Genomic DNA, 129,381 nt, shown 5'->3' with positions numbered 1-129,381 from the left:
CATTCACTTTATTCGACAAAGGGGCTGATCATATCACTATGATCATCCACTCAGATGAATTCTAAGACTGTCCCAACATACCCAAGTTTTGACCCCCTCTAAGGATCTCACTAATTGGCATATCAAAGACAACCCAATCCAACACCTAATGCAGTATCATAATCGAGTCTAGGGGTCAAGTGTAACATTCCAGTTTTGCCCGTCTATCTCCAAGCTCAAAGGCAATACTAGAATTTTGGTTCGATTCAGGGTTTCAAGAAAACCTACACTACATGTACCTCAGGTCTCACCTTGGAAGCTGAGACAAGTCACCCCAACCAACTTGCTGGTACATCAGTGTCAGCCTTGGCATGATAAATCTCCCCAGATTTATCCAATGATTGTGAAGATTTTAAACTAACACAAGTCTCATATGTGTCTAGTTTAAGGGTATTACACAGAAACACACCATAATAATATGAATCAAATATGTACTTTATTCATTTACAGTAAATGTCATAATATACATCATGCTGATTGGAGCTAAGGGCATACACTGTCTAATAGAGGTATTGTCTAGCTCAAACTCGATTTGAATCAGAGACCTAAGCTAAAGTAAAATACAATCAATGGTAGTTGGCTCGAACTCAACTACCATCGATTATAGGTCCCCTAGGAGCCGAGATGCCGAGTTAAGGTCTCTCAATTGAAGAAAGTGTGGCATTCTTATAATTTATAAGGGGGGAGAGAGAGAGAGAGAGAGAGAGAGAGAATTGGTAGAAGAGAGTGGCATTATTGTAATTTGAAAGAAAAATTCAAAAGAGATAGAGTTGGTAGAGAGTAGAGAGCGGCATTCTTACATACACATTCTAGCTTAATATATTTATATAGATAGTATAGTGTGATGGCCAGTAATACATATTGATGTTCAATTGCTCTTTGCTTTGTATTTTACTCTAGTTTTGGAATTCTGATATTAAAATCATTTTGTGTATGGTGATGCCAAAAGTAATTGAAAATGAGAATTGACATATGGAGGTATTCTTAATTTCTAATCCCTAAAATTGGTTGGGGTCTATTTTGTTTCTAAGTTATGTCATAGGTTTACATTTGGATTGGTTTTGGTTTGTGTTTCTTATATTTTCAAGAGGCCAAGTCGTGATTGTAGCATTATAGTGTGCCATAGGAAAATGTTGGCCAGATTTTTCCATGGTTTTTAAAAATGACCCAGAGACTGAACTGGTCGGGGGTTCAGTTACCGAGTCGAATGGTCTGACCATTTTGACAAAAAAAATGGTCAAAACCGCTTGAACAGTTAACCACCTGGGTCAACGGTTTGTTGAGCAAAATCAACGGTTTTGGGCAAATTCTCGATTTTGGGGAAAACCGAAACCAGTCACATGACTGATTCTCGGTTTTTTGGTCTGACCATTTAGTCTGGTCCGGTTTTGAAAATCATGCTTTTTTCATTGTATAACCTCTCTGAGGAGGGCATTTTTTAGCAGAACTAGACCAGCTCAGATTTAATGGTGCAAAGTGTTTATTGGACTGAATTGAATCTGGTCCATCCATAATGAATTTATTAGATTGGGTTGGATTTAGCCAATATCAAATCCATTGATAGAAGATAAGAATATAGGTGTTAATGGACTAGGTTTGGGTTAAAATTAATCTAAATTAAAACAAATTTGAACAGATTGAATGGTTTAGACATTGAATTGGACCAGTCCAAAATATTCATTAGATTGGATTGGACTGGAGTGGACCTAGTCCATTTGTAATGGACTCACATTAGATTAGATCGGATTGGACCAAATCTAGCCCAATTGACACCCATATTTTTAGGTGCTCCATTTGTGCTTTTATATAAGAGTAGATGAAATTTTGTCTTATGCTAATGTAAATGTGTTTTGATTTATTTTGCGCAGTGCTAGTGGGCTATCGGCCTTAGCATATTATGTTTAGTTCTGATGTATAGTGAACTTAAACATAAAGGAAAGTTTTCCCGTTATATTAGAGATCCATATGAAAGAGCCTTCGTAAACGATTTTCAAGAGAAGTTTGTCACTTGTCTAGAATTTTTGATTTTGTAATAAAACTTTATCGCATATTAGTTTGTAGGAAAGAGTCTAAATCAAAGTTGGGGCTTGGAAGTTGCGTGTGAATTTTTATCACAACTTGTATCAGTATAAATGTCGAATGATAATCAAATCATTTAAAGTAGGTTGTTTTGTGCACTCCGTTACAAATAAGTAATTTTCATAAGTATTCTGAAAGTTAATCGCAATCGAGCACCATTGTGAGTGTAATCGGCCTTTAATTGCAAACTATTATAGAATCGTGTGTGCCCCTTAGTTTGGAGGCTTAGCGCAAGTGTTAAATGTCGTTGGGAAGAAAGAAAGTTGCAAGTGTCCACTGATTTTGGAAGGGACTTCACAGGTTTTTAGGTAACATAAAAAATAATAGAATTCAAGTATTTTAGAGTCGAGTGCCCGTCGGACTCTGTCGTAATCAAGTATTATCACAAGCATAGTGAACTTTATCGTAAATCGTTAGAGAAAACGAACGGTGTTATTCCATTCATCTAAGGTACAATCAAGTGTGAAGGAGTTATCCCAAATAACATTATGTAAATAATAGATAATTAACGTGTTCATAGAAAGGGAAGTTTGAATTACTTTGTAGGGAAATGCAATTTTGCTACACACACAAAGATCGATGGTTGTTGTGCATTAAAAAGGTGAGGCCCTTCATGGGTGATATAGTTGGGGCTTAGTCATAGTATAAATAATTAGCATAAATCAAAGTTTCATCGCAACTATGTTTGAGAAGGCAACTAACCCTAAGGGTTAATTATGAGTTTCAAACATTTGTTACCTTTGTGGTAAAGTTTTGGTCATCGCATGAGAGGGCTATCTGAGCCTTACTATGGAAGTGAGATATCAATGGCTGAAATTAGGGCTGTTCTTTAGCAAAGTGTTATCGCCAATGTACGGAACAAGTGAAATTTATTCCCCCTTAGACCATTACATTTATAAGTTAGACAAAGTATTTGCATTTATAAATTGGATAGGAATCATACCTACTATCGACAAAGCCCTCCAATGGTTACACGGAGGTGTGGATGCGCCTAGGGTTGCTAGGACTTTCGCATGGAACATGCGACGTCGTTGAATCGGCCACGGTATGAGAGTTCCTGGGTTGCCAGGGCTTTGGCTGTGCCTAGGGTTGCCAGGGCTTTGTCTATGCTTGGGGATTGCCAGGGCTTTGGTTGTCACTAGAGTTGCTAGGGCTTTGCCTATGCCTAGGGTTGCCAAAGATTTGGCTGTACCTGGGGTTGCCAGGGCTTCAAAAGTGTCTGGAACTGCCAGGGCTTTGAGAGTGCCTGGGACTGCTAAGGCTTTGAGAGTGCCTGGGACTACCAAGGCTTTGATTGTACTTGGGGCTGACACGGCTTTAAGAATATATATGTATGTATATTTATATATCTATATATCTATATATATATATGTGTGTGTATATATAAGAAGCATGGTCAATATTCATCACATAAATCAAAGTATATCCATTAGCAATAGTTATATCATACTATTCAAAATGTATCAGTGTATCATAACTTCATCGTAAGACTCAGAATACATTGCAAGATATGTAATGAATGCGTAAAAACTCATTTCAAAATTTGTTAACTTAACTCAATGTCATTTTTTACTGAAAAAAAAAAATCATGTCTTAAAATCATGCTTTTGAGAAACAACGATAGAATAACTATGTGACAGATACAACATGCTAAAATAGTGTGATTCGAGAATGGTTTTAAAAGAAGAAAGAGGAAAAGGAAAAAAAAAAAAAACAATTCTTTGTTAAAATGTGAAAGCATGTTTTCAAATCATGTTTTGAACGGTAGTCGTTCTAATGACTCAATGGTAAATTAAGTACTAGTATGAACCACCTAAGAGAATTGTTAAATAACGTTAAGGCATCTACCTAAGCAAATAGAACTGAATATGATAAGTATTCCCCTTTTTATCATAACAACAAAGAGCATTAATCAGTACCCAAAAGATCCTAAGTATTATCTGGTGACAAGAAAATAAGATAAAGCAAAATCATTAATTAATTACTAATATGCCTTTCTAGCCATGGAAAACCTATCATTCTATTATCCCAAAAGCAGTCTCATTAGTCAACTCTAACAAAATAGATTATTCATAACAAGATAAAACATATATAAAATAAGAAAAAGAAAAAAGAAAGTGAGCCTAGGTTCCTAATTAATCGGATTTGATCAAATACGATAAACAATAAAGGAAAACCACAAGAACACCCATCTCGAACAAGAAACCGCTATATATAAGCTTATGCTAATCAAATTTGACCTCGATGCGATATAAGAGAGTTATCAAATCATTGACAAAGAGCCACTTGATGTGGCTGAAGAACACATCAAACCAACATCCACCTATTAAAGCATCACACCGCTGCACATTATCACGTATTACCAAACAAATCGAGACAGATAAAAAGATAAAATAATGAGCAAACATAATATAAATAAAACTAGACAGGCATACAAGACAGCATGTGGCGAGACTAACAAACCTGATGTTTCCTTCAATTTTTTAGTTGCTACGGTAGAAGAAGCTGCACCTTCACTCAGCAACAAACCAGGCATCGGCATCGGACTCCTAATGCTTGTAGATCTTGATTTAGTACTATGACGTGCTCAAACAATCGTTGGATTATTACATGATGGACATGTACGCTCTGTTCCGTGACGATGAAGTTGTGTATCTCCATTTGTTGAAGCAAGCAGCAGGGAAAGGGATGATTGAAGAAGAAGAAGAAGGGGAGAGAGGGATAGAAAGACATTGCGATAAGGGTGGGAAGAGTTGTAGTAGTGAGATGATACTCTCTATTCGGATGGGATCAAAGAGACAAATCTGCTACTGCAATTGTAGTGGTGGTGGTGGAAGCTCCTACTTGTTGAGACGAAGGTAGACAGATGCCTAATGATGCCCAAGGAAGATGGAGAATGATCTAATGATGACCAAGGAAGACGAAGGTAGATGGATGCCTCGTCCCGACTGGAATCTGTCTTGGGAGGTGGTGACAGGAGACCACACCAACTTGTCATCTTGATTACGACAGAAAACGGGAGGTTAGGACAAGGTCCCAGCATATCTCTGCAAATCTTTTCCTTCGATCACTGTCTTTAGCTCTCACCCGATGAAATTCCCAAAGATGGGAGGCGGAACTAGGGATTCTAATGTAGGCACTATGGCAAGGCAGAGGTTGGTCAGTCTCCGAAGGTCCGGAGATGGCGACAGGAAAGAGAGAGGATGTGGGGAAGAGAGGAGAAGGGGGGTTGTTCCTCTCTCAGAAACCCTAGGTCAAGTTGTAATATGTTGCCTCTTGGGAAAGAATTGCTCTCCCCCTTTTACAGAGAGAAAGTTAAGGTTATCAAGGAAGAAGTTCTTTCCTGTTAGGAAAGGGGATCTTTTCTGTTAGGAAATGAGATATTTTCTTTAGTTTGGCTATTAAGGGATCATTATTAGAAAATCTCATCCCTTATAGATTCTCTTCATATGTGACCCTGTTATACTGACATGGCACATGTAACCGACATTTGTTCCCGATCTACTGTGATTTCGCGGTTCTGTAATGGTGTCAGGTTCATCACATCTTTACGCGTGTTCAAGTTCATCAAAAATCTATGTGTATTCGGGGTTCATCGCAAACCCGCGCATCTTAGCTTTATTGTAGATTCACGCTAGCCAAAGTTCATCTCGATCTGTCCCAGATATGAGTTCATTGCAATCGCGGATCTGCAATGAACTCATCGCAAATGTGCGATGGATTCTGGATTCAGTGCAGGTATCTGTGTAGTATTGGTTTGACACCTTCTGTACTTTGAGGGTCTTTGTGACCATTATGTACCTACACATGGTATCAGGAGAGTTTTGACCAATCAAAACCCACCCATGAATTTTGATAAATAACACTTGATTGGCTACTACGTTTATGATTCTAATTAACTAGTAAGATGTTTTTTAGATATCATATCTTTTCTATATCATAGTGGAACCCTTTCTTTCATTATTATCTATAATTTACTCGTATATTTTTTCTCTTATTAACTCATATACTTATGACAAATTTTCAAATTCAAATTTGTCTAGCTAGTTGACTTTCCAACACCATTAAATTACCCCAAGGGGGTGTTCTTTTTTGTGATTTTAAGAGGGGGAAAAGTTGGCCAATGGGATTTTGGTACCCATTGACCAAGAAACCTAAGTTCTCTTTTCAAATTTATGTGGGGACTAGGAAAATTTTATTTTCCTAGGTATCACTTACCTCTCCAAGGTGGGTGAATAACTCCTCCCCAGGTAATTAATACTAGGGGTGAGCAAATGGGAAGATTCTACCCGGAACCAAATGGAATTGACCTCAAACCAGCTTTGAACCGACCCTACCCAATTTGTTACAGTGTAGGGTCTAGTTCCAAAGTCTTGGAACTAATCCCCACCCATATTGGTTCTAGGGTCTAGGGGTTTACCCTACCCGAGCTGTCCTTGGTTGGCCTTGATGGAACCTGAATTGGAACCAAGCATGCCTTGAAATAAACCCCAAAATACTTTTGGAGATGTGAAGATTTGAACCCATGCATCGATGGTTAGAAAGGTCATAGTCTCACTTTACAACTAAGTTACTTTAAGTTATTTTATCATTTGTTTTCATTTTAATATTTGAATGTGTACAATAAGTAATGTAAAATCTAATACTTACAAAATTTAAATTTAAATTATAAGTTTTGAACCATATAATAATAATCTACACATTAAGTAATTGAATGTAATCAATAAAAGATAATATAAGTTTTAAACTAATATTATATTTATTGAAAATCAAGTTTTTAAGAACATGCTTCTTATTATTTTTTTTCTTTGAAGGAGGGATTAAAAAAAGAATAAGTTCCACGAATAGACCCTAGAACCAACCCCAAAGTCACCAAGGCTAGAACCGACCTTTGCAAGGTAGGTTTTGGTTCCAAAAACTTGGAACCAACCCCTACAAGGTTGGTTCCAAGTTCCGCCATGGAACCTTATCCAACCGACCCATGCTCGCCCCTAAGTGATACCCATCTCCAAGGTGGGTAAATAACTTTTCCACATGGGGGGGGGAAGTTTCTAACACTTAAATGAGACAAAAATGCCTATTTTAATAATGGAATTTTGTGGCTAACACAGTCATTACCTTATTTACTTAGGAAATAAAAGAACATGGGTAAATGCACTTACCCACGGGTATGTAATTTACCAAAACGTGAATGGGGCCTAATTGTCATAACCTATAATGTTGTTGGTGTAATAACTACAAATAAGTAAATCTAAACCCTAGTCATTAGATTGAAAGATGATAAACCTACCCTGATGTTTTAGTTGCTTGTCACAGTTATATATATGTATTCAGGATCTTAGCTTTTACATTTTCTCTCCTTAGATGATATTTGTTAACTAATATAAAAAAAAATGATTATTAAAATTTATGCACCTATAAATATTAGCCCAAATTATATTGATTTTCTGAAAATTGAGAAATACTCAGCATACATGCATTTTTCACTTCTTCCATCATTTTGCAACAATTATTAAGTCAATCCCCATATTTCACACTTCACATTATCACATAAAACTAATAAAGTATGCATATCTTGTGTAATAGCTTATTTATAGTAATCTAAAATTCATATTTATCGCTATTAATATATTCTTTAGGATTAATTTAAATTTTCATGTCGCATGCATTCATGTGTATCTTAATGTTTCCACTGTATTCATATGTAACCAATACATATTATAATACATCTCTTAAAATTATCTTTTCAATAATCAATATTCTTTGATTTTGCAATACCTTGAAACTTGATTTGCAAAATCAAATTTTACAATCTGATTTTTTTTTTCTTTTCTATAATAAGAATAATTCTATGAATCCAAGAAACTAATAAAAATAAGGGTAAAATACAAAAACCTCCCCTGAAGTTTCTAACAATCACAAAAACCTTCCCTATAGTTTCATTTTAGCAAAAACCACCCCTGAATTTTTTAAAGAATTCGACAAAAATCTCCCTTCCGTCAATGACCATACGGAAAACGTCAACATTTACAAAATTACCTTGATGCGCCATTCAATTAATTTATAAAGTACCATATTTGCCCTTAATCTCCTTCACCGTGTTGTGAGTGTCTTGTATCTCCAACACAGTCTCAAGAACCTTCCCCTCTCGTGCTCCTACACCGCCCTCTGCAGTACCTCCTTCCCTCCTGTTCCTGCCCCACTTGATATAATCTTCTCTATCACCTCTTCCTCCGAGTACTACCCTGCTACCGTGGAATATCAACAGCCCACCGACACTTTATACTCCACCATCATCCGTTGCCTCAACTCCTGGAAGTCCATAAGCTATTGACCTTACCATGGAGAGACTGCAGTTACATGGGTGCATGCATATTCGGAAGGACACCAACTGACCATTCAGCTACTTGATCATCCATAGGGGATGAGGGAAGTTTGCTTACAAAGTGATATTGATTCCTTGTTGGTCTTGTTAGACATGAGCCTCTGGCAGACTGGCACTGGGTTCTTTTTGTTTGTTTTTGTTTTAACATTAGACATGAGCCTTTGGCAGATATTGATTCCTTGTTGGTCTTGTTGATGTGTTGGATGGATTGGGGTCGAGGCAAATTTGGGATGAATACAATACATTTAAATTTGTTTAAATGGGTCATATGTCGGTTATAATAAATCTTTTATGAGGAAAGTATTTCATCAAAGATACAGTGTTGTAGTGGTTATCACGTTAGTCTTACACACTAAAGGTCCCCAGTTTGATCCTAGGCAGCATCATTTGTTTTTATATATAGATAGAAAGTGAGAAAAATATATAGCTACTTCTAATATGAATGTTGTCCATACACATGTATTTGTACCTATATTTTTATATAATTATTTATACAATCTAACAAAGAAATGAAAAAAAAAGAGAAAAAAGAGAACCTACTCAGCCAAGAGGTCACTTCCGGTTCAGGATAGCTGGGCAAACCAGCTGACTCAGCGAGCAGATCGGTTGACTCGCTTAGTGTCATTTCATCTTCCCAAGACGAGCGACGCATGTCGGTTGTTGGATTGGGCCATAGAGGCGGTCGTTCCACAACCATTGGTTTGGAGGTGATCTGGGCCATCTGTTTTCCTTTAAACAAGGGACTTAGTCGGGTCCGCCTTCACCATTTGCTTCCAAGTGTTATTGTCTCAGAGACCTTGGCCTTCCTTCCTGCTTTCCTTAGAGTTTCCTAGACCTCATCTTTTTAGGTAAAAGGACTTCTCCACTACAATGTCTCACTAAGACTCCAGCACAAAGTGCTATGAACTCCCAAACCCCTTGGAAGTGAGCTCCTTCCGAACTCCAATGCCTCCCACCAGTAGCAGAGGCTACTTAGGTGCTGAATTCCCTGCTCCGAGGCATGAGGTCAAGGTGCTAAGGGAGAGGACTGCCTCTATAGGCGTTGAATGCATCTGAAGGGGTGATGACTCTCCTGATGAAAGCGCCAAATCTACAAGGCCAAGCAAAGTTGAGGGGTCCTTGGGGTCCCCTGAGGTGGTCGAGAGCAAGCAAGTTCCTGAGCCCAATCAGAGGATGGTGGTCGAGTACAGAACCCGAGGGGTGACAGTAGGACGTCTTCCCCGCTCCAAGATGGATAGTGTCTTCGACTTTGAGCAAGTGAAGGCCCTGGCCAGGAAATACTACATCCCTCGGACCTACAGACTTAGAGTCCTAGACACCGGTGATCAGCCGTGGGCGCTGGAAGAGGGTGAAATCTATATCTACAAGCACTACCTAGAGTTTGGCCTTAGTTTCCCCCTCCATCCTCTTATCCTTGAGTTGCTGAGGTGGTATAACTTCTCAATTAGTCAGTTGGCCCCCAACGCCCTTAGGACCATTATCGCGGTGTTGGTGATGGCTCAACTCCGAGACATGGAGCTGACCCAAAAAAATTTTCGAGGCATGTTCGTGCCGAGGCCAAACCTTACCAAAGCGGGCATATACTATTTTTAGGCTCGGTGTGGCCAAGTTGTTGACAACTCTTCATCGATGCACCACTGGAAGAGCAAGTTCTTCTTCATCTCCTATCCCAAGGGTTGGTCATTCAGGTCGGGCTAGGGGGAGCTGAACTTAACCGTTGAGAAGCACAAACTATCTATTCGGGATGATGAAGCTGAGGTGATTACCCGCATCCGAGTGTCGGGGACGATTCGGGCCAAGCCCCTAATGGAGGAAGAGTTGCGGTTTTTGTCAGGCTCAGTCCTGTCCGCCTTGTAGTAGAATTCTTGTCGTCAACTTTTAACACGTCAACTTTCCTTTTCCTTCCTGTGAGTACTGATGGTTTTCTTTTTTTCCTTGTAGAGATGTCAATCGACGCCAAATAGATGTTGGAGAAGACGAAGTCAAAGAAGAGGTTGTCGATCGATGACCCTTCGTAGAGACAGGCACCATGGGAGGTGGTGCCATCCGAGAGGATACCTTGGCCCCCAATACCTGCTATTGTTGGGGCTGACCGAGGGAGGAGGCTAGACAAGGAGGATCAGCATCGAGAGTGGCTAGAAGAGGCTAGTTGATGCACCTCAACCCCTTGTGAGGAATAGGTTGGCCCACAAGGACTTCCTAGTCGAGGGTGGCGACAGAGGAGGAGAGGGCAGGAGCATGCCGAGGGGGCCTCCAGTCAAGGAGGCCGTGAGGGGGTCTCATCCTTCGGGCCCTCACCCTTCACCCGAGGCACTGGGTGAGGGGTAGTTGGTGACACAGTGCACGTTCCACCCTCAATGGGATGTCAGCAAGGGAGACTCCCTCGACACCCAGGGGGTCGGGAGGGCTTTGGTTGGCTATGATGAACCAGAGCCTGCTAGACCTCTAAGACAGTGCCCTAGATCACTTGGTCGAGGTATGCTTCTTCTCGTCTTACTTCCTTAGTTGACACTTTATCTTTTTGGCTCCAAGTCCCTAACAAGGGTGTTCTTGCTGCAGGCACGCCGGTACTTCGTTGGCCTAAGTGATAGGGTTGGGGTTCTTCATCAACACTAAGAACTCCAAGGAGAAGAAGGTGTGGCTCAAGGTGCAGGTCGTCGAGGTCGAGAGAGGCCAGGGCTAAACTGTCTTGGCCACGAACCAGGAGAGAGAGCTGAGGAAGACTCTGGAGGGGGACCTCAAAGCGGAGAAGGCCCTTACCACCAAGCTGAAAGAGGCCTTGAAGAAGATGTTCTAACAAGTAGTAAGGCAAAGTCTAGAAGGGCAAATCTGACTTTTTAATTATGTAGAAAGATGTTCTAACGAGTAGTAAGGGCATTTTTTCAAGTCTCCATTACTTGAACAATGACCTACTATAGGTTTCTTCAAAACTACAGGGATAGGGAGGCTTTTATTAAATTGAAACCTTACGAGAGGTTTTTGTGATTTTCAACAACCTCACGGAGGTTTTTATATTTTACCCTTATTTTTAAGAAATTATATGATACATCTGCTTTGACATTGCCTATCTTGACAAGAAAGAAGAGAACAGATCTCTTACCCACAAAATCTTCCCAGATCCCTGCCCACAAGGACATTATTGGAAATATGAATATCTCTATTGTCATTTATGTGGAGATGTTTCCAATACACTGAAGTGTTTTGCGAAAAGTTTGTGGGTGAGGGACCCTAATATACCATCTGATTGGTTTTCACTTTTTTCTTGATACCCATTGGTCGGTTGTAAATTTTTCTGATGTAACGTCTTTTTGGTATCATTAATACAATCTATACTAATATAAAAGGGATACTTGCGTCATAAAAAAAGTAAAATTTGATTATAAATGCCAAGCTTATATTATTACCTTCTATTTGCACATGTGTATAGCATGCACCCTTATGCTATTAGCGTTTAAAATGCTGGTTTTTTTGTGAACTAGATGAAATATAAATACAAGTAGCGAAGCTAAGACCTCTAGAAGATAGTACTGTAAGAGAGGAGAGGAAAAAAGAGGGAATAGGGAAGATAGAGAAGAGAGAGAAAGGAGTGAAAATTAAAAGAAGAAATAAAGACAAGAGAGAGAAAATAAAAATTGAGATGATGGTGATATATATAACTTCTTTCATGTAATTCATCATCATTGTCGTCCTCCTCCTCATCTATGTCATATTATGGATCAGCTACATGAATCCTGTTTCCTTAATCCATTCTGTTTAATGCTATATTTATTGTTAAATTATTAATGATTAAAATATTTCTATTATTTCCATTTGTGTCTTTTTTGGTCAAACCCTTACCATACACCCTTCAACTTTAACTTCTTCTATGTAATTATTGACCCAAATGACTGTAACCCAACCATATTATTTGATCCAATGGGTTAGTAAACCTATATTCAAGCCGAATCTTAAATGGATGTTGGGTGGGTTGCAGGCGGATGGGTTAGATGGGTCAACCCTTTCAGGCGGGTTGGATCTGAAACTCCCTCTTTTCCTTGCACGTGTGTTATCCTCTAGATGGTAATAATAGAGTCTCAGTCAAGGTTCAAAAAATCGACACATAACGGCCCAGGGGGTGATTGGTTCAGGGGTGGAAGAACTTAAACTGCCCCCCTGAACTGGATTTGAAAAAATTAAAACAAGAAAAGTACCAATACTGCCCGGTACACCCTTATCGGCATATTGAACATATTGATATTTAGAACCTTGGTCTCAGCTCATAAAATCTCCAATCGGTTGGACTTTCAGAGTCCGGAGCTAAATTAGCTTACTTAAGTCGATAGGGTGGGACTAATTTGGAAGGGTTATAGGACTTCAACCTTTAATTGCATTTTAGAAAGCCATAAAAATCTTCTGCCAACAAAACAAGTTACAACCCTCTACCAATTTCATCTGAAACAACACATCTCACCGATTGGGATCCACCATTTATGAGATGTCCGGCGTAAGGCAGGTGATCTGGATTCCCATTAATATCCTTACAATGAACTTACGTTTATATTGATAAATTCTATTACATCTGCGCCACACAAACGCCCCAATACACGGTTGGTATATGCAGTGAGGCGCAGATGTGAATTCTATTCTAGTCATCCCCGGCCTAGTTCATCACGCCCATGCTAGTACTCCCCCAACTCATCGCTTGCGTTACGGGAAGTAATGAAAATCGAAGCTTGGGAATTGTGAAGTTAAAACGCGAAATCAACAATGTTCAATAAAATGAATTGCAGAGTACACCCTCAAAAGACGTAGGATCATTTAAAAAAAAAAGATGTATGGGAATTAGATTTTGTCCTCACAAAATCCAAACTCGCACTGTCCTCGTAGCCCTTACAGCGGTGCATTGAAAATATCTCCCCATGAATAAAATCATACAAGTACAGAGATATTTCCAACAAGATTTTAAAAATGAACTGGAAACAGAACCGTTCAAGGGACCGATTTCCGGTTAAACAGCTCAACCGTTTGGGTCGAATGGTTTGATCTGTGATGTCATAAATAAATTAAAAATAAAAAATATATTTATAAATAATAAAAATAGCATAAAATTAAATAAAAACAGAAAAAAAAAATACAGAATTAATGACTTTTGGGGAGATTGATGAGTTCAAACTTTTTGAGGAATTGATGACTTCAGTTGATGATTCTTAACAAGGCCAGAGGAGCAATGTCGTTTTCATTTTCTTTTTACCTAGGGTTAATTTCTAGAATGAGGAGATTGACAAGTTCAAACTTTTTGGGGGAATTGATGACTTCAGTTGAAGATTCTTAACAAGGCAAGAAGAGCAATGCCGTTTTCCTTTTCATTTTACCTAGGGTGAATTTGTGGAATGAGATTGACAAGTTCAAACTTTTTGGGGAATCGACGACTTCAATTGGTGATTCTTAACAAGGCCAGAGGAGTAATGCCATTTTCCTTTTCCTTTTTACCTAGCGTGAATTTCTAGAATGAGGAGATGAGATCCTGATATGATTCTCGTAAAACATTTTATGTATATATGTCAAGTTGAAGAGAAATAGGCTTCATTTTCTATGATCTTTATCTATCAATTGTAAGAAAAATAGGCTTCGGGTCCTTCACCGGTTCACTACCGCTAATGGTGGAGTGACGGTGGGCTCGCTGCCGATGGGCTCAGGCTTGGTCGCATGTGATTGCCGCTGCAAGTGCTCCTGCAAACCTGCAATTGTTACTGCCGCTAGAAGGTAGAAACCCCTGCAAAATCACCTGTCGCTGCAAAATCACCGATCGCTGCTGCAAATCGAACATCAGACCTGTTACTGCACAACTGTTATTGCTGGACGGCTGGACCTACTGCAAAATCAATGCTACCACCGTAGATGAATTTCACCGCCATCGCTAGTCGCCATGAAGCGTCGCCGATCGCTGTGTATCGCCATCGGATGTCGTAGGTGTGGCCACCGCAAGTGGTTGGTTGGGTGTGAAGGCTGAGAGGAGGGAAGGGTTAGAACAAAAATGGGGTCGTTCTAACCCTAAGCATGTAAGATTTGGGGTCAGGGATATGGTAGTCATTTAATTTTTTGTTTTTTTTTTATTTTATTAAATCAGCAAAAATCAAAAATTATAACCTGCGAACCGCTGTCCGGGTCGAACGGTTTAGCGATTTGACTGCCCGGGTCAGCAGTTTTCAAACTTTTTCAATGTTTTTAAGGAATTTCCGGTTTATAGTATAACCGGACCCAGGGGACTGACCGGTTACCGGTTTTTCCAGTCTGGTTTTGAAAACCATGGTTTCCAATGCATGGTTGCAACTTGCAAAGGCTGTGAGGACAAAATCTGCACATGACATTCCATTTTACAAAGATCAAAGCCAATCTCTAACACCACGCAATTCATAGGGAAAAATATGGAAGGCGTACTACATTTCAAATAGTCTGAACAATACAGAAATGTGGAAGGCGTACGAGAATTAAAAAAAATCTAAAGGTTGGGGATCAATTTACAGGGTTTGCAATACATTGTATCCTTTGCCAATAATTAAGCTGGGATAAGAGCAACTGTCAAAATGATAAAAAAACTGAAAAAAGGGTAAGAATTGTTTGTATGGCTACAACCAGTAAACTTAGATGCAGAGTTATTGCCCAAAAAAAAAAACTGAAGGGTAAGAAAGATAATAAAGAAAGATAATAAAGAGACACATCAACACTGAAAGAACTCAAAAGACACATAGATGCAGAGTTACAATTGTTTGTATGGCTACAACCAGCCTCTTCTAAGTTAAGGCTTGGTCTAGCAATCCCCATTTGGCAATGTTGTATGCTCAAGAAGGGTAAGAATCTCCCAGATCATCAGCTTGTTGCAAATGGGCATTCATTTGCTATAACATCATCCTCTTCTGCTTCCTAAGGTAATGTAGTTTACAACCACAAAGCATCTGATGGATATGACATCATTAAATAGCTATTGGGAGACTCTTCTGGGTTCCGATGTTATGTGGTTTAATCTCCCATGATGCAACCTCCTGTGCCGCCTCGGGAAGAATGAAAGGTAAGGAGATCTCCCGGACCATTAGGTCACCACAAAATGGGCATTCACTGGCTATGGCATCATCCAACTGTGAGCGGATCTATTCATCAACCAAACAAGTGTGTTAACTCAATTGTCTGATTACAGTTTCATAAATTGACATGATGCATAAATTAGCATGTCTAGTCACCATTCAGCAATGTAATTGGAGACAACTAAGCCCAAACCTTATCTGCTGGGGTCATGCTGCCAATAGATTCCTCTTCTGTAATACTGCCATTTGAAGCTTTAGTAGTAGCTTCACTACCTAGTAAACTTAGCTTCTTCTGCAAATCCAATATATATTCTGCCTGCAAAAAACATTAATGGCTGGAGTAAGATCAATTAATCTTACTCCTGAAGATATGTTGAGAAAACATGAATTTGGAACTGTCACTAAATAATGCTCTGATCATCATGAGATAAGCCAGAGTTCAGCCAAACAGATAGCAAACCATGCCAAGACTAGTGTTCAATTTAGATGATGCAGGTAAGACGGTCCAACAAAGGATTAGCACTGCAAATATGCAACCTTTGGAATATTGTTTTCACACTGTCATACGTGAATGCACTTGTCTGTGACAAAAACAGATTTTTTAATGAATTACTTTCATATCACTTTTCAAACAAAAAAAAAAACATAATATCACTTCAGTTATGATTAAACGATTTATTATTAAATCATAACTACAATAAATGATTATGCTGGCGGTTTCTAGATGAAAGGGCTATTGTCCAATGTTGATCCTTGGGAGGGGTGGTCTGGATATGGACCAAACTTCCAGCATCTTGCCTCTTTAGACCCAAACCAGTGCTTTCATGCTTGTCAGCCCAAGCTTTCACCATTGCACCAAGCAATGGTTGCTGATTTCTAGATGAAGGCTCAAGAAATTTTGTAAGTTCAAGCATATCTTGATTAGCACATGTACTTGAAGTTACTGGGGCCTTTGTTATTACAAGGATAAAGACAAGATTTTCTTTCCACACAAAGGAAAACAATGACTATTTTGATGTTTTATTTCCACCTTTTTCTGAAACCTAGTGACCACCACTATGAGTTACTATGAAAAATAGAATTAATATCTGTAATAGTAATATAGAATTATAGGTCCTTGTGTCTTAGAAATTATAACTTTCTATACTCTATTTTTTCACATATTGATTAAACCACCCTTAGCTGTTAAGTACGCAGAATAAAAATATCAATGCACAGGACTCCCATAGGATACAGGATCAACAAGTTACCCTGTTGCTTTAACCTCAACGTGGTCAACTGAAAGACTTGATATTAAATTAAAACACCTAGAGGTAAAAATGCCCAAACAAAGCAACCTAGGGCTAATCAAGATAGTCTAGTAAAAGTGTAATAGCAAAAAACTGATATTTTCCTTAAAATTTACCAGAGGCCTTATATTATATTCTGCTATTAGAAAATATCACATAGACATGAATCATTAAATTAATTAGGGAATTTTTCAAGAGTTGGAAATCAAGATAGTAAAAGTGTAATAGCAAAAAACTGATATTTTCCTTAAAATTTACCAGAGGTCTATATTATATTCTGCTATTAGAAAATATCACATAGACGTGAATCATTAAATTAATTAGGGAATTTGTCAAGAGTTGGAAACATTTTTTTTCTTTGATCATTAATAATCAGTTAAAATATATTAATAACTAAAATTGATATCATCATCATTTGCTTTACCCCATCTATGTGGATTTGGAAGCCTGAATCCAATTCCTCTATTTTTCTCTAGGTCAATGCAATTTTCTATTAAAGAACAAAGAATCTATTCATTCATTCATTCATTCATTCATCATCATCATATGGGTTGGCTACATGAATCCCATTTCACCATTCTGTTCTGTTAGTGCCATATACATTATTAAGTTATGAACACTTAAATAATTTCTTACTACTTCACCCCATGTTCTTTTTGCTGTCCCTAGTGCCTAGCCCTTCTAGCCCCTTCAACTTGCAACGGATTGTTTCTTCTTACAGATGCTGTAGATGGTCATCTATGCATGTCACCAAACCATCTTAGTCTACTTTCTCTCCTAGGTTCTTTCAAATGAGTCCATTTCTGACCCTATCCTTTCTAGTTTTTCCATCATTCATCTCAGCATACACATTTTTGCCACATTCAAATTTTGGAAATGCTTCTTCTATTGTTTTGTAGAATTTTCATGTCAAGTTCATGTGCAGAGGATTATGCATAAAACAGGCATGCCTTCTTTTTTTGTTCATACATGGATAGATGCACAAAATAAAGAGAGACTTGCATCAGTTCTACCAAACCAACAAAATCTTGAAGTTTATGTGGGATTGGACATTAAAAAATGTAGAAAGAAAAAGCAATTCAAGAGCAACATAGAAGTGCAACCAGATGGGGTGATCCTTTGAATCAAGGAATGATCAACAATATATCAATGACTCAATGTTAATTATCTATTGTTAGAATGATATATAGAAAGAAATTGATACAACTCTATTCAAAGAAGAGAAATGAGCCAGGATATATTGCAGATTTAGAAGGATTTGACTCTTACAAAGTTGATATAAAGGGGGATACTTATTATCTATGTATACAAAATAGAATGGACAATATATTATGTATCAATCAAAAGGTATTTCTTTGGTCCGTAAGTGTAAGCATCAAATAAGCAAATATGTGGAGAAAAGAGTACGTTGATAAGAATGACATCGATGAATCCATTGCAAGACATGAAAACATGAAAAGATGGTAGGGAATGGAATTGGAGATCATTGTCATCTGAATACCAGTGCCAATGTTTAAAAAAAAAAAAAAACCCAACAGGATGATATGCATGATCACAAATAGCTTACTTGAGTAACATTGGTACAACTTGTAACATGGGCTATCAGACACTGTGCATGGAAAGCATGACCGCAGGGAAAGACATAGAAAGGAGCCATTGGTCCCACTGATGTATAACCCCTTACCACCCGATGTGCTCCTCCAACAGTTAAAATTTTCCGCCTGCAAACCTGATAACCCACAGAGAGAAAAAAAAATGCTAAGTCTAGACAAGGATTTAACAAATGCAACTCAATCCATTAATTGCACATAGAGGCTTTACTAGCAAAATTTAAAAGAGAATATACATGAGATGGACTAACAGAACTGCCACTTTCTCCCATTCAAGCCATGAATCAAGTTCAAAACAAGCTGACAGGGAGCCAAATAAACTAAAAAAATGTATATCAGCTCTGTTTGCTCATACCAAAAAACTTGTTGAAGTTTTGAAGGAGACAGGTGGATAGTGGCATTCAAAATGAAATCAAAGCAATTTGAGTCAGGTTTTGAGAGTCTAGTGATATATACCCCACACTCCTCTTCACGATCTATAATGGCATATCTTTGAGTAAGTGCACTAATATCTTTTCTGATATTGTCTGCACCACGTGTTGCATCATTCATTTCTTGTTTCAGTTGTTCAATTTGCTTGTTGTAATCTTCCAATGATGAACAAATTGCTTCCTAAAAAGTATTGAGAGAAAGTTAATTACTAATGGCAGTGGAAGCCAGTCCAGAAGCCCATAATGAACCAAAAAGTAAATAATATCGAAAATTACATCAAAGTGAAGAGAACTGATAATCATCATTTGCACATCAGAGTTAACAAAGGCCCCCTTGAATAAGAAGGAAGTCGTCACCAGAGGGTTGATGTCAGATGTCATTTATAGAAGTTGGGGTATGAGTGCCCAAGTAGAACTCAATCTGACAAAGTTATGGGTGTTTAAATAATTTCCTACTACTTAAACCCATGTCCTTTTTGGTCTGCCCCTAGCTGTTCTCAACTTGCATCAGATTGCTTCTTCTTACAAGTGATATAGATGGTCTTCTATGCACGTGACCAAACCATCTTAGTCTACCTTCTATCATATTATCACCTATTGGAGCTACCCCTAGGTTCCTTCAAATGACTTCATTTCTGACCAAATCCTATCTAGTATTTCTGCTCATCCTTCTCATCATATACATTTCTGCCACACTCATTTTTCAGATATGTTTCTCGACTGCCCAACACTCCATACAGAAAAGCTGGCCTTGCAACTGCTTTATAAAGTTTTCCTCTTAGTGTAAGTGGTATTCTCCTATTGCATAAGACTCTAGAAACATTCCTTCATTTTGCCCATCTTTCTCTAATTCTATGGGTGACATCCTCCTCAATCTCTCCCTTGTTATGAATTGTTGAACCCAGGTATTGGAAAAGGTCACATTGAGTTATTTATTGGTCTCCAAACCTAAGTGTACCATGATTTGCACTCCTATTATCAAATTTACATATTGCATATGCTGTTTTGGTTACAAAGGAATAAATTGACCCTAAACCATATAATGAAGAGAGAGGTCACAAGGTTTTTTATACAAGTTAAACAAACTCACAAAGAAAGAAAAGAAAACAGAAGTGACTAAAAACGTAATAAGTAGTAACACCAAGTATGATGCATTCAATCAGAAATAACATGCATATATCTCTCATATATTACACCAGATGCTTGCCATCAAAACCTAGTTTTTGTAACAAGTCTTATATCAAAGTTACAAACAAGTAACTTTCATAACTATTGGGCACTAACATCCTTGCAGAATAACTAAATAAGTTTATGGGTATTACCTTAAAATCATCAATAAGAGCAAAGTCTGGAAAGAATGGTAAAATATCCTCTATCTTTAAAAGGCCATCTGTTTCCTTGAGAAATGCTATTGCCTTTCGTATGTTCTCTCTTTTAGCTCCTTTCTCTTGTTCAATTACATGCTTTGCGACCATAAGCCAAAGCTTCTTCCTCAAGTCTTCATCATCTTCAACCTTGTCAGCTTCTGCCATGGCAAGCTCTGTATCAACCTAATAAAAAAGAAGAAATAGTTTCATTTGATAACAGTATATAAAAAAACCCAACGAATAAAGTTTCAAGTACAATTATGTTATATCCTCCAAAACTAAAGCATCATGAATTCAGCTCAAAAGACAAGTGGTAGTCTGGTACATGTTTAATGACAACAATAAGTACAACCCTGAACATGAAATTTAAAACTCACATAATACAAGATAACACAAGTATCTTTACACCAACATAAAACATTTATGTGACATATAAACAGATAAAGAACATGGTGCAACAGTGGGAAGTCATATAGAAAGAAATCAATTAGCAGAACAATCAGGTATCTATGGACTAAATAGAGGTATCCTTAGTTTTATATACCAATCAACATGCATATAACTTGAAAATACAGCAAGGCTCTTGACTAACAACATTAATTTCTCTTAATGTATGGAAAATTATCATGTCTAAAAGACAATAGCATTTTAAATTGATTAAATTATACATTTAAAAAATAACACTATAATATAATGTATTTAATAGAGCAATTTCATGTATAATAAAAAACTAAAAGAGGCAATAATTTTATAATAATACAAATTTAAGATATAGAGTAATGAAAAGAAAAAGTGTTCTATTTAATGTAAGAGAGAGAGAGAGAGTCATTATCTAAGCCTTGTCCCAACTATATGGGGTTGGCTACATGATTTTGTTGCTCTTTCCTTTTCTTTTCTCAAAACCCTTGGATTTTTTATATTTTAATTAATAGTAAAACCTTAAAACAAAGCATAGGTAATGTGTGTTGTTCTTGTTGCCTAGGCAATGCCTTGACAGCTAACAGATGAGGCTAGAGTAATAATGCTATAAAAACACACCAGCCTTGTGATTTTTGTTGCCTAGGCAATGCCTCAACAACACTGGTTTTTTCTTCACTAGTGGAAGGGCAAGTTCTGTACTCGTTGCAAGTAAAAACAAAAAGGGTAAAAAGATGAAAAGACATTTAGGTTTTGAAAGATTTTTTACTATACTTTGTATGCTTTAACTAAATGATTATATTTAAAGATTAAAATATTCAGAAAACTGCTATTTGCAGCATTAACATTATCACATTGTGTAATGCTATTGAAGTATTCTGATTTAATTATGGCCTGGACATGAAGCCAAGAAAAAGTATTATTGGCATTATATAGTAAAGATGGTTGCCTACTGCACAGAATCCTGTTGATGTCAGCATGCTGTCATATCATATTATAGCAGGTATAATGACAGCAGGAATCCTCATTGATGCTTTTAGTTAAATAATCAAGGGGCTTTTGGATCTATTTTGACATTGTTTTTTGAATCACTTTATGAGAAAACCAAAGAAAATGCAGATCTAGGTATTTTGCCATGTCAGATTGCTTGTAGAGTTTCTTGCAATTTTGACCAGCAACTTTTTATTTGTATGGCTTTTCTAATGATTGCAGAAGTGGTCTTGATTATTTTTATGTAGTATTAAATGTTTGGTGAACTTTTCTTCATCCTTATATTTCCAGCAACCTGATTTTCCATGTTTTGGTTACATTTTTGGTGTAAAATCTGCATGGATAAGTCCCTAGGCCTAGTGCATCAATCTATGTAGTCTTACACTTTGTTCTTGGGGGTGGTTGCGATCTTGGAGTGACATGAAAGGGTCAAAACATCCATTAAAATTGTTGGAGTCTGTCCAGAAAGGGATAGCATAGTTTGTTGTGCAGTTAAAGTTGAATGGAGTATAATTTCTAGAATGGTCCCAATTGGCCAAACTCTATATTGTAGAGACAAGTTGGGCCATCATACAGGCAGGGGCCAGGTTAATGGAGTTGCAGATTAGTATAAATTAACATGTGTTGCTGATTGTTGAAAAAATTTGGGATAGAATGATAGACACTTATTCCCAGGTACAAGGCAAATCACAGATATACCAATTGATGAGAGAGGTCAGAATTCTTTATTAGGGGAAGTCTCTCTCTATGCATTTTTCCTTGCATGTATTCATCATCATCACCATGGCAAGGCTTCTGGGTAAAGTCACAGATATGAAATCTACACCAACAGTTTAGGTATCTGACATGATACAACACCCTTGTACATGGATCCTGTTCTACCATTCCATTCTGTTCAGTGTCATATCCATTGTTAAATTATGTATTGTAAGAAGAAACTAATCGTTACGAGGTGGAAAGGACCCAAATGATGCAAATCAGTACAAGAAGCTGATAAAAAATAGTCGTGTTTTTAAATTCTTGGCAGGTCTTAATTCAGAGTTCAAAATCACTAAGCAATAGATTCTCAATTGGGGTGTTTTGCCTTTTGCTCAGGTGTATGTCTTGGTTCAGGGGGAGGATGACATGAAGATAGCATGCTTCATAGTTCTTCCTTGAATCACTTAGCCATGGCCTCCATGAAGCAGAAATCGATTATATGGAACTTTACTCCTAGTGGTGACCAATAGGTGAAATGTGATTATTGTGAAAAGCCAAGGAACAAAGGGGAGAAGCCTTGTAAATTATATCCTCATTTGAAGCCTGCATTACAGAAGAATCAGAAGAGTAATGTCAATGTTGTAGCCACTTCATGTAAGGTTCAGACTTTTGAGGTACCTATTTCTCCTATAGCTCCACCTACCTCAAAGATTTCATTGGCTGCTAAGGATGAGATGAAGCGCCTCGCTCACCTCCTCAAAGAACAATACAGCTTCCCATACTTCCTCTTCTTCTTCTTCTTCCTTAGCTTAGGTATATTTGCCACTGCTAACCTTGCTTCTACATCATCCTCTTGCTCATTTTTGCTTATTGATTTAGGAGCATCTAACCATATGATTAGTATACCATCCTTCTTTCGTTAAGTTGCATTCTGCTAGAGACAAGGTAACCACCACTGATGGTGATGGATCTCTTGAATCTATTTCAAAGAAGGAAGAAATAGGAATTGGTCATCACTTATCTCTGCCATTTTTGCTGCATGCTCCCTAAGCTTAATAACAAGTTACAGTCTATCTATAGTTTTACCAAGAACTAATTCCTGTATGACCTTTTTTCATGATCATTCTGCTTTCCAGGACTTTAATAAGGAGAATAATTGAAAATGGATGACGCATATGGAATCTACTTGCTATACACCTTTTCTAGAATGTCAATGGCTTCTTAGTCTAGTAGTTCTATTAGTTCGTCTACTTGTAGTGAATCTCAATTATACTATGGCTAATGGCATAAGGAGACATTTCTCAAATTAAGTGGCTACATACAAGATATGGCTACAAATGGATTGAATATTAATCCGATCTTATTTGAATTTGGATATATCCTCTATTCGATCCATTATGATCTGATCTGATTCGATTATAACTATAGTATATTTATAAAAATATTTAGTAGATTGTAGATAGACAGATATGCCCTTTAGAAAACATATCTTGACTTTTAGAGGAATTTTGCAAAAGATGTCTAAATCCTAATACCCTTAACCTCACACCCATTAAAATTGATGAACGAATGAAAACCCTGAAAGGATATGGATAAAACACTTCTTCTCAATGCTGCTCTACTGAGTGCTGAACTAGTTTGCCATCTGTAGACTGCTGTAGCTCACTAGCTTGCAGCTTGCCGTTGCTAGTCGGTATAGACCACCAGTTAGTTGCCATTGACACCCAGTCCAGTTGAGGGAAACAGTTATGATCGAATCAGGGTGTGTTGGTACTTTGGTTACTCTACCTACTTGCCACCACTGCTGGCCACCCGCCACCAGTCTATTCTGAGAAAATATTAGAGAATAGAGAAGAGGTCTGAGTCTCTGATGTCACTGCTGGACTGCTGCTGCTATATCCTTTGTCCCACTTCAACAGCTTCTTTTGGCTACCACTACTAGCAGCTCTCCTACTAGCCATTGCCAGTTGAGATTCTCATTCTCAGACCAAATTGTTTGTGCCAAAAAGAGGTCAGTAACTTGATTCTCTTGAGCAGAGCCACTTCTATTTGACTATGAACTTCGTAATAATCTGAAAATAATAGAAAAATACAGATAGACTTCCACATTCTGCCCCCACTAAAATCCTAACCTCATCCCTCAGTCTCATCCCCTGTTAAAGGTCAGTAACTAGATTCTCATACTGGAAATCATTGTCTCTCTATTTAGCATATACATTTTACATGCTTTAACTGAAGAACCAGAGAATTAAAAACACGAGTTTCTCTTGTAATCTCTTCTTCAGTATCAAAAACTTGAATTTCTCCTCAACTCTCTCTTGAATCAGATATATGATATTTTGATAATTGAATCAAATCAGTTTTGAATTGGATATCCAACTATTTAATTGAATTGAATTTGAATATATAGTTTCTTAGATCCTTCAAATCAAACTCATACATCCTATTCTTCTTATCAAACTGAATTTGGATATACCCCTATTTGAATTTGATTCAATCTGTTTGCAGCCTAATATAAGAATACAAAAACCAAATGATGGACATAAGTTTCAATGTGAATTTATCCAAGCTAAGATGAAGGATGCAATTAAAATCTTATCAGTGTGAGCTTGCCTTAAATTGCTGGTCCCAAGCCTGGATAAAGGAGGAGGGTTGTGTCAGGTTGGCAGATGGAATGAATTTAAAATATTTGCCAAACTCTTATGAACATGGATCCCGAATTACTTAGCAGTGAATACAGCACCAAATAGGCCAGAATGGAGTAACAGGATTCATGTAGTGGGCCCGATATAGTTGGGATACAGCTTAGCTGAGTTGAGAAGTTGAAGGCAAATCTTAAGAAACAATTTGCTTTGTAATTAAAATGAATAGTGAAATGGCATTCTCAACACAGCCATTAATGAAGGCAACAGTAGAAACAATAAAAACAGTAACGGAATAACAGAAGTAACACAAAACACCAATAAAAAGGTAATTATTACCTGAAGAGCAAGAGCAACAGCCTCTTCATGCATGGACATCATGCTGTATATATGGACACAAGCACGCATCCTCTTTTCCTTGAGACAAAGGCGCAACGCATACTTGGGATCATAAAAGAATTCAGGACCATTTTCTCGCCCTTTTCCAAACTTGCATTGTAGGAAACGAAGAAGTGCACTATCATCCTCCTGTTATAATTTTACAGGACAAGTACTAAGACCTTTATATAATCTGCAACTTTAATGGGCATGGATTGGTAAATAGGGGCCAATAGACCCTTGTACAAAGTGAAGGCATTCCTGGGTTTTCTTGTTGCAACAGAAAATTGGCTACTCAAAATCAGATTCATTAATAAAACAACTTGCACATTGTTGACATTAAAATAGAAACAGAGACTAAAATATAAAGAAGAAATGTAATTAGAAACTACACTCCAAAATAACACAAAAGAAGAGAGAAAAGTGGTGGAACACAATCATCCAAAGCAAGCAATATTAAGACTAGTAAAATAAAAATAGGTAAAGAAAAGCAAATACAGACCGATCAAAGAGAAAAAAGATAAACAAGTACAAACAAATTAAAGAGAAGCAAAAAGGTAACCTTCCAAATATACAAGGTTCAGAAGAACTAGCAATTTGTGGTGCTAAAATGCTATAAACACAAGTTTCCACTCCTCGCTACAGTAAGATTAATCTACTCATTTCCCAATGACCAACATTTACTGGTTTATAGATGAACCAAGATAGAAGTTCTTGCTGGCAGCGTCAGCTTTTAGATTAAATACTAGGGTGACCATACATAATAAAAGAAGAGGTGTAAGTACCATAGTGAGGCTAGGTAGGGCGGTCTCCTTGAAGGATGAAGAATGATCAAAGCTTGGTTAAGGTTGCAAGATTGGCTGTTTGGGAAACTCAACAGAGTCAGGTAGCAATGAGAGTGATAATCACGTCTTGGGTTTGTACTTCATCCTCCCTTTTATAGGGAGGACCCTAAGACCTTAAGGAGAAGGATCCAAAAAAAGGTTGATTCTTATTAGAAAAAGGAATCCTCATCTTTATGTCCGCTATCGAGGGAGCACTACTACGGTTTCGTCATGTGTTTAACGAGATCTTTTGAGGACAAAGTTTCCTTTCGTTTGAGGATTCTCTTTTAGCACGTGTATGCTACTTCCCATCATGGGTTTCTTGAGGTCACGTGTCATGGACGGGGCCCAAGTTTGGCTGCCACGTCTGGCTGTTTGTCGTATCGTCTTCAGGAAGCTTCGTCATAGCCATCACAAGTATTAGGTGACACTGTTCTCACTGCAGGTCCAAGGTAGCTCTTCGAGTTCATCACAGATTAGAGATGGCTCTTTAAGCTCATCGCAAGCTCGGGACAACTCTTTGAGCTCATTGCATGCTTGGGGTAACTTCTTGGGCTCATCACAAGTTTTGGATGGCTCTTCATATTGTTATAGATGTGTACATGGTTTTGTTTTGACACCTTTATCATGATTTTGGCGATGGAGAACTACATGTGATTACAAGAGGAAAAGACAAAAGAGCCCCTCTATGGCATATATTACAGATTACATCACTCCCCCTCAAGTTGAGGCGTAGATGTCAATCATCACCAACTTGTCACAAAGATCATAATGCCGCAGTGAACATAATCCCTTAGTAAAAACATCTGCAAGTTGTTCTTTGGAGCTAATGTAGGGAGTGCACACTTGCCCTTCCCAATTTTCTCTTTGATGAAATGCTTGTCAACCTCAATATGCTTGGTTCTATTATGGAGAACTGGGTTGGCTGCAATGTTGAAAGCAGCTTTGTTGTCAGTAGAGTGACATAGGATCATCAAAAGAAAATCCTAATTCACTCAATAGGTTCTTGATCGATAGTAACTCCACAATTCCATGTGACAAAGCCTTGTATTCAGCCTTTGCACTTGACCTGGCAACCACACTTTGTTTCTTGCTTCTCCAAGTCACAAGGTTTCCACCTACAAAGGCACAATAGCCGCTGGTGGATTTTCTGTCATCCACTAAGCCGACCCAATCAGCATTCTATGTACACCTCTACCCTCATGTGTCCATGTTTCTTAAAGAGTAAACCTGTCCCTGGAAATTTCTTCAAGTACCTAAGAACTCTATTTGCAGCCTCTAGGTGCGCCTCCTTGGGTGCATGCATGAACTAAGGTCACCCATAGTATATGCAATGTCAGGCCTAGTCATGGATAGATAGAGAAGTCTGCCCACAAGTCGTTGGTATTGCCTTGGATCTTTCAAGAGCTTACCGCTACAGTCCCCAAGTTTATGATTTACATCCATAGGTTTAGACCCTAGCTTCCCTGCATCCTTCAGGATATCTAGGGTGTACTTCCTTTGGGAAATGAATATGCCTTGTTGAGAGCAGGTAACTTCAATTCAAAGGAAGTAGCACAAATGCCCTAGATCCTTTACTCCAAACTGTGTAGCCAGAAATTTTCTTTAATCTTGGAATCTCTAAGACCTAGTCTCCAGTGATGACAATATCATCTAGATAGACAATCAAGGATGTTGTTTTTTCTCGTCCCCTCTTTGCAAAGAGTGTGTGATCAGCTTGGCACCGCTTAAAACCCATCTGTTGAACTGCCTGGTGAAACCTACTAAACCAAGCTCTTGGAGACTGCTTTAGAACATACAAAGATTTCTTCAATTTGCAATTTTCTGTTCACTGCACTTAGCACAAAAACCAGGGGGTTGAGTCATATATACTTCCTCTTCCAAATCACCATTCAGGAAGGCATTATTTATATCAAGTTGATGAAGCTCCCAATCAAGACTTGTTGCTAAAGATAGAAGAACCCGAATAGAGTTCATTTTTGCAATGAAAGCAAAGGTCTTAGCATAATCAACTCCATGAACCTATTGAAGTCCTTTGCAACTAACTGAGCCTTGTACCTTTCCACAGAACCATCTTCCTTATGTTTTATAGAGAACACCCATTTGCACCCTACAGGCTCCTTTCCCTTAGGAAGATCTACCAACTCCCATGTGCCATTCTTGTGTAGAGCATTGATCTCTTCCTTCATTACATCTTTCCTCTTAGGAACAAGTAAGGCCTCCACAAAACTCTTGGGAAGGGGAACACTATCAATGGCAGATAGAAAAGCATGAAAAGAAGATGAGACATTCTCATAGGACAAGAAGTGAGACATGGGGTGGTGTGTGGTGCATGATCTGACACCCTTCCTTTTTGCAATAGGGAGGTTCAGATCACAACTTGAAGTGTCAATATCTATAGGTTCAGGAACATCAACTGGAACAATAGTACCTAGGTGAGGTGAAGGACCCCGATGGCATTGGTGGCATAGTTTCTGGCAACTCTATGGCAACTGAATTCTGTTGGCCTTGATTTTTGTAGCACAATCTCCGAAAGACACAAAATGGAGGAGAATCAGGAAAAGAAGGCAATAAAACTTGAGTTTGACTCTGCTTCTCCTCAACTATACTCTCCCCCCCTAAGGAAAAATAGGGAAATAGGGAACATCTTCAAACAAAGAAACGTCCATAGAGACAAAATATGTTTTAGACACAGGGTCAAGGCAATGATAGCCTTTTTGAGAAAGGAGATAACCATGAAAAATACACACAATAGCTTTGGGATCAAGCTTACCATGAGTAGGAGATAGATCATGAACAAAACACTTACATCAAAGAAATGCATAGGTATAGGAAACATTGGTGCTTTAGGGAAGAGGAGCTGATGAGGGAACCTATATTCCAATACCCGAGATGGTGTCTTATTGATGACATAGGCAACAATCAAGTCAACATCCACCCATAATCATTTTTGGACATTCATCTGTAACATCAATCCCAGAGAAACTTCAAGGAGATGTCGATTTTTTCTCTCTACAATCCCATTTTGCTGAGGGGTTCTGGCACATGAGCTCTTGCGATGAGAGCCTCATGATGCAAAGAAAGTCACTAACATGAGCTTTGGCACATGAGCTTCTACAATGTTTACTCAGTTGGCACACTTGACAATGAAAGTCACTAACAGACAAAGACTTAAACAAATTTGGAAACAAATACTTCAAAGACTCAAATGACATATGGCCCAAACAGTGGTGCGACAAAATAACTCGGCTCTTATTTAACAAACTCAAAGACTCTGAAACTATAAGACCAACTTTGCTCTCCAGCATATAGAGACCATCCACCATGTTCCATTTACCAATCGTCCTCCCAGAGGCCAAATCCTAAAAATCACAAGAAAGTGGAAGAAAGGTTACTGAGCAATTCAAGGCATGAGTAATACTACAAATGGAGAACAAGTTAATGGGTAACTTTGGAACATGTAGAACATTAGACAAGGAGAGGCTATAAGGCAAAGATATAGATCCTTGACCAGCAATGGAGGAGAAGGATCCATCAGCTAACCTCACTTTATCTCTGCCAGAGAGAAGAGAGTATGTTTGGAACAAGATTGACTTACCAATCATGTGGTTGGATACACCGAAATCAATAATCCATGGGGATTCTGGTTGACACATGGAAAGCAAAGGCAGAATTACCTGAAGAAGAGGCAAATGAAGTAGAAGGTGTGGGTCCAAAATCAGCATTTTGGAGAGCCCTACCATACTGCTCTAAGTGGTCATGGAAGGAATTGATAATATCTTCCTTAGAGCTAGAATAAGGGGGGCAATCCTGAGAAGTGCTCTAATGCTTATGAAATTCTAAGTTTGCTAAAGTGAACTTCTGGTATGGCTTCTTGCTCGGTTCTTGTGCTGATTTCTAACCCACTTCTTGTGCCCACTTTGATAGGTGTGCCAAGACTTTTGGCAACGAGTACACTACAATTTGACTTTATCACCTATCTTTTTCTTACTTTCCCCTTTCCTTGGTGCCCTAGTGTTACCCCTAACATCTAGAGCAATAGTCTCCTCCTTAGGAGCATTCATGGCAGACTTCCTACTCTCTTCAAACTGAACAAGTGCATATACCTATTGGACAGACAGAAGATCCTTGTTGCCCAAAATCTAAACACAAATAGATTCATACATGGGATTCAAACCTAAAAGGAAAGTAAACACCCATTGCTATAAGACTAGTTGTTTCCAGAGCATTGAGCTAATTCTGAGCTATAGGACCCCCGATGTACTGAGGGTATCCCGATCAATGCTCTGATAATAGTCTAATTCTTTCCAAACTGAAGTGAGGGCAGAATAATAGGTCGATAAGCTCCTTTCTCCCTGCTTACATGTCAAAGATTCTGCTTGTAGCTGATAAATTCTAGCATAGTGCCTCTTCTCTGAGTAAGTTGCCTTCGCTTGGTCCCATATTTCTTTTAGTCTCAACCCACATAAATTTTGTTTGATGGATGGTAACATTGATGTCAAAAGCCAAGACATAATCATGCAATTCTCTTGGCCCCACTTATCGTATTCAGCAGTACCAACCCTAGGTTCCTTTATTTTCCCATTAATATATATTGCCTTACCCCTGGCTGTGATATACAGTCGCATCTCCTTAGACCATGCTAGGTAATTCCTACCATCCAAAGGGGTAATAGTCATTGGGAAATTCATGGAGTCATGACCACTACCCGTTCCACCCTGATTTGTGGTGGTTCCTGAGGTTGCAGAATCTTCAGTATTCATGATTTTAGTCCACACACCAACAAGAAGACTACATAGCCCAGTGTTGTAACAACTATTTTTATGATTAAAGAGCTGAGTTTCAAAAGGGAAAAGGAGGGGTTTCCTTTCTTAGTGTTAGACTACTTTTTTTAAGGTTTTGGGCCCACTTTGAGAGTGATGTGAAACCGTGATCATGAGTGGCGAAGATTCTGCCACATCTGGTGTTTCCTCAATGCAGAATGGAATGAGTGGGGGTGTGGATCTATCCTTTCCCATGGTTGTTATCCCCCTGGATGGCTTAAATTAAAGAACATAATTTTGGGAGTGTTGGGTATGACAGATGGAACTAGGAAAACAACATGGTCATGTTCTGGCTTTTAGTGTCTATGCAACCTCAAGTTAGAAGGAACTTTATGTGGGTTGAAATATGAGATATGGGAACAGGCAAAATCAACCTATTCTAAGTTGCGTCACTATGCAGAAATCTATCAGTTACAGGCAAAATCATCCTCTTGTAAACAAGGGGAGAGGAGTCTTTCTGTGTACTATTCAGACTTGACCTCCGTCGAGAAGGAGTTAGATCATTATCAGAGTGTGGACTGGAAGTGTGATGAAGATGCAAAAGCATACAAAAAACTTGTTTCCCAACAAAGAGTGTTTGCTTTTCTCCATGGCTTCAATCCTGTATATAAATCTATCTGAGTCCAGATCATAGGCAGCAAGGACCTACCATCTTTCCAAGAGGTTTATGCATTAGTACAGTCAGAGGAAAGTAGAAGGAATTTGATGAATAATTCTGGAGGGGATGCAATTATGTTGGCAGCGAAAGGGAATGTTACTACAAGTGGGGGAAATCTCTTTAAGGGGGACTTTCAAAACAGGGTGAATGACACCAAGGTTTAAAATTTCGTCATGTATCAGCTCGTATTGGTCGATACGTATCAGTGTTTTGACTTACCGACACAAGAGACGGTCCAAAATCGAAGGTACCACTTCTTTTCGTCGTGCCGAAAAGTATCAACTTCGTATCGGGCTGGTATCGGCCAATTTCGGTATGTTTCAGTCGAGTATCAACCGATACGCGACGAATTCACTGTTACAAATAGAATAGCCTTCGGAAGAGGTTTTCTAAACCCATTTCAAAAGCCCGCTTTCTTCCCCAAACCCTCCAAAATTTCTCTTTACATTCCTAGAGACTCAAATCCAAAAAAAAAAAACCCATCAAAACACCTACAAAATTGAAATATTCAACAAGTTTTTCAAGGTTGTTTAAAAAGTAGCGAAAATATGATTTCTTTCAAAATTTTTTACATTTTCAAACAATGTTTTTGGGTTTTTTTTAGTTTGGATGCTTGAAAACATCTTTATGTATGTTGATCTGTTATTCTTGTGCAAAAAATCCCACTTATTTTGCTGCTATACGTAAATCTTTGTGAATATTTAAAGAAATTTCAGAATAATAAAAAATCTGAAAAAAATGAAATTTTTAGGTTTTTCTTTTGATCAACCTCTAGAAATTGATTATGTTGTAGATCTATGAATGATCTACCATGTCCATAGACAGTTGAAATTTTTCTAAATAATTGATTTTTTTATTTTCGGAATAATATATATATAATTTCTTTAATTTTATATGGCCTAACCCTATAGGCTGAGTATGTTGTAGATCTATGGATGATCTACCATGTCCATAGATCAATTGAATTTTTTTTATAAATAATTGATTTTTATATAATTTTTAATTTTCGGAATAAAAAATTTTTATAATTTCTTTAATTTTATGTAATTTAACCCTATAGGCTGAGTATGTTGTAGATCTATGGATGATCCACCATGTCCATAGGTCAAATTCATTCAATTTTTCTGTTACATATTTACTTTCCTTAATTTTAATTTAAATTTTAGAATAGAACATAAAAAATAATTATTTGAATAAGAAAATATTATTTAGTTTTTAGAAAATTAGAATGAAACAAGAAAAATAATTACTTGATCTATTATGTCCATAAATCCATTCAATTTTTCTGATACATATTTACTTTTCCTAATTTTAATTTAATTTTTAGAATAAAACAAGCAAAATAATTATTTGAATAAAAATAAATAACAATTGTACAAAAACAATTACTTGATATATTATTGTCAATAAATCCATTCAATTTTTCTGTTACATATTTACTTTTGTTAATTATAATTTAATATTTAGAATAAAACATCCAAAATAAATAATTACTCAGTTTTTAGAAAATTAGAATGAAACATGCAAAACAATTTGATCTATTATGTCCATAAATCCATTCAATTTTGCTATTACATATTTACTTTTGTTAATTTTAATTTAACTTTTAGAATCAAACAAGCAAACACATTGGAACTAAATTGAGTACTTTATTAAATAGTATGTTTTTGTTCCCGTATATTGAGTATAATATGTTTTTTTCATAAAACCCACTAAAACATGTTAATTTTAAGCATAAATAGCCCATTTATGTCTTATATTTAGTGATACTGATGTTTATTTATGATTTATTGGAGTATTTATAGCATTTCCATCCGTTTCCATGCGTATCCAAGGCGTATCCCGATACTCTCCTAAATTTGCCTTTCCGATACGCATAGCGTTTCTGATACTTTGAACCTTGGATGACACAGACAAACTATAATGCACACATTGCCAGAAACCCCGACACACCTGTGATAATTTCATTTGTGTCTACATCAGATAGCTCTGCCACAACTTTCATGTATCCGACTCTCCTTGGATAATTGATTCTGAAGCGTCTAAACATAAGACTAGCAAGTCTTCTTATTTTCAGACCTATCACCTCCTCTCTAGAAGAGACAAGGTGAGATTAGCTGATGGATCATACTCTACCATAGTTGGCCTCACCCTGTCTAATGATTTACATGTTCTAAAATTTCCTATTAATTTGTTCACTGTTGGTAGTATTACTAATTCTTTAAACTACTCAGTGACCTTTTTCCCTCCGTATTGAGTGGTCCAGGATCTGGCCTCGGGGAAGATGATTGGTGGAAGACATATAGTCTAGTAAGAGTCATGTCTATTTATGGCACAGTCGTCTTGGTCAATTATCTTTTGAGTCTTTAAAAATGGTGTTTGCAGAGTTGTTTAAGTCAGTGTCAGTGTCAGAATTTACATGTCAAACTTGTCAATTGAGCAAGCATTGTAGAACTCATTTTTCTTCTTAGAATAATAAATCTGAATTTCCTTTCCACATTGTTCATTTTGATGTTTGAGGCCCTGCTACTTTACCATCTGAGAATGTCTACAAGTATTTTATTACCTTTATTGACGATTATTCCAAATAAACACGGTTGTATCCCATGCGAACCAGGGATCAAGTACCAAAAATAATCCAAGATTTTCACCAAATGATCTTCACCCAATTTCAAAATGAAATCCAAGTTGTTCAATCCAATAATGCCAAAGAATAATTTCATAATGATCTTCTTTGCTTCGTGTGTATCACTTCACCGTAGCTCATGTACCCGAACACCACAACAAAATGGTGTCGCTGAAAGAAAGAACCGACCTTCTTGAAGTGGCGCAGGGGTTACTAATTCATATGAATGTCCCAAAACGTTTTTCGCTTTAGGTTGTCCTTTGTGCTACATATCTCATTAATTGTATGCCCTATCGCTGGTTAGGGTACAAAGCCCCACATCTGCTACTTTTTCCTAAGGCTTCTCTTCTTTCTATTCCTCATGTGTTTGGTTTCCGTTGTTTTGTTCAAAATCTTTCACTCACCCGTAGAAAATTGGATCCTCGTGCTATTCCTTGCATCTTCTTGGGGTACTCTATCACTCTGAAGGGATACCAGTACTTTGATCCCTTCTCTCGGAGGCATTATGTTTCCATGGATGTCTCTTTCTTTGAGAGGGAGCCTTTCTTCCTTGTTTCTCCTATGTAGGAATGTGGAGAAACTGGTTCAGCTCCCTCCTCTTCCTAATCCTCTTCCTTTTCATGTTTTCTTTCATCGTCACAAAGGTCAACCATGTTCAAGAGCTGTGGAGCACCTAGAAGTTGTACCACCAATGACATCAAACTCTCCGGGGGTGTATCCTACCCAAGTACCTTGGTTCCCATTGATGTTCCTGACCCTATTTCTATTTATACTTCTATTGCTAATGACCTTGACTTTCCTATTGCTCACCAGAAGGGTGTTAGGTCTTGCACCCACTAAATACCCCATTTCCCACTTTGTTTCCAACGAGAATATTTCACTTTCCTTTTGGGACTTCCTTTCTTCCATTGAAAGTGTTTCTATTCCTAAGAATGTGGCAGAAGCTTTTTTGGTACCTAATGGATAGATTCAATGAATGGAAGAAATTAATGCATTATATAAAAATGGCACATGGGAATTAGTAGATCTTCCTGAGGGGAAGGAACCAATTGGATGTAAATGGGTTTTCACATTAAAACATAGGGTTGATGGCACAATGGAGCGGTATAAAGCTCGTTTAGTGGCAAAGGGGTTTACACAAGTGTATGGAGTGGATTATGCAAAACCTTTTGCACCCGTTGTTAAGATGAACTCCATTAGAGTCCTTTTATCCTTAGATCCATTAGAGACCTTCATCGACTAGACATCAAGAATTCCTTTCTAAATGGTGACCTTGAAGAGGAAGTGTACATGGTACAACCCCCTGGTTTCCGGAGAAAGTATGTCCTAAATCTACTCCAGGATACAGGAAAATTGGGAGTGAAGCCAGTTAACTCTCCTATTGATCCTAATCACAAATTAGGAGACTATTAAGGTGAACCCATCAAGAATGTGAAACAATTTCAGAGACTTGTAAGAAGATTGTTATATCTTTCTTTGACTCGACCAAACATTGCTTATGTAGTGGGTGTTCTTAGCCAATTCATGCATGCCCCTAAGACTACCCACCTTGAAGCAGTTGAAAGAGTTCTCAGATATCTTAAGAAGTTTCTAGGTGCAAGCTTATTGTTTCAAAAGCACAGGCATTTGAAAGTTGAAATGTATACCGATGCAGATTGGATAGGATCACTAAAAGATAGGAAATCGACCAACGGCTACTGTAGCTTTGAGGGAAGGAACCTTGTTACTTGGAGAAGCAAAAAGCTGAATGTAGTAGATAGGTCTAGTGTGGAAGCTGAATATAGGGCAATGTCTCATGGAGTTGCTGAAATTATGTGCCTAAAAAATTTGTTGAGTGAGTTGGGTTTTCTAGTTGATGGACCTATGACTATTCTGTGATAACAAAGCAACCATAAACATTGCTGCTAATCCAGTGCTACATGATAGAATTAAACACATCGAAGCCGACAAACATTTTATTAGAGAAAAGGGCGTCACAAGGGAAGTGTGTACCCCTTATGTTAGTTCTGAAGACCAACTTGCAAACATCTTCACAAAAGGGTTACACCACTCGTGGCATCATGATTTATGCGACAAGTTGAGCTTGATTGACATCTATGTCCCAACATGAGAGGGAGTGTTAAAAGTCGGTTATTCTTTATATACAATACCGCATGTTAGACAGTGTATAATTGTAAATGAATAAAAGTGCATAATTGTTTCATATTGTCATTAGTATGTTTTTGTGAATTTACCCCTTAAACTAGACACTTATGAGACTCATGTTAATTTAGAATGTTCTCAGCCGTTGGATAGACTTGGGGAGTTTATTTTGCCAAGTCTGACAATGATGTACTGCCAAAGAAAGTGGAGCAGCTTGTCTCAGCAACTAAGGTTAGACCTGAAGCACATATAGTGTGTGTTTGATTGAAACACTGAACCCGAACCATTTTCCAGTTATGCCCTAGACCTTGGAGATTGATGGGCAAAACTAGAAAGTTACAAATAACCCCTAGACTTGATTATGGTACTGTACTTGGTGTCGGATCGGGTTGTCCTGATATGCCAACTAGTGAGATCCTTTGGGGGTCAAAACTTAGGTATGTTGGGACAGTCTAAGAATTCACTTAAGTAGGTGATCATAGTGATAGGGTCAACCCCTTTGTTAGACAAAGTGAATGATTAAGACCGCACTCTCTCTAATGAAAACCTAAACTACCGGCATTGGATTTCAACTGTGTTTGAGATTTGGTTTTGCAAAGTATATTTATATGATATATATTATGTTTTAAGAAAAATTTTGGCAAAAGGTTTTAATTCTCGAGACCCATCTGAGTAGAGAGTGTGACACTACACCTTGCAGTCAGGGGAGAGGTCCTTCCCTGTCGGGCAGTGTTTGATCATTGTGGACTGAGAGGTTAAGTGTAAGAGACCATAGGGCTGATTACCTAATGGGCTATATATCTTATGTAAGTCCATTATCGTTGGATTTTCATAGGATGACTGGATTCAATGATCATTTAATTATAAATGTTGGGCCCATTTTGAGCCCATCGTGATAAGCTCAGGGGTTCACTGCATTTGGCAGTGAATTCGGCCAGGCCTATTCACAAAGGTTGGGCCGAACCCATGTGGACTTATGTGAGATCATTGTGGGGTCCCACACCATACAAATTTAACCTAAATATGCCAGCAGCACTCTTGGGTCGTGAGCCACTTAGTTAATGGTCCTAAAGCCCATGATTGATATGATTAATCAAGATGCCACATGACCACTTAAGCTGTCATGTGACATGGGTGAATATGGGTTTGGAGCACCCATTCTCTTAAGAGGATAAGACCTATCTCTTGATGGAGTCCAGATCCAAATAAAGATTTGGATAAAAGCTCTTAATTCAATTAGGAGAGGGGTTCTAAAAGGATTAAAAGAAGAAGAGGGTGAACTGCTTCAAATCACTCTACAATTTCAGCTTTCTCTCTTCCCTTATTTCCACTCAGAAACCCTAGTTCGATCTCCAATTTTGGGACTGATCTTGATCAGTTCTTTCTCTAAATTTTGCAAGAAAAATACAGAAAAAAATCGTGCTCACCTCTCCAGTTCGATCCAAGGTGTTGGATTGTAATTTTGTTGAAAACTGTGTTGCTGAACCAACTTCACTTCAGTGGAAGTTGGTTTTGGAATTTGATTTGGGAATGAACTACCACTTTGGGAGCTACATTTGTGGAATCCGTATCAAGTATACATCTCCCTCCTTTTGGTTTCAAATATGATTCGGTTACAGTGCAAGATCAATCCTAGAAAAATTGCAGTTTTTCTAAAACTGGGAATACGATTCCCGAAAGGTTGAAAGAAAATTCTTGAAATTTCGCCCAACCATCCAGCAAGGTTTGTCCATCCATATGATGGATTCCACCTTCCTTCACCGCAGGGGTACTATTGTATTTTCCATCTTTTATTTTTTGTGTTATGTCGCTCTAGTATAAATACTAAAAGCCGGTGCCGCCAGCATGATCTTTTGACTCTCAAATCTCTCTTCTCTCTTCCTTTCTTCTTCTCTCCTGTAATACAGTACACAAATAGGCAAAAATATTCTCCTTGCCTTCAAAAATCCTATGGTTTCTTTCATTCCAGATGCACCAAGAAAATGGCTGCAGAAACCATCATGCAAAAATAAAATTACCTCTAGACCCCAAAGACAAGGATGGTAAAGATGAGATGACCCCACAGGGCATATGACAAACATACAATCCATAGAATCTTCCATACTTATACAGATGCTGCATCTATTTGAGAAGTGAAGGCCCCTATGACTCTGGTTATCCAAAGTGAGCATCCTATCTAAGAAGACTGACAACACAAATGCTTAAATCCTAGGAGGAACATGCTTCTCCAGAGTCCTTAAGATCATCTCTACTTTTTGGCATTACAAGGGACAATCTTTGTAATAGAGTCAGAGATTCATACATTTACCTCTTGAAGAAGAGGTCTAAGGAATACCAAAGATGGGATTCCAAATGGATAGATGAAAACAAATCATATATTGCCATTCTAACTTTAGTGGAAACTCCATAAAATCTAGGACCAAGGAAACGAAACTTCCCAGCACCATTCCAATCATACTCCCAGAAACAGATCCTAGAACCATCCCCAGCTTTGAACTCTGAGAGGGAGACAAGATCAGCATAGGTCTTCATAATTCATTTCCAGAAATTAGCGCCATAGGTAGAATTGACTGGATTGAGGACCAACCAAAACAAGCTTAACAAGAAGAATTTAGTCTCTTGACAAGCTTTAATATAAAAATGTCCTCTCACTTGAGAATAGATATTGCAGTGCCACTCTAAGCCAAAACTTTCTTATCTCTCCTCTCTTCTTCTGCCTCCTTATTTTCTTGGTACTAGAGCATTTTTTTGGTAATAAATAAAAAAGGAAAATTCATTAATGAGGAAAAAAGAGTACAACTAAGGGGTGATGAGAAACATACAAAGAGACCTTGTTACCATCCATAAATTCTGGAAGAATCATGATCCAAACCAATATTCTTTTCCCAGTGATTGAGGGAAGATGATTGTGACACTTGTGGTGGAACAAACTCCAAAGTACCTTGTTTTTCTGCTTCTGTTCCAAGTAGGCCAAAGAGTAAAAAATTCTTTCGGTGAAATTGGAGTCCATAAATCCATTTTGAACAGACGAATGAAGTAATCCCAAATGATCTTCGAGTAACACAATCGAAACAAATGTGAAAAACATCTTCTGCAGCCTAGGGAGGAAGCCAACTCTTCACAATTTGGAAGTTCACTCTTATGAATATTAGCTCATTTACAAGGTCTATAATTTAATTCATGCTTCTATTAATCAGTTATCCAATAGGAAAATATTATTTTATATTAGTTCTGGCACTCAGGTTTCCATAGGTAACTTCGTTTCCAACTTGATTTCCTTACAATGAATTTTATACTTGGGCAACTTGGCAGTGCTCCACTCTTAACTTAAAATTGTCACATGCATCACCAGAGACTATAGGCACCAATTGAAGTAGCAGAAGATGTACCTGATTGGCCATCTATAACATATGACAGAAACCGAATAAATACGTAGAGATACAAAATTCTAACTGGTGATGTAATAATGCAAGGAACAGGATGAAATTAGAAACATGAAAAGATTAGACATTAGGAATTTGAACAATGCAAAGGCACAAAAAGAGAAAACAAATGAGTCATAGAAGAAGATTCAAGTATAATTCTCATCTTAGCAACTCAACCTGCTTTGCATACAATGAGAGCAACAAGTTGTGCACACCAGGATCCTCATTATGCAAACGATGGACACAGAACTCCAAATATTTGATGACTTCATGTGTTTCGTTCCTGCACACCAAATGTAATAAAGGAATCATAAAAAAAAATTCTAATTGATGGTATCATACAAGAATAATATGTTCAAGAGAACAGGCCCCTACATCTAAAACAACAATATGTGATCTTTAATAGTCACATGTGCTTTTTTATCATTTTTAATAATGTTTTATCAAAAAGACAGGGAAAATAAAGAAAAAAAGAGAAAGAGACCAATTATTTTTATTGTTGAGCCAAACAATAAAAATAAAAAGGCCCAACTATGTTAAACGAGATAGTCCATCAGGCACCTCAAACCTTCAAGTGACACTCCAAGGCAAAATCTCCTTTATTTGCAGAGGAAAATTTTAATGGGTCTCGCAATGATGCTATAAACCGAAATGACTATTTGCCAATTAATACTGCCAAGTGCTAAACTTCCATATCCAGGAGAGTGGTATCACTTGAAACCATGTAAAAGAGGTAAAATATGCATGAAAAATGGTGCTTTTACCATCTCTGGAGGCTGCTCCTTTGCCTAAAGGATGAAGTTACAACTGAAACATCCATAAAAATATAGCTTGATACAGATGGCCTTACCACCGAGTGAATGGATGACTGAGAAAACTCCACCCATTTACTGGCTAACCCTCCAAACTGATAGACTGTGCTCAACTAATAAGCCACTCTTACCTTGGAATTAACTGTATATGATATGATAACAACAACTATACACTCTTCCAACATTTGATAATTGGCTTCACAAAAGATGATATTTCTCACCTTCACTATTCCACGTAAAGACATTTGATTAGATATAATAGTTCTGCGTTCAGGAATACCAAGGCCAATCGATTTCCACCCTAGTACAATTCTTCGTTTACTTCTCTTGATTCTGTTCAGACTCCCACTTAACAGAAAGTTGTTAGCATTTCATGTTAAAAAGCCCATGAAGGCCCACAATCTTTACATCAAAATGATACATGGGAACATGTTTTGCCACCATCTAGGACATCTATTATTGGAAGAAAGTGGTTTTCTTTGTAAAATTGAAATCATGTTGAAGCATTGATTGGAACAAGCTTACCTAGTAATCTAAGGCTATAAACAATAATATGGTGTTGACAATAAGGAGACTTTTACTCCTGTAACCAAGTTGACCACTTTTTGTGTAATTCTTGTACCTTCTGTCATTCAGCCAAGTTAGATTTGCTCCTCTAGCCAAGTTACATGCCTGTGTAGATGCTCATTGGGTAGGTTGCTCATATACTAGACTCTCAACTATATGATGGTGTGCCTTTCTTGCTTGTGTTGAAGTTCGGCCTGCCCTAGAAGTCTGTTTGTCTGTTAGCAGTCAAGTAAAGCAAGCAAGCAAGAAGAAGGAAGAAAGAGGAAGAAAGAGAGAAAAGGTCTGGTTCGAAATTAGGAAAAAATCAAACCCTACTTTCGGCCAGACCTGTTATTATATTATTAATGTGATAGGAAAAGACATCAGTGCCCTTATTTAAGAGGCACTCGAACTAACATAAAAAAACAACTCAGCAATCTCAACAGGTACAAAGACCGAAATACCCCTTCACTAACACTCCCCCTCAAGCTGGTGAGTATATATCATATAATCCCAGCTTGTTACATATGTAGTCCACTCTCCCCCGACTCAAACCTTTTGTAAACAAGTCTGCCCACTGGTTTCCTGTATTAACATATGCAGTCCCTATTACTCCATTCAACACCTTCTCTATCACAAAATGAAAGTCAACCTCAATGTGCTTAGTTCTTTCATGAAACACCGGATTAGAAAAGATATGAACTGCAGTCTGATTGTCACAATAGAGCATCATTGGAGTACTGATGTCATACCCTATCTCCTATAGAAGGTTCCTTAGCCACACTAATTCACAAGCAGTATGTGCCATAGCCCTATATTCCGCTTCTGCATTGCTTCTTGCCACAACTGTTTGCTTCTTACTTTTCCACGTCACCAGGTTACCCCCCAAAAAAATGCAATAGCCTGTGGTAGACCGTCTATCAGACATAGAACCGGCCCAGTCAGCATCGGTGTATCCTTCTATTTCCAGTTTTCTGCCACTTTTGTATAGAAAACCACGGCCAGGAGCTCCTTCCAAATATCTCGCAATCCTTAGCACTGCATTCCAATAAGAGACCAAAGGTTTCTGCATGAACTGACTCACCGCACTAACCGCAAAAGAAATATCTAGCCGAGTAATGGTTAGATAGTTTAGTTTGCCTACAAGTCATCGGTATCTGCCAGGGTCTTCAAATACTTCACCCATATCACTGCTCAGCCTCATATTTGTTTCCATAGGTGTCTCAGTTGGTTTCGTACCTAACAAACATGTTTCTTCCAGCAAATCAAGCACATATTTCCTCTGACATAGATTAATACCGTGCTTAGATCTTGCTACCTCTATGCCCAAGAAGTACTTCAATTTGCCAAGGTCCTTTGTCTGAAAGTGTTCCTGTAGAAAGGCCTTCAACCTGTCAATGCCCATTTTATCATTCCTAGTAACAACTATATCATCTACATACACCACCAGTAGTATTTTTCCTACCAGAGAGTCATGACTGAAGACAAAATGATCAACTTGGCACTGTTTCATACCAAACTTCTTGACCACCTCACTGAACCTACCAAACCATGCTCGAGGCGACTACTTAAGTCCATATATAGCCTTCTTAAGCCTGCATACCTTACCATCCTCCCCCTGAGCAACGAACCCTGGTGGTTGCTCCATTTAGATCTCCTCGAGAAAATCACCATGCAAAAATGCATTTTTGATATCCAGCTGATATAGGGGCCAATCATACATAGCTGCAAGAGAGATGATAACGCGAACTGACCCTATCTTAGCAACCGAGGAGAAAGTCTCTGTGTAGTCAATACCATAGGTTTGGGAGTACCCTTTTGCTACCAATCGCGCCTACAAATGCTCAACACGACCATCAGGCAAGTACTTAACGGTATAAACCCACTTACAACCGACAACATGTTTCCCAGAAGGAAGAGCGGTGAGGTCCCAAGTGTGATTATGATGGAGAGCAGAGAGCTCATCTTCCATAGCACGGCACCACTCTGGAGAAGTAAGGGCTTCCTGGACATTCTTAGGGACAACCATCGAGGATAACAAAGAGATGAACTGGCGATAGGAGGCGGAAAGGTGAGTAAGGGAAACATGATAGGAAATAGGATGAAGAGCACAAGTGCGTTTACCTTTCCGTAAGGCAATAGGAAGATCAAAGTCGGAGGCTAGTGGTAGTAGTGGCGGGTCTAGAGCTGGATCTGTCGACGGTGAAGTCAGAGGAGTCGCAGCCGGTACACGTGGGCGATGTGTATACACGTGATGGATAGGTGGACAGTCAACGGACGATGGCACCGGAGGCAGGGACGTAGACACGGCTGGAACAAGAGGAAGAGGATCAGCCACAGGAAGGGGAAGAAGAGAAGGTGATGTGGAGGAAGAAGCATCACCGAACCCCACGAAGAACGGAGTAGACTCAAAGAAGGTAACATCAACACATACCAAGGAATGACGAGAACTGGGATGGTAACACTTGTACCATTTTTGAGTCCAGGAATAGCCAAGGAATATGCACTTAAGAGATCACGCATCTAACTTGTCATTCCCGAGACCCAAATTATGGACGAAGCAGACACACCCAAATACCCGAGGAGAAAGCAGAAACAGAGACATGGTGGGAAACAAGACATTAAATGGAGAACGACCATCAAGGATAGACATGGGCATCCGATTAATTAAGAAATAAGAGGTGAGCATTGCATCACTCCAAAAGGGTTTGGGAACATTCATGTGGTGCATGAGTGAGCATGCCGTTTCTAAAAGATGTCGGTTCTTTCAGCCACCCCATTTTGTTGTGGGGTGTAAGTACATGAAGTTTGGTGTATAATGCCATGTTGGTCCAAGTATTCTTGAAAAGATGAAGACAAATATTCACGGCCATTATCAGAACGGAAAATTTTAATGTGAAAGCCAAACTGATTGTGAATCTCAGCATAAAATTTCTGGAAGATGGTAAATAATTCACTTCTTTCCTTCATTAAATAGAGCCACGTCATCTTTGAAAAATCATCAACAAAAATAACAAAATATCTATACCCATTATATGACATCACTTTATAAGGACTCCAAACATCTGAGTGAATAAAAGAAAAAGGACTCAATGCATGATTATCAACCCTAGAGTAAAGGGAACACGATGGTGTTTCCCAAATTGACACGACTCACAATCTAGAACAGAAAGTTGACTCAACGAAGGGACCAAAGACTTTAACACTTGCAGCGAAGGATGACCAAATCTACAATGCCACTGGAGAGGAGAGATAGATGACTGAAGGGTTGTTGACATTTTTCCACCACCATCAAGATAATATAGTCCACTGGCTTCATGCCCTCCACCAATCTTCATCCCCGTCTTGAGATCCTGAAAAACACACATAGAGGGGTAAAATGTAATGGAGCAACTAAGTGACTTGGTCAGCTTACTAACAGACATAAGATTAAATGGAAGCTTAAGTACATACAAAACTGAGGATAAGGATACAGGGTCCAGGTCAACATTACCAACACCACAAATAGATGATGTGGAGCCATTAGCAAGTGTAACAGATTGTGATGTTGAGCAATGAGTGAGAGAAGAAAACACACCTGGAGTTCCAGTCATGTGATCGGAGGCTCCAGAGTCAATAATCCAGGGGTTGGATGTGGATGCCAAACAAGCCATACATGAGTGTGCAAAAGTAGTTGTGTTCTGCTGCGACATGGATTGAACAAACCTTTCATACTCATCACAAGGAACACTCACCATCTCCTTGCCTGGACCATCTGAAGAGGTAGGAGGTATCTGATCAGCTGAACGATTCTCCTGTCTAAAACTGGAACTGGTGTCACTAGTCATGGAATGATTGGCCCAGGTCGAGGGTGGACCATGCAAGTCATAGTAGTAATTAATAGTATGTCCATCCAAACCACAATGAGTACATCTCCATGGACCCGAGCCACGTCCTCTACCACAAGCTCCCCCTAAATCTCTGCCTCCAGTACGGCCACCACCACAGGTATGTGTAGATCCACCACTACCACTCCAGCCATATACTGAGCCACTAGTGCCACCACGGCCAGACTAGGCTCCTCGAGCCCCACTTCTAACACCTCGACCTCTCAACACTGCAAATGTTGATCTATCTGAGACATTAGGGCTTTCTATAGATCCAATGGAAGTCCTCCGAAGTCGAGCAAACACCTCTAAGGATGGAAGGGCTGATCCTCCTAGTATCTGGGCTCGTACTGGTTCATACTCGGATTTCAGCCCCACCAGAAACCGAGTCACATCAAGCTGCTCCCTCTGTTGTTGTTGAATCTTGACATTAGGAGTGAGAGGGTGATAGACATTCAACTCATTACGGATGTTTCTCATACTGGCATAGTACTCCTCAAGACTCCGATTGCCTTGTTGCAAATTAAAGTATTCCTAATACAGTTAATATACCCTGGTTGTATTGTCCTGACCAGAATACAATTTCTTAGCATGACCCCACACCTCTTTGGCCGTGTCAAGAAACATGAAGTTCACACTAATTATGGGTTCCATACTATTCCATAACCACGTGATGATCTGTGCATCTTCTTGTTCCCAGTCTTCGTATTCATGAGAAGCAGTGGAGGGTTTCTCCTCTCTTATGTGCTTCACCTTCTACTTTGCCTTCAGAAAAACCTCTACAGACTTAGCCCAAGGGACATAATTCTCCCCATTCAGTTTAATGGAGGTCATTTGGACATTCAGGTAGTCCATAGATATCATCACATTAGGTTTACTATCACTGTTATCTCTCATTGCTGAATTCTTTTACCACCAAATTCTGCACACTACACACTGCACACTGCACATGGACACTTCACCGAATTCTGCACACTGATTTCAGCAATAATAAGTGCTGAAAGTTGCACTTGCAACACCACAGATCCTACTCTACAGCTACCTGAAGTTTCACCACTATGTGAACACCACTGCCCTTCGAATCACACACAAACCAGCATAAACCCTAGCACACTACAACCTGAAACCCTTCCGTACAATCTGTACCATACCTCTTATGTGCTTCATAACAGAAATTATGCATAAAAGAAACTCCTTACCTCATCGCCTGAAGGACAACCACACGAAGAAAGAAAACACCCACTGCACCACACGTACCAGCCCTACATTAATTAGGGGAGGGCTGAGAAAACACATCAACCGACCACACACGACACAACCGGAGGCATAGACACCTCCAAGGGAAGAGGGTGATCACTCCTTTTCAGCCCTTTTTCCGATCTCCAATCGATGGCTGAGAAATCAAAGAAAAACCTGGGTCGAATGCGCAGAAGACAGAATTCTAGGCAAGTCCGATTTGTTTAATTTGGCTCTGATACCACGTTGAAGTTCGGCCTGCCCTAGAAGTCTGTTTGTCTATTAGCAGTCAAGTAAAGCAAGCAAGCAAGAACGAAGAAAGAGGAAGAAAGAGAGAAAAGGTCTGGTTCAAAATTAGGAAAAAATCAAACCCTACTTTCAGCCAGACCTGTTATTATATTATTAATGTGATAGGAAAAGACATCAGTCCCTTATTTAAGTAAGAGGCACTCGAACTAACATAATAAAACAACTCAGCAATCTCAACAGGTACAAAGACCGAAATGCCCCTTCACTAACAGCTTGTTTATTGGAAATGTAATAAACAACAAACTATTTCCAAGATACTAAGGATGAGTAACATACTATGTTGTTTGTCTATAGTGAGATATGATACCCAAACATGCCTAGCATACTGGTGTTGAACACAATGGGAACCCAATACGCTATAGACTTCATGGACATTTCTAGATACTTTATAGCATTAATAAAAATATAAAATTATGTGTTTTAGCATATTATACCATAAAAAATATGTAAATGTAAATGGGATACCCATACTGATATCATTGTCCAAGTTTTTTTGACAATAAAAGCAAAAAAACAATCATTAAAAGAAAAAGAGAATACAATAGGAAGTTGATAAGGAATCACCCATGAGAAGAGAAAACACCCAACAATATAAACAATTTGCTCAACGCCAACAAGAACCCCAACCCAAGCAAAACAACATGAACAAAAGACGAACTTCCTATCACAAAAAAAGAACTGAGAAAAACTCCAAGAAACTCCACCTTAACCAAAATTATTCCTCCCCATCGAGCACCTCTTCTTTGTCATCTCCTTCATCTCAACCCATCTCTCTCCTCCTTCACTTGAAGTGGTCTTCTTTCAGTTCTCCTCCATATTTCTTCTTTTGAATTCTTCGAAGGCTCTTCTAGAAAAAGCTTCTCCAACTAAGAAAAATAAGCCCAAAGCCTTGTCCCTATCTGCAAGACTCTTAACGCCCATACTTCCACCAGAATCCTCCTCCACCGTAACAATTGGCTTGTCACCTATTCTCGAGGAATTGCAATCACCCACCTTCTTTCTTTTCCCCAAAGGAATCGAATTTATACAACACCCCTTTAATCGAAATCGCCTAAGGCTCATTCAGGCTATCAGCACAAGCACCACTATAGATCTTCTTACTTGTGGTTTTCAAATGCACCCTTCTCTCATATACACTCTTTTATACTTGCTATGGGTCCAGTCCCAACAAGCCCCACTTTCAGATGCAAAAAGTTCTTCGCGACATGCACAAGAGATCTACTTGTACTTTTATTTCTCTTCACAACTTTCAATCCATCACCAGAGACAACAATAACAAGCAGATCTCTCTTTCTGCCCAAACCATCTCCAATTTTTCCTACCATCACTTCCTTAACTGAAAAACTTTCACAACTACACTGAGGACTTGAACAGTCCTCCTCAACATGAAAACCAAGCACCTGACTACTAGTAGAAGCTTCTCCAATTTCTGGTACTGTAGCATGAGGATCCGGACTAGAACTAAAATGGAAAACTGAAAATGACCCACAAGATCAACTGAATACTGATCAACTCATTAAGCAACTTCAATCGGAACCGGCCAAGCAACCAAACTTGATCCTTCACACTGGCCCTCCACATCATCTTCCCCTGTGCAGTCTCCTAAAGCACACTTCCCCAATCAATGCACAGCATGGCCATCTTCCACCAGGTTGATGTTCTTCAGTCCCTGCTTCAAATTCTATCAAAACTTATACCTTGTTATTACCCAAATCCAATCTTCACTTGAAGACTTCGATCGAGACAAAAACCAGCTCTTCTTCCCTTATTCAAGATACCTGGAGTCTTGGAACTTTTTTTGGACACCCTAAAAAGCCCTTCTTTTTATAACTCCCCAATTTATCCCAACAATCAATGATCCTTGTCTTTTTCTTAGAAAAGTGGGACCCACTCAAACACCTTTCCCCCCTCGAATCTGCAATTACCAACTCCCTTCCCATATTCAAACCATTCTTTCCTGACCCCTCAACTTCACCTTGCACAAGTCACGAACCAAAAGACTTAACCCCCTTGGTCCAACCCTCAATCCCTCATCTCCTCTCTAATAACTCCACTTCCCAAAAATCTTCAAAAAGACCCACCCAAATCAACTTAAAAAATGCCACCTATTCCCAAAACACCCTTATCTTCACTCCGATCCTTTGACTTCCTCTAAACTGAATGAAGAACTTTTCATCTTCCTTTCTCGCCCAAGCACCACTGGCTCAACATTTTCGAACCAAGATCCTAGTAAATGGAGTGTCTTATCCCCATTTTCCAAATCTGTTTGTGTTAGTAAGTCTAATAGATAGTTGGATTATTTGGCTTTGCAGTCTCCTATATGATTTACAAACTGGCACCACTTCACTGCCTTCCCTCCATGTAGACAACACAAGTGCTATCCAAATTGCCAACAATCAGTATTAAATAAGAGCATTTGAACACATTGAAGTAGACTACCATTTCATTTGTAGTTTAATTCTCTCCCTTACATAACTTAATAGTCCTAGATAGCAGATATTTCACTAAAGCTATGACGTGTGCTCACTATGAGTTGTTGACAAACTAGGAATTGTCTCCAAAGCCTCAGCCTGAGGGAGAGCATACAATAAGTGGGGTAGATGCACTATAGTATGGTACATCACGTTGTAGCATGAACAAAGTTATTCTTTTATTCTTTTGCTATTTTCTGTTTGGTCCTCTTCAATTATATGTATGTAAGTTTGCATCACTTATCAAGTATAAATAGGCTCTTTAAAAGTGAGGGTTGACTCACTGTCACCCTGTATGTTTTATTAATAATTTATGATAAGTTTTCACTTACTACTACCATAGTTTAACCAGATACAACAAATGAATATATAAGCATCCGCAAAAGCATACTAAAGAAACAGAAACAGCCTAATTACCTTCACATCAGGACTCGAACATACTACAGATAATACTAGTAAAGGTACTTACTTTGCATGAGGTTCACTTGAATAGCGCATCATTGCAGGAATCAATCTCCTTGGATTTAGGTTGCTTGTGTTCATCCAGCACTCAACAGTTTCATATGCATCAAGCATGATTAGATCTGGAGCAAACTTGTACTACAAAATCATACAAGTTATTGTGGTTTTTAAGTAGGTGAATATACTCAATGAGGAAGATGACGAAGAAGATGAAAACTTGCAAGAAACCATTATAATGGATAACCAAAAATTAATACATAAATTAGGCTGAAAAGGGAAATAAACACTTAAATTCATCTAGTGTATATCTGTACCTGTAGATCTATAGGAACAGCAGGTTTTTGTAGAACTTCCAATGCCTTCTTGGCTTCTCCTTGCTAAATTCAATACCAGAGAGAAATAGGAATCAGTTCAAAAGCTTTACTTCCCATTGAAACTGCACTGTCTCTGCTGCAGTATTTGGAAAAAACTACAAATGAACTTAGGAAAAGCTCCAATAGGTGATAAAATGACAGAAAGTAGACTAAGATGGTTTGGTAACATGCTTAGAAGAGCATCAAAAGCACCCCAACAACAAGTGAACTGTTGCAGGTTGAAGGGGCTAGAAGGGCTAGGGGGTAGACCAAAAGGGGCATGGGTTGAGGTCATGAGAAATGGTTTAAGTGATTATAATTTAACAATGGATATGACATTAAACAGAACGGAATGGAAAAACAGTATACATGTAGCTGAATCCATATAGTTGGGATAAGGCTTAGATAATGATGATGATGTCTTTATTGCAGTATTTACTTCTTGTTAATAATATGCCAAGTTTATGCATAACGGTATTTAGACACAATCATTTTTTTGATAAATTATTAAGACACTATTGTTGCTTCCATTATAGGTATTGTTCACAATAAATCTGATATAAATCAGTTAATCATGTTATCCAAAAATAAGTAAAAACAGTCATCATATTCTTGTTATCCAACATATGTGAGGTGTTTTATTTTTCCGGTAACTATGGAGTTGTACATTATCAGTTTTTCTATTCTGTTTTGTGCTGGTTAAAAAAAAATCAGATGACAAATGTCAAATGTTTATGAGAAGCTTCGACAGAGCTATTAGCCTATTATCAGTGTATGGTGAATATAAAATAGGACAGAATTGTTATCAAAGAAAAAATGTGCAAATTCAAAGATAAAAGAGAAAAAATATAACTTCTGTCGATGCTAAGAATTAATGTAAGTATTAAATCATCAATAGCAACATAAACATAATCATGCTGAAGGTAGTCAATGGAAAACAATTGGAAATTTTTAACCAATGTTAAGAGCCTCTAGACTTGAATTCAGGTATTCTCTAAATTATAAGTTCATAAACTAAATAGGTATTTCACAAGTCCAGTTGTCATGCTTATGACATGATGAATTGGAAAGGATATACTAAATGCCCAGGTAATCTATAGACTCTGCAACTTGGGTTGAGATGAATATCATGGAGTCAAGGTAACCTATAGACTCTGCAACTTCAGATGGACATCCTAGAGTCATATGGAATTATGACCATTAGACTGTGAATGCAAAAGCTCTTTTTTTTTCTTTTCATTTTTTCTTGTCAGGATACTTGGAAGAAAATAGGCATTGGACGGAGTTATGGCCAAAACAAATGGAAATAGGAGGTTGGAACATCCCTCTCCTATAAAGAGAAAAGGTCTGAACCTTATCACTAGTTCACTACCTAAACAATACCAATGTTTTAAAGTGCAGAGGCATGACGCGAGGCGTTCCACTACCTAGAAGATCAGAACACAAGAGGTGTAAGCCTCCTTAAGAGGAGGGAGCTAGGAGGAGGAAGGGGAGGAGGATGAAGAGGAAGGGGGGATCTCACTTTTTCTTTATTTAATACAAATATTTTATATCAAGAAGAATAAAGATGCATAACATTAGTTGAAAGGAAGGGGCGCGCCTCCAGGCATACGCCTCCCACGCCTTTTAAAACATTGAACAATACCATAAAAATATACTTATTATAAAACAAGGTTAAAGAAAAGAAAAGTTTTGATACTACATGTAAATCCCTCCTCACTCTGAAACTAACAAAGACCACCAACAATATCATCTGTCAACTTGCATGCAACAGAAAGACATGTTCACGGATTCTAAAACGGATTTGACCTCTTGGGTTATGTTGAACAGTTTCAAGATTCCCTACTTAAACCCTAAAAGCCAACAACTAAAGATCTGCAGCTCATTCTATGGTGACTTCCACACTAAAAGAGAAGCACCAAGGACTTGACTTTGATGGAATATGAGTCGATAGGATCCGTAAATGCAGAGACCGCCACACCAGTGTAGCCACAGAAGTCTCCCCCAATACCAGATAACCCGTAGTAAGCATCTCAAGTTATGCTAGGCTTTTCTACAAGAAAAAAGACTACCAATCAAATGGATTGATGGTCAAAAAGCTAGAATATAAATTCGGAAAAAAAAAAACTCAAAATTACTAATCCAAATTACCCAAAATTATGAATTTACCACTGGTTCAAGATTATTAGAAAATCTTGATATCTTCTTCTGTGGTTCATTTCCTTGTTAATTTCCTATCTTGTTTCTATCACCAATTGACAAGAAGATAGTAGCAGGGGGAGGAGATAAAACATACAAACAAGAATGAAAAGGGTTTAGCAGATAGATAGGGGTGCAATCAGTCTGAAGCATTTACACTGCATTGGGCTTCGGCCCTTGGGTCGGGTCCATTCAAAATTTAAGAAACACCCAAACAGGCCTGCCCAGATTGCACCCCTAGTGGTAGAAGATTCAATGTCAAAGACTAAATGATTTCTAGAAAGGTGATTTTTGTTTCTTCTCAGAAAAATAAAGCATGGATGGGAAGGAGATGAGGATGAGATCAAATTGCTATTACAAACTCAAGTTGGAGGTGATAAAGAGGTTTTTTTTATAAGGAACAAAGAATAAGAGTGCTGAGAAGAAGGGAAAGAGTTTTCTCAAGATAGAGAAGAGGAGGCTACAACTCATCCAGTGGCAAGTCTCATGACATAGTCATATTGAAGAGAATCAAATAATGACCCTCATCAGATTATTGATTGGATATGAGGAAAGCAGGATAGAAGGTATAGCACTAATTCCATTGGAGAAAGAAAGAAATGAGGTGTGATGTAGATGGTTTTCATCAATGCTTGACCAAATCCTGTAAAAGAAGGCAAAGAGAAAGATGGATATGGATCCGATCATTTTGGATTCAGATGATCCATTTATATAGTTGGATCAGAAGTGAATTTTATAATATATAAGTTGAAAAGTAATTAGTTTTTTCTAAACTTCTTAACTTTTCAATGATATTAAAGATAAGAAAGCAGACCCAGATTCAATCTAAGTCTAATAGGACCAAGTCAACAGGTTTTTGTAAAATAGTGGCTTGAAGGTTGACCCAAACCAGTATTGTGACAATGCTACTCGGCTACTGGTCTGAGTGGCTGGGTTAACAACAGGTTGAAAATTCTGAATTAGACTACGGAGGGGTTTTATTCAAAGCAGGAGTTGCCTAGACAAGCAAGATGTGTGTTGTTTGACAATCTACTTATGTTGCCTAGGCTTAGAGTTGGTTAATTTTCTTTAGCATGAAGTAGTTATCTTATAAGCTTCTTTCATGCCTTGTATAGCTTTTCAGAGGGGTAAGGTTTTTATGCCCCCCCCCCTCATATAGGTTTTGGTTATATATTAATAAAATTTTCAGTGGCCACCCGTCCACAGGGAGTAAAGTTCGGGGATAAAAAAAATCAAGGGAGGTTAATGTTGCTGGTTTTTGAACTGAAATTTGGATATAATGAAGCTTAGTGTAGAAGAGACCCACCAAATATCAAGCTAATTAGAATATAGGAGGCTTTCATCAAGGTAGGTTAATGTTGCTGGATTTCTTGGACTGTCAACAGTTGGTCACAAGTTCAAAGTAAAACGTTTGACTAATAGGCCCTACATCTAGGTCCACCTCAAGATAGAGTGTTTTTTGTTTGAATCTCATGTTAATTGGGTCAGTAGTTAGTTATAGTAATTCTTTCAGTTCAGGAAAATTATAGTCAGTTTTGTCCTTTTCCATGCTTCTAATATTTGTTTGTTGGATTGCATTTTCTGATTACATTAAGGAGTCAAAGTTTAATGGTGTTAATCCATTATCTTAAGGTGAATCACAACCAGAAGCAAATGGGGTTACATTTAAATATGGGGCTACTCCTAAAATTGCAGTGAGAGGCAAGATGAATGGAATTGTCAAGAAAGTAACAAAAGTGGTATTTGGCAACGCAGTGGAGAATAAAAATATTTCGGACATCACAAGTTGGTTAAAAGAGTTATACTCAAATTAGTAGAGTGCCAATCCAAAGAGTTGTTGAATGTGGTCTGGTTGAAGAGGTCTTCTAAGAGGTTGGTACAGAAATGCTAGGGCAAATGAATAACCAGACTAGTAATAGAAATCATAATGAGGCTATTTAAGTATCAAGAAGATGGTACAGTGATATGAAGGTGAAGGATGTTGGAGGAAAGGGGGAACATAGACGAAAAGATTGATTTGAGGTTAGAAAAGTAGGTGGTTTTGAAATTAAAGAATGAATGTAAAGCAGAAAGAACAACAATTTCGATAAGATTCTTCACATGATCCTCATTTGTAAAATTTTCTCATGCAAATATTATCAAAACATAAGAATGTATTTGTAAATAAGTATATACAGCACCTTAATGTAATGGTGAACCACAATCTCATAGTGCTCCTTAAGTCCAGCGAAGTAAACCAGCTCATCCACCCTACCATAACTGCAAAGGATAGAACAGACAAAATGATACTAGTATATTTTTCATTATCTAAAGAAAGTAAAATCTGAACCCACATATTTGAGAAATTAATATTTGAGTAGTGATGTTACCATTCTGATGCATCATAAGTAGCAAAATTGGAAAAACAAAAAGGATAAGTTACTTATCAAGGACCAAACAGAAAGAAAAGGCACAGTGTGGAGCAATGCTACAGTTATTAGTTCACTCATCGTGTTCATTGTTCTCTCTATCTTTCTCCACTGTTCTCTCTATCTCTTGAGGCTAATGATAAATAACATGGTATTTTAGAGTTATCCATAATAGAACTCATTAAATCTTCTTCTCTTTATATTCTTTTCTTTCTTTGTTCCAGATTCTAAACTCCTAGAGATTAACTCCATCTGACTGGACTAAAAGGACATATAATATTTCTATTTTTCCCTTGGTGACTCATAAAACCAAGATCTAATCTCTTGGGTAGTATAGTGACTCCTCTGTTGTGGAGAAGTAATGTGCTTCAGGCAGTAATTACGTTTTTCAGACTGTTGTGGTTTACATGTGATGCAGATGCGTAAGCAAGGAAGAATCCACAGGGTAATGAACCAATTTTCCAATTCCTACATCAGTTTCAGAAGTTTTAGGTGATAGTATATTTGCATTGTTTGAGTTTTTTAATTTATTTTCTATTTGTAGGTGTCTTAAGAATAAGGTTTTAAGTTCCAGAAATTTACTCTTATTTCAAAATTACTAGTTATGTTAACATTCAGACTTTTATTGATAGTAATTCTTGTAATTAGTTTTTACAGTAAAATTATACTAATTTTCTAATTTCTGGTGTCTTTATATTAAGTTAATTTTAGCAGGATTAGGAATGAGTGATAAAAATTGTTTTAGGAGTTAGAATCTTTATTTAAGTTTCAAAGCCATTTGAAGTTGATTTGGGTTATGTTGCCTAGTCTAAATTGGAGTCTTTTAAGGGATATCCGAGTTCATATTTTGAGCCTATAAATAGATCACCATAATTGCAATTTAGGAAGGATTAATTTGATGAAATAAAGTTTATTTTAGTGAATTATGCTGGTTGCAGGAATCTCCGAGGCAGGAGGAGCATGTGGGGCCCACATGTATCCCTGCTAGTTGTGGGTTCCTAGGGAGGCCAAGTTAGCTATTCAGCATTGCTTCTTATTTTCTTAAGTTATGTAACTTTATATGGGCTTTATAGTTTCTTGTTATTGTCCTAGTATTTTTATCTTTAAGTTGAGTCATGCAAGTCACTTAAGCGGGGGCTATTTTTGTCAAAGTGTGTGTTAGGGCATCACTTTTCTTAAGGGCATCTATTATAAGCCTCATATCATGTTTGTAAAAGGATCTTTTGACTGTTTTGAAACTCTATAGACTTGTTCTATCCACAAATGTGGTGATTTCAGCCCGAAAAATGGGGTGTTCTTTGTTCCAGCTTTAATTTTACTGTTTCACCTCAAGATTTTATCACTCCTAGTTGCCATTTCTACCGGTTTTTACATTTTGCTGCATCTCTCTCCCTATCCTTCTTCCAAGTGATCTATCTCTTTGCTATTTACCATAACAGCAAGAGTTCTTCCCTTTCTTTACAATTTCTTGTTCATTCCTTGGTGGATAGAAAGATGTCCACTTGCTTCTCCATCCATATTCTTCATTCTTGATCATCTATAGCACCTCCTTCACTTCATACATGACCAGACTTGAAATTTGTACAAACTCTACACTGTCCTAAATCAACATGTGATGAAGCAGTAACATTGTTTCCAAGTAGCTAACTTGGAGAATCTATCCACCTCTTAAGTCCCTAAAGGTACTAGTCCTCGGATTACCTTCTAGGGGCAGGCCAAGATATCCACTAGCCCATTGAGACATTGAGCAACCTAGAGTAGAAGCAACTCTCTCTATCTCATCCCTGTCCATGTTAATTCCTGCTATGCAACTCCCACTTGGATTGGAAGTAATTGTTCTAACAGCCAAAGGTGTTCTGGACAATTACAAAGGGTTAGTATGCACTCAAGTAGGCGTGTAATTGATAGCATGTGACTGCACCAAAAATCCATTTGTTAGGTTTCATGTCAACTGGTTTTCTGGTGGCAGCAATGTTTTCTACATTCATGGTGAATGAAAGGATATAATTGCTTTGTGATTGTTTCATTCATCAGCATTTATAGTTGTTTAGCTGCCTGCAGTTGGTGGAGCTGTTGGAAGAGTGGCTGGTTTTTTATTCCTCTTCTGGTTTCTTTTTGGACTAACATACAGTTGCTGATGATACAACCATATCTGGGGCCGAACTCAACCTATGGTTGGTAACACCATTGAGAACCAAAATGTACACATATTCATCACTCGCTGAATGGCCCATCTTAGAATGTGGGATTAAAAACAGGCCTTTTGAGTATCCTGAGAACCAAAATGTACACATATCCATCACTCGCTGAATGGCCCATCTTAGAATGTGGGATTAAAAACAGGCCTTTTGAGTATCTTGGGATCCTTTGGGTAGGAACCCAAGAATGGAAGGGTTTTGGAAGCCAGAGGTGGAAAGGTTTTCTGATAAACTGGCTATGTGGAAAAGTAACTACATTTCTCTGGGTGGAAGGATAACTCTAATTAAATCCACAATGGCCATCTTACCTATTTACTTTTTCTCTATCTTCCACATACCAATGAAAGTGGCTAGGATATTAGAGAAACACATGAGGGGTTTTATTTGGAACCTCCCACTAATAATAAGATATAGTTGAATTTTGATGTGAGTTCTTCAGGTAACACAGGCCCAGTAGGTAATGGAGATGTGTTTAGAGACTCTTTAGCCAAGGTGTAGCATTGCATTCAGGCCCAGTTGGCATTGGAGGCTCTCTGAAATCTGAGCTAATGGAACTACTACAATGTCTACAACTAGCAAAGCAAGTTGGGATCCAATAAGTGGAGGTTGAAGGGGACTCAAAAGTACTTATATCATGGGCAAAGCATAACTCTCTAAGTGTTTGGGTGCATAGGCACATCTAAAGGAAAATAAATAGCCTACCTAAGGAAATGGGAATTGACTTCAAATGGGGTAGGACTGCAAATGGAATGATAGACTCCTAGCAAAGCAAGGGGTTTATAGACAACAACTATTTTGGGCAAAGTTTCAAATGGTTTTTTCTGTTTTTTAAATGGGTTGTTGGAATTTCTCCAACAAATGAATGCATTTGTTTATGATTTAGTTAACATGAATTTCTCCAACACATGAATGTATTTTTTAAATAGGTGGTGGGGAAACTGAAGATTTTAAAATAGCACCAAAATATAACACTTTCAAGAAAAAAAGCATTCCTAGAAAAGCAAATACGACAAAGATGAGGATCATATCAAAGTTGTACCGGAAAAAAAAATGCAATTGGCAGATTGATTAGATAGATTGGTATTTTGATGAAGTGAAAGATGAATAGATTAGACAAAACCGAAGAAATGAAGATTAGAATAAGTGGGAGGATGGTGATAGTGACATTGAAATAGAAAGGCATTACACATCATAGGACAAGGAAGGCAGTTAGTAGGATATACGAAGGTAGAGACAGCTTCAACTGAAAATGGAAGCCGGTTCAAAGAGTCCCATGAAAGAGTCCAAGTTATCTCCAAGATGCCAGTTCTTTTGTTCTGCAACACCATTTTGCTGCGAAGTTGCAACATAAGAATGATTGGATAAAATGCTATGAGAATTAAGTAACTGTTGCAATTCACATCCATATATTCTCCCCCAGAACCACATTGTAAAACCTTGATAGCAAAAGATTGTTTTTCGTCATTTCACCTAACCAAGAGGCTTTTCATAAGAAGAGACAAATCACCGACCAAATTTTGATAGCCAATGAATGTGTGGAGAAAATGAAAAGAACAAGAAAAAAATGTTTAACTTGCAAGTTAGATTTGGAGAAAGCATATGATTTGGAGGACTGGTCATTGTGGGAGGTGAGGAAAAACTTTGGTTTTGGGGAAGGTGGTGCATGTGGATTATGAGTTGTCTTAGGACTTGTCATTCTGTGTCGATGGATTTTTCCCTGCCCTACGAGGGACTAGACGTGAGGAATTAGAGGGGGGGGGGGCTGATGTGGACATAAAATCAAGAGGTATGCAACACTTCAAGTGTATGACAATAAGCACAACAATACCAAACCGAAAACAACAAAAAGAAGTTGGATTCCTAGGGATTTCAGATCTGAACCTGAAATAGAACTTCTCCCAGAACAGTTTTATTACAATAATAATTGTGTCAAGCTGGCCTATAGTGTGGACACATAGCAATAGAGGGATTTGAAGCATAGTTGTCAAGGGGACGCCTAGGAAGGTGCCTAGGCGTCCTTTGAGGCTCGCCTCGCCTAATCGCCAAGCAGTTTTCTACTTCCTACCATAAAATACTTTTTATTCATTCTTTTTTGAGATTATAATTATAAAAATAGACATTATTAAACTAAAATAATCATTTTGTGTGTTTATATACAAATTTCTTTTTATTATTTTCTTATTTATTAGGGTTTAATCAACACAAACATTGCTAAATGCTGTATTGAACCCTCAAAGACTTAAAAACCTGAACCAATAAGTAAGGAAGAACTTAAAATTTTATCTAATCAGCACATTTTCCTCTTCCATATATTCTTCTTCTACTTCTTTTTCTTTTTTTTTTTTTTATCAGTAACAGAAAACTTTCCTTAAATTAGAAAAAAGGTTAAAATACAAAGGTGGGAGAGGTAAACCCTCTTACCACCTCCCCCCCCCCCCAACAGGAAAATTACATAGTAGCCCAAAACAATTGGCTTCTTCCCACCCCCTGTTTGGCCAAAGCATCTGCAAATGAATTAGCACATCTTTTAACCCACCGGACACACATCCATTCCTAGGGTTAGCCACTTGAAATGCCTTTTTTCATTAATGTATGCCCATAGCCCATCGTTTGCCTTCTCTATCTAGTCATTAATCTCCTTCGATATTCAACTTATTTATATTCAACTCCTTAGCCCTTTTTACCCCCTCCAAGAGGGCCTGAATTTCTGCTCTCAAAGAATGTCCCACTCCAAATGGTCCTGAAAAAAGAGATATAACTGAATCTGCCTCTGTTCTGAACACACCACCAACCCCTGGTGGCCCTAGGTTTCCTTCACTGCTCCCATCAAAGTTGAGTTTGATAAAGCCTTCCATCGGAGGGAGCCACATCAGATGGACATTGATTCTATTAGGAGCCGAGACTGCTAGTATTAACCTCTTACTTTCAATTCTTTAAGCTTATGCTGAAATTTCATAACCTCCCACTTATCACTAGTATTAATCTCCATCCACCAGTCCTTTACCTTTTCTCTAAACCCTTGGTGACTAAGCCACATGTTCTCAAACCGAAACGGGCCTGGGCCATTTCCTCTTAACTCAATCTTGGATAAAGAGAAAGGCTAGTGATCAGAGGTTAACCTAGGTAAAACCATTGAGACCAACCCTCCCCAATGGGCTTCCCAATCCATTGTAAACAAGAATCTATCGAGCTTAGAGCAAATTGGGTTTGATTGAATATTAGACCAAGTGAAGTTACTACTCACAAGGAGCAACTCCTTCAATTCACAATTGTTTATGAATTCATTAAACTTCCTCATACTTGTGGTTTCCCTTTGTCTCATCTTATTGGACTCCTCAACAAATCCTATCACATTGAAGTCCCCTCCAATACACCATGGTCCATCCCACAATCCCCGTATTCAAGCTCTTCCCACATTTTATTCCTGTCCCTATGCCCATTAGGTCCATAAATGCATGTTAACACCCATTCAAAACCATCCTCTTCATTTCGAAATTTAAGAGACATTGTAAACTTCCCCATCAATTCCCCTTTTCCCAACATGTTCTACTTCCATAGTACCACCATACCACCTGAGGAACCCCATGACGATGACATTTCCCAACCTATGCCCCTAGACCTCCATATACTTCTGGCCCATTTGTCATCAAATGTCGAAAGCTTAGTCTCTTGCAACAAAACAACATCCGGCTTCTCCTTCTTCAACAATTCCTTTATTATAGCTCTCTTCATTGCGCTCCCTAAACCTCGAACATTCCAACTGATAATTTTCATCAAGTCACTTTAATTTTATATCCCTTACCTCAGCCCCTTGAATTACTTGCCCCCTCTTCTCCTACCCTTCCTCTCACCGAACTCTCTATCTCCCTCCACATCAAGCTTTAACCTCTCCACCTCACTCATCTTCCTTTTTCTCACCTTCACCTCAGTTTTCTTGGTCCTTAAGTAGGTTTTTAGGTCAATAGGATTCTTCACCTTACAACCCAATTTCTCCACAATATTTTCTGTCCTGTGTTCTTCCTTTTTGTCAGCCATCAAAACTTCCACCCTATTCATATCTTCCTTATTCTCTATGTATTTATTTTCCTCTAGCTCCTTCCCCATCATTTCTCCCAAATGTTGTTCAGTTAAACCCCAAATTCTTTCTCCCATCTCTTTATCAACTATAGTCTGATCCCCAATTTTGGTGTTAATCTCTTTTGCAACCACGACTGGCGGCAAATAAAGAGGTTGGGAACCTGGAGAATTGGCAAGAGACAGCAAATCCACATTAGTACCCAAAAACAAATTTGCTGCCATACCTGGGGGGGAAGAGAACGGAAAATTTGTTTCCTTTCCTATCACAAGAAGAGGAGGATCACGGTCTTTAATATGATGGACCTACTGGGAACCAAATTCCTAGAAGGAATTCTCCTGTGATAATCTTCTTGAGCTTTGCGTCTTATCCCTTCCTAGCAAACCTTTATTAAGCCTTTGGTGATCATTAACAGTCTCATTACCGCTACCCTGTTTTGAAATTCTAATTGGAAATGAATCTTCTAAATTTGTAGCAGTGTTTTCTAGCCGCCCATTCAAGCAAACTTGGACCTCAAACAAACTATCACTAGATCTTCTATTTCCTTCCCATGCCGAAAGATGGGAAGTGGAAAAAACCGGCTCCATTGTCTCACCACCAAACAGATGATAGAAGTTGAGATCTTCTATTTCCCCTATATCTATTTGTGACTCGACGCTACAGAAATAGACTCTTCCTCGTCTTCAGAGTCATCTTCCTCTAACACGTCAATGTCAACCCAACCTCCTTCCACTAGTTCCTTTTCCTCTGACATGGTTTTGGTGTACCTTGGGTTAGGTCGATGAGAAGGGACTTTCAACTTGCCATTTCCATCTTTTCTTTGTATAGGAACCCAATGCATAGAGGAACATGAACCAGACTTAGCCACACTAGAAGTCCTATTTTGCTTTGTTAAAGGTGATGATAGACCCAAACTTTTGTCCCCTGTAGCAATCATTTTACTTCCTCCCACGTAACTATTTAATGAGTCACATGGCCTAGAATCTCACTCTGACCTCTTCAATGGGTCAGATCTAGCCACCTCTTGTGTAACCGAAACTCTTGTTGGTCCACAACCTGGATCCGACCTATGTCCAAACTAAACCACTTCCGTGAAAGATTTTTTCTTCACTCCTTTTGGGGCTAATTCAATTTTATTTGAAAAATTACTTAATCTTGTTGCCCCCTTTTCTTGGTCAACCAAAAGAGACTGTTCCCCTACCCCTTTTTTCATTTCTTCTCTTTCCTCCATTCTCCTAATGCCACTTGGGAACCACCTTTCCAACTCATCATCTTCTTCCAGCTCTCGACGCCCCTGCCATAGCGTCACTTCGAATGTCGCTGCAAACCACAATCGCCACCATCCACCTTCCACCAAAAGCTTGCATGACCGAGGAATTAAATGTGGCTTCACCCGGGAAATCCTCATCTTGACGGCGAACAGGTTAACAAAGTTGTAGCCTTCAAGTTTGCCTCCTAGAGTTGTTGCATCCAACACTTCCTCCTTCCAGAGATTAAACAATAGGCCTACCACCTTCACAACTACTCTTTGGTCGTCGATTTCTATTTCGTTACATGACATATTCCACCACTCAAGCAGTGCCAAACCTTCCCCTGTTTTAAGCACTTCCAGTTCCATCTTCTCATCTCCGACGTCTAGTATAGCCCTGTTTTTGCAGAAAGGAAGTAATGCAGTCGTTGCTTTGATGTGAAGCTCTTTCTTCATTGTCTCTAGAACCCCCTGCCAGTCGTTCACCTTTTTCTAAAGAGTAATAACATATCTATTGGCCCAGATTCCTTTCTCTACCTCCATCACAAGTTTGGTTGTAAATTGTGAGCTCACGACTACTATAGAGATATTTTCTTTTTCGATAAGGTCTGGGATACAAGTTTCGACAGTTTGGCCTTGTTCTTCCACCCCCTGCTATTCTTGCCTTCTAGAAAGCATAACATTTGTTTCTTTCCTCCTTGAAACTCTTCTATAACTGCAATGAACCACACCTCTTGGTTCCATTTGAGGACTGCTTCATATTTCTGGTCCAAGGACAAAATCGAACTTCACTAATAGTATAGCTCCATCAACGAAACCTTGTAGCCATTGCATGGCTTCTCCAATCAGGAAAACCGTAGCCATTCTTCTTCTTCTTCCACCAATATTTTTTATTTCCTTCTTTTCATATAACAAAAATAAGGGTTCAGCCCCTATATTTTTTGAATTTTATTTTCCTACTTCCTTTTCTTCTCATGAATATGTTGATTTTCTATACTTTAATATGAAATTTATACTTTTCTTATGAAAATCATGAATAATTATTAAAGAATTATGGTTATGGTACCTAGGGAACTACACTAGGATCTATGTTTTTAACATAAAAAAATCCATCGCCTAGGCGAGTAGGCGACAAGGCGCCCCAGTCGCCTAGCCTCGCCTTGGCACCTTGAAAACTATGACTGGAAGGCACCAAATGAATTGACTCCTCAAAACTCAAACTTCTAATACTTGAGAACCCAAGCTGGAGCTGAGCTATAGCTCAAATAACAGAGAACGAAAAAATGACCCCACAGAAACAACCCCCCTTCTCTTTTACAAGACTCAATGACATGCTGGAGAAACCAACTAAAATATTTAAACATAAGCCCCTACAATAGTTGGGCCAAGGTGGGAACTTTAGTTGTTTAACTTTCATTCTTCTTCAATAAAATAATAAACCAAGAACCATAATGGGAAGGGGCTATTAGCCCTCCCTTACAGTAATGCCCTTATTTTCTGTTCTAAGATTTAGAATTTCCAAAACCTACTATACCTAACCATCACATGGAAAAGGATTTCTTTACTTTGCAATGCACTACTACACATTTGCAGCAGCAAAGATACTATTATTATTTGTCTATTCTTGATTTTCAAGAGTTGGTTACTATTTGCTCCCACTTTGTACGCTGCAACCATAGTGTTCTTTCTTTTAAGAAATCCCATTGAATAAAGGTTCAATTTCTTCCTCTCCGCTACTATTTGCTCTTTTTTGTAGACTGCATTGGTGTTATATGTATAGGCTCAAGACAGAAACAGGTCGCTAGTATGAGCTACACATGTGATTACCTTTCTAGTAGTCTCATTGTTGTTGCCTCGTCCAACACATCCTTGCAATCACTGAGGAAAGCACGAAACTCCCTAATGATAGTTTGGTATTCTGAAGTTCGATTTTCTGTAGCTGTGTCATCTTCCAACAATAGTCTATTGATCTAAAGAAAGAAAATAGGCAACCCAGAAGAAATTTCAGCATCAAGGACAATATCTCTCTTAAGAAAAATATTAGAGAGGCTATGTAAAGCTGAGATAAAAAAAAATCCAATATAGGTATTTTTTATCCATTCTAAAACGAAATGCTACCACCAGGAACCAATATTTGGTGAAAATAAACTAAATGTATGAATTCTTTGTTACATTCACTGATTGAGAACCGTGTTCTACTGCAAAGTAACAGTAAGAAAAGGAAAGCATGATAAGTATAAGGTTTTTTTTCAAGGGGGGGGGGGGGGGGGGGGGGGGGGTAATACAGATGAGAGCCAAAGGAATTATCTTTAAATGAAATGATCAACAGAAATTTTAGGAATTGAGATAACATCAATTTTGCCTTTTCTCTAATTCATTTATGAGCCAACACATAGAAGATGATTCAGAGGTGAGCAGAATATAGAAACCTCCAATTCATCTCTTTTCATAACCAAAACCATATTGGACATCATCTAATCCAAGAAAGACCGGCACATAATTTTTCCCTTTCACATATCCATTACAAAACAACTCCTTCTTTCTATCCTTAGACTTTCTACACTCTAAATCACAATGAGAATTTGAAAAATAATTTGCCTTCCCTTCACAAAAGCCTCCTTATAGCAATAATTTGTCTTCCCTCAATGTGGAAATGCCCGGCTTTTTGGGAATAAATGCTAAAAATGTGGCATTTTCTCCTTTATTAAATTTTCCATATCATGAAATTTATCAAAAGCATCTATTAAAGCTCCATTAATTGTTTCTCATCATTATTGGTGGAACACATGGAAAAATCATCCATGCTTAGGGCTTTGGTTATTCTTAAGAGGTGCAACTAGAGTGAGGTTGGGTTAGGAGTGTTTTAATTCTTCAATGGACCTGAATCCCTACCCAAACCCAATTTATTTGAAATTCTTCAAGTCAGGCAACCAGGCTTGCAGCCCTAATTATTCTGCTCCACTTACCTCCTTTTGTTAAACAGTCCTTCTAACCATAGTTTCAATATAGATAGACATTTTGCCATACAGAAATGGGAAAATTTTGCAGAGATTCCACTAATTTTGCCAAGATGTTTAGGAAACCTAAAGAAATTAGGGAAAATTACTAAAAACATGGAAGCTGTTCAAGAAAGATGGTTGTTGGAAGAAGAATAGTTGAACATTTAAGACTGAAAAACTGTAGCAAACAATTGTATATATCAAAGAAGGAAGGATTAAGAAACTTGCAAAGGTATCACTCAATCTGTCTCCATCTTTATTCTGTATACATGACATTGACTTGCTATTTTGATTTCTTTCTTTTTTGTAACTATATGTTTTGACTAAATTGAGAATCCTCTTTTTCATTTTTGTATCCCCCCCTATTCAAATTATAGTGACTCAGTAACCAAAAATGTTCAATGATTTTAACAAAATCCCTATTTGTTCTTTCAGAAAATGATTTCTAAAAATGTTCAATGTTGTTAACAAAATATAATAAAATTTTGACAATACTCTAAAATTTGGAACTTAGATGTTTGATTTATCAATGAAATTTGAAATATTCCTGATATATCAACAATATTGGAGATATAAGGCAAAAGGATTCTTAGAATTTTTCGTATTGTCCTTATCAAAATTGAGAGATTTCACCAAATCTTGCCAATATTGTGAACCATGTTTTAACCAATCAACCAGCCTATGAGAAATATGGCTCCATTCAAGTTCAGTAACACATCTATAATGCTGACTGGTCGCACAATTTTTTAAGTCATTCACAAAAGACCTTAGCAATCTCCACCATAATCTCCTCTTGAACAACCAATGAAAGTAGGTGTGAGCTGAAAACAATTAAGAGTAGACTCCTGTTAAAAAGTCTTCCATAGCCACCAGGCCCACAACTTTTTTTTTAATAAATGATGAGGATTTTATAAAAAATAATAAAGGAGTTACAAAAACCACAATTAAACAGAGGCGTGAGATGCAGCCCCTGTTACATGAACTGAACTACAATTGAGCCACAAACAATTCAGACTTATGCACCCCCTGTTTTATAAAAAAAATCAGCTAGCCCATTTGCTGACTGCCTGTCCCATTGAATAATGGTTATCATATCCCTAATTAGCCATTTAAATCTTTTCATAAAATCCCTATATTTCCAAACCACAGTTTCTGGTTCCTTCATCCACCCTAATACCAATTTGTGAAACTGAAATTACAATAAATATGTAAATACATATTTTCCCATATCATGGATTTAGCAATGATATAAAAAGAATCTTCCAGGGGAAAACAAGATTGACTTATTACACAATGGTTATCATATCTCTAATAGAGCAGATCATCATACATTTTTTTACTTATGAAAACCTTTTTATAAATATTGAGGCTGTAAACTGTAAATTCCCTGTTGACAGCCCTTATCTCTTCTCATAAAAATGTCTAAAACAGACAAAGAAGAAGACCTTGTCCAAGTATAACTCAGTAGCCCATGTGGAAATCATTGTTACTTGGCATTTATCATCCATAGTAAGATTATCAAGCTTCCGGAGTAAGAAAGTCCTCAGAGCATCCTTCAAGGAAAACAAACAAGATAAGAATGAACATTGGAAAAAAAAAGTAATAAAAAGGTTGAAGTTGTGAACCAAAGCAGGGTACTACATGCATACAGATTTTACTATTTCATTATATGATAATCCAACCATATAAATCAAAAGCCCTAAATCTGCAATAATAAGAATATGCACTTAAATATGGAAACCAGACACCAGACATCTATGTTGGATTCAATGTACCTATTTTAGGTACTATCAGTTCTAAAGACAAATGCCTTGATAAATTTCAAAAAGATAGTTGGGGTCTACATTGGGTAATGGCCCTTTCAATGGAACAGGAAAGACACACATGAAATGTTAAAAATAAAATCAAATGGGTACTTTACAAATAATGAACAAATGAAAGAAGCAATTCTAGAAGAAACTACTATTTTATTCTAGAATGACAATTAGGTTAAAGCAACTCGTGCTTGAATTTGAACCAAATAGAGAACATCAGTTTTTCTCTAGCAAAAAAAAATACTTTGATAAATGGAAAAATGAAAAAAAAAAAAAAAAAAACTTTCAAAAGCTACACTTATAAACTCCAGATGGTCCAAAAGTGGCATCAAATGGACAGGCCAACAGCAAACCATACAGGTAGCTTTGGTTCAAAGCATACCTGGTACTATGATTAGACTGACTCATGAAAGTGAGACTTCATAGAATGCCATACAGAGAAAACAAGAAATTTGCTGCTACCAGATGTCATTCCAGTTCCAATTTAGACACTCGAGAACATTAAAACGGATTCACTAAAAACTTGCAAATTTCAGATTCCATTTATCAATTGGATATTCCTATAACACTTCTAGCAAAGCCGTTTAACAATAGCTAATTGCTCTGCCTAAAATTTGATAACTTCTTTTATAGGATCCTCTAGAAGCAAGAGATAATGATCAATTTTTCTATGTCTATACCAAAACAATAGCAAACATCATTGGCTAAACATAAAAGAAGCAAAGAACACAATACATACCTGTTCCCCAACACCAATAAACTTCAATGTGATCTCTTCAAACGATAATATGTAATTGATCTGAAAAATGGACAGGAAATGAGAATCAGTACTCATCATCTAAGAAGTTTTCCATTGTAGGTTGAAGTCCATGTCACTCCAAAATGGTAGTAGTTAGAAAATAAGCCCTATGTTTAGCATTTAACGATATATACAAAAGTAGAGAAGCAAGTTCATTTTAAGTATATCTGTAGAATCTTTGGATCACAATGACCAGGGGTATCTAATTTTTTACTGTATTCATCTAAGATGCCTATTGTTCTTTCACTCCAAATCATGGTGCTGTCCTTTCTCTTCTGTTTCATCTTCCCTTTTATTCATTACTTCTTACTGTTTACTTGTTCTATACATATAAGTTAAACATGAAATCTGGTTTACATCACAGCATATAAGTTCTTACTATTTATTGAAGATTTTTTGAAGTTTTCGTTTGGACAGTTTTTTCATGCACAGAAATTACCCTAGACATCTATCTTCCACAAAAACCAGAAAAAAAAAAAAAAAAAACAGAGCTTGATTGTTCAAGAGACCAAAGAAGGTTGGCACCATGTTAGATCTTAACCTCTGGCATACTTTTTAAACTACTGAATCAAATGAGATTCTGAGGTGTAGGGAGAAAGTAGCTTCTTCTTCTATTGCTTTATTTTAACACTGACCCAATATTTTGATCTCTATTGCTGCAACCAAGTCTGGTGAATTCTTTTAGGGTTTTTGGATGAGCCCAAAAAGAAAAGAGGGAAGAAGAATAAAGAAAGGAAAAAAAAAAAAAAAGAGAAATGTGAAAACATTCTAAATTTGTATGTTTTTTGTAGTAGGATCCCAAATTATTGTTTTTGGGTTGATTTGTTGATAGTTTAGGTCCAGGGGTTATTGCATCATTTTCATAATTCAGATTTTGGTGAGGGGAAGTTGGGTGAACATCTATTGGGTTTTGGTCTCTTAGGTTATCTATTGGGGGCTTGTTTGTAGTTAGTTTTGTTCTCAAGGAATTGTTTGTGAAGGGGGACCATTCTAGGGGCTTATGTGTAAATATATTAGTTGGCTTCTCTATCAAGGCATTGAGTCTTGCAAAAGAGAAAGGGGCTGTTTCTGTGGGGATCTTTCTCTGGTTCTTTATCTCTTGTTTGAGTTGTAGCTCAGCCCCAACTAGGGCATTCATGTATTAGGAGCTTGGGTTTTGAGGAGTTGACCTATTTTGGTGCCTTCCAATCCCTCTATCTTTGTGCATCCACGCGAGAGGCCAACTAGACGATGCATTTAGTAGAACTGTAGAAGATTTCACTTGGTGACTACAATTTCTACTAATGTTGTGGGATTCAGCTAAATCAAAGAACAATACCAAGATGACCTTTATTTTGACCCTATTTGTCAAAGCTATGCCAGGAGGTGACAAGGATATTTGAGCCAAGTTTGTGTAGAATGATGGTTACCAATTCATGGACAATAGGTTATGTATTCCATCAAGGTCTTTAAGAATATTACTCATTGTCGGTTTATACTGCAAGGGACATTTTGACCACAAGACACTTGAAATAGTCTCCAACAGATACTTTTGGTCAGGGCTACAAAAGGATGTGTTCTACTATGTTAATAGGTGTCACAAGTGCCAAACATCTAAGGAACAACATCAAAATACAGGTTTATATCTTCCCTTCCCATACCAAAAGCACCGTAGACTGATATTATTATGGATTTTGTGTTGAGGAGTTTAGTAGGAAACTACTTGAAGCAATGGGATCTTATCCTACCACAAACTGGGTTTTCCTTCAATGATTCAATTAACAACTCTACAGGGAAGAATCCTTTTGAGGTTGTGTATGGTCAGTCACCTAAAGGTGTTGTTGATCTATTTCCTATAATAGGGTTGCAACAAGTGAGTGATGATGTCAAGGCCTTAGCAGAATCCATACAAGAGATTCAAGAAAATGTTCAACCGAAGTTGAAAGAAAACAACCCAAGGTATAAAGGGTTTCATGAGGGCGACCTAGTCATGGTTTATTTGTGTCCTGAAAAAGATTGGCCCATGTCAAGTGTTGAGAAAGTTTGGGGACAATGCATACAAAATTGAACTACCAGCTGGTTTGTTCGTTTCACCCATTTTTAATGTAGCAGACCTCTACGATTAACATGGAGGTCTAGAACCAACAACAAAGGTTGATCAAGGACAGGCACAAAGGGCCAACCGTTCTAATAACCAACACTGGAAATGGAGCCTATTTTAGGTTCTTAGTCAAGTGGAAAGGGAAAACAACAATTGAGAACTCCTGGACTAGTGAAGAGTTTATGAAGCTAGATGGAGACATGTGCAAGGCTTAAAATTGCTGCTCACATGGGGTCGAGCTCTTGGTTAGCTTTGTTGACAGCTTGGATCCAAGGGTATTTTTGTCATTTTCATAAATAAAATTCCGATCAGGGACATGTGGGTGAACATCTATTGGGTTTTGGTCTCCTAGGCCTTTTTAGAAATTGTTTGTTAAGGGGGAACATTCTAAGGGATTAAGTGTAAATACTTTAGTTGTCTTCTCCAGCAAGCCATTGAGTCTTATAAAAGAGAAAGGGGCTGTTTTTGTAGGGGGAACATTCTCCCTTGTTTGAACTTAGCTCAGCCCCAACTAGGGCTTTCAAGTATTGGGAGCTTGGGTTTTGAGGAGTCGACCCATTTTGGCGCTTTCCAATCCCTCTATCACTCAATGTCTGTGTGAGAGGCCAACTTGACGCAGCATTGCTATATATACTTGGAAATGGTTCACAGAGAGGACCTTTGACCATTTCCAAGCTTGAAAGGAATGAATAGATCAAAGTCAACTTGATTTTTATGAGTTATGACACCTTTGCAGATACTATGACCGTACAGGGTTGAAGGCAGCCTAGAGAACCAGTCCCTCCCATCATAACCATACTTGCTCTAATCTTCTTCCAAAGCTCATTCTTCTTAGTTCTGAAATGCCACAACCACTTGCTCAAGAGGGCTTTATTTAGCTGCTCAAGGGGTCTAATTCCCAAGCCCCCTCTGTGTTTTGCCAAATAAAACTTTTTCTCTTCATGGAACCCATCGCACAAGAAGTCACGTCAAAGCTTCTCAAGGAGATTGATAACTGAGGTAGGAGCCAAAATAAAGAAAATAAATATACTGGAAGATTTGAAGAGTGCTTTGGATTAGAGCTACTTTCCCACCTTTTTAAGTCACGTCAAAGCTTCTCAAGGAGATTGATAACTGAGGTAGGAGCCAAAATAAAGAAAACAAATATACTGGAAGATTTGAAGAGTGCTTTGGATTAGAGTTACTTTCCCACCTTTTTAAGTGTCGCTTTTCCAAACAGCAAGCTTTCACTAGAATCCCTCAATCACCAAATTCCAGATTTCATTTTATTATATGCCCCACTATGTGTGTTTGATCTTTTCTGTCATAAATAAGAGATTCTAGCTATTGCTTGAATTTATTGAGTTCTCTTATCACTAAGGCAACATACCAGGCAGTTCCTAAATAATTACACACCATTCAACACAATAATAAGATAAATAAATATATAATATGCATATTATTACTCCCAAGCTTTTTTAGTAAGGAATGCATTAAACATGATTACTTATCAACTAGTATCACCAATTTCAATTTCACAAACCACTTAAAGACAGAGATACAGAGAGCCTTGTAACATCTGACAGAATTTGATTACCAATGTAAGCAAAGTATACAAGCTAATCTCTTGTTAATAAGAAATGACCATAGTATAATGGTTGAACTACTTTACATTAAATAGCAAGTGGTGCAAAACACTACAAGAAACATACAGGGCTCTTACAAGTTAACCAAGAGGTTGTTAATAATTAACATAAATAATGGAACGGAAGCTCAATATCTTAATGTAAAAAATGAATATTTTGAAGCCTAATGCATGAACATAATTAAACTAAAAAAGTGAAGTACTCACTTTTGCAAAAAATGATGCTGCTCTAACAAAGTCTTTTGAGGAGAAAGCAGTTTCAGCCTGTAACAGAAATCATATTTATCATACACTGCCAAAAGACCACATAAGGTGTACAAATAACATATTAACTTAATAGTAAGGACAACCGAGTTATGAATGATAACCAAGAAATCAAGGTGGGACTTTGGACTCGATATGCCCTTTAAACATTGAGAATGTGCACTTGGCTATAGTGTATTGTTGTCTTTTCCTATTATTTGTATTTTGCACCCTTATAGGGACATGACTGTAATTTCTGACTTAATATATAATGAAATATTTTGGGTGTGAACAGTAACACCCTATTCTCTCCCATAACTCTTCTTCTTCTTCCAAACTCCCAAACTCAATAAGTCTTGGACTAGGTTCCTCTACCAACTCCCAAACTCAAGAAGACCTGCTGATGTCAGACCACCACCGGATGATGTCAGCAGTCCGTACAAGTACTGGTGGCAACCCTTGAATCTGATATACTCTGGTGCGACCTGATTTTAGGGTTATTGTGGTATGGTTCTTATCTTCATCTGATGTGTCTATGATTTTTCCTAGATTGTACAATCAAAAATTCAAGAAAAATACTGGTTCGATATTTGGATTTTTTCTTCCTTGTCTGAGTTCGACGCATGCTTGAAACTTGTTGGTTTTGGTTTATTTGGCATCGCTAAAGGTATGGGAGGTGGTTCCAAATCCTTATAACCTCTAATCTTTCTACGGGAGGTCGTTTTTCCTTACTATATGGCTGCCAGTACATTATTGTTTCATGTTGATATTGGTATCTTTCTGTGAAATTACCCCTTAAACTGGACACTTATGAGACTCGTGTTAGTTTAGAATGTTTTCAACCATTGGATAGACTTGGGAAGTTTATCCTACCAAGGCAGACACTGATGTGCTACCAAAGAAGTTGGGAAAGCTTGTCTCAACTTTTAGGGTTAGACCCAAAGCACATGCAGTGTGTGTTTGGTTGAAACATTGAACCCAGACCCTTTTCCAGTTATGCCCTGGACCTTGGAGATTGATGGGCAAAATTGAAAAGTTACACAACCCCTAGACTTGATTATGGTACTGCACTAGGTGTTGGATTGGGTCGTCTTTGATATGCCAATCAGTGAGATCCACTGAGGGTCAAAACCCGGGCATGTTGGGGCAGTTTGAAAATTCATCTAAGTGGGTTATCATAGTGATAGGATCGGCCCCTTTGTTGGACAAAGTGAATGATAGGGCTTACAGTCTCTTTGATGGAAACCTGAACTGTCGGTAGTGAATTTCAACTATGTTTGAGATTTGGTTTTGCAAAACATATTCATATGATCTATATATTATGGGCCGAGAGGTTAAGTGTAAGAGACCATTAAGAGTTGATTACCTAATAGGCTTTATCTTACTTAAGTCCATTATCCTCGGGTCTTCATAGGATTGTTGAATTTAATGATCATTTAAGTCTAAATGTTGGGCCCATATTGAGCCCATAGTGATGTGCTCAGGGGTTCATTGCGTTTAGTAGTGAATTCGGCCAAGCCTTTTCACAAAGACTGGGTCGAACCCAAGTGGACTTATGTGAGGTCATTGTGGGGTCCCACGCCATACAAATCAAGCCTACCTTAGCCAAATAACACCCTTGGGTCGTAAGCCTTATAGCTAATGGGCCTAAGGCTCATAATTAATAAGATTAAGATGTCACATGACAATTTGCCATGTTCTCTGGGTCGAATCTGGGTTTGGAAATGGGTATGGAGCACCCATCCTCTTAAGAGGATAACGCTTATCTCTTAATAGAGTCCATATCCAAATTAGATTTGGATAATCTCCTAATTTGATTAGGAGAAGTGCTCCATAAATAGATACAAGAGGAAAAGGGCGAACTAGACTAGAAGATCACTCTCTCTTGTTCTCTCCTCTCTTTTGTCCTCCAAGAAACCCTATCACGACCTAGGCTTTCAAGGACTTAGAGATCAGTTTTCTTATGTTTTTTTGCAAGAAAATATCAGAGGAACATCAGGCTCACCTTCCCCAGTTCGATCCAAGTAGTTGGGATGCAGTTTTACTAAAAATTGTGTTGATGAATCAGCTTCACCTACACACTGTGCCATCTTTCGTGGAGGCTGGTTTTTGGATTGATTTGGACATGAACTTCAACCTTGGGATCTGCATTTGTGGTATCCATATCAGGTATAAATCTCCCTCTTTGACTGGTTTCAAATCCGGTCCGGTTCAGTGCAAGAACAATCATGAAAAATGCAATTTTTCAAAAGATAGGGAATTCGATTCCCCATAATTAAGAAATTTTTGAAATTTCTCCCAGCCATCTAGCATGGTCCGGCCATCCATATGATGCATCCTAACCCTTCCAATATACAGTTGGTAAATCCTAATAGTGTTGTCTTGTCTAGAATAAAGCTTCCTTGCATGATCCCAGACCTCCTTGGTTGTATCTAAAAACATGAAGTTCACACTGACTTTGGGTTCCATAGCCATGTCATGATTTGCGCATCCTCTTGCTCCCACTCATCATATCCCTGAGAATCAGTTGGGGGTTTATCTTCCCTCACATGCTTTACTTTCTTCTTAGCTTTTAGAAAAACTTCAACAGATTTAGCCCAAGGCATATAATTCTCACCATACAATTTTATAGATGTCATCTGCACATTCAAATAATCAGAAAGGACCATCACACTGGACTTGCATTCACTGCTGTCTCCTATAACTGCACAAGGAAAAAGGGAAGAAATTCTACCAATAGTTTGTCACTCTACTTCACTAATTAGTCACCATACTACACACCAACGATTGATTACTACTAGGGTACCTACTATCATAGGTTTCAGCAACACTCACAGTTGTTCACCACTTTTAGCAACAACACCACTGTTGTCTTCCACTTTCGGCAATATAAGCCCTCACAATACACCTCACGAACAGGAAATTTTTTTTCTTTTTGCAAAACTCCTAGCTATCAACGAGAATTGTGCAAAACCCTAGGAGAGCATGCGCTGAATAGAGGGAGAAAAAGAAGGTTGATCTGAACTAGTTATCGTGGCTCTGATACCATGATAGAATTCAGATATAGTGTCCGCACGATTTCGGAAAATAATAATAACAAGAAGAAGAAGAAGAAGAGAGAAAACTGTTCTAGTCGAACTAGAGCGAAAAATTTGTCTTCTCTAGCGGCCAGACTTTATTTATATCTTTCTAAACAAATCAGAATTACTCTTATGCCCTCACTTAAGTGAGAGACACATCAGCTAACTTAAGATCTACTCATAATTACATTTAACATATAACTTAATGTAAAAAGCCTATACTACCCTTCTATAGTCGACTCTAACAAAGATAATACGGTTTGGCAATGCTAAGGAGCATCTTGAAAAGAATTTGCAATTATTCCTGGAAAGAAAGGGAGCAATTCATCAAAGTTCATGTTCTCATAGTCCGCAACAGAATGGTGTAGCAGAGAAAAAAAAACAGACATGTTGTTGAGGTGGCAAGAGGCCTTCTCTTCTAGATGAATATACCAACTCGATTCTGGGGAGATGCAATTGAAGTAGCAGTGTATTAATAGACTTCCTTCACAATCCCTTTCTCTTCAATCCCATCATCAACTTTTGTTTCCTAAGGATCCTATTTTCAGTTTGCCTCTCAGAGTCTTTGGTTGTAGTTGCTTCGTTCATGACATGAGTCCTGGCCTAAAAATTGACCATAAATCTGTCAAATGAATCTTTTTGGGCTACTCTCCAATCCAAAAGGGATACAAGTGCTTTGAACCCCATACTGGCCAAAGGTACGTATCTAAGGATGTTACATTCCTTGAGTCTACTCCATATTTTCAGTCCACCCGTCCTTTTCTTCAGGGGGAGAGTGTTTGTGAACATCGAACTCCTTTTTGTTTTCTTGTTCCTACCTCTATGGACATCCCTAGTTCGTCTTCCCCTTGTAGTAACAGTATTCCTACTCCTCCTCCTGTTCCTCTCCAACGGTCCTGGCAATAGTGGTTTATAAGGCATAGAAGGAAGGATACTCCTGAGGCAGAATATCCACAACAATCGAATCACTCGGTTCCAGGTAACTCTGAAAAGCAACCCTGAACTTCCTTCTCCTACTGTTATTGACCTTGATGTCTCACAATCTGACCTTGACCTTCCCAATGCAGTTAAAAAAGGAAAAAAGGAAATGTACTGCCTACCCCATCACCAACTATGTTTCTTATGATGCTCTTTCACCTTCCTATCATGCCTATGTTACTGCTATCTCCTTTGTTTCTATTCCTCTTAATGTTTCAGATGCAATTCAGTCATCTCAGTGGAATGATACTATGAGCCAAGAGATAGAGGCTCTCTTAAAAGACCACACGTGGGAGCTTGTTCCTCTTCCTAAAGGCAAGGTCCCAGTGGGCTGCAAGTGGGTGTATACCATTAAACATTGGGTTGATGGATCAATTGAAAGATACAAAGCTAGGTTGGTGGCAAAAGGATACACCCAAATATATGGGATTGACTATCAAGAGACCTTTGCTCTTGTAGCCAACTCTGTCCAAGTTATTATGTCTCTCACTGCTCATTATTCATGGCCTCTATATCAAATGGATGTCAAGAATGCATTCCTAAATAGAGATCTTCAAAATGAGGTATACATGGATTTACCACCAAGGTTAATCTCACCCAACAGAGGGGAAGGCTTGTCATTTAAGAAAGTCTCTTTATGGGCTTAAAAAGTCCCCTAGAGCTTGGTTTGATAGATTCAGAAAGACTACTCTCAAAATTGGGTTTCACAATCACAAGCAGGCCATACTTTGTTTATACGAAGGGTTAATGGCCTACTCACCTTGTTGGTAGTGTATGTGGATGATATTGTTGTCACCATGGTTTAAAGTATCGATATGATATGCCTCGTATCGGGCATATCGTATCGTATCTTTTGAAAAAGATACGCTCCGAAGTGTTTCGAAACCCCAACTTTTTTTAATAAAAAAACATGTTTTTAGCTTCCCAAAAAACCAAAATTTGAAAAAAAAACCTAAAAAAAAAAAGTTTCGAGCATTTCTAAGTACCGATACGATACTATCGATATGCGTATCATATCGATATTTTGAACATTGGTTGTCACTAGAGATGATCACTCTGGGATAAACCAATTAAAGTCATTCCTTGCTTCTGAATTTGAAATCAAAGATCTTAGGAACCTCATATTCTTTCTTGGAATCGAAGTGGCAAGGTCAAAGGGAGGGATATTCATTTCACAGAGGAAGTATGTCCTTGATCTCCTTCATGAGGTTGGGAAACTGGGGTATAAGCCAGTTGAAACTCCTATTGACCCCAATCATAAACTAAGTGTTGATGATGGAGATATTCTTCCAGACAAGGGTGTCTACCAAAGGCTTGTTGGTCGGCTTCTTTACTTGTGCCTGACTCGACCTGATATATCCTATGTTGTTAGCATGGTGAGCCAGTATATGCACAGTCCAAGAAATTCACATATGCAGGTTGTCAACAGGATTCTTGCCTACCTAAAGGGGTGTGCAGGTAAAGGAATGTTATACTCTAACCAGGAATATCTCAAGGTTGAAGCTTATACTGATGTTGATTGGGCAGGTTCTATAGATAATAGAAGATCCACCTCCGATTACTACACCTTGATAGGAGGTAATGTTGTGTCTTGGAAAAGCAAAAAACAATTTGTCGTTGCCCGATCCAGTGCTGAAGTTTAATATAGAGCTATGGCTCATGGTGTATCGGAGTTGCTATGGTTGAAGTCTTTGTTATCAAAAATTGGGATCCAAGATGAAACCCCAAAGATGCTACACTGTGATAATCAAGCTGCCATAAACATTGCCCATAACCTTGTTCAACATGACTGCACAAAGCATATTGAAGTTGATAGACACTTCATTAGAGAAAAGATAGCTAATGGAGAAATATGTGTGCCTTTTGTTAGGTCAGAGAACCAACTTGCTGATTGCCTCACTAAGGGTCTCAACAAGCCAAAACTTGATAGAAACTTCAGCAAGCTGGGCATTATAGATATCTAATTATCTATGCTCAGCTTGAGAGGGAGTGTTGAGAATGTCAATTTGGCTTTAGGGGCATTGTTGTCTTTTCCTATTATTTCTAATTTGGGAGCCCTTATAGGGACATGACTATAATTTCTGACTTAATATGTAATGAAATATTCTAGGTGTGAACAGTAACACCCTATTCTCTCCCATAACTCATCTTCTTCTTCCTCTTCTCTTCTTCTACTCTTCTTCTTTCTTCCTCTTCCTCTTCCTCTTCCTATACTTGACAACTAAACAATTCCTTAAAATTATAAAGTACATAAATACATGCAAAACATGTTCTTTACTTATAGAGTAGAAAAGAAAAGAAAGAACACCTAGGTTGCATCAAGCACAACATTAATTTTATTCACAACCATGTTCCATTACCTGTACTAGATATACTTGGTCTCTCTGTAATGGATCCCGACAATGAGCTAAAGCTGAAGCAAACTCCTTCATGTCTAGGTAAACCTGCCACATGTCTCGGCCTTCATCACGGACGGACACCTGCAGTATGCACAGATTCAGCAGGTTGAAGTTTTATAGCTGGCAATGCAACATAAAAACAAATGAACAGAAGAAAAAAAATAACTTTTTAGAATATACAAACCTGGAAGACAGAGTTTTGGTCATAAGCATAGAACAATCCTGCAGAGGCATCACTACATAATCCAATAACCCCACCTGAAACCGGTTCTGATGCATGATCAAAAAACAACTCCTCTATGATCTGTTCACTAATTCTATTCACAACCTACATAATATTAAAAGATCATATTAAACAAGAGCTATCAAAAAAATTACTTTTTATCAGCAATACAATGAAAAATCCATTCATTAACGTTGAGGATTTTGTGCAGTTTTGTTAGTTAATTTTGTTCATTATTTGTTTAGATAGGAATGGGGACCACAGCACGCTTGTTGGGACGCTTTAGAGGATAGTTTTCAAGGCGCCAAGGCAACGCCAGGCAACAGGGGGTGCCTTGTCACTTACGCGATGGATTTTTTAAGTAAAAACATGTATCCTAGGGTAGTTCCCTAGGTTCCATAATCATATTTCCTTAATAATTATCCATAACTTTCATAAGAAAAGTATAAACTTCATGTTAAAATATAGAAAATCAAAAAATATAGGGGCTCAACCCCTATTTCTGCTATAGGAATAGAAGAAAAGAAAAGGTGGAAGAAGAAAAAGAAGAAGAAGAAGAAATTAGTATATACACACACAATTAGTAAAGAAAAAGAAGAAAATGTGTTGATTGGACAACATTTTTATGTTCTTCCTTACTTATTGGTTCAGGTTTTGAAGTCCTTGAGGGTTCAATACAGCATTTAGCAATGTTTGTGTTGATTTAACCCTAACAAATAAGAAAATAATAAAAAGGAATTAGTATATAAAAACACAAACTGAATATTTTAATTTAAAAATGTCTATTTTATAATTATAACATCAAAAAATTAAGAATTTAAAGGTTTTTTATAACACACTATAGAAAACTGCTTGGCTATTAGGTGAGGCAAGCCTCCAAGGGTGCCTTGCTGCCTTGACAACTATGCTTTAGAGTGATGTTTCTAAGTTTTTTATTGAGTTTTTTGTGTTAACCACCCCATAACGGCATATTAGTTATTGTACTTATTTTTTACTTCAAATATAGATACTAATGGAGACGGCGGCCAGATCTGAATATCTGATTTGCTCTCTCTTTCTTTCTCAACCTCTTCTTTTCTCCTCTTATTCCACAAGAAACGCTTCTTTTCTTTTCTTCTTTAAAGATTTTTTTATTCAATGGATTTCTACTTGGTATCAAAGCAACTAGGGTTTCTTGGAGTTCGCCCATGCAGTCCTAGATTATCCGACTACATGAAGAGATAAAGGGCTGATCGATCTACTTCAGATTGCCCATGTCTTGGATTTTTTGGTGGGTTTCAGTCATCAAGAAGGTGATCTCTACTTTGGCATCAAAATCAAGAACCGGAGTGCAGGGAAGAGTCCTAGTCGAGTTGGACTCTTCAATTTTGACTTGGTGTTGGGTGCTTAGACTTTTCTAGACTCCTCTAGGTTTTTGGCTCTTTCTAAGCCTCCTAGAGAGATCGATTCACTGTTTTCTCTTCTCCGATCTTCTCGCACAACTCTCAGGAAGGGAGATTTCTCTCCGGGTAGGTTTTTACTCCCTCGGAAAGGTTTTCCACCCCTATTTGTGAGATCGATCTTATCCTGGAGGCTTTCTACCTAGTTACTTTTTGCTTTTGAACTGATTAAACTAAAATAAAGGATTGAAGTACTAAGTAGAAGTCAGTTGGTGACCTAGGTCTAGGTATAGGAAGTACCAGTGATCCTTTTGGATCTAGGATTATTACCACAATGAAATCGGATAGTACAAATTATTTAGAATGGGCCCAATCATCCAAGATGGCTATTGGGGCTTGTAGGAAATTGGGGTACATCACCAAAGAGGAAAAGCCTGATATAGATTCCTCCCAGTGGGTACAAAAAAATTACATGGTGATGTCTTGGCTATGTAATTCCATGTTACCACACATTGATAAAAAAATTGTGGGCTAATACTACAAAAGAAATTTGGGATGGAGTGACTGTGACCTATTCCTAGAAACAAAATGTAGCCAGAACCTATCAATTGAGGAATCAAGTGATTAATACAAAATAGGGAGATAGACCTCTTGTTATGTATTTCTCCATGCTAAAAACAAGCAGGAGATAGATCATTTAGAGATTGTGGTTTGGGAGAGTACGAAGGATGCAACAACCTATCAGAAGTTGGTGGAGAAGAACAGGGTCTTTGAGTTCTTGGCTAGACTAAACCCTAAATTCGATATTGTCAGGCAATACATCCTTTCCAGGGAAAGTATGACTCTTTCTCAAAATTATGCTTTTGTAACCGAAGAGGAGGCTAGGAAAAATGTCATGTTGAGACAGTCTAGGATTAACCAGTCAGCTAATGGTTAGTACAATCAAACCTAAGCCAAATGGAGATAGAGGGAGTAGTGAGATCGGGAGGGAGGATAAGGACTTGGTGTGTGACTACTACAAGAAATCTAAGCATACCAGAGACACCTGTTGGAAGCTCCACCCACAACTCATAATAGCTTGGGTCAAGAACAAGAAGGGAAATGCAAATGTGGCAATTACTGGAGGCTCATCAGGACCTCTTACCCAAGCCAACATGGAATCCATTGTAGTGTACGCTGTCATAACTAAATTGGATTAGTATGGGCAACTTATGAGTAAGAATGATTTGGTGGGTTCTAGTTCTTTAGGCGGGCAGCAAAGTGCAAGAAATCTAGGAGCTAGTTATACTACTTCTTTTGCTCATATAGGTAGTTCATGTGGTTGCAAATTATGCATCCATCTCAAGTAAGGAGGGACCTCCCTAGATTATAGACTCAGGAGTAGACCTGTTCATGGACCGGGTGGCCCGATGGGCCGGCCCGACCCCCAGACGGGCTTGAACAGGCTTTTTGGCCCGCAGGCTTAACCTCGGGCCAAAAAGCCCGGCCCGCATAAATTCGAGCCGGGCTCGGGCTTTGCCAAAATAGCCGGGCCCGAGCCCGGCCCAGCCCAACCTATAGTTAAACCTAAGTAAACTCGGCCCGACCTATAGTTAAACCTAAGTAAAAACCCTATGTGATGTCTATTTGAATAAATTTTTTGATTTGAGAAGGTTGTTGATTCACTTGTAGGCCCATTGTTCATTTAAATAGGGGAAAAAACATCTGAATTAAAATAGATAAAGTCTATTTGAATAGGGAAAATTTTGAATTTCTTTTATTAGGTCGGGCTTCGGGCTTCGGGCTTTTTATCAGGGCCGGGCTCAGGCCCAAGTTGTAGGCCCGTTGGTCAGGCCGGACTCGGGCTCGGGCCTAACATTTTTCTGTTAATAAAGAGTCAAAGTTCGACCCGAGCCCGGCCCGGCCCAGCCCATGAACAGGTATACTCAGGAGCATCTGAGCACATGACTAATATGTCTACCCTTTTCACTTCTTACCAGTTGTGTTCTGGTAGAGATAAAGTCTATACAACAAATGGTTCTCTTATTCCCATTGCTGGGAAAGGGACGGTTAGGGTGACTGATGGCATTACTTTGTTCTCTGAGTTACATGTTCCTAAACTTAACAATAATCTTCTTTCTATAAGTAGTCTGACAAAAATTTTGAAATTTTCAATGACTTTTCTTTTTGGTAATTGTGTTTTTTTTTCTAGTTATTTTTGGTAATTGTGTTTTTTGCAAGATCTAGAGTAAAAGAGGACAATTGGGAGTGGTCGTGAGATGAACAAAGTCTACCTTCTAGATGATCTTCCAAGACATCGGAGCCACCATGTTAATAGCAATAGTAGTGGGCCAGATTCAATGAGCCAAAATATTCTTTGGCATATTGTTTGAATCATCTTTCCTTCAATTCATTAAGATGTTTGTTTCCAAAATTGTTCAAGCCTATTCAATTATCTAGTCTAGAGTGTGAAAGTTGTCAATTGAGAAAACAATGTAGACATTCTTTTAAACCAAGTAATAAAAGAAATTCTTCTACTTTTGATATTATTCACAATGATGTATGGGGACTAGGGATGTAAACGGATCGAATTTGAATCAGATCAGGCAATAATTTATATACTTATATACTTTATATCAATAAAAATATTTATTTTATATATTTATTAATTATCTAAAATAATTAATTAATCGAGTTCGAATCGAATCGAATATTCGAATATTTAATCAGACTCAAATTCGGATATTAATTTTCAATATCCATCGGATTTTGAAAATGTGCTCATTGAAACAAAGCTAGGAAGCTCAAAATGTGTTTATGTCCATACCTTAACTTGATCCCCAATAAGAAGCAGAAAATGAAACTCAGACACTGCAAGGGACTTGGGCCTGATTGCTTCAGTGCCTTCATTCAATTTGGAATAGGCCAACAGAGCCTTATTCTCCACAAAATTTTCATCTCCATTGGGTGAACTACTTGAGATATCCAGGAGGGGTAAATGAGAGAAACAAAAGAATGAAACAAAAATATAGGTCAGAACAAAATAACCACTGATAACAATAATAATAACCAATAAATCATGATAGTGATGTAGGTAGGGAAGTATTTCTAGAGTAACAAAGGAAAAAAACGGTAAACAAGTAAAATGGTTTACCTATGTTGTGCTCCAAAATTTAAGTCACCATGATAAATGCCAGTTCCAGAAAGCCATGCAAAATGTTCCGCTCTCTTTTGCTTGATAAAGAAATGCAGTTCACTACAAGTAAACACAGAGAGCAAACCTCAATCCTTTGTTCTTTTTCTTAGGGTGTAACCAACCAGAAAAAAGATCATAGGGGAGTTTATAGTTCAAAAGTGAAAACAAAAGATATCTAACAAGATTTTTTATCAGTAGCAGTAAAATTTTATTTTAGTATGTATAAAGAATAATATACAGCAGTGTGTCAAGTACCGCATATAGGTTAGCTAGCCTTGGCTATCCACATATATTAGAACAGAAGAAAATGATATCTAACAAGATTCACAATCCAAACCGAAAATGGCCTGCACTCGATCCTTCATCCAAAGTAATTACAACATCTTCAACTAGTGTACTCTAAAATAATGAGTTACTGAATAATATTGGCATAATATGGATAAACAAGCAAGCACTTGAGAAAGCAACTAGAGCAGGGGTGAAAAATGACAACTTCTTGCATATGGATGTGTATTTGCAGTCTACAAGATTACATCACCACCAATTCCATTTCTTTTCAATTTATACAATATTGTACTCAAGCAAGGAACAACAAATGCATGGAAAACAAGCTCCATAGACCTGAGGTCCTGGACAACTAGATGTCAACCCTAGTTGTCATGAATCCCAACTATATGGGACTTTTTTTGATAATTAATCCCAACTATATGGGATTGGCTACACAGATCCTGTTTCACCATTCAGTTCTATTTATTTCCCTATCCATTGTTAAATTATGAACAATTGAATCATTTCTTACAGTTTCAACCTATTCCCTTTTTTGGTCTGCCCATAGCCCTTCTAGCCCCTTCAACTTGCAACAGATTGCTTCTTCTAACAAGTGCTATAGACGGTCTTCTATTTCTTTTTTTTTTTTTTGTTAATAAAACAAATTTATTAAAAGAAAAAAAAAGAAAATTTACAAGGTTACCAGAAGTCACCTGAGAGAGAAAAAGGGTTTTTTATTGTGCCTCTTTCTTCAATGCGCTTTGCCAATCTCCCTCCACCAACCCTTTCCTTGTAAAGAAGTCTGGTGTCAGTCAATTCCCCCTAAAGTTAAGGCTTTTTGCTGGGAAGTAGCGTATGGGAAAATTAACACTGGATTACCTTCAAAAGAAGGGACCATTTTTTGTGTATTTCCCCAAATCGGTGCACTCTTTGTAAATCTGATAGTGAATCTTGTTACCACTTAATACTTTCCTGTTCCTTTGCTGCAGAGATTTGGGACTGGTTCTTCACTTTGTTCAGGTGTAGGTGGAACATGCCAATGGAGATTAAGATGTTGTTTGGTTCATCAACTTTTGCATGGCTGAAGAGGGGAAGATTAACGTGGAGATGTACTAGAGCAGCAGTAATTTGGACCTTGTGGTAGGAAAGAAATGCTTGGATCTTCCAAGAGAAGGAGAGAAGTAAACAACAAGTTATAGACTGTGTAATGAATAGAGTTATACATTGGCTACTAAATTTGGATCTGCTTAGACAGTACTCCTTTGATGACATTTGGAGGAACTGGTACCTGGTGGCTTCAAGCTCAGTGCAGAAAGTTAAAACAAGGTTGGCTTGGGTACCTCCATTTGAAGAGTTTTTGAAACTAAATTTTGAAGGGAGTAGTCAAGGCAACCCAGATCCTTCTAGAATTGGAGGGGCCATAAGAGATAAGGAAGGAAATCTAATAGCACTCTATTCAGCACCAGTGGGGAATGGAGACTTGTTGAAAGCTGAGTTGTATGCAGTATTACAAGGTGTCCAGATAGCAAAAGAGATGCATGTGGAGAACCTAGTGATAGAACGGAACTCCAAGGTGGTGGTGGGCTGGATAAAGAATCTGGATTCAGTGATTTGGTGCCACAAAGATGAAATGAAGTTCAAATGGCTAACACAACATATGAATCTGGTTATACAATGGTGGGGAGAGAAGCTAATTGTTTGGCTGATTCTTTAGCCAAGCAAGGGGTAATGAGGGACTGGTTGTTTTGGGCACAGTTGTAAATCTCTTGCTGCTTTTTCATTAGATGTGAGGCTGCACCTTGCGCCTCTCCTTGGGATGCTTGTAACTGTTACTTATTATTTATTATATCAACGAAATTTTATCTTTATTCATAAAAAAACAAAGAAACCAAACCCCCAATATATCCCGCCAATCCAACAACTCGAGACAAAATTAAAAAAAAACAAGACCTCTCTACTTCTTTAAGACTTTCCTGGATTTCATCACCTCCTTTTTTAGTCCAATCCCAAGTAGACTCCTTTCAATTTAGTGCAATCATTTGACACCAAGACATTTTGATGTTTTCTCTAACTTCTGAATCTTCTTGCTATGAGAGTAGCCTTTCTGAGCTCCATCAGATCCTTAGACTCCTCATTAATCCCTTCCAATTCCAACACAGTGTTCTTCTCAAAAAACTAAACTTCACCTAAATCTTCACCCTTTTCATTGGCAACTCCTGCAAGTCTAGCTGATCTCTGGACATTGAAAATTTTTCTTCAAAACCTGCATCAGTCTTCCTCAAAGGCATTGCATATTTCTCTTCTAATTCTTTAAATGTTTTCCCAGCGAATTCCTCACCCCCTATGAAAAATAAACCCAATGATTTGCTCGCCTCAATTTCTATGTTCACAAACTTCTCCAAATCAATTGACCTTTTCAGTTACATGGGTTTCATCCATTGTAATCTCTTCTTCACTTCAGTCATCGTCCTCTCCTTCCTCCCCATCTACAGCCCCATTCTCATCATTCTCCTACACTGGTCTTGTTCTATACTTTTTCTTGAAGAATGAAAATAAAAATTTCATTAAAGAAAAGAGAAGTCATACAGTCTGAGGGGTGTCAAGATAACACCCCACCACAGCCTTAACAAAAAAAAAGCCAAAATACATGAGACACTTTAAGGGAAAAGAAACTGATCAAAATTACAAGTCTGTGACTCGAAAATATTCCAGAAGTTCTCTCCCAATTCTGCTTTGCTAATCTGATGAAATTCTAGATGCACCAGAAACCACTCTGACTGCAAAATGGTCTCCAGTTCTTTCATTCCAAATAACCCAGCAGACTGCAAAATAGATACAGCTCCACACAATCTTTGCTTTCTTGCAACCATTAATTCTTGGCCAGGAAGAAAACAGCTCTGCTGTAGTTGTAGGTTGAACACACTCATTCCAAAAGAAAGGAATAAAACTTCACATGAAATTGGCAATCTTGCAAGAGTAGAAAGGTGATAACCTGTCTCCTCATCCAAACAGCAAAGATAGCAAAAGCTTGTCATGCAAAAACCTCTACCCTTCAGATGATCTTAAGTCAAGATGCTACCCAAAGCCACTAACCAAGTGAACACTTCCACTCTGGGGGGGAATAGTGTTTCCCCACACTCCTTACACTTGATCAGATACCAGCTGCTCCCGGACCAGCGCCAAGTAGAAAGATTTCACAGTGAATTTTCCATTTTTGCACTCTTTCCACAACAAACCATCCCTTGAAGACAGAGAGAGATTAGTTTATTGAAAATTCTCTAACAGCAGTAGACATTCTTCAATTTCTTGATCCCTAAATGGCCTTCTAAACTTTGGGCTCCACACCAGTTGGAGGAATGTGCCTTGAGCCTCAAGACATAAACTAGATAAACTTTTTAAAATATTGTAATAGACCTACTCTAAGACAAGATAAATGAAATTTTGGTTTCTTTTATGTACTTTTACAACTAATCCTCTTCCAAGCAGAACCATGTATGTGCTATACGCCAATTTATGGTTTTTTCTTTCTCTTTTTTTCTTTTCATTTTCTGATTGGTGATCAAAATATTAAAATTTTGTTAAAACTATGGCAATTATGGAGATGTGCAAACAGGGAAACCAAACATCAGCATTGTGCTGATTCACCAAGGAACAAATTAAAGCCAATAAAATATGCAAACTATGATCTAAAAGAAGATACACATATCATTAAAATACACAGGAGAAACTATTATGTATTATCTTTGCACACAACGGACAATATTAATCAGAAAAAAGAACACTTGCCTATTTGGTATTTCTCCTGGGAGTTCCATAAAATGCACGGCTCGATCTGAATAACTTGCAAATACAGTCTATAAAAGTGAAAAGAACAAATAAGCATGAATTGAAAATCAGGATCACATTCTTCTATGCCTAACACATACTTTTTAAAGTGATCAGTATTTACTAAAAAATAACCAAAATAAGAGAAATGTACAGCTTCCAATTACAGGACCCAATTTGTGAGCACAAACCAGGAAGTTTATATAAATAATCTAAATCACCTACATATGTCAAATGTGCATACAATATCTCTAAGAAATTTTAAATTAGCATCTAAAATACAAAAAAAAAAATGGAGAATAATATTTGGGAGCTAATTTAATTAACTTTCAATAAAATTTTAAGTCATCTAATTCAATGTACTATGACTGTCACTAATTTACTTAACTTTTTGAAATTTATTTTGTTGTATTTATTGTAGTTTTGGTAATTATTTATTGTATTTTCCTAATTATTGCAGTGTTTTAAAAGTGCAAGGTGAGGCGTGTGCACCTTTTTGAAGCAAGGCGCAAACATACAAAAAAAAAAGATAAAAAATCAAAAAATGTCAGAAATTTCAAAAAATGCCAAAAAATCAAAAGAAATGCAATAAATAAAAAAATTAAACATAATATTAATTGTTTTCTTGGTAAACCCACGTAGAACAATGAGGGAAGAGAAGGGAGAAGAGAGAAGAGAGGAGAGAGAAAAGAAGAAAAAAGGTTTGGAGTCAAACATAACTTGGCGGCGCCAGGCTTTTTGTTATTTATATTAGGGCAACCCGTTCCAATAATAAAAAAGATAAAATTACATATGTGCCCTTGTAGCACTAAACTCAAGAAAAGACTAACATATTCAACACTCCCCCTCAAGTTGGGACATAGACATCAATCATGCCCAACTTGTCACATAAGTCATTGTGACATGAGTGATGTATTGTAAATATATATGCAAGTTGCTCCTTAGAACTAACATATGAGGTGCACACTTCCCCATTAACAATCTTCTCTCTGATAAAGTGTTTGTCAATTTCAATATGTTTAGTTCTATCTTCTATCATGAGAAACTAGGTTGTCTACAATGTTGATGGCAGACTTGTTATCACAATACAAGGGCACGGGGCTACCAATTTGAAAACCCAGTAAACTCAACAAATTCTTTATCCACATAGCTTCAACCACCCCATGGGACATTGCCCTATACTCAACTTCAGCACTAGACCTAGCCACCACACTTTGTTTCTTGTTTCTCCATGTGACTAGGTTTCCTCCCACAAAAGAACAAGGGAGAATGACGGTTCAGTCCAGGGTCAGAATTCATAGGCACAAAGTACAGCTGGGGTAGGTGCCAGCTCGGAATTGATGCCAATTCATGGGCGGGCATTGGTGCATAGGGTGGGGGTAATTGACCTTTTGAAATGCCGTAGATCTGCAATGGAAATCAAAATTCTGCAATGGGTCTGTTCGTAGTTCTCCAAAAGAACAATACCCACTAGTGGACTTTCTGTCAACAACTGATCCAGCCCAATCAGCATATGTATATACTTCAACCTTCAAATGCCCATTCTTTTTCCAATCACCCGTGATCACTATGTCATCAACATACACAATCAAGGCTGCAATCTTTCCATCCCCCCTTTTTACAAATAATGTATGGTTAGTCTAACATTGTTTGTAGCCAATATGCTACATAACCAAATGGAACTTGTTGAACCAAGCTCTAGGTGACTGTTTTAGACCATACAAGGACTTCTTTAACCTACACACTTTCAGCTCTTTGCTTTGGGCACTAAAGACAAGGGGTTGTACCATGTACACCTATTCCTCAAGGTCTCCATTCATGAAGACATTTTTTATATCTAGATAAAGAAGATCCTAATCAAGATTTGTAGCAAGAGAGAAAAGAACTCTGATGGAGTTCATCTTAGCTACTGGAGCAAAAGTCTTTGCATAATCAACCCCATATACCTAGGTAAACCCTTTTGCCACCAACCTAGCCTTGTACCGTCCTATTGTGTCGTCAGCCTTGTGCTTCACTATAAACACCCACATACATCCTACTGGTTCCTTACCCTCAAGAAGAGCCACTAACTCCCACGTACCATTTTTATGTAAGGCATTTATCTCTTCTTTCATTGCATCTGTCCATTAAGGTACTAAGAGAGCTTTTGCCACATTTTTAGGGATAAGGACACTATCAATGGAAGAAAGGAAAGCACAAGAAGAGGGTGAGATGTTCTCATAGAAAACAAAATGGGAAATAGGATGTTTGGTGGTACAAGAGGATCAGAAACATCAATACGAATAAGAGTACTTGGTTGGATAGGATCTATCCCCGGTGAATCTATTGGTGTTTGGTGGTACAGCTTTAAGTTGCTCCACAGCTCTTGAACTCAGCTTACCCTTGAGACGACGAATAAAAACACGGAACGGAGGAGGGTTAGGAAAAACTGGAAGAACCTAAACTCATTTCTCCTCCACCTTACTCTCCCCCTGTGAAAAAACAAGGAAAAAAAAGGGTCACTCTCAAAGAAGGGCACATCCATAAACACAAAGTATTTTCTGGAAACAGGATCAAAATACTTGTAACCCTTTCGAGAAGAAGAATAACCCAAGAATACATAGGGAATTGTTTAGGGATCAAGTTTACCATGAGTAGGAGACAGGTTTTGAACAAAACAACGACAACCAAACACACAGATAGGAACGGAGAAGAGTGGATCCTTGGGAAATAGGAGCTGATGAGGGGCCTTGTACCCTAACAAGTGATACGGCATACGGTTGACAAGATAGGCAACAATAACATAGCATCCAACCAAAAACGTTTAAGAACATTCATGTGTATAAGTAACCAACGAGCATCTTCAAGGAGATGGCGATTTTTTCTTTTGACAACACCATTCTATTGGGGGCTTCTAGCACAAGAGCTACGATGGATGGATCTACACGAAGCAAAAAACTCCATGAGATCACTATGAAAGTACTCTTTGGCGTTTTTTTATCTTCGTTTGAAATTGAGTGAATATCAGTCGTTGAAAATCTTTAATAATTTTGGGTACTTCATCTCTGGACCTCATAAGATAAACCCATGTATATCGAGAGTAGTCATCAATAAGCGTAATGAAATACTTATAGCCAGTCTCAAATGTTAAAGTAACAGGGCCCCAAACATCAGAATAAAGAATATAGAAAGGAAAATCAGATTTATTATTCCTTAAAGTAAAATGATTTCTACAATGCTTACTCGATTGACAAGTTTGACATGTGAGTTCAAACACTGAAATTGACTTGAACAAATCTAGAAACAAAACTTTCAACGATACAAAAGATAAATGACCCAAATGGCTATGCCATAAATAAACTTGACTCTTACTAGACAAACTCTTGGACTCAATAGCAGCAAGACTAGCTTTGTTCTCCAGCATGTAAAGACCATCCACCATACAACCACTACCAATCATCTTCCCTGAGGCCAAATCCTATATCACACAAGAAGGGAAAAAGGTTACTGAGCAATTTAACGAATTTGTTATACCACTAACAGAGAACAAAGAATCTTGTGACAGAGCTTGTGAGCACTAAATTTTTCCCTGATTTGGCAAGTGGGAGACGAACAAAGAATCTTGTGACCAAGCTAGAGATAAGAGAGGAGGTGATTACCAACCAGGATGACATAGCCAGAAAATTTGTAGACCACTTCAAATCGATTTATAGAAGCCCTTTGAGTGAGAGAGCAGTTGTGGAAGGGGTGGAATGGCCAAGAAATGATGACGGAGTGGCAAGGTGGCTGGAAAGGGATTGAAGAAGAAGAGATTAAGAAAGATATCTTTCTAATGGATAGATCCAAGGCTCCAGGTCCAGATGGCTTTACAATGGGTTTTTATCAAGACTACTAGGAGGTGTTGAAAGAGGATTTAGTTGAAGTCTTTAAGGAATTTGCAGACAATCACATTATAAGCCCCGGAATTAAAGCCACCTTTTTGGCCTTGATACCTAAAAAGAATGATGCCAACCACCCAAAAGATTATAGACCTATTAGTTTGGTGACAAGCATCTATAAAATTCTGGCTAAATTGCTCTCGTTGAGGATCAAAACAATCCTCCCTTCTATCATTAGTGAAATCCAGGGGCCTTTCATTCAAGGGCCACAAATAACAGATCAGATCTTAATTGTGAATGAGTGTGTGGAGGAAATGAAAAGGTCTAGTAAGAGGTTTCATTTGTAAATTGGATCTTAAAAAGGCCTATGATTTGGTGGACTGGGAGTTTCTATTAGAAGTTATGCGAAACTATGGATTTGGGGACAAGTGGTGTAGTTGGATTTTTTCGTGTATCATTACTTGTCACTACTCTATTCTGGTAAATGGTATGGTGAGGGACTTTTTTCCAGCTTGCAGGGATGTTAGGCAAGGGGATCCACTCTCACCCTTCCTTTTTACCTTAGTAGCTGATGTGATTCGTAGGATCATTACTAAGGCTGACAGTGAAGATGCCATTAGGGGTTGGAGAGTAGGGAGACACCAAGTCCCTGTCACCCACTTTCAGTTTGCAGATGACCTAATGATCTTTTGTGAAGGAGGTTTTAGCGAAAAGGTAGCAAACCTAAAGGAGTTAATCAAAGGATTTGAAAGTATTTCTAATTTGAGAATAAATTTGGAAAAGAGCTGCATAGCGGGTATAAATTTGGAGGTAGGGGAGGTCGAGGCTATTGCGGAGTGTCTAGAGTGTTCCACCTCTGCTTGGCTTATGTCATATTTAGGCTTCCTTTAGGGGTAAATCCTAGGGAGAGTAGATTTTGGACCCCAGTGATAGAAAACTTTGAGAAGAGATTAGCCTCATGGAAGAGGAATTATGTCTCTTAAAGAGGGAGAATTCCCATAATAAAAGCTACCTTGGCTAACTTACCTACCTATTTTTTGTCTGTTTTTAGGATACCAGTTAGGGAAGCTAGGAAACTAGAGAAGTTTATGAGAGATTTCTTATGGGAGCCGGGACAAGAAAAAAAGGATCACTTGGTTAATTGGGAAATTGTGCAGAAGTAAAGAAGAGGGGGGTTTGGGACTTGGGAGGGTAACTAGAAAAAATCAAGCTCTATTAGGGAAATGGTTATGGCGATGGCCATTGGAAAGAGAGAGATTGTGCCATGAGGTGGTGGGAAGCATTCATGGGAGGTCAGAGAATGGATGGGATGCCGGTGTATCAAGGCAAACTAACCTATTGGCACCTTGGAAGGCCATTCACAACACCCTTCCTCAATTCCTCAATTTTATCAGGTATGAAGTTTGTTCTGACAACACAATTCGTTTTTGGGAGGATATTTGGGTAGGAGACACACCTTTAAAGGATTTGTTCCCTTCGCTATTTTCTGTTTCTTTGTACAAAAAAGAGGTGGTCTCAAAATTTGTCTCACCTTTGGGAACACCATTAGATCCTACTTGGGATTTTGGGTTTCGTAGAGGACTTAGGGATGATGAAATTGAATCCCATTCTGTCTTGCTTGGTTGTCTTAATCAGGTTTGTTTGGATCCCTCCAAGCCAGATAAGAAGGTATGGACTCCTAGACCCAAAGGAACCTTCACTTGTGCTTCTTTCTTCAAGTCCTTCTCTCAACTTTCTACTCACCAACCCTTTCCGTCAAAAGAAATTTGGGAAGTATTCCATGGGAAAGTAAACACTCTAGATAACCTACAAAAGAGAAGACCTTTCCTCTATATTTCTCCTAATTGGTGTATCCTCTGTGGAGCTCACGGTGAGGATTGTTACCACCTATTAATATCTTGTCCCTTTTCTGCAGACCTTTGGGCTTAGCTACTTTCGTTGTTTGGGAGTAGTTTGAGTCTACCAGCAGAAGTTCACATGCTCTTCAACCATTCTACCTTTTATTGGACTACAACAATAGGGAGAATTATGTGGAGATGTGCTCATGCTACCTTGATTTGGACTCTTTGGGAAGAAAGGAATATTAGAATTTTTCAAGAAAAGGAAATGAGCAGTTGGGAATTGAAAGACTGTGTTAAATAGGTCAATACCTTGGCTGAAGACCTTGGAAATCTTTCATCAATTCTCCTTTAATGACCTTTGGAGAAATTGGTCAGCAGTAGCGAGGTGTTCATCTCTAAAGGGCAATTCAATTACAAGATGGTCTCCTCCATCCGAAGGCTCACTGAAGTTGAACTTTGATGGAAGTAGCATGGGTAATCTAGGATTATCCGGAATGGGGGTGCTTTGAGAAATGAGAAGGGAGAGATTTTGTTGCTCTACTCAAGACCCTTGGGAATTGGGGACTCCATCAGGGCAAAACTTTTAGTTGTTGTACAAGGGGTGCAATTTGCAAACCAGCTGGGGGTACAACACCTAACAATCGAGGGGGATTCCAAAGTGGTGGTGGGTTGGTTGAAAAATCCTGAAGAGGCTATGTGGCGTTACAAGAATGAAATGAAGAAATTTAGTTGGTTGACAAGGAATATGTTGGTCACTGTACAGTGGGTGGGGAGATCAGCAAATACTTTGTCAGATGTGTTAGCTAAGCAAGGGGTAAATAAGGAATAATTGTTTTGGGCTCAGTTGTGATTCTTGCTTTTCTTTCCTAGTTTACTTGTAAGATTCAAGAAGGGGCTGCAGCTCGCGCCTCTCCCTGGAACGTTGTATGAATTCACTCTAAATCTGCTTCTGAATTAATAAATTTATTATCATTCATCGAAAAAAAAAACAAATTTATAAATAGTTTTGGAACATGTAGAACATCAAAAAGGGTGAGTCCAAGAGGAAGGGAGATGGTTCCTTGACCAGCTATGGTGGAGAAAGAACCATTAGCAAGTCTCACCTTGTCCCGACCAGATAACAAATGATAAGATTGAAAACAAATGCACTTACCCACCATATGGTTCAAGGCTCGAGAATCCATTATCCAAGGACAGTCTGAGGAATGAGAGGACAAATAGAAAGTTGTGACAGAAGTACCATTATCTGATGTAGACGCAAAGGAAGGTTGTGACAGAATTACCATCTTAGCTACCGGACTCAGTTGTAATCTTTAACATCAGTAATCTGAAATCTTTTAATTATATTATAGGGAGAATTCACATCATGTGTCTCTCCTAGGCTCACTTGTAAAGTTGTAATTTTTGAACCTTTTGATATTAATAAATTATTCATTTATCAAAAAAAAAAAACACAAAGGAAGGTTGTGACAGAATTACCATTACCTGATGTAAACGCAAAGGAAGGTTGTGACAGAATTACCATCTTAGCTACCGGACTTAGTTGTAATCTTTAACATCAGTAATCTGAAATGTTTTAATTATGTTATAAGGAGAGTTCGCATCATGTGTCTCTCCTAGGGTCACTTGTAATTTTTGAACCTTTTGATATTAATAAAGTATTCATTTATCAAAAAAAAAAGACATTAAGAACTAGATGACAAGCCAATTGTAAGCAATTATCCAGAACTGTATGCCTAACTTCTTATTAGGAATAAGATTTTTACAGAGAAACAAACTAGTTAACAAGGTAATTTGGTTGCCATGAAAAATGGACAACCATAAAATAAGAGTCAGCAGCTTTCAAACAGCTTTTTTAATTAGAGAAAGAATTTTATAAAGGGTACACTACACAAAAGTTATTGAAATCATTTCCCATATAGATCCAGTATCATATTCATTTGTCAATCTACATAACCTAAATCCATAATCAAGTGAAGCTGTCTACATACAGACGTAATGCTAATTTATACTTACATCCAATTATTTTTTTATCAATTACTTACATCCAGTGATCCAATGCCTGTAAAGGAATAGAGCCGTGTTGGAGTAACAGCCATCACATAATATCTGGTTGCGTTACTTGCACTAGCCGTTTCCATCTGTAGAAAATGCAGAATACAAGTAAACACATATTTTAATTTTTTTGATAAATAAGTGAATTTTATTAAAAAACTTTATATAATATCTTTAAGACCATCCCTTAGAGAGGCACAAGCTGCCACCTCTCATGCATAAAAAGAAATCGCATTACAAGTGTGCCTGAACAAAATAGACCTCTCCACCCCTTGCATAGCCAAAGCATCCGCCATCCCATTTGCTGATCTCCTCACCCATTATATCTTCAAATTCATATTCCTGGTTAACCATGTAAATTTTTTCATTTTAGTCTTTTAGCACCAAATTATAGACTCTAGATTTTTTTAGCCATTCTATCACCACTTCTGAGTCCCCTTCAATCACCACATTTGTCAAGTTTAGCTCACTAGCTATCTACACCCCTTGGATTGCAGCTGGCACTTCTGCTTTGAGTCACCCATACCCGCAGGGCCAGCAAAAAGTGCTATAAATTTACCTTCTCCATCTCTCAAAACCCCTCCTATTCCAGAAGGGCAAGGATTACCTTAGTTGCTCCCATCAAAGTTCAGTTTAACAAAACCTTAAATTGGTGGAGCCCAAACGACCTCCATTCTGTCCTTTCTCTTAGAGATTTTAGCAACTGCTTCCCAATTCCTCCAAATATCATCAAAAGAAAACTTGAAAAACAACTCCAAAGTTTTGATCCAATGGCTCTAACCATCACATAAATCCTGATTTCTTCCTTCTCTCCTTTTCTAAGAATATTCTTGCATTCCTCTCTTCCCAGATGGTCCAAATCAAGGCTGCACTGACACATCTCCACATTATCCTCCCTATTTTCTTTGGCCAAGTAAATATGGAGGGATCAAATAACATATTAACCTCTATTGGTAAAGTCCACCCGCATAAGACACATAGGGAAGAGACAGGAATTAGGTCTTCTCTTTTGTAGAAAGTCCATAGTATTTATCTTCCTGTGAATTACTTCCCAGCAAAAAGCTCTTACTGTGGAATGGGTCTACACCAAAACTCTTTAAAGGGAAAGGAAGAAGCTAAGGAATCACGAAAGGTCTTGAAAAAAGAAGCATAAGAAAACAAACCCTTGGGGTTGGGGGCCCAAATATGCTTATCAGGTTTACCGGGGTCCAAGAAAAACTCCTGAGGGAGTTAGCACAAGCCAAAAGTTCATTATCCCTAAGACCTCTACAGAAACCAAAGTCCCACCTAAGGCCCACTGAATGTATTGGAGGAACAACGAATCTTGACAAACACTCATTGTTGTACAAAGAAACCCAATATAAGGAGGGGAAGAGCTCCTTTAACAAACAAGACCCAACCCAAAGTATCATCCCAAAATTTAATAGAAGCCCGAGAGCACACACCATACTTGACGAAACAAAGAAACAAGTGAATGTACCTTTTGGAAGAGTCCAAACTCTTTGATCAGAAGATGTGGGGTCCAAACAAACAGACTCTAGTAAATGAAGTAGCTCAGTGACACAAATTGACTCACCATCCCTTAACCCTCTACGAAATCCGAAATCCCAGTTTAAATTATCTTCCATGATGCATTTGTTTTTGTTCTAATAAATAATTAGAATCAAATCATGTAAACAATATAAACAATTTAATATTTTTATTATTAAAAAAACTATTTTATTTCATTCTAATAAGTAATTAGTTTAAGTAATATTTTTATTATTATATAAAACATCTCATTGTTTTTTGGTTTTTATGAATATTTTATCTCAAATATTAACTTTCTTATTATTATTTCAGTTTTATTACTTTTATAACAAGGGTCTAAACTATCACCATATAAACTATTTATTAAATCATATAAACTAGATAAACCATTTAATATTTTATTATTATAAAATAATTTTATTCATGCAGTTTATTTTATTTTAATAATTTGATAGTTTAATCATTTGTTTTTTATGAATGTTTTATATTTTATCTTAAAAACTAATCTTCTTATTACTTATTCATTTTTGTTGGCTTTTATAACGAGGGTCTACAATATTACTATAGACCTTCATATACTTGTAATATAAGACTATAAGAATATACTAAAGATTCTTTTTACAAGTTTTCTATTAGGAGGTCCATGGTATTACAATAGACCCCATTGCATTGTAACATCCTTGTAGTTATGTTTCAAAGGTTCCATCTAAAGGCTTGCTTTTGTGGTGGTCTATAGACTTAGATAGACCATCATATACTGTAGCATGTCTTTTATAACATAAACTAAAACATTTTGGCTTAAGGGTTCATTGGTCATTCAAACACTCAACCTAAAACTTTGAATACTCTACAAAGACTTAAAGACGCACTGTGATTGTGCAAGGATTTTAGGAATCCAAGGATGAAGGCAAAGAAACATAAAAGGAAGATGAAGACATGCATTCTCCTCAACCTGGGCTGTTACGCTTGGAGGTCACAGAGTTAGGACCGATCAAGGGGGACGATGATGGACCAATGTTACTATCCACCACCGCCCCAAAAGGCAAAGTCACACCTTTGCTAAACAAGGCACATGACTCACTTAAAATATGACCCAATTCAATTGATCTAATGGGCTGCTTTGGGCTTTTAACAGCCACTTCACCTTCTCCTCCCACATGACCATTTAAAAGGTCACATGTGGGGCCCTTGTTTACTGTAGCAGCTCGGTTTGGACACATGGGCCAAGCCTGGGCCTGCTTAACTTCCAGCCTGGTCCCTTCCTCTTTTGAAAATTGAACATCACACGCCACTTTGTTGTTTACTAAACCATTTGTCAGGGCCTGCAAAAAAAGACCTGCCATCTGTCTTCCTTCTATTCCCAATCTCCTATATTGGCCATTTGAGTCTATTGCTTTTTGAGTCTTAAGCCAATGTTTAGCCCAAATAGTGTAGTCTTCCTTCTCTTGCATCCCACGTAAGGCTGATAATTCTGTCTCTTCGTCTTCCTCCTGTCTCCCCTACTTCCACAACTGCATTTCAATGGAGGTCACCAACCACATTGGATAAGAATAACCTTCGATTACCACCTCCACCCTTCTTGGGATCTCATCAGGTTTCACTCCACTCAGCTTCAAAGCCACTGAATGAAGATCAAATTTTGATTACCATGGACCCAGAGATCCATTTCTCATTCACCCAATGACTGCAAACTTCCCTGCACTACTACTATTAAATGGGCATAAAGCAGGGAATAGTCCAGCCTTAAGCCATGAAATAAAGGAAATAAGATCATCCCATAGAACCTCCTAGTGTAGTATGGTCTAAATCTTTCAAAGCATCACCTTGATCATTTCTAAAAAGACCCACCTATAGATGAGCTACCAGGATTCAAACCATAAATGATGATTTGATAACCTTTAAACAAATACTTGCTTATTTGATTGATAGCCTCCATTAAAAACAAATACTGTAAGAAATCCAAAACCAATAGGAAACTCAAGCCTCTGACAAAAAAAAAAAAAAAAGAAGAGAAAACAGAGAGGACAAATCTTGGCACATTTGCAAACAAAATGTCACCCCATTTGGACAATAATATCATAGACAGGTAGATATTGAATTGACCAGGTTGTAAGAAGTATTGTCAAGAATCTGTGATTCTTGGAATTAGGACAGTCCAGACCATAGCTCATAATTTTGATATCAATGGACATTTTGCCATGTAGAGTGGGAGAAATTCTGCAGATATTTTGCTAAATTCGCTAAGATATTTGGAAAACTAAAAAATTAGGAAAATTTTCTAGAAACATAGGATTGGTTAACAAACCTTCAAGAGATCATTAGAAGAAATATATTTGCACATTTAAGGCTCAAAAATCAAATAGGAAAAACTAAGAGACTGTAATAGGTATGTTTCTCTTTGCCTCCTTTTTGGTCTTTAGCCATCTACTCTTCTTTATATATGTCAATTATTTGCCATTTTACCTTTTGTTTTTATTGTTATTATATATCTTGATTAGATTGAGGAATACCCTTTTGTAGCTATATTCAATTTTCTTTTTCTTTTGAGTTATAGTGACTTAGTAAGTGAATTATATTCAAGTGCTAAGCCAATTATTTAATCACCAATTCCTTGCTGATTCTTTTATGAAAATATTTTTCAAAATATTGAAATATTGAAATTTTCTTAAAAAATATTCTATATTTTAAATTTTAAATTTTAAATATATAGTCCATCAATGAAATCTGAAATATCACTAACATATTGGCAAAACATTGGGGATATTTGAAAAAAAAAAAAAAAAGATTCCTGGAAGATTTTGTATCGCCACCTAGCAAATGGGACTTTCAGGGATATATCACCAAATATCATTGATAGTGCAAACCTTTTTTTGAAGATAAATAAAGAAGAAAATTTATTAATGAAACAAAAAAGGAGGATACAAACTGGTGATAAGACATCACCCATCCCAGGAAAACAACATATCAGCTTAACCCCCTTGTACCTAAAATCAGCCCTGAAAATAAATTACATTTTGAGGTACCCAACCCAACCAAAGCTGAAAACCCGAGAAAACATAACATACCCTTCCATTGAAACTCATACAAGCAAGCAAAACTGATATAACTCCCACCTAACCTTTTATCTCAACCTTAAAACAAAAACACCTACCCTGAACCCAGAAACCTATTCGATGGGATTTAAACACCATGTTTTTACCCAATTCCTCATTAGTGCAAATCATGGTCCAGACAACATCATTCAGTTGCTTTTGATTTTAAGGCAATGACAAGTTGACAACAGACAAGAATTTCACAATCTTCAATTTATGAGTCACTAATAATCAATAGTACCTGTAAACCTGTGAAGGCTTCTGGAAGCTCGGCTAGTTCAAATAACAATTTTATATATTTCTCTTTCTTATCCTTCTCATCAACAGCAATCTCATAAAGCTGGCCATTATCAGTACCAATGATGACTTCCCGTGTAGAAGCTGCTTTAATAGACATCAGAGAAAACTTATTCAATGAACACAAGGTTCATCCAAATTAGTTTATTAAAAAATGTACCAAAAAAACTGAAGTAAAGCAAAGATGGGAGCAAAATGCCGAGAAGTTGCAATGACCTTCTGTTATCTGTTGTCTGTTCCAAGCAACAGCTTTCACCACAAGACCTTTCAATTTGTTCAAAATGCGGGGTTTGCTCCACTTTGCATGTGTATAATATGTTTCTACACCTCCACTGCTAAGAACAGTAGCTATACAGTGGATCCCTCCAGGATCAACAAACACTATATGGACAGGTTGCTCCCCACCTTTACCAGCAGAGAGATCAATATCTGCAATTTAGATGAATTAAGAATATGTTAGCCATTTTTTATTTATATAATAGAACATACTAGAATGAATAAGAAAAGAACAAGATTAAGCAATTGTGCATACCAATAACATGTTCAAAAAGGAAACCAAGATCTAACTTGCACATCGGAGGGAAGCTTGCATCGCCCTTTTTATCAGTTTATGTTGCCCATTTTTTAATAGATAGCAATGAAGGTTTAGTTAGGGAAAAGGAAATAATTCTTATAAAAGATACATACAATGAACTCAAAATCAAGAATCTAATCTAAGCTATAATAGACCAATGGAAGCAAGATACAACAGTGATCTTCCCAGTCTCACCCCACTCCCCACCCCTTCTTGCAAGACCATTCATCCTTCCATTGGCCAATCTTTTTTTCATTTTAAGGAAACAAGCTATTATATAAAGAAAGAAGTAACTACAGGGATTTAATAAAAGAATATACATGTAAGCAGAAAAGGACAAACACAATGAGACCAATATCATAGCACCTCAAGAAGGAAATGAAAACACCAAAACCTCACAATCTCATTCCACTGTGTATCAACATCTACCCAACAGAGATCCATAGTTTCAAAATCAAAACCAACCCAATATAAAAGATCATATATCCCAACAAGTTATCAGGAGAGGCCTTAACATGTGTTCAAGGAATCTTCTATTTCTCTCCTTCCAAGTACACAACAAATTTCTAAGGTTGATACTCCATAGAATTCAACTATTTTTGTAATTAAGAAACAGCAAAAAAGTCCTCCCCCCGCCCCTTCCACAGAATTTGGAATGATGGGGACAGTACAAAGACAACCAAAGGTTGACAAACAACTAGCCACTACTAGAAACTGGGGTAGATTTACAAGTTCAGCCTTTTGCCCTTGATGAGAGCCATCTGACGACCACTTGATAGCCTCCGACAATCAAATCAGCCCAGCTTAAGCACACAGAGTAGGACAAGAAGTTTTGCCAACAAAGAAATGCCTTCCCTACTAGACCTCACTCCTCAGTAGCTTAGCGAAATAGGCATCACATGGTCTCTGAAGGCACCACTAAATCCTAAAGAACATGGGTTACCAAGAAAGCAACTGTCAAAATTTAGTTTTATTCTTTAGAGTTAAGTGCCACCAAGTATAGCATCACCTGTTATTCTCTAGGAGAATAACCAGCAAATAACCACCTTCCTAGTTGTCAAGCCGACACCTAGGCAATAAGGCACTCATGGAGTGTTGCCTCACATTTTTTTTGAATAAGGTAAAGTATTGTATTGCAGAGAGAAACCAGATACATCAGCCCATGTACAATGGGAATTTACAAAAAGATCTTAGAAATCAAATAAAGAATGGTCCAGCTTGCAAAAAAGAAAAAAGCTGAACTCCAGTGAAATCTATTTGTACACTTAACCAGGAACATAAAAAGCCTACAACTTTGTTTTTTACTGAAACAATGTCATTGGAAAGGTTGTCAAAAACTCGGCTGTTCCTTTCCTTCCAACGGGCCCAAAGGATAGCAGATGGGAAAAGAATGGTCCACCCCTGAAGAAGCTGTACGACAGAAGCAGGAGGGCAAGAGGAGACACAAAAACAGGAGAGAACCATATCCCAGAGCTGCTGAGAGAAGTTGCAGTGAATAAAAATGTGGCTGGAAGACTCAGGAGCTTCATTGCAGAAGGGACAGAAGAAAGTAGGAGGCTGCATCCCCCTTCTGAGTAGCCGATCTTTGGTTAGGCACTTGTCAAGTGCTGCAGTCCAAACAAAGAAGGCTACTTTTACACAGTGCTCTTGAATACTTTTATATTCTTAACATTTTGAGATTATAATAATAAAATAGACATTAGTAAATTAAATTACTCAGCTTACGTTAAAATATTAGTTTCTTTTTATTATTTTTCTCATTTGTTAGGGTTCGATCAAACATGTATACTGCCTTGAATCCTCAAAGACTTCAAAATTTAAACTTATAAGCATGGAAGAAGTCAAAATTTGATCTAAACAACACATATTGATTAGTTTCATCATCATCACCATATTAAAATTTATAAATTTATGCATGATATATATCTTACAATTTTTATATACTTTTATAACTATTAGTTAATATGTTAATTTATATTAAATAACATTATATTTATCATTTATAAAAAAATAAACAAATTGTTTACAAAATATTCAAGAATATAATATTAAATTGAGGAATGCATGAGAAAATTCAGGTAAACATCTAAGGTTGATAATAAAACTAGCTAAAGTTGTGAAAGCCAAGCCAAAGTACCCAAAAGATTTCTAGAGCGAAAGGTAAAGGTGGGAAGGGGAAGAACTCTGCAAATTATTGCTTGGGTGTTGGCTTGCAAATTTTGATTTGCTGGTGGTTTTCAGCCAGAATGTTCTTGTTGAGTGATTTTGTCTTGGTAGATGTCTTTCAAAAATGAACCATTGGTATTAGTTAAAATTCTGGTTTTCTTTGGTTGGTCATGATGGCAGCCATGCAGGATTGTTTTTGTTTAAAGCAGTGGCAATTAGTGCTTATTGATTTTTGCTCCTTTTGTTCTTGCTATGATCTTCATTATTGGGGGTTTTATGTAAAACACCTCATGTAAGGCTTGGATTTGTCAAGGTGGCTTATTTTTTAGATTTAGCCATTAGGTAGAGATCATCCAAATCCAATATCTGATGTTATGGTAGATGTCATGCCACAGCCCACACATAGATAGCCATTTCTAAATAGGCATATTGATAGCTTATGCCAGAGGCAGAGACAAACAGACATGAGAGGAGAAATGCAAGTGTCATTGTTTGTTCTAGGGGCACACTTTTTCAAACAAGTAAATAATTAGATCAAAGGCTACATAACTTCTGTATAGAATCCAGTAAAAGGCATAGACTACAAAGACAAAATTACCATAAGAGTTTCCACTTCCAAAGTCATGTCTAATAACCCATCCTTTACTCGTTCCCAACAAAATGACATCATTCCCAGCAGCCATGCAAGTTATAGTTCCCCGCCCCTTTGTTGCATATCGTTCAAGGAGGTCCACGGAAAAAACATGTCTTGCAGCATCCATCTTTGAAGTCAAGATATATCAATCCTAGTAGACAAAAAGAAACATCGCTAAGTTGGACCGCAAACATGCAATGGCTGAAATACTAAAGATTCATCAAGTTGAAAGCTGCAAAGTGTGTAATCACAAAATTAGAGTCTCACTGGAGATAACAGTAAAGAAGCTAACACCAGGCTTTAGTGAGAAATACAAACAGAACCTTACAATCACACATCAAAACAAGATATTCAATTTTCCATTTGAAAACTCAAAACTTCCCCAAGGACCTCACTAGAACTTATCTAGATTCTGGAAATACACAGACCCAATCTTCAACAGATTTGTTAACAGCCACCACCATCCTTTCCAGCTTACAAGCTTTGTGTTCAAAAATCCTTCTATTTCTTTCCTTCCATACGTTCCAGAAAATTGCAGATGGTATGCACCTCCAAACCATCCTTGCTTTCTTACTTCCTCTTATCTTTGGCCATATAGAAAATATTTCTACAGGTATCACACTCCCTTCTTCTCTCCAACCTTTTTAAAGACTCTTGGGTCAGATGACCACCAACTCTCCCTAGAGACACACTGCATTCACTTCCACCCACTCTACATCCTCAGACCCCCCTATCTCCTTCTTCATTCTTATATCAAATGACTCCAGTTTCATTTCCTGCAACAGCACCACAACTGGATTTTGTTTTCTCAAGATATTCCTTACTACCTATGAGCGTCAGAAAAAACCGGCTCACTTGCCACCTGGGCTGGAAATGGAATCGCCACCCATCAAGTAGATGAAAAGGAGGTGATGGGACCTCCAGGATTTACATTGGCAAGCGTTTTTTATTTATTTGTGACTCCAAAGCCCAAGCCCCCGAGCCACCGACTAACCATCCTGGGTAAGACTTGGATGGGAGAGGAAAGGGGTTAGGCACCCCTCTCCCAAGGGAAAAACTTTAGCTGTTGGAGGCCAACAGCCTATGTTGTTGAGAGAATTTTGGAAATGCCACGTTACCATGAGAATGGGTAAATTAGTAATTACATCTTAATTTCTTTTGACTAAAAACCAAAGCATGGGCGTGAATAGGTGAGTTGCCCATCTTAATTTCTAGCTCCTCTCCCTGTGCTTTCCTAGTTAAGGAAGTTTGGTCTAGGCCTATTCCCCCAAAGATAACTGCGTTTTGTTGGTAAGTTTTCTACAGTAAAATCAATACGATGAATAACCTGCAGAAGAAAAGACATTTCTTATGTTTATCCCCTAACTGGTGTATTTTGTGCAAAGTGCAGTTTGAGCACTGTTACCACTTATTGATTTCTTGTCCTTTTGCTGCAGCCATTTGGAACTGGGTTTTTGACTTGTTTGAGTGCAGGTGGAACTTGCCACTTGAGGTAAATTTGCTGTTCTGCCCTTCTACCTTCGTGTGGACCACAAAAAGAGGGAGAATTATGTTGAAGTGTATAAGAGCAGCTCTCCTTTGAACTGTAGAGAACACTGATGTGGAACCCCACTGCTGTGGTCCCCACTGTGTTCGTATGGCAGCATAGCATATATAAATATTAAGAGTGGGTCGGCAGATCATTAAGATCCCTTCGTGTGCTTCTACTTTTCTCCCTCTCTTCTTCTTCTTTTCTTCTGAAGTCTTTTCTTTTCTTTTTGAATTCAAGACGGATTGTAGTCTTGATCGACTACTTGGTATTAGAGCAAGGATTAGGGTTTCTCATGTGAGTCTGATCCAGCCAACCACATGAGAGTTGCCTAAAGCTGGAAGACTAAGAGGATCCCTTTTCGGCTAATTCTTGGAGGTTATCAGAAACTGTAGCAGCTGTCCAAAGAGTGGATTGTGTTCTTGATAATCAGGAAGAACCAGAGGAAGATAAAGAGTCGGCGATCAGTTTCTTTATCAAGACTGAAGGTGGTAATCAGAATTTCTGTTCAAAACCTAAAACTGGTTGCAGAGAAGGAGGTCTTATGTTAGTCTAATTAGATTGACTACATGAGAATTTCCTAGGTTTAGAAGTTTTTCAACAAAGGAGGAGGATCGGCTGATTCTTGGAGGCTACTGATAGTGTGTGGCTGCTACTAAGAAGATTGTAGAAGGATGGGAGAGTTCTAGTAGTCAGGAAGAATTAGATAAGGCTTCGGATCACCAAGATTAGGGTTCTACATCAGACAGAAGGTGGCGGCCAGAGATTTTCTTTCATAAAGTAAGTTTTTTTTTGCTTGAGAATAACCTTGAAAGAATCATCCTGGTCTATTCTGAGAGGTGCGGCTGGAAAACCTTTTTTTCTTTCTAGGGTTTTGAGAGAAAACCCTAAAAATTCAGAACTGTTGTTTGTTTCATATCAGATTTTGAACTGGTTTCATACAGAATTCTGTTTTTCCTTATTCTTTGGAAGACCTAGGCCAGCTGTTATCAGTTGTTTAGGTGTTGTTTTCTATTACAATAGCTTCAAAAGTTTTTTATTGTTAATTCTTGACCAAGAATGGAGTTCAAGAATCAGAAGGAAGGTGTTTTTGAGACTAGCAATTCTGGTAACATGTCTGAGAATGCCTTTCAGATTACAACAGTGAAGTTTGATGGATCCAACTACTTAGAATGGGCCCAATCGGCCATGATGGCCATTGGGGGTAGAGGAAAACTCAGCTACTTGTTGGGAGATGTGAAAGAACCAACTAAGAAGGATACACAGACTCATAGAAAACAAGTTGGAACTAATAGGGTTTTTGAATTCCTAGTTGGTCTAAATCCTAACTATGATATTGTGAGATAGCAAATACTAACAAGGGACAGTGTGACCTTATCTCAAGCCTACTCCTTGGCGCATAGTGAAGAGACTAGGAGAAAGGTTATGATGCAGCATCAGCCCTTCTCACCAGCCTTGGCAGCAGTTAAACCTAAGTCTGAGGGTGATACAGAGAGGGATATAAAAAAGGAAGATAAACAGGATCTAGTGTGTGAACATTGCAAGAAACCTAAACATACTAAAGACACATGTTGGAAGTTGCACCCTCATCTAGTCCCAACAAAATTGAGGAACAAAAGGGGTAATGCCCATATGGCTGTTAATACCGATTTTGCATCCTCATCGGGCACAAAAGGCACGCCTCTAGACACCTTAGTTGCTGTTCGGACTGCCCTAACTCGGTTGGAAAAGGAAGTTGGGAATTCAGCTCAATCATCTCAGTCATCATTAGCTCCTTCCACATCAGCCTTTGCTCATTCAGGTACTCGGGCCTCAGCTTACCATGCTTCAGATCCAGGTAACACTGAACATGTTGGGTAATAGACTCAGGTGCATCTGAGCATATGACTAGCTTGCAATCACTGTTCACTACCTATCACTTATCTTCTGGTAGAGATAAAGTGTCCATTGCTGATGGTTCCCTTGTTACCATTTCTGGCAAGGGAGACATCAAGTTGTCTAATACCATTTCCTTATCTTCAGTTCTGCATGTTCCTAAGCTTGATACTAACTTGCTTTCAGTCAGTAGTATTACAAAACATCAAAATTGTTTAGTAACTTTTTTCCTTGACCAATGTATTTTTCAGGACTTTGAGACAAGGAAGTTGATTGGGACTGGCCGTGAGACAAATGGGATCCATCTACTTGGAGAGAGTTCTCATTGGGAAGATCATGAAAATAAGAAGTCTTTTGTCTCTCAGTCTATAAGTCATGTTATGCTTTGGCATAATCGGTTAGGTCATTTATCATTTTGGTCTTTGAAGAGTTTGTTTCTAAATTTGTTTGAGTCTGTTCAGATGTCAAATTTGAGATGTGAGAGTTGTGAGCTTGCAAAGCATTATAGAACATCTTATTCCTTGAGTAATAAAAGAAGTAGTAATTCTTTTGATGTTGTGCACACCGATGTTTGGGGCCCGTATCACATCCCTTCTATGGAGGGATACAGATATTTCTTGTTGTTTGTTGACGATTATACCCGTTTTTCTTGGGTTTACCTTATGCGTTCTCGATATGAGGTTCATGCTCTAACCCAGATCTTTCATCAGATGATTTTAACACAGTTTGGGGTCAAAATCAAAATCTTCAGATCCGATAATGCGAAAGAATACTTTACCAAGCCATTGGCCTCCTATCTGCTTGATCATGGGATTATTCACCAGAGAACTTGTCCTTATACAGCACAGCAGAATGGGGTTGTTGAGAGGAAGAACAGGCACATATTGGAGGTGGCTAGAAGCATTATGTTTAACTCCAATGTGCCTATCCGTTTCTGGGGCAATGCTATTCTTACAGTAGTGTATCCCATTAATCGAGTTCCTTCACGAGTTCTTGACATGAAGCCTCCCTTTACCCTTCTATACCCCGATAAAGAATTATTTATTGTTCCCCTTAAAACCTTTGGTTGCACTTGCTTTGTTCAAATTCTTGGACCTCATTGTTCCAAATTTGATCCTAAGGCCTCCAAATGCATTTTTCTCGGTTATGCACAAACTCAAAAGGGTTATTGCTACTATGAACCTACTTCTGGGAGGAGACTTGTCTCGATGGATGTTACTTTCTTTGAGGAGGTACCCTATTACCCTAGGGTTTCTCCTCAGGGGAGAGTAGTAAGAGTGGGGTTAACTCATCAGAAGTTCCTTTACCTATTCCATTGAGTGATGAGGGATGTAATGGGGAGGGTTGTAAGAGGTGTCGGGATTTGAGAGTCTATCACGGGCGGTGGAGGCAGGTTGATTTCGGTCATCAGCAGTCCATGCCAGCCTCAGTTCCTTCTACGGATCCAGATCCAAGTACAAAAGTCCCTTTATCAGATCCAGGTCCTCCTGAGATACCTTCCACTGTTGCTACGTTACCTCCTTTGGATGACCTTGACCTCCCCATTGTAGTCCGTAAAGGCAAACAGCGTTGCACCACATCCACAGCTCACTACATTTCCCAGTTTTTGTCCTATGATCGCCTGTCCCCCTCTTACAGGTCCTTTCTCACATCCATTATTGATATTCCTATTCCCAGAACAGTGCAGGAAGCCTTGTCAGTTCCTGAGTGGAAAGATGCAATGAAGGTTGAAATGGATGCCCTTCTGAGGAATAATACTTGGGAGCTAGTTGACCAGCTTAAAGGAAAGAAATCGGTTGGATGTGAATGGGTATTTACTGTGCAACATAACGCTGATGGTTCATTGAAAGGTATAAGGCCCGGTTAGTTGCAAAGGGATTTACTCAGACTTATGGTATATACTACTTGGAAACTTTTGCTCTAGTAGCAAAGATGACCACTATTCGAGTTCTGCTATCCCTTGCAGCCAGTTATTCTTGGCCCTTGTTCTAGATGGATTTTATGATGCAGTTACCTCCTGGATTTTATGATGCAGAGACAGGTAAGAATGTTTGCCAGTTGAATAAAGCCTTGTATGGACTAAAGTAGTCTCCTAGAGCTTGGTTTGATAGATTCATACAAGCCCTTGAAAATTTTGGCTATGTACAGGCCCAATCAGATCATACATTGTTCATTAAAAGAGTGGACTCTTCCTTGACTTTGCTTGTTATATATGTGGATGATATTGTAGTGATAGGGAATGACAACAATGAGATTAAGTCTTTTAAACAACTCCTTCATCAAGAGTTTGAGGTGAAAGATCTAAGAGAGCTACGATACTTCTTGGGTATTGAGGTTGCTAGATCTAAACATGGGATTTTTCTTTCTCAAAGGAAGTATGTTCTAAATCTATTAGCAGAAACTGGAAAGTTGGGTGTTAAGCCTACAGATACACCTATTAAACAGAATCACGAGATCAGTGCAGAGGATGGAAAGCCTCTTGAAGACAAAGTTATGTTTCAACGATTGGTTGGGAAACTCCTCTATCTTTGTCTCACACGGCCAGACATCAGTTATGCAGTCAGCGTTGTCAGTCAATATATGCACTCTCCTAGAACTACTCACCTCCTTGCAGTTGAGAGAATATTAGCATACTTGAAGAGATGTCCAGGTAGAGGTATATTATTCAAGAATAATGATCACATGAAGATAGAGGTCTATACAGATGCTGATTGGGCTGGGAGTGTTGATGACAGAAGGTCTACCTTTGGATATTGTGCCTTTGTAGGAGGTAACCTTGCCTCCTCGAGGAGTAAGAAACAAAGTGTTGTTTCTCGTTCTAATGCTGAAGCTGAATATAGATCCATGGCTAATGGTGTGGCTGAAATCCCATGGCTGAAGTCATTATTTGAGGAGTTGGGTATTGCTTATGAGAAGCCCTTAATGTTGTATTATGACAATCAGGCTGCTATTAATATAGCTCATAATCCGGTACAGCATGACAGAACTAAGCATATCAAAGTCGACCGACATATTGTCAAAAAAAGGGTTTTGTCTCAAGAAGTGTGTCTCCCGTATATCACCTCCAGCATGCAGCTCGCAGATCTTCTCACCAAGGCTGTTCCAAGGAAGAAATTAAAGGCAGACCTATGGAAGTTGGGAATGACAAATATCTATTCCCAACTTGAGGGGGAGTGTAGAGAACACTGATGTGGACCCCACTGCTGTGGTCCCCACTGTATTCGTATGGCAGCATAGCATATGTTTTGTTAATTATGTAAGTGTTAGTTGGTAGTTATTGGTAGTTATTTCAGTTTGTTGTTACAGCTTGTTATTTTAGCTTTATTATTAGTTTATTTACCATGCAAGCAATAAGGGCAATTCAGCCCTTTTACAATTAGTCAACATATATAAATATTAAGAGTGGGTCGGCAGATCATTAAGATCAACCCTCTCTTTTTCTAAATCCCTTCGTGTGCTTCTACTTTTCCCCCTCTCTTCTTCTTCTTTTCTTTTGAAGTCTTTTTCTTTTCTTTTCAAATTCAAGACGGATTGTAGTCTTGATCAACTATTTGGACTATTTGGGAAGAGAGAAATTCCAGAATTTTTCAGGAGAAGGAAAGAAGCATTCTTGAGGTCAAAGACTGTATTCTTACAAGGACTATTTTGTGGCTGAAATCCTTAATGCTCTTTGATAATTACTCCTTAGATGATTTAATGAGGAATTGGTCTATAATTGCCCTCACCTCCTCTAGGAAGCCTAGAGTTCAAGTAACTTGGACTCCACCAATGGAGGGTTTTGTTAAGATAAACTTTGACGGAAGTAGTCAGGGTAGCCCAGGTCTGTCTGGGATTGGTGGTGTACTTAGAAATGAGAACAGCAATATCATTGCCTTTTTTTCGAGAATGGTGGGAATAGGAGACTCTGTGAGGGCTGAACTCCTAGCTGCAGCACAAGGGATACAGATTGCTTATCAACTTGGAGTGTGGAACTTAATAATTGAAGGAGATTCCAAGGTGGTAGTAGAATGGTTGGCTGACCTGGGTATTGTCACTTGGAAGTTTAAGGATATTTTAAAAAAAGGTCAAATGGCTATTAAGGGACATGATAGTCAGACTTCAGTGGTTGGGGAGATCGGCTAATGCCTTGGCTAATTGTCTTGCTAAACAAGGGGCTACTCGAGTCTCCTTATATTGGGCCTCTCTGTAATTTTCTTGTCCTTTGTTATGTTTAGTAACTAAAGGGTTGATGGTTTCCTCTGTCTCCCCTCCTTAAAGGGGAGGTAGCATCTCGTGCCTCTCCCTAAATTGTACCTTCTTTGGCTTTGAATTAATAAATCTTACAATTCACTAATCAAAAAAAAAAAAAGGTGAACTGCCCAGAATGTGCCCAGACCAGAAACTGTCTCAATAGCCTATGTTGTTGAGCCCCAACGGCCAAAGTTAACCCTCTCCCAGGTCCAATAGGTGGGGCCCACATGGTGTTCTAAATTATCATAATCGCAAAATATGCAATTAACCAAGCAAAATAATAATAAAGAAAGCATAGAAAAAGCAAACCAGCATGAAAGAAACCCTCTCCATTATTTTATTATTTTATTTTAATTTTTCTTGTTTATCTATTTTTCATTTTTCTACATTTTATTTACTTATTTTAGCTTTTAATCAATTTATTTTTATTTTTATTTCTTCATTGTTATAGTTTTTATTATTATATATCTTCTTTTGTTTTATCTCCTTTTTATTTTTATCGATTATTCATATTTTTGTTACTTTTCTTGTTGAATCCTATTGGTAAATTTATTTACCAATTATTGATCTGCCTACTCTTGTTCTCTTAATCTGCCAAACTTGTCAATATCCCCCATTGATCACTGATCAGCCTACTATTTTATAATTTTTTTCTGTTCTTTTGTATATGTAATTCATTCTTTTTTTCTAGTTTCAAAATTGACCTTCTGTAATTGACACTTTCCCTTCCCCCTATAATTTGATCTACGGATAGATGAACCACCCGCCGATCGATTACAACCTCATCTGCTCCCTTTTCTTATTTTTCTTTCTACTTAATGTCTATTCCTTCACATTCTTCTTTTTTATCAATCAAGAAAGACTCATTCATCAGAGAGTTCAAGTTGACGACCGTCTCTTATTCCGGTGGCCGGGACAACACCATTCTAAGTAAGCTAAGTCGGGTAATCACTTCATTCAAGGTCATGTAATCAGGAAAAAAAAATGTAGACTGATGAACAAACATTGAAACAGATTAAGCAATGGATCCCGATCTCAAAGCAATTCTGTAAAATCCCAGAAGAAGAAAGAAAAAAAATTTGAAAAAATCAGGAAACGGATTCTGTTTCTTTCTCGCTGTACCTTCGAAACCCTTCGAAAGATTAATTCTAATGTTTTTATGTACCTTCGAAACCCTTAACAAATCGTTTGACCTTCTTGGCGCAACCTTCACAGTGCATATCAACCTTCAAGAGCACGGTAATCGAACCATCATCCTTTTCCCTCCGCCAACCTTCATTTTACTTCACTCTTGCTCTCCTTGTACAACGAAACAAAGCCAGTAAAAAATGAAATGAGATCACGATCGTTTCGAAGCTTCAACCTAACAAAGACCCAGTGAGAGCGGGGGAGGGAGAAGCAATTAATGACGCCTTCACGATTAGTGAGGGACAATTTTATAACTTTATTGGTTTTTCGTCCGGGTCAATGACGGAAGGGAGATTTTGTTGAATTCTTTAAAAACTTAGGGGAGGTTTTTGTTAAAGTTACAGGAGAGGCTTTATGATTTTATGATTGTCAGAAACTTCAAGCGAGGCTTTTGTATTTTACCCAAAATCAACGTAGACTAATGAACAAACACTGAAACGGTTTAAGCATTAGAATGATATCAGTCGTAAAAATAATGGATAGAGAAAATAACGGGTTAACAGAACTACTGCGAGGAAGATTTCTATCATCGGAGAGAATGAAAAAAAAAAGAGAGAGAGCAAGCCAGTTTCAAATACAAACAATGCAGGATATCATGATTTAAACAGATCCGAACCAAATCTATATCTTCACCGAGGGCCTTAGAAAGAAACAGTTGGCGGATTGGGTTGGGGTTGAAGGCTCACGAGATCTGGTCTGACGGAACCATGTCCGCTGGCTTTCTTCCCCAACGTTCGATCCTAATCACAGCAAGTATATAGGGGGATGACTTGCCTTATTATATTTTAGCCTGCAAACAACTGTCAGAGAGGGACATTTACGTCTCCTGCAATCTCGGGTTTGCTGGCTTTCAAACAGGGACAACAACTGTACAATGTAATTAGAAGCTCGCTAGTCGCTAGAAGCAAGATGATGCTCCTGGCACGGATCGCGTAGATCTTAGATCAACTGGACTCGGACTTCGCGTTCGTCGATGTAGACTAAGATTATAGCTAGGTGCCAGGAACTCTGATTCACCGATGAGGGACGATGGTTGGATGCTGGAAGCTTCAGCTGACAGGTGAGGTGGAAAGAGTTACAGTGGCTAAGGAGGAAGGGGAGAACAAACAAACCGGGAACGATCGGGTGAGGGGAAAGAGAGAAAAATAAAGAGTGTGACGAGAGGATGAGGAAATGAACGGAAGAGTGAAGAGAGAAATAAAGGAGATCGAAAAAGTTGTAAGTTTTTTACCCGTTAACCGTTATACCCCTTAACCCAAAAAAAGAAGCTTGTTCGAAAAAGCTTTGGGCGTTGAAGCTCTGTTCGAAAACGTAACCGGTAGAGATCCCGACCGTTTCGTCTTCTTCCCCATCTCGACGGGCAATGAAAAAAAGGTAAAATACAAAAATCTCCCCTGCAATTTTTCACAATTTCCTTCAACAAAAACCTCTCCTCTATTTTTGAAAATTTTGACAAAAAGCTCCCTTCCCTCAATGTTTAAGACGGAAAACGTTAAAATTGATGATTATTTTTGCCCAAATACCTATTTTACCCTTTTACAATTAGCTTCCGTTTTTATAAAAATACCTTGCCAATATTTTATACTTCTTTACCCACTAAGGGTGCATTTGATAACTTAACAAATGATAGTTCAATGCATATTTACATTAATAATAAGAAGTAAAAGTACATTAATAAAAAAAAGAAATAAATTTGCATTTAAGTGGACTTTTAATTAAAAAAAATTATATACTTTATTGAAATTTGTGTTTACATCTATTATAGTTAAAAGTCTATTTAGTAAGAAAGTAAATTTGTTAGTGCAAAACTAACCCAACTTTACAATTTATATGAACCATTTTACATTACATATTTCCATTCACACTTATTTGCATACACAACCTAAGGAACGAACATACAAGGGTTTTAAGGAATATAACACAAGCCTCTTTATACTTCTTTTCATTTTTGTTCTTTTCTTTGTCGATTTTTTTCTTCCTCTTTTAGACATATTCAGCCAAGTGAGTGAACACAGCACTAGTCGATGTCCTATTCTTCCTCTTTCGGTCATTATTTCAACTCTGATCTTTGGTTCATTGTCTTAACATTATTGCTCTATTTTAATAGTATTTTAGTGCACACAAGTTTCGGTCATTATTTTGACATTGATCTTTGATTCATTATTTTAACATTATTGCTATTTTAATGCACACAGGTTTCGGTCATTATTTTAACAGTATTGCTCTATTTTCAGACGTATTTAGCCAAATGGTTTCTCTTTCCATTCAAATTATCATTAGTATTATTTTGTAGAGTTTTAATAGTATTGTTTTGTTTGGAGCTTCATTAAATGAGTCACTCGATTGATTAGTCTTGGATTTCTATAGAATTTTAGGGATCTAGAAAGATGTTAGTTGGTTGTGATTAGTCTTTGATTCACTTTTTTGAGCTAAAACCTGGTATTGAACTCATTATTATCTTCTTAAACTCCTAAAACATCTTCAAAACTTGCCACATCATGGGTCTCTGTTCCGGACTACACGTGGTGGCTATTTCAATAAGCATGGCCAATTCACTTCGGCACTGTCATCGTCCTTAATGGATTTGACCCAATTAAGTAGATTATTGGATATGAGCAGGGGATGATAGGATGGAGGTTTCCTAGTCGGAAGTTCCAATAAGAGGACGTCGAAGGAGTAGACATCGGATTTAGAGGTGGCTCGACAACTGGACTTGCGAGCCCCAGGGGCCCTATGTTTCCCAAGATAATTGAATTGAATTGGCATAAAATTGGCACCATTTGTTCCCAGAATCATCAGTTGGCCATTTGAATTCTTAAAACCAGCATTGAAACAAGTTGAGTATGTGTTATATGTTCAAAGCTTAGGTATAGGGGTAATTGTATGACAATTATTGAGTAAAAAAGTGATGTATGTTTTGTGTAATGATAGTGAGTGGGGTGTTTGTGATGAAGTACACAAATTACATTGCCCAGAGCACAGATTTTGACTATGATCGAGTGAGTACACTGTACACGTAAATTCCGTTTGTTAGTACAAAGATCTAAATGTCTCCTATTAGTACTAACATATAATACCTTTGTTGTTGGGAATGATTGATATTATTAGGTGGCAGATAGGGGCTCAACTCATTTGGAACCATATCCCATGATTTGCACACATTATGAGGAAGGATGTTGGTTCGTATAACACGATGTGATTATGGTGAATTAAGAAGATGATTGAAAACCTTTTTTATTTTCGCTTTCTCTCATTTGACTAATGTGAGCAAATATTAACAATGTAAATTATTGTACAGAGTTAATGATTGAGCATATCTAACTATGTAAATGTACAAATAAATGGCTTAAAGTAATGTAAAATTTTGCCTGGTGAAACATTATCTCATAGCAATGTTGTCCCATTGTGTGTGGTGTGACTTGTGATCAATTTTTTGTTCAACATGTAGTGGCACAAAAGCAATGTGAAATTTTGGAGAACCACCGTTTCCCACCATCAATCCAAGCCATCGATTTGACGAGCGACTAGAAGATGTCGGGATGCTCGGTGGGTCAGTGGCGATAGAAGGGTGTGGGCTTCTTGGGTTTGAGGGTTTTCGGGGTAAAATTCGAGTTTCTTGGGTTTTTAAGTGTTTTGGAGAGGTTAAATGGGTTTGACCAGGTGTTTGGGGTAAATTGGAGGTTCGGGCAATAGATCGAGCAAAAATTGGGTGCTTATGGCTGCCCTCTTTGTTGTGAGGTAAGAAATTATGAAACCACAAAGACCAAAAAGAAGCACACAGATTTTTCGAATGGCAAGCTTGGAAGAGGGGCAAGACGGTGAAGGAGAATTAAGGTGAGAGAAAAAGTCAGAGAAAGAGTTCCCGTCAAGCATCCTTCCATCATATTCAAGCCATTTTATTATTGGCAAAGTAACATTTCCTAGGTATCAAGAACCTTCAAAATCAATGTACATTTGCCTTAAAAAAAACAATTATAATAACTATAATGTGAAAACTATTTACTTTTGGCAAAGTGACCCCTCCTAGGTATTAGAAACCTTACAGAATTAGGGTAAAATTCAATACTATTTTTTTTTTTTGGAAAACGACCCATCTTAGGTGAAAACCATATGGAGTCAGAGTAAATTTGCCATAAAAAAAAAACATCAAAATCCAATCACAACACAACATCGAAAGTAATTCAAGAGCAAAATACTTAAGCTTATTGCAAAGTGAAATCACAACACAACATCGAAAGTAATTCAAGAGCAAAATACTTAAGCTTATTGCAAAGTGAAATCACAACACTAACACATTTATTATTATTTAGAAAGCATTTTAAAATCTTTGGTAAAATATTTCAAAATTTTGACACAGACCCTATGGTTGGTTTAGCATAACTGCTTTTTTTATAGGCGAGAGACATCCTTCCATTTAAGAGCACTCTATACTCAAAAACTTCAATGAAACACTCGATAAATACAATGAGAATGCAAAGTGTTGTGCTTTCAAATGTGTAATATATAGATGCCAATGCATGATTAATACGATTCCTTAAATTACTGTTCTCATCTATGCTACTTAGGGGATGACAAGGAATTTCAACGCAGTGGTGAAATTTTCAAATGTTGTGAGATTTCTAGACATGCTACCACATGCCTTAAGCTAGAGAGGTGGTGCATCTATTATCAAGCTTCCATTATCATCATTTTCTATCTTGAAATGACCCTTCATAGGTATCATAAACCATATTAAAAGCAACTCATAATGTGACCTATTTACTTTTACTTTTTTTGGAAAAGGACCCCTCCTAAGTATCAAAAACCTTATGGAATCAGGGTAGATTGGTGAAAACTGCTATTCTTAGTGAAGAATGACCCCTCCTAGGTAAAGACCTTACGGAATTATGGTAGATTTGTGAAAAGTGTTATTTTTTGGAAAACGGCCCCTCCTGAACCATATGGAATCAGGGTAAATTGGAGGAAACTCAATTCTTTAAGAAAATGGCCCATCTTGGGTAAAAACCTTACAAAATCAGGGTAAATTTGACAAAAACTGACATTATTTGGAAAACGATCCCTCCTAGGTGAAAACCTTATAAAATCAGGGTAAACTCGATAAAAACTTATATTTTTTTTAGGAAAACTACTATTAAAAAAAAAAGGACCCCTCTTCTTGGGTAAAAACCTTATGGAATTAGGGTAAATTTGTAAAAACTACTTTCTTTTTTGGGAAAACAATCTCTCTTGGGTAAAAACCTTACGATATTAGGGTTTATTTGTCCAAACTGATATTCTTTTAGAAAATAACCCCTCATGGGCTAAAACCTTATGGAATCAGGGTAAATTGGCTTCTTTAAGGGAAAATGACCCCTCTTGGGGAAATCAAGGTAAACTAGCAAAGACTAGTTTTTTTAAGAAAATGACCGCTCTTGTGAAAAGACCTTACATAATAAGGGTGGTGTGAAAACTGTTATTCTTTTGGAAAAATGACCCCTCCTAGGTAAAAACCTTACGGAATCATGGTAAACTTATAAAAATTGATCACTTTTGGAAAAAAGACCCCTCATGGGTAAAAAAACTTACAGAATCAAGGTAAACTTATAAAAAAAATGCTATTCCTTTGGAAAATAATCACTCTTGGGTAGAAACCTTATGGAATACTTGCCATAAAAAAAGTCATAAAGAATTTTAATGTCGTAATAGACTTTGATGCCACAATGGACTTTAATGCCACAAGGGAATTTAGTGTCGCAAAGGACTTTAATGCCATAAGGGACTTTCCTACCAGGATGAACTTTAATTCCACAAGAGACTTTGATGCCGCGAGGAACTTTGAAACAAATATGATTATCATGATCAAATACGGATTTCGATGCCATAAGGCAAGAAATGATATGACTATCTAAAAGCTGGATGGTTTTAAAAAGCATGGCAAGGTTAACTGAGAATAGAATTATTCACATAATGAATAGCTTTCAAATGAAGAGTTTAACAGGTCAATCAATCAAGAAATCACAATGCATTATTTTTATCGTAAACAAAAATGAGGTGTGGTTAAAAATCCAAACACAATAAAGATGATATGCAAAATGCCACATTTAGATGATTTAAAATAGCGGATACTCAAAGATAGATTTTCCTTGGGGATTCTTGCAAGACTTGAATAAGAGGCAAAAGTAGCCACCTCCTCATTGGAACGGAGTGATCAATATATTTCAAATCTCAAATACATAAACATCGGATATGCAATGATTGCTAATCAAAGATTCACATCAACAAATGCACATTAGAAGGGGGGCTACCCTAATTCGGATCAATTAAGAAAGATAATTCACAAATGAAATAACCATCTTAGTTGTAGACTTGCTTGTGGTCATCGCCAGATGTCCTTGTCAAACAATTTCAATGTTTAAACATATTCAACATCTTGGTTGCAACCTCTTCAATGACCTTTTCTCTCAGGCGTTTTGACAATTTCAATGCCTTGATTTCCATCTGAGCCTCCCTTAATTATCAATCCATGTCTACAAAGGGCAAGTAAAAAAATGACACTTAACACAAAATCCCCATAAACACAAGAATTTTCCCCAAGACACCTTCAAATCTCCCCAAAAACCACCATATCAAATCACATTCCCACCTCTAACTTCATTCTCCAACCGGTTGAGCTCAACCTTCACTAGATCCGACATGTGCAACAAATTTATAAACTCATCCACATCCAAACTCGGCCTCATTGACGTCTGATTCTTCGACGTCTTTTTCTCTTCCTTAAATGATTATGAAACTATCAATGGTGGTGTTGACACCGATGTTGGTGCCACCTCATTCCTCGACGAACGACCATTCCTTCCACCAATGCCACTCCCGTTGCCACTCAACTCCGATGCCATTGTAGCCAGTGTAACAACCTCCCCACCGCCTCGAAGATCGGCCATGACAGATCTAAAGCTCTCACATTCGAATGCCACACAAATCCCCAAATCCTTAGCTTCTCGATTTCCAATTCTAGGGTTTCCCAACACAATCTCTTCATTCTCCAAGGATTTCTAGCTCTAGAGATTGAAAAAAAAAGCCATTGAGTCATTACTTGCTTCTCTTTCTTCTCTTCAACAAACAATATAAGAGTAGAAAGCTTTTTAGAGAGAGGGGGAATGCTTTTGTTTTTCTCAAGTTAATTTGCTTCCATGTCTCTCTATTGTTTCCATCTTTTCTTTTCCTCTTTTCCTTTTAATTTTCTTGAGAGAGAAAGAGGCATGGATGTGGAAGTGGCTATTTGATTAAAAAACTAAAAAACTACAACACTTCTATGGGTGAATGGGTGGTTGTATATTTGAGGCAGGTCTATTGTGTTTTCTGACTGCTTTGTAAGAACTGAATGGATAAATAAGAAAAAAGAAAATAGATAAATAAGAAGAAATTGCCGTCATTTTTGTTCAAACGTCCATCTTTTTTTATTATCCCTAACCATTCCACGATAGTCCTGTTTTCTCTCTCAGAAATGTGTCGATTTTGTCCATGCATTCATGCTGGTTTTCTCATGTGAACCGACTTTCGAAGGAGGTGACGAGGCTTCTGTTGAACCAACTTCCAGGAGATCATTGAACAATAAGGGTATTTTAGGAATTTTAAAAGAGTGACCACTCATGTGATGCCACATGTGAACGAAGAGTGATGGAAAATTAACACCAAGGGAGGTTTTAGACAATTGCTAGAAAACTTAGGGGCATTTTAAGCCATTAACTAAACAATAAGGGTGGAGTTAGTTAATAGGTAAACAGTAGTGATATTTTAAGGAAACGACCAAATGTTTTTTGTAAAATTTATGTTTTTTTTTATTTTAAGTGATTTTATATTCTATTAATGTGTGTTATTTAATTATGACATTAAATGTTGATAGATTTGGCCAAAAAGTTGAACTATTGATCTCCACTAGACAGGAAAATAATTTAATTTTTGCTCAATTTTAGATTATGTATTTCATTTTCATCATCAATAAAAATAATTCTTGTTTATTATACTTCTTTTTTTTAATTTAATTAATAAATGTGTTTTTTTTTTTACATTTTTGTAATTTGCTATATTTATTTCTATTTAAAAAATTTATTATTTGACTATAACTTCATGGATTGGCTAATTTGATCTAGATAATTGAATTGCTTAGTCATCATTTGGATAAAGAATTGTTTTGTTTTTTATTAAGTTTTAAAATGTATGGGTTTATGTTGTGAAAAGTATTGCACATGAATCTAATCAGTAGCATTTATTAGTGAAAAGTAACTTAAATATGGGATTTAATAAGAGAGAATGAGAGTTAATACCTTAAATACAAGAGTTAATGAGAGAGGATTAAATGAGGTAAAAATTTTGAAAATATGTTTTCAACCTTCATAATTAGAGATTGAGTAAGTAACAAATGTGGGTATTTTAGTTAAGAAAAGTTCCACACCCTCATTTGTACTTTTTATAATATTATAGATAGATGTTCATTATTTCTCACAAACAAAAGAAATAGAAAAAGTTCCTTTTTGAGAATTTCCCCATAAATAGAAATGGAGATAAATGATACAAAACAAAGCATAATAATCTAACCAAGATTAATTCTCAAACTAATGAAACCAACCAACCCAACCCAACCCTACTTGATCTAAGGTGTTTGGTTTTCTAGTATTTTTGGCCAGCTTCGGTTTAACCATTGTGCTTATCAGAGAGGTCAGGTCAATTTCAGTTTGGCCATGTGTAAACCGACCCAACTCAACCATAGATATATATTAATATTTTATGTTTTAAATTTAATTTCTAATATGAAAAAATTTCCTAGTTCAAAATATTTTATATTATAAATTTATTTTTAAATTTAATTTTATAATAGTATCATTACAATTTTTAAAATGTAAATCTTTTGAACCAACTGACCAAACTGATAAATTAACCCAAATTGCTACAACACGAGTTGGCTGATGTTCAGTAATGGTTGGTTAGTTTTGGATAACCAATTCCTAAGCCCGATCAAGTTGGTTTGGTTGGCCAAACAACTTGAGATCAAACCAAACCGACCCATGAACACCCCTAACCTTGAGTTTTTTCAAACCTCCAAAAGTCTTTCTGAGATTTTTTTGGTTATAAAACTAATCTTTTGTACGGTCTTAGTGATCATTAATTAAAGTTGTTCAACTAGTAAAGGTGAGCATTTAGTTTATTTGGTTAATAATTGAACCAAATAAATCAAAACCAGATTATCCAAATCCCTTACAAGCAAGGTTCAAAGTATCAGAAATGCCAAGTGTATCGGAAAGGCAATTTTAAGAGACGTATCGAGATACGCCTTGGATACACATGCATATCGGAGAAAAACTAAGATACGCATAGATACACTTGGAAACACTATAAATACTTTAATAAATCATAAAATTACATAAACAACACTGAATATAAGACCTCAACAATGTGTATATACATTAAATTAATATATTTTGTTAGTTTTATGAAGAAATGTATTGTATTAATTATAATTTCATTAACAATCCCATGCTTAACTATAATTTATAAATTATAATTCTTAAGTTTTAATGTTTTACGGGATGGAAAAAATCCATCTCTGAATCGGTAAGTTTTGTTTGTGTTGGATAAACTCTTTACCATCTAAAATTCACTAATTTTACTATTTTACCCCTAAAACATACTATTTGGAAATGTTGAGTTCAATTTGCATCATCTCATAAAAAATAAATTTCAAGTTCAAAATAATATTGAAACAATACGAATAAAAAATAACAAAATAACAATTAAAAATTACTAATTAATAAATAAAAGGATTAAAATTAAAAAAGATGACTATAAAAATATTAAAATAATTAATAATTAATAATTTACATAAAAAATAAATTAATTTTTAAAAATTAATGAAATAATAAAAAATGACTAATTAATAAAAATAATTAATAATTAATAAATAACACAAGTAAAATTAATAAAAAATATTAAAATAATTAATGTTAGAGGAACCACTCGACGTCGATCCGTGGCCACTCCTACGATGGGTGTGGGGAGTTCATGGCGGTAGGTGAGGAAGGGAACAAGGAGGCTATGAGGTGCGTAGCATGTGGTTGCCACGGGAGCTTTTACCAGAAAGAATTTCCTAGTGGGTGCACGACCAAGTACTAGCAACAATACCTACATCATATCTAGTCTCCTTCGCCACTGCCACCGATGGTGCTGTACAATCATGTAGGATCCACATAGGGTCCTAGTTGGGAGAGGCAGAAGATGGATGGTGGTGGTGGAGGAGGAGGAGGTGGTGGATTTCCTCCTATTTCGGCATTTCCAGTGCTAGTGCGTCAAAGTGCGCTTGTTGGTGGTATGAGAGTTGTTGACATGAGGAATCTGCAATATCAGCAGTAGCAAAGCGATCAAAGTTGATGTTCAGAGACTCCGGAGGAAGGTGAGGTGCAGATGAGGTCGTCAATGAAGAACAAGAGGTCTAGGACCAAGTTTACGCATGAGAGAGAGAGAGAGAGAGAGAGAGAGAGAGAGAGAGAGAATGGGTAGGGATATTTTTTACTTTAGGCCACATCTAAAACGTGTCTGAGTGTGTTAAGCGACGGCATGGGTCTTACAATTTCAAATCTGAAAAAAAAAATCAGATCATATTTCAAATGCAACACCAAATATGCATTGCATCTAAAAAGTTGATATTTTAGACTTCAAACGTATGAATAGTGTTATCAAACGCCACCTTAAAGGATTTCTTTCCCCTGGTTAGTGCTAAGAAAAGCATACAGTGGTGATGAGCAACTCGCTAGTTAATTAGGTTAACGACCTATTGATTAAGATTAACCCTTATTAATTGGAATTCCATATTAGTAGCCTTAAAATACTTGTGAATTTCAATGATTTATCAATGGCACTGCTAGGATTCATTGCAACCTAAGTACCATGATTAACTATACAAGAGAACGGTGGCATCATTCCGTTGCGACCCTTTGTATTAAACTCAAAACATGTACAGAGTAACCGGTTTCCCTGGCTTTGATTGCTGGCCTCTTTAAGGCTTTTTTTTTTTTCAAATAGTGGGGTGCACTAGTAGGTTGGAGTCTTGAAGAGGGTTTTTATGGACTTGACCCATTTATAGATTTCGTTGAATAGGTAGTGGCTATCTCTTTTACCCATTATGAAACTAGTGGCGGAAAGTTTGAATTCAAGAAGAAAAGTTATGAGTTATTTTTGTTTTCTTAATATTTGTTTTCAGTTTTGCACACGTGTATTGTTTCTAGAATGGTTTTCGAACCGTTGTTGACTTGAACAATCAGACTGTTTGGCTCTGGAACCTTTCCTAGTAATCAGTTCCGTTTTACCCCAAACCCGATCCCTCGGCAAAAACCATTGAATCGGTCAACAATCCCTTGACCTGGGTGGTCAAACTGTTGACTCATTTGACCTATTCAACGGTTTTGGCCATTTGTTTTTGTCAAAACAGGCTGTCCATTCAAACCACCAACCCAGAAAATCGGTGGCCAAAACGGTTCCGATTCTAGGTCGTTTTTTAAAACAATGGTTTCTACACTCCTCATTCTATTATAGATACTAGTAAATGCACATGCTTTGCATGTGGCAATTTAGATGATGATAATGATAGGAATAATGTATCCAAAATTTTCTATAAAATTCATATATTTTTATTTTTATATTTTAATTTTTTACTATTAGTTGGATGTAGATTGCAAAATCAGAATCTGATTGCATAAGCACCTCATATTGGGCTGCGAAGTTTTGGGTATCATTGACATACCTACCTATTTGGCTAGACTATTCTTTTTGTAGTGTTTTATTGTCTTGATATATATTTTTTTGTTCATTTATAAAAAAAATGTAATATTTAAAGAAAGGGAATTAAATGATGTGAAAATTGTAGTTCAAACTACATTTTAAACCTCACAACTAAATAAGATTAAATTAAAAAAATAAGTATTTTAGTCAAAATAAAGTTATACAATCTTATTCATATTTTTAAGGGCAATTTCCTTAAACTTCCCCTATTGTTTGTGAAATTGACTAATTGTACCCTTATTGTTTATATATTGTCTTAAAGTACCCTTAGTGCTTCTAAAAGTTGACATCACCGTTAAGTGCTAAGGGAAAAAAAGAAATGTCAAATTTGCCCTCCACTATTCCTCAAATTTCAAAATAAAACCCAACTGCTAAGTAGTTCTACTGAGGATGTTTCAGAGCAGTTCCGATGATGATCTTTCTCTTTCTCTCTTTCTTCAATGTATGAATCTGAAACCCCTCTTCTCTCTTTCTTCATCTTCTTCCTTCCCGCCCTAAGCTTCTTGGTTTCGTTGGAACCAAGACCAGCTTCTCCTTCATCGATCGTCGTGCCGCTCTTTGGATTCAACATATGAATTTGAAACCCCTCTTCTTCTCTCTTTCTGGCTTTTTCGTTTGTTGGCTTTCTTTCTCTCTTTGCCCTACTTTGTCGTCGTTGTCATTGGATGTCTACTATGCTCTTTGGATTCTCGATCCTTGTCTACAAAGGGCAAGTAAAAGAATAACACTTAACGCAAAAGCTCCATAAGCACAAGAATCGCCCCCCAAAACACCTCCAAATCTCCCCAAAAAACACCATATCAAATCGCATCCCCACCTCTAACTTCATTCTCCAACCAGTTGAGCTCAACCTTCACCGGATCCGACCCGTGCAACAGATTTATAAACTCATCCGCATCCAAACTCCACTCTCGTTGCCACTCAACTCCGAAGCTATTGTAACCAGTGAAACAACTCCCCCACCACCTCGAAGATTGGCCATGACAGATCTAAGGCTCTCACATTCGAATGCCACACAAATCCCCAAATCCTTAGCTTCTCGGTTTCCATTTCTAGGGTTTCCCAACACAATTTCTTTGTTATCCAAAGATTTCTAGCTCTAGAGATAAAAAGAAAGTCATAGAGTCATTAGTTGCTTCGCTCTCTTCTCTTCAACAAACAATATAAGAGTAGAAAGCTTTTTAGAGAGAGGGGGAATGCTTTTGTTTTTCTCAAGTTAATCTGCTTCATGTCGCTTTATTGTTTCCCTATTTTTTTCATCTTTTCCTTTATAATTTTCTTGAGAGAGAGAGAGAGATGCATGAATGTGGAAGCGGTTGTTTGATTAAAAAACTGCACACTTCTCTAGGTGATTGGGTGGTTGTATATTTGAGGCAGGTCTATCGTGTTTTCCGGTTGTTTTTGTAAGGAGAACTGAATGGATAAATAAGAAGGGAAATAGATAAATAAGAAGAAATTGTTGTCATTTTTGTTCAAACGTCCCTCTTTTCTTATTATCCCTAACCACTCCACAATGGCCTTGTTTTCTCTCTCTCAGAAATGTGCCAATTTCATTCATGTTGTCATGCTGGTTTTCTCATGTGAACCGACTTCTGGAGGAGGTGATGGGGCTTCTGTTGAACCGACTTCTAGAAGGTCATTGAACAATAAGGGTATTTTAGGAAAATTTAAACAATGATCACTCATGTGATGTCACATGTGAATGAAGTGTGCAGAAAATTAACGACAAGGGAGGTTATAGACAATTGTTAGAAAACTTAGGGGTATTTTAAGCCATTAACTAAACAATACGAATGGAGTTAGTCAATTAGCTAAACAGTAGTGATAGTTTAAGGAAATTGCTCTATTTTTAATAACAGTGTAAATATGGAGTTATAGATGTGTTCAATTCTTTTTCTATAATTTTTTTTTTATTTCTATGTGTGTAAAAATAATACTATTATGTACACTGATCTTTTGTTTAATATGATAAATATATGATAACATGTGCCCAAATGTTTTTTGTAAAATCTATGTATTTTTTTGTGTTTTTATATTTTATTATTTTGTGTTATTTAATTATGACATTAAAGGTTGATAGATTCGACCAAAAAATTGAACTACTGATATTTGCTAAACAGGAAAATAATTTAATTTTTGGCCAGTTTTAGATTATGTATTTCATTTTCATCATCAACAAAAATAATTATTGTTTATTACACTTTATTTTTAATTTGATTAATAAAAATATCATAAATGTGTATATTTTTTTACATTTTTGTAAATTTTCTATATTTATTTCTATTTAAAAAATTTATTATTTGACTGTAACTTCATGGATTGGCTAATTTGATTTAGATAGTTGAATTGCTTAGTCATCACTTGGATAAAGAATGGTTTTGCTTTTTATTAATTTTTAAAATATATGGGTTTATGTTGTGAAAAATATCAGACATAAATCTAATCATTAGCATTTATTAGAGAAAAATAACTTATATATGGGATTTAATAAGAGAGAATGGGAGATAATACCTTAAATACAAGAGTTAATGAGAAAGGATTAAATGTATTAAAAAAATTTATTTGAAATTATGTTTTCAACCTTTGTAATTAGAGATGAAGTAAATAACAGATGTGGGTATTTTAGTCAAGAAAAGTTCCACACCCTCATTCGTGCATTTAATATTCACTGTTTCTCACAAACAAAAGAAATAGAAAAATGTTCATTCTCAAGCATTTTTCCATAAATAGAAATGGAAAGAAATGATACAAAACAAAGCATAAATACTCTAACCAAGATTGTTTCTCAAACTGATGATACCAACCAACCCAACCCTACTTGATCTAAGGTGTTTGGTTTTCTAGTATTTTCGGTCGGCTTCAGTTCAACCATTGTGCTTATCAGAAAGGTCGGGTCAATTTCAATTTGTCCATGTGTAAACCGACCCAACTCAACCATAGATATATTAATATTTTATGTTTTAAATTTAATTTCTAATATGGAAAAATTTTATAGTTCAAAATATTTTATATTATAAGTTTATTTTTAAATTTAATTTTATAATAGTACCACTACTATTTTAAAATGTAAATCTTTTGAACCAACCAACCAAACCGATAAATTGACCCAAACTGTTACAACACGAGTTGGCCAATGTTCTGTAATGGTTGGTTAATTTTGGATAACCAATTCCCTAGCCCGATCAAGTTAGTTTGGTGGCCAAACTACTTGAGATCGAACCAAACCAACCCATGAACACCCCTAACCCTGAGTTTTTTAAAACCTCCATAAGTCTTTGTGAGATTTTTTTTCGTTATAAAAGTAATCTTTTTTACGGTCTTAGTGATCGTTAATTAAAGTTGTTCAATTAGTAAGGGTGAGCATTTAGTTTATTTGGTTAATAATTGAACTGAATAAATCAAAACCAAATTATCCAAATCCCTTACAAGCAAGGTTCAAAGTATCAGAAATGCCAAGTGTATCGGAAAGGCAATTTTAAGAGATGTATCGAGATACGCCTTGGATACACATGCGTATCAGAGAAAAACTAAGATACGCATAGATACGCTTGGAAACACTATAAATATTTTAATAAATCATAGAATTACATCAACAACACTAAATATAAGACCTCAATGATGTGTATATACATTAAATTAATATATTTTATTAGTTTTATGAGAAAATGTATTGTATTAATTATAATTTCATTAACAATCCCATGCTTAACTATAATTTATAAATTATAATTCTTAAGTTTTAATGTTTTATGGGATGGAAAAAACCTAACTCTCCTATCCAACCATAAAACATGCACTGGCACAACTTCTAATTGAAAATATAATTAATAATTATTTATTATTTAAATAATTATTATTTATTTATAGGAACTATAAAAATAAATAAACATTATATAATATATTAAAAAATAGTTATTAAAGAATAAATTTTAGTTGCTTTGTGGATATGATAGATCATCTATAAAATTATAATATATTCAATCATTGTGATGAAATGATAAAATATAATTAATTATTTATTTTTTTAATTCTTAAAATATAAAAATAAAAAAATAATTAGTAAACAAAAAATTTCAATTGGTCTGTGGATATGGTAGATCATCCATATAATTATAATATATTCAATTGTTGTGATCAAATGATAAAATATAATTATTTATTATTTATTTTTTAATTCTAAAAATAAAAAAATATTAAAGAAGAATTTTCAATTGCTCTATGGATATGATAGATAAATTCATAGAACTAAAACATATTTGGTCTTTATAGGCAAAGAAAAAATTACATTTTCAATTTTTTTGTTAATTTATATTTTCCTCAAATATCTTCATGAAATTTCCATAAATCTACTAATAACACAATAAATTGTGGTTTTTAATATAAGAAATGTAGATCAAAATAAATTTAAACATTCAAGAAAAAAAAAGAAATAATAAGATATTATAAAAATTTGAAAAACTTACCTATTTTTACCATATTTTTTTCAAAATTTGAAAAATCTTCAAAGAATTAACGATTCACACTTGTTTCTTGCAAATTTTTGCAAACTTAGCACTCTAGGAATGAGGTTTGGAGTTTTAGAGTAATTTGGGGGTGTAAGAAGCATTATTTCAGGGAAAAAAGTTTTCTTTCCCTCTTTTTTTTTTTTCCAATTTTTGGTCGTATCTTTTTCGTTGATACACTAACAATCTGCCCCGATACGGGTTTGATACGCATGAAAAAAAGATGAGACACCCGATTTCCATGTGTATTCTGTATTTGTTTTCAAAGATATGATACGATACAACACAACCCATATATCGTATTGAAATCTTAAACCTCGCTTATAGGAAAGCCCAACCAAAACTCAATTTTGGTTCATTATAATGAAATTCAATTAATTCAATTTTTCGATAGTAAAATTTAAAATTCAAAAAACCCAATTAACCAAACAAACAAAAAAATCAAAACTGAACATTTTGGTTTTAACTAAATAATGCTCAACCTACCAATGGCCATGGAAGAATAACGGGGAAACGTTTAGAAAAAAATGATTTAAATTTTGGAATTAGTAAAAAATAAAAATGTTTATGAAGGCCTTGTACCTTATTACCTTCTTATTTCTCTACATGTGATCAATATGCATGATTCCCAAGCACATGGGATGCTATCATGTAGGGATTAGTATTGAGCTTAGCAATTGGCAACCAACAATATGAAGGGTTATCATTTCCATATCTATATCTATCTATATTTATTATGTAAGGCAGTGGTGAGATGAGCTTAGCTCTAAAGTTAAGAAGATGGATGGCTGAAAAAGTTATGGTTTCAAAGAGATAAGGTCTCAGCTAGAGGGAGAAGGCGTAAGAATTCAGGGAAATTGGGAAGATAATATGTTAGAAGTCCCTCCTAAATGGAAGGACTCCCCTATATTTATAGACAGGGAGGCTATGCATGCATACAGGGGAAAGAGACTGCATAACACTCTTAAGTTGGTTAAGACTTAGATCCATAGGCTGATTTGTCCACAACATTGTTCCAAACTACTGCAGTGATATACGAGTTCATTCTATTACATTAGCCCCTTATTCAATGGCAAAGATATCTATTATTGAGAAAATTATTGGTTTGGCATTTTTTACTCTAGTTATGAGATATTAGCCCCCAAAATTCTAAAGATTTTTCAATCGAAATTAGCCCCAAAATTTTGAAGATTTTTTCTGATTGTTGGAGAGTGAACTCCAGTGAAGAATGGTTGGTCCTCCAAAGGTCCAAG

The 129,381-nt window shown here is 37.3% G+C and overlaps 1 protein-coding gene across 10 annotated transcripts; it reads right to left on the bottom strand.

Moving 5' to 3' along the window:
* Positions 1 to 14,970: 14,970 nt before the first annotated feature.
* LOC148872914 (zinc ion binding protein) lies at positions 14,971 to 112,977 on the bottom strand. 10 transcript variants are annotated; one of them, XM_088970678.1, is made up of 25 exons: positions 112,593 to 112,977; positions 111,796 to 111,929; positions 102,962 to 103,148; positions 99,840 to 100,052; positions 99,568 to 99,707; positions 94,695 to 94,790; positions 86,913 to 86,980; positions 82,818 to 82,919; positions 82,491 to 82,635; positions 78,267 to 78,410; positions 78,044 to 78,163; positions 71,590 to 71,646; positions 67,619 to 67,678; positions 66,511 to 66,618; positions 63,894 to 64,036; positions 54,317 to 54,395; positions 49,899 to 49,961; positions 49,592 to 49,722; positions 40,060 to 40,165; positions 25,346 to 25,534; positions 20,214 to 20,441; positions 18,917 to 19,072; positions 18,418 to 18,579; positions 15,755 to 15,877; positions 14,971 to 15,627 (listed from the first exon to the last, which is right to left on the bottom strand). In XM_088970678.1, exons 3-25 carry the CDS (start codon positions 103,122 to 103,124, stop codon positions 15,454 to 15,456), a joined length of 2,970 nt encoding a protein of 989 aa, XP_088826804.1. In that variant the 5' UTR covers positions 103,125 to 103,148; positions 111,796 to 111,929; positions 112,593 to 112,977; the 3' UTR covers positions 14,971 to 15,453. The 10 variants fall into 10 exon arrangements, with proteins under 10 accessions (XP_088826804.1, XP_088826806.1, XP_088826807.1 ...); XM_088970680.1 differs by lacking the exon at positions 112,593 to 112,977 and adding an exon at positions 100,156 to 100,219 and having other exon boundaries at positions 82,491 to 82,638; positions 111,796 to 112,046; XM_088970681.1 differs by lacking the exon at positions 112,593 to 112,977 and adding an exon at positions 100,156 to 100,219 and having other exon boundaries at positions 111,796 to 112,046.
* Between the last annotated feature and the right edge of the window lie 16,404 nt (positions 112,978 to 129,381).

Source organism: Nelumbo lutea, chromosome 2, assembly GCF_056320005.1.
Source record: "Nelumbo lutea isolate HS-2025 chromosome 2, American lotus-T2T, whole genome shotgun sequence".
NCBI classification, from domain to species: Eukaryota; Viridiplantae; Streptophyta; class Magnoliopsida; order Proteales; family Nelumbonaceae; genus Nelumbo; species Nelumbo lutea.
This window is presented reverse-complemented; position numbering and strand designations above follow the sequence as displayed.

Excerpts from the sequence above, each read along its gene's own strand:
- LOC148872914 (XM_088970675.1), bottom strand. The coding sequence starts at position 103,124 with ATGGATGCTGCAAGACATGTTTTTTCCGTGGACCTCCTTGAACGATAT. Across the intron at positions 82,639-82,817 it reads AATTTTGGAGCACAACATAG|TAGTTCACCCAATGGAGATG; the intron begins GTAAACCATTTT and ends GGATATCTCAAG. Across the intron at positions 40,166-49,591 it reads TCAAGTGAACCTCATGCAAA|GAACGAAACACATGAAGTCA; the intron begins GTAAGTACCTTT and ends TTTGGTGTGCAG.